This window comes from Embiotoca jacksoni, unplaced genomic scaffold (assembly GCF_022577435.1).
Source record: "Embiotoca jacksoni isolate LCO1_2020_lvr unplaced genomic scaffold, fEmbJac1.0.p SCAF_16, whole genome shotgun sequence".
NCBI classification, from domain to species: Eukaryota; Metazoa; Chordata; class Actinopteri; family Embiotocidae; genus Embiotoca; species Embiotoca jacksoni.
The window spans coordinates 6189794-6331600 of record NW_027185296.1 but is presented as its reverse complement, the minus strand read 5'-3'; the positions used below and the strand labels follow the sequence as shown (position 1 = coordinate 6331600).

Sequence of the window (141807 nt, the reverse complement as noted above, 5' to 3'; positions counted from 1 at the left end):
GATGAATCAGCTCACTGCGACTGATGAAGAAGAATGTGAATGACTTGGTGGAAAAACATTAATTAATTACACTAAGAAGGAACACATGTATGCAAACAGCTGCTCTACTCTTTGACATGTGCATGGAAACCAGATGTTATAAAACCTGTAATATATTTAATGTATCTATATAGCACTAAGTTAATAAAATATGTGCCTTAATATGTCCTTATGCACATGGAAAATGCATAGTGAAAAGCAAGAGACGAGCATTTATCCACCATGTTTCTTTGTACCTTTAATGTCGGTTATAGCCACAGATGTTATTTGTCATCAGGTGGAAGCTTATGTGGAAAATAAACATTTAACTTTAGGTTTGTAGATACATAATGTATATGACACACACCTTTGTGTCAAACTTTAAGTAACACTGATTGTTTTTTGCTGAACTTATTGTTGTTTTTTTCAGGTACCTGAAGGCAACAAATGTTCGACTGTTAAACATAACTACAACTTAATTCAGTTTGTCATTATCGGCTTGGTCAATGAAAACCAAAAGGTGCAGTAGTGACGTTTGGAAGGGCAGAAATGAGCCTAATAATGTGGACCTGGAGGGACACCAGCAGTCAGCAGAAACAACAGGGCCTTAAGTTGTACTGGATTTATAAAACACATCTGGGATCAAACAGCACGTGATGATTTTTGCCTTCCCATGTGGATGTTGCTCGACCGCTGCTGGCACACCAGGGAAACTCCCATTACTGGATGTGGCCGGTCCAACACAGCTCGATCACTGATGGTGAACAAAAGAGTTGGTGAGCATTTGAAGTTAATTTGATTAAAAACACACTATTAGCCGAGGCACGCTGCCAAGCAAACTCATTTGCAAGTGAGAGCATGACTAGACAAGCACCGATGAGCCACTCAGCGAGTGGACATGAATGAAGGCTTCGGCAGGAGGCTGCAGTGGCATGGAAATCACATCTTCTGCAACATTTGACTTTACTGAGATTTGTGCACTATGGCCAACTCGCCATCATTAGGCAAATGTTCAGGCCAAATCGTGACTTTTTTTTTTTCTTCCAAAAGTGACCAGTATCAGTCTAACTACATTTCCAGAGTTCATGGTTTAAAAGTCAAACACTTTAGGGTGTCTTTTTACAGATCTTGACTTACTTGATTTGATTGTTTGAACTAAGGCTGTCACAACATCATCATTACTATAAAACCTGTTGGGAGGAGGTCTATAGCCTATTAGTGGATCCCAGTAGAGGCTTTTATCCCATACTTGGTTCTCAAATTAACTTCTGGAGCATCAAAGCAACCGCACACAGCCTTCATAGCCAAAGACTTCCAAAGGATTAAGCTTCAACACACTCTCGCTTCCACCAAACACTCTAACACACTTGTTAAACAGACCTAAGTTTCTTAATAATACCAGATTAGCAACTCTGGAAAGTTTTGGAGGGTTATACGACCTTAAAAAGTGAATTAAAACCTTTTTGGCATTGAATAAAATCCGCTGCTTATCCTAAAAAGTGGGGCTGAACGATACTGGTATACAATAATTTGCTTTGTTCCTCACATAATGTCATGATGATCACGATGAAGGTTCTGGCAATTCAATTTGTAGCGTTGAAGTAATGTGATGTGACTCTTCCTCGCATGACTGACACTGGAGGTTTTTGAACATTATAAAAAACCCTCACATCACAGACATGCTGTGAACCCTCTTTCATGCTCGACACAAGAGACTCAAGAACACCTCGCACTGAGGATATGGCGCTGAGTAATTGAGCATAATTAACACATCATCTTATTGGCTTGTCACATCAACAGAAATGTTCATAACAGGTCCATGCAGATATTTCATTTTAAAGCCTTTATCAGCCAATACCATTAAAAAACACATTTACACCTGCCTCAGAACAACACAATGGGACATGTGACGCTGTCACCTACTGTATAACACTGACTCTCATCTCGCACCATCTTAATGACAAGTACAAACTGACATAACAGCCTCTACAGCTTGTCCTATTTCATTATTCTCTCCAGTGACGTGAGTTTCGGCTGGCATTAGTTTCATTTCTTTATCTTTGTTAAATGTGGCTGCCCAGTTCTGTTTCCTTCACACACTCTATTATTGCATTGTACACCAGTCTGTGAAGAGTCAATTATCTATGTGGGCTACAGTAAAGTTTAGAAAAGCTAAAGCTACATAATGTATATGTGGAAACACCAATGCAGGACAAGCTAGCAAGGCGGCATCCATCCAACTCCTTTATAACTGGCAAAAATGAAATTTTGCCTGAAGATACTGTTGTTGAAATGTGATGAGGAAATGTTATTTTCCTCCACAGTAATACAGACAACAGCACAGACACACTGGAGCAAACAAGTGACATAGCAAAGCTTGTGATGTGTGATCATATGGTTTATATTTGTGTCTGATGACTTCCATTCTGAAGTGTATATAATTACTGTATTGTCTTTGTACATTTGTTCCTATTCTGCAGGAAGAGCAGGAACGTTGATTGAGTGTTAAGAGTCACTCAAGCTGCTCCCTGTCCAAACTGACATCTACAAGACATATGGCTGTAATTCATAATGCAGTACCCATGCTATTGGCAGGGCAGGGAAAATGAGGACTGATATTGTGTGTGAGTGCCTTTAATAAGCCAATCTACACTTGTGAACAACAGAATTATGAGCACACAGATATGAGGTGACACTGATTGCCTAACAAGGGAACATGTCACGGTCTGTGATCTATTAGAAGACAAGGAGGGACAAACAGTGATGGGGGATGCACTGGGACAAGTTTGATCCTGAGAAGCTCCAAAAACAGGACTTAAAGGATCTGCTGTTATGTCTGAGACCACAGGGCCTCTTCAGAAGTCAGCTCTGTGCTGTTCATTAACAGATATAATACATCTCTAAATAAATGATGCATTATGAAATATATAAAATATAGGAATGAGTTAAAAGTGAATAAACGTAAATAAATGTAACAAAAACCTCTTTATTCTGATCATACTGATTTTTATTGACGGTATCAAACAGATTTTCCATATAGGCCCATCCCTAATGACCACTAAAGCTTACCAGGCCACATGACACTACAGCTAATAACTTCTAGTTGAGTATCAAACAGACCAGAGTCTTCGACGAGTTAGAGGCTCTTAAACTAAAAAAAAAGCCTCATCAATGGTCTAATGGAGCTAAATTATGACTGTATGGCTGAATTAAGGTTAAATTATTGTCTGAAATGTGGATTAGCAGCTGTAATACACCTGTCAGTGAACTAGAGGAAGCTGTATCAGTGTCAGTTGCCTCACCTACGTGTGAAAAGTAAACGCATGTATGATCAGAGTTAAAGAACAATGGTTGGCTGGAACGAACACTGGACTTTCACCCAAGAGATCAGTGTTTAAGTCTGTGAGAAAGCCAAAGTCCATGTTGATTTCTTTGGAGGTAATGTAAGTAAGTTACCTACACAACATAACGTATGTTAAGTAACTTACCTTTCAGTGTGGTCTGAAACAAAATAGCAGGTATGAAAGATCCCTCACACCATGGTCCGAATCAAAGGATCAAAATATGGTCAGTCTGGATCAAACTAAATCATAGTTGTCTTCGTTTGCAGTGTAAAAAGCACTTCTGGTTGGTTCGGACTTTTGGACCAACAAGCCAATCATTGTCAAGTATTGGGACGTAAGCATCATGCAAAGTTCGTAAATGCGCTCACAAAATTGCAACCGGATCAAATGTATTAAATGTAACAAAACTTTGGTTGAACAACCTTGGTTTAGATGTTGGCTCCAGAGTGGGACTACAGACCCGTGATGTCATTCAAACAATGTAATCCTGCAACAATTTGTGCTTTCCTTCACGTTAATATTAATAAATGAATCATCATCGATTTCTTTTCTCTTTAGAGCACCTTGTAAGTAGGTCAGATATTCTGACACTAATGGGTCTAACTTTCGAAGATTCAACTTGACTTGCCTTTCAGCCTCTCAAAGACTAAACAGTATATATGTGATGTATATATGTAACCATAAAGAATTAGAATTTTTAATTTCATGCCTTGGAGGGGACTTTGAAGTAACAAGAGTGTCTCTGACTCATGCACACCTTGGCTAGTCTTCTTGTCTGAATAACTCTTGTAATCGCAGCCAGATGTCAGCGAGATCCAATAAAATGTCCAGCTCTCAACCTCCAGCTTTGCACTAACTAACTATGTGGCTATGAAAACCCAACACCACATGGTGGGTGGGGTCAGACAGAGAAGAAGAAATGGGAGGGCGGGTACAACAGACATTAGGAAAGGTGAGATGAATCTTGCAAAAGGAAGCGGATAAAGAAGACAGCAGACGACTATGTTGACCACATTTAGCACAGGAACTGTCTGAGAGCGAGTCCACGTGAAAGTACCAGTTTCTACCAGAGGGAGAAAGACAGCGAGAGACTGGGACGAAGAAAGTGATCTATCTGCATCCCAAGAATACTCAGCTCTTAAATTTGACCCATAACGGTGAATGAATGAAGCACACAACCATGGCTTAAAAGTGCATGAAGTATGATGTGTGGAGAAGGCTAAATGAACTTTGGTTTCCTCTGACCACTGCATTCTCACACGCTCTTATAAAGTGTCCTTGTTAGAGGAGGGACAGCTGCCAAGCGAGAAGCCCATAGTGGCTGTGTTCCTGCGCAGTGAAAGCCTGTCCGCTGTGTCTATCTGGAGGAAAATAAATGGGACAGAGAGAGTGAAAGAGAGAGAGAGCGAGAGAGCGAGAGAGGAAAATGATTGAGAGGCAGGCCAAGGCAGCTCTGTTGCGGTCAAGGCCTCACGGCACATTCCAGCTGACCAGAAGAGTCGGACTGTCAAACTCACCAAACAGAGCTGATTCATGACCCTGCTTTGTAGCTGGTGCCATGTACAGTTATGTGGCTGCTTCGAGTAGGATTCAACGTAGGACTGAACGACCACTTCCCGTTTTATCCCCGAATGAAATCAATGACCTGCTGCTCTTTTGAGGGGAGTTACAGCAGCTCCTGGCTTACAGTGGATGACAGAGTCGTATAATAAAACAGTTCATGAAATACCAAATATAGAGAATTTCTGAGGAAACCTGAAGGCTACAGGCTCTTCTGTCCACCTGTTGAAGGAGATTAAAAACAGCAATACAACTAATGATTGCTCTCATCAATAATTGATATGCCAATAGGTTTTATTTTTAATCAATCCATGAATCCTTTAGTTCACAAAATGTTAAAGTCACATTTGAAAAGCAAGAAAAAGATAATAATAATAATAATAATAATAATAATAATAATAATAATAATAATAATATGCAACAAAACGATTCAATTAATCTAGTTTCTAATTAATCGTATAATCATTTGGTCTATAAATGATAGAAATGTAGCACTGAAAAGCTACAACTGGGGAATGTCTGGTATTTGTGCTTGAAAGATAATGTTGCCAAGGTATATAGGCACAAGTCATAGTAGCAGGGTAGTCTTTGTATTTGGTCAAGAAGGAATGGTAACGGTGGTCATGCAGCAGGTACGAGCCTGTGGCTTTCAGCAAAGATAACGTTGCCAGACAAAAGTTTGTAGACAAAAGTCCTTGTGGCGTGAGGCAGACAGAGCAGAGGTGGTGGGTGAGTATTGAGGGGAGTAGCCCTGGGACGGTAGTACTGCTGTTGGGCTCTCCTGAGGTGTCGTGGGTCTAACTCGACGAAACACCGGTGAAGGGAGGTGCCCACTTCCCAACTCTAGTGAGATACTGCACACTCTCACCTCGTTGCTAATGCTTTGTAATCGGTACATGGGTGTATGAGCAATGTGGGTAGTCGTATTAAGGTAGGGTTAGCATAGCATCCTGTGAGTGAGTAAGACTGCAAGTAACATGGAGTCAGTCAACCTTTGCGGTATCGTTCGCAATAATATGGCCCTTCAAAAATAATGGTTTCAGTCCTCAGCAGGTACAGTGTATGGAAATCAGCAGGTAAAAAGTGAGCTTCCAAATATGGCAGCAGAGCTGACCAGCTTGATGCCGAGTGCAAAAATAGGCCGGAACAAACCTGCAGGCAGGTGAGTGTACCAGTGCACAACACCAGCATCAGAACAGAAAGCCATCAGACATTCAACTTTTTGTAGCCCCCGAGGTTGGGAACATCGTATTGCTCTGTATTAGGAATTATATAATCAATCACAATATCAGTCAGTGACAAATTCTGATTATTTTGCATCCCGTGAGGGGGAAACCATGGAGCGGACAGCTTAGTGATCCCATAAGTGCATTGTATTTGTGATGTATGACACGTTGAAGCACACGGTGGAGAGAGATCACGTGTCAGGTGATAGTGAAAGATCTTCCATCCACACGCAATGTGATGACAAATTAGAAAGTTGAGTCACGAGAGGGAAGCAGAGGAGAGGAGAGGGGGAAGGCTAGCGATAGCCAGACTTCATAACAAATAACAATCGCTTGCAATCAGTGTCAAAATTACAAGCAAGTTTCACCTGAGTGGGCACTTTTGGCTGAATGGATATCACTTCCCCTTAACCACATGTCCAGTATCAGGTGTCTCTCTGCGGCTCTAATGCACAACAATGAGCAGGAGCTTAGTGGAAAGTGATCTGGGATCTGTGGTTGGGAACCTTGTCAAACCTCAGGCTGGTCTCACATTTAGATCAACAGCAGGGGGATGAGGTGTGTGTGTGTGTGTGTGTGTGTGTGTGTGTGTGTGTGTGTGTGTGTGTGTGTGTGTGTGTGTGTGTGTGTGTGTGTGTGAGTGAGTGAGTGAGTGAGGGGCTATGGGAAGCACTTATGAGCGCAGTTATAAACTGCTGCTGAGGGTTTGACGACTGAGCAGCTAGCATGTTGTTGCTTTCAAACGCATGATGCTGCTGGGTACTAAGTTTAGAAAGCAGAACAGAAGTTGCTGTGTATTTAAGACAGCATATGTCCCTTTACCAACATATGCATGTATTCCAGTGTGTGTCTGTGTCATCAAGTTAATGATTGTCTGCAGCATGCCGAGTCAGTTGTCCGGCTACACTACCCCACTTCTCCAATCCTTCCTTCCTCCCGCTCATCCTTATTTATTTAGTCATTCACTCAGATCACCTCTTCTCTTCTCTTCTCTTCTCTTCCTGAACTATCATCACACGCCTCTTTTTTTCACTAGTTTTTACACAGTCATTCACTCTCTAATCATTAGCTGTTGATGTAGGGAGTGGTCACTTAAAAACTGAACATACACTCCTGTGATTGTCAAAATGCATACAAACACAAGCACGTGCACTTCAAACCTTACACACTCATAAACACAGACACGCACACGTGATTATAAATACAAAGCAACACTTACAGCGCTGCACATGAGCCCGCGTTTAAACCTGCACACTAACATGTTTATGCAGAGTGAAGCTAAAAAAGGAAAAGAGGAAGGAGTAGTGCTACTTTCAGGTTTGTGCAACATTTAGATGGTGCATTTCCCTCCGAAGGGCTTCTTCACTTAAATTCTAAGGACACATTTACTTTTGTTTCACTTTTATAATACCAGCGTCGGTGGTGGCGGTGGATGATGCAGAACACGGTGAGGCACCACAGTATCTTACATAACAGCACAACACAAGTGGCTTATAAACAAGTCGTGTTTAATTTAACCTGAATAGGTGCCCCTGTGACTCGTACAGCCAGGCATCAAACTGAATGTGAAACATGATGAAAAACACTCACTCAACCACACACTGCTGTGCACAAGAGCTGTCTCCCCCACTTCCAATAGCATGCTCAGCGACACGTGAAATGATGATACCATGTGGAACCTGATTTCACCCCTTTTTGGTTAACGTAAATACAGAGAAGCTGGCACATCAGGAACAGTCCAATTCAGGACAAAAGACGGTTCATCCAACCTCCAGGTTTGCAACTTTGACCATAAAAGCAACTGTCTGAATACCTGCTGGCTCAAGTGATTGCAATATAAATCCTCCCAATGCAGAAGATTCAGTGTCTCCTGAACAAAGTCTGACTGCTTCTGACTGTGAATGTGTTCAGCCAGAGTACACAAAGTCTCACACTTGTGGAACAAGGTTTTGGCTGCTTTCGTTGTGTTCCCACTGACCAAAACAAAAAACAGTTGGCAAAAACAACACAGCAGAGAAAAAAAACATCTATTATCACCTGGCCTGCTTTCATAACTGGGATCTGTACTGGAGAAAATAAATAGTAAGTGGAGATTTTAAGTGGGTCAACTTTCATTCCTCAAACATGACAGCGAGTGCTGTAAGTAACAAAACAGGAAACTAATTATTTTTATTCATCAGCCCGTGGCAGAGCAATTCTGGAACTCACCTGCAACTTCTGCAACTACAGCTTGATTTACGACAAGAAACTCAAGCTGAAGATTAGAACTATTTTCTTTACAGAGTATTAATCTGTTTTAAAGAACAAACCAAATGCCATATCATTACAGAATAACACTGCAAGGGTCGACCGACTCAATATTACTACCTGTATTCACCTACTAAATGCCTTGTTAATTCACATTATATAATAACAAAATTATTTTCTTCACTATTAAATAAGTTAAAATACCCATAACAATAACCTAAAGCAGCAGGTGACCTCATTCAATATCAGAAAAAAGGTTTAAATCCCAAAATATCACATTTACTACAAAGTAATAAGTAGCACATACTTAAATTTGAAAAGATTAATTGCAGATTCATTTTCTGTCAGTTGGCTAATCAATAAATTACCTGGTCATTGCAGATTTATATTCCCTTACCAAAAAACACATCGATTTCACATGTGCAAACACTCATGTTATCACATGACACATGTGATTGTGCACATATGAAACATGTATTTTGGGAAAAGTTTTCATGGCATAATGTGTGAAGCTCGTGTAGATTCCTATGTGAAAACTCTTCCCCATATTTTCCCCATGTTATTATATGTTACAACATATAGTAAACATGCGTCATACATCTGATCAAGTGTCCCATGTAGGAAACATGGGAAACTCATGTCTATTTTTCCATCCATGAATCCATGCAGAATGAATAATACAAAAACTAATCAAACAAATTTCATAAAGTTAACAAACAAATGCCTCTCTGTATAACTGACACATGTAATAATGCATGTATGATTTATTCAGCTCACCATTCTTTGAGCTTCACATAGGTCAGTCAACAACGTCCATTCATCACCTCACATCAAATCATAATTCTCTTCATTAAGGTCACAACAGGATTACATATCAAGCGCTCTGTCCACTGACGTCTAATATGTAATGTCTATATGCCATGAACTCTGAATCTAATCAAGTAAGATGATCGTCTGCACTGTAATTTATTGAGCCTATGACAGTTTAGCTACTTTACTCCGAATCACAAACCACAGCGATTTCAACCCCGGCAGAACCACACATTCATTCATTACTGACAAGTCAATAAATGCACTGCGGTTTACTTAACGTCCAACTTTACACGGGAGCAAGCATCCCGTTTTGTTCCGTGTCAGCGGCTTATGCTCTGCTCAAACAAGACCTCAAACAATGTAGTTGTGCTCTCCTGACAGCCCTCCTCAGCTTCTGTGATGTATAACAGCAATACTTGTATTGCATTATCCCCGCACGGATGACCTGACACTGAACCCATCCTCCTCATCCCTAATGTAAGCACTGTAAATGTGCTATTTATCACACATGCACTGAATAACCAAGGGCACACTGAGGAGGTCTTAATTCAATCCACATTCAAAATCTCACCTCATCCTTCACAGCCCTTACAGTCTCCAATCCTCGCACCGGGTCCAACCCTTAATGTTCCATATAGTAGTCAGTGAGTCACACTGACACACATACATAATGTAAAAGGGAGAACAGGCCTCATTCTTTGCATTCTCAGACCTCATCTGGCTTCACACATGAGGCCCTGAGCTACTGCTCCGACACCATCATCTAACCATGTGTGGACACTCCACCCCCACCCCCCGATGATGGCACAATCACGAGCCAGAGGCCACATCCAGGCTATCTGTAGGCAAAGGGCCCCTCCCCAGCAACAGGGTGGAGGGACTTGGATGGGTGAAGGGAATATAGGAGACCTGGGCACAGGGCCAGTCTGTCAGAGCACAGCCTGAGCGGTCTGGCCTCAGAGACACATTGAGGTAAGATGCTGCTTTTAGAGACGCTGCAGTTTTGTAATTTCACATTGTCAGGCATCTTAAAACATAGCATGATTTTTCTACTTTACGACAGCAGCATGCATCTAACGTGGTGCGCAAATCAGTGAGCAAGACGGGCTGATGACAATATTAGATTTTTATATGATTGTTCAATCAATGTGATGAAACACTTGAGATTTCTCAGGTGTCTAATTCACTAGATTGTACAGACATCACCAACTGCTTTTACTATCAAAAGTTTCTCAATTGATTTCCAGAAATGCAAGATTTTATGAATATCGCTGCTGTTAAATTATGAGTTTATACATTAAAATTAAATATACTGGATTTTATTATCACTGCCCACCCCTAATTTATAATCTTTTAAAAGGATTTATTTCAGCAGTGTGTGTGTGTGTGTGTGTGTGTGTGTGTGTGTGTGTGTGTGTGCGCGTGCGTGTGTAAAACCCAAATCTTTCAACTTTGGGATTATACTGACTGTTACAAATGTTTAGACTGGCACTGGCACCACAACAGATGTAATCTGTTACCAGATTACAAATTACAGATGAAGATACTTTACTGATATCAGTCTTGATAGGATTTAACTTGGCTGGGATTATAACAAACAAAATAAAATAAATAAATAAACTTCCTCACAACATAAAGCAACAAAACACCTGCAAAGATGTAAGATTGCAATTCAGTGCCATTTATCAATAAAAATTCTACCAGAATATCCACATGGGAAATGTGAATAGTTTTCAAGAATTTCTTTAGTCATGTGCATTTGTCACACATGCTCAGTTCAAATATTTGCTTGAAGAGTGTAGCAAGCACACATTTCTTCCCTTCATCCTTACGGCCCTCTCTGCACACGCTGTGCTCATGTCTTAAGTATGTCTTTGAACCCCACAGCAGCCACCGCGTGTATCTGACTGGTGGTACATGTGCACACACTTCCTTACATTACTTGAACGTGCCACCATCTTGAATGACTCACAAGAGCCAAAATGATGGGAAGCTGCGTGTGCAGCAGCTGGTGGCCTGTGTTCACATTTTCTGACGGTAAGGGTGAAGGCTCTCTCTCCTCTTAACTGCTTTCTGTAAACTCAAATTCTACAGGATCCCGTTCCCACCTGCGAACAACACCCGACGCCTCCCACTCAGTCTGCTGCATGCATGAGCGCATGTGTCTGCACCTCCACCTCCTGAGAAATGGGAGGCTCAGTGGCCACACTTCAGCACTGCTGGGGTTTCAATTAAAGCGATGGGCTCCTGGGATCATTACTTAACGGTGTAAATAAATGAACGCAGGGGAGCTGGGAGATCAGTCTGTGTAGCGATTGTGTGTCACCCACCTTAAACAGACTTTCTGTCAGTCCTCGCCTGACCTGCGTCCACAAGAAGGCGCAAAAGAAAAACAGGGCGATTTCGGTCCAGGTAATGTACGCGTTATCCAGGAGAGTCCGTTTGGAGAGCTCCAGCCCGCAGCTCCGACAGTCTCTCCATGCGCCAAGCAGGACGGTGGAGGCTCTGGTGATGAGGTCCAAGTATCCCGGCATGGGCTCCACTTCCACCGGCCCGGCGCTCCCGGCATGGCTACCCATTGTGGTGCGACACAGACACAGCCACACACACACAAAAAAAAAAACCCGTGAGAAATTACTCCAGCTGAGGAACAGAGGGAGTCCGGCGAGCAGTACAGTCCAGACCGATCGGTCAACCAGTTTGTTAGCTCAACTAAAACAGCTAGAACAAGCTTATCTAACCAGCTTACTCTCTTCAGTAGCCTAATTCTTTGTTTTCCAAATTAAGACGTGGGCCCATTCTTCGCCTTCAGGACAGTTTTATGAATGATGGCAGGGCCCACCACGTCTGACCAGACAAACCGACAAGAGCTGGATTTGATAATCAAACAAACTAAATAATAAACACGTTTTGCCTATTAATCTGAGCCATTAGCGCCAGTCTGCTGGAGGTTTCTTCTGATCACCATCCCGCTACGCACACGGCTCATCTGCGGCAGCAGCGCGTCCCGGTTAGCCGCCTAGCCGAGTTAAATCAAACGCGCACGATAGTGAATGGACCAGCATGAGCAGCAGCTTCCGAGCCAGCGAGCTACTTGAACGAGTTGGTTTAATCACCGGATCGAGGACACACACATCAGCGAATTGAGATCGAGGTCCGCCGTTTGCGCCGCCTTTCCAGCGCCAAAACCCAACCAGATTATTGTGCCGCTACGCTGTCACACACGCGCTCATCTCCGTCCGTTATTCGCCTTATGTAACGTCTCTGAGCCGCTGCGGGAGCCGGAGCAGCAGATTCACAACAAATCCGCACACGGAGGCGAGTTATTCCAGCGAAAAGGAAAGGATAAATAAAGAAGGGGTATTATCCTGTGAAGGAGGCCGCCGCCGCTGCTGCTGCTTCTCCTCCTCCTCCCGCTGGTCAACGTGTCTGAGGCTGACAAGACGCGCGCTGCTCTCCGCGGGGACCAACTCGTGCGTCGAAACGGGGACAGCTCGTTCGCGTTTTAGCCAAATGAGGAGGAGAAAAAAAAAAAAAAGCAGAGGGGGCGTGACGTAATTAGGACCGCTATCTTCTATTTGAACCCTCTGCTTGAAGCACCGAGGATTACAAAGGATGACTTAAAGAGACAGTAACACACAAAGGCGTCACGTTTACATCTTGCTCAGATGTCAGAGAGCACTTCCTCCTCGTGATTGGATTTCTTTTCTCGAATTCATGCATGTATCCTCCTTCTGCTTGCACACAGATCCACACAGGGGACACGGTACCGGTATTAAACATTTATTATCATTTCAAAGGAATGCTTGCATCACAGATGTCAGGAAAAGAAATGCACATTTCTAAAGAATGGAGGCAGACTGACATGTTTCGTCTGCCCCCCCGCCCCCCAGGGAAATTACGACTTTAGGGTGGTTTAAATAACACAGCCAAGTAAAAGTATCAAAACAAGTGTATTTAAGTGACAGAGAGAGTGTCTGTGTGTTGACTTCGTGGTGTTGAACTAAAGTCCACTGTTAAGGTGCCTCGGTAGAAGCAGATGTTTTATGCCGTCGCGGTGGGAGCGTACTGCATCGATAGTCTGTCAAACTCATTCTCCTGCAGGAAAAACAAAGAGCGGAGGAAACAGTTACACACCGCGGAAATACAAAATATAGGAACAGCTGTGCATGGCATGGGGTTGTTTGTTAACGGTGTAACCCAGTTTTAGCACGTTTATGTACATCTGCGCTCTTGTGTCATAACAACACAACGTGTGACGAAGGCTAAAGATTTGGCGTTTAATGCATCAGCTGGACATCGGCTGCCGAACCATCGTGACATTCAAGCCAGGTAATTAAATGACAACAGAGTACAATCAAGAAGGCGTGCCAACAACGGTCGGTGGGTGTTCTGAGACTAACTAGTCCTGGACATGGGACAGAGGTATCCCTCCAACCACGGGTGAGTTACCTTGGCTAAATAGTCTTTGAGGAATGGGTGGGCTTTGTGTGCATCTTTCAGCTGGGAGAGGTACCGATTAGTGACCTGATGACAGACAGAGACAGATCATGCTGAAGTTAGACAGTGACAACAGTAAGCAACAGCTAACAAGATCCTCCTGGACAAAGTTTAAACACCTGCGAAGAATAGGTTTTCAAAGCAAAGGTTATGAAGGTTTGTCAACAATGGAACATGTTTTTCGGGGTCTGAAATTGTTTGTTTTTCCTTCACGGGAGATTTCTGCACGTGTGCGTGCCTGTCTGAGCTCTTGCAGTCTGAAGTTGCTGACAACCGGGTGGAAGACGACAACTGCTGTGTTCAAAACCGTGTCCTTACGTACGAACAGTGTTTGGAGCGCATAAGTGCGTCAAGTGTGGAAACATGGAGTGCACTATAAGTTCCCTGGATAGTGAACTCAAAACAGTCCACAAACTGAGTTGTTAAAAACACTGGACTCTTTCTACACTCACGGCCGAGGAAGCAGCAGCTGTTGCTGAAAACTGTGCTAAAGTGTTTATTTTTCACCAAGTCCCACCATACTGCTGCTGGACGGGAGCCTTCAGTTTGTTTATTGTGATAAACAGAGGGTAAGAAACACGTTAACTTCTGGGTAAAATAAATGAAGCTGGTCGATATATTGGCAGGTGATGCATTTATTCCAGTTATTTCTGGTGAGTGCAGTACGGTAGTGTGCGATTTGATAGTCAAGTACAACATCGGTAAGTGTACTAACATGTAAGCCTATTATATGCGAGTGCACTAAGGGAAGTACGTCATTTGGAACACAGTCAATGTCAAACACTGTGCGCCAACCAACCCGCTGCCAGCCACTGTCAATCGAATATGATGAAACCACAACTAAGCTGTACACAGTGTCAAATGATGATTTTTATACCCAAAACTTAACTTGTTGCTAAATTAGCCATTAGTCATAAATATTTTATGTCATTGAGTAAAACTACTGCTCGAACTGTGGATTGTAGAGCTTCTAGGAACGAAGGTACTTTCAATATTGCCGTTTGAAAGTCGCCAAACAGCTTTGTTCTTGGGAAACTTTCTGATCTCATTTCAGTCATGATGGAGGAAACGGAAAACAATCATATTTTTGCTGCACAGAAGCAGCGAGTCGAACCGTCTGTCGTCGTCTGGAACAACCAACTGGAAAACTTTGTTTCACTTCAATTTAGGCAAAAAGTACCTTTCAGTCATAAAGTCTCTTCAGTCTCTTCTGTCATACCCACAAATAAGGCATTTTTTAAGCCAGTTTGCAGAGAAATGTCCACATAATTCCAGTTAACCTTGAGTGATGTGTGCTAATCAGCGGTTATCACAGGCAGAGCGTTTTTAATGGTGACTGCGAGTTAATGGTCAGCATCCTATCACATTGCTATCAAGTCCATCAGATGGAAGGAAGATAGTTGAGTCTTTATCTCATGAACTCTGAGTTTCAGGTTGTATAACACACACACACACCTCTCTAAACCAACAGATATACATGAGCAATACTTTCTATTATAAAAGACGTTGCTCGCTGGAATATGTTTTCCTGATTTACACAAAACAAACACATGAAGTAGCGAACATGTGCATCTGAACAACGTTGTTTGAAGTCCTTTTTGACAGAGGACCAGTTTGTCTGAAGGAAACTGCTGAACTGATGGTTGTTAAAAACAGTGCCGTCGTTAACAGTTTAGAGTCCAAAGTCTCACCTCGGGAGCTTTGCCCAGGTGCTGGGTCAGCACTATGAGGTTGATCAGCGTCTCAGGGTGGCTGCTGTCCTGATAGGGGAGAGAGAAAGAGAGAGATACAGAAATTCACAGGCTTATTCTCACAAAGCTAACAGGACGAGTGGAAACTAGACCGTGAAAGATAATCGTACCTTCTGTGTAGCACGTTTTGTGTCTCTTGCTGGGAGCACACACTAAAGGAAAATGATCTGAATTCTCTGTCACAAGTACAGCAGACAACAAGGTGTTGCAAGTAGCTGCAATGGCTATTTTAACATTATAGCAACACTGGATTTATGTATTGGAGATATCCAAAATTCAATTCTCCCGGGTCGGAAAGAACATTTCAGATATCCACACCATAATTCCTTCTATTTAACAAATGACGACTTGTAATTCCGGTTCAACATGGGTACATTTTCCTTTTTTAGATATCCTAAATTTAGTGGGAGTTGTTCGGGGTTTTCTCGGTTTCTGCAGGGCTATTGCTGTGGCTCCAGCGGTGGGTGGACAGCAGTCCGACTAAAAACTATGCATTTTCACGTAAGTTTGGATTATTGTCAAAACAATATTTATCTAAATATGCAATGTCTGAAATGAAAAGAATAATCACCGAACATTGTGAAAACAAAACTTCAAGTGAAGCTTTTAGTGGCTTCAGTGTTGTGAAAAAACACTTGAGTGCTGCACATAATTGTTACGATGGTGGGAAAACCCTGTTTGTATATATCATGAACTGGAATTAGGAATAGTCGTAATTTAATTGTAAATATGCATTATCAAGTTATACATATTTTTAAATACATTTTGAGTTTTGATGGGGTGAAAGGATGTTGCAGAAATCTTTAGTTATATTAAAAATTGTAGTCAGAGGGAGGCGAAAGCAACTTAAGGTAGCTCAGCAACCATTTGGCAAGATCCTGAGACACGTCAGAGAAGCCTGAAGTTTGAGTTTTTGACCGCCGTTAATGCTGCTGCCCGCATACAGCAGAAGCTATTGATTCTGCTAACTGTGGTTCAAATGCTTTGCAGGGCCAATATTTAATAGGAAGCCTCGCACGAGCAACGTCACACTTGACCACAGATAAGTCATAATGACATTTATGATATGTGCAGCTATTTTTTGGAAGTCCAAACTGACTCTACAGATGTCGCTTTAACAAGTCAGAATAATGTCAACGATATCTTGAATAAAGATTCCAACTAGTCACAATGTAATTATGGCCAACTGGATGTTGTTGAACAGTCAAACTTTGCTAATAAATGTTAAAAGAGCTCGCCATGTGCTGCGGTGATCCAGTCTAATGCTGCAGTCTGCCATTTAAAATGGAAGTAGAAGGGAATTATGAGTGTCACTCCAAAACTGTATATTTCTCAGTGTATGTATGCAAAACTATCACTTCTGCTTATTGATTTGATCTATCACAAAAAACCATTTGGCTGCCTTCGGGAGACAGAACGCGAGCACTGATAAGTCACATTACATTCCTGTTGTGTGTTCGTGGAGAGACAACATCAATGGATAACCGCTGTTTTGTAAAAATGTAACCAGTACGACTGTGGGATGATTCCCACACAAGACACCATGAACCTGGGGTCTACGTCATGGTGCTGAATTACTAATTCATCAAAGTCATCTGGCTAATAGACAGGAGGTGTCCAACACATCCATTCACAATGAAGACGATGATCATTTAGAGAGAGATGTAATTTTTTACAACTACAGTCAACAAAAATCCATAATATATAATACAACACTAAACATTTACAGGCCAAGCTGAACTCTGTTAGAAATGAAGCACATTAATGTTGGGCTACATAAAGAGTATGTGCTGCCATCTGCTGTAACAATGAGGCCAGATGATTTTTTTTTTTTTTCTTTCCAACTGCACATTACATTATTAAAGGAAGTCTCAACAGATGGTCACATATCTGATTTGTCACATATTGTTGCTTATGACTTATTGACATTTCCCCATTATTAAGCTAAAAGTGAGTCATTTCCACTAGTATACTCGTGACTTTTCTTTTACTAAAGGGTTTTGGTAAAAATTTGAATTTGGTTGATAAGGTTTAACCCTATATTCACGTTACATAGCACCTCTGCAACAACTCCCCTGTGTTCAGCAAGCATTTAATAAGGATTTACTTATGGATGATGTGGATCGAAAAACATCCTCAAAAAGAAGGCATGAAAGGCTTTATGGGGACTAAAAAGTGAATATACAGTGATTCCACTACAGCAAGCTCAATATGCCAATATATATTTCAGAGAGGAAGATAGAAAACAAGAGTCAAAAACAAAGAACGGACTACAGTCTTCTAACCTTATCCAGTGCCTCCTGAAGCACTCCCTCAGCCTCCTCCCACTTGTTCTGAGCCATGTAGCAGGCCGCCTGCCCGTTGAGAAGCAGCAGCGTGGACGAGTACTTGTCAGACATCTCTTGGAAAATGTAGTAGGCATCCTGCAGCTTCTCTCCACCCTGAAACAACAAGCAGAGCGTCAGTCAGCGATCACTCTGGGGGTTATTGATAAGTGCACCACGTGTTTTTTTTTAAAGTGTTGGGGATACATATATGCAACATGAGCCGTTTTAGTAAAACAGTCGATCCAGCTTGCGCTTCGGTCCATCACAATACAACCTGAGTGTTGATAATGTGATTAAGAGGAATTTAATGTACTTGTACACTCAGACACATTACTCTGATCACTCCACTGTGGGCAGAGGGTTAACAAATTTTTCATGACGGAGCATTTATTCATGTATTGATCCTATATCTTTGTGATGTTACAGAAATGAATGAATGCTTTTCTCCTCACCACTGCAATATTAACCCAGGCTGTGGCTAGCTGGGTTAGAGTAGCATCCTCATCCTGCTCCTGCATCTTTTTCAGCTCTTTCCTGGCGAAGAAATAAATATTTTGTCATTGTGACTTGAGGAAGACAGCCTCAATATAAACAGTGTCTGTTTTTATCTATGCAAACATTTTACTACTTTGTACTACACAACCATTAGCAAAGAACCAGGGATTATGTTAAGTAACCCAACGTTATATTAGTTTGTAATGAACGCACTTAGATTTTTCTATGAGCCTTGAGGTGACAAAACTAAATAATAATTTATTTTTTATGTATTTTGCATGACAACATTAAAAAACACCATACCTTGCCAGGTCCAAACGATCCAGACTCAGCAGCACCTGAATGGTCATGGCCATACTGATGAATGAACAAATGATTAGTGTCAGTCTTGTCAGTTTTATGCCGAGTTCCTCAAAACGCAACCAAACCGAGAGACCAACGGGGAGAAAAATGTGGGCCGGATGTAGTACACATCCAATACCCACTTCAACTCACAAAACAAAATTAATGGACTCGACTCTGTAGGGTCTACATATTCTAATGAACCCTTTACAGTCTGATGTTGATTTTTCATGAATGTTTCTGTCATATTTACCAAAATGCCAGACTAAATAGAGTACCAATGACTTTTGTATACAAATGTCATTGATCTCTTACACACCCACATTACCCTTAAATGCATGTTTGTTTACTTTTGAAGATTTGGCAGCACAGTGAATCAAGAAGCAAATTCTCTAAAAAAAAAAAAAAGATCCATTCCTCTCTCTCTCTCTCTCAATAAACATTCAAATGATCTTTCATACCTTCTGGTAAGTATTTCCATCCGTCAAGTGAAATACGGTAAAATAAGTTTCAAGTGGGCCGTGAACAAAATCTTGCTGACACATGGTAAAAAAAAGTATAATTTTGATCCCCTCTTACCACTCCAGGCTTTCTCCTTGGTGCAGAGTCCTGAGAGCAGCATCAGTGTTCATCTCATGGTAGTAGATGGAGGCGGCCATGAGGAGGAAGGTGGTGTTGGCGGCATCCACACTCTTCGCCATCTTCTTGTCCAAATCAGCAACAATAGCATCCCTGAACAACAACAACAACAACAATATGTATAAATAAACCTACTGGTAAGATCCAATGGGAGTCCTCGGTTCGATTCCCAATCACCCAGACCTTACTCCATTTCATTCCCTGTCTGTCTATCCTGCACTACCTGGATAATGGCAAAAATGCAAAAAATAATGTTGCTTCTTAACTTTGTTCAACTTTTATTGTAGACATGTATATATATATATATATATATATATATATAAGTAAAGTTGATTTGGTGCTTTGTCAAATTTTGATACTGACAGATTCCTTTGCTAAAAATGTGAATAAAAGTACTGACATAGAGTATGTAGACAAACAGCGTAGTGTTGTGTTTTATCCCTCCTGTCCGGTCTCGTGCTCCTTCCCTGATGAACTAAATGTTAAATGTAAACTGGCACCTTTTGCTTTCGCTGGACAAATACTCCGCGAACATCTTCACAGCCTGAAGCTCCGGGGGAGAGCTGTCCTTGATGTCATCCAGGACAACAGCATACTTCCTCTGCAAGAGCACGGGACAGAAGACACCAGGGTTAGATGTGTATATATATATATATATATATATATATATATTATTTTTTGATTGTGTCTGATGACACGTGAATGATGAATCTCACTGGGACACTCGGGCTTACCTGAGCGATGTACGCTCTGTACAAAAACATGTCCCGTTCAACCTCCTTCTCCGGTGATGACGGCTTCAAAGGAAAAACACGAGTTGCAGTTTAATATCAAACTCAGTTCACTCGAGAGAAATATGAAGCTAATACATTTAGCACTGTTGCTGGCAAACGCAGCGTTGGCTGCTTTTTTTTTTAGCCAAAGAGGTGCAACAATGAACAACGTAATACACTTTACGACAGTTAAATGTTTACATGTGATACCTACCTTCACCTTCTGAGCCTCATTAATACACTGTTGATAACTGCCGATGTAATATGCATTTTTCACGTCGAACAGCTCGTCAACATCGCCCTGCTGCGCCGCCATGTTGACTACAGAGTTTCCGGACACGTAGCAAAAATACGTCACCGTTTTATGATTTACCGAGGATTGTGGGAAATGGAGTTTAACAACAAGGTGCAATTGTTGTCAGAGACTGTCAGATCAAATTTACTGTTTAGCCCTAAAAAAATAAAAAAATAAAAAAATAAAAAATAAAAAAAAAGACAATTCTTGGACCCCCTTCAAACACACACACACACACACACACACACACACACACACACACACACACACACACACACCAATAGGACCAGCGTATTGGTGACACAAAACAATCATTTCATTCATACATCTATTATTTTTACATTGTTCTCAAATTTCATAGATTAAACAATATTAATCTATTGAGAGAGTGCACAGATAATGTGCGTATAATGTAATTATTTGTTTCAACTCAAACAAAATGCAACCATCCATTAAAAATGGCCTATTTCAAGCAAAAAAAATGCCATTGTTGAATGACACCAAATCTAAAGACATGGATATATAACAATCTTGTAAAAACAATAATCATGTCATTATTATTTAGGTAGTTAGGTAGTTTATATATATATATATATTTGAAAATGCTGTTGTTTGTTTCGATAATGTTTTTGCACAGTTAAACCTTACCAATGGGATTTTTAGAGCATTTCCCCCACTAACCACTAGAGGACGCTCCAGATCAATTTCACCATTACAAGTGTCTTTTTCTTTTAAGATGCAGATGTGCATCCACAAAAGTTTTACAATAAAATACAAAGAAATGTTGATACAGCTCCATTTGTAAATAAAATGCTATCACTGGACATTGCAAGACATTGCAAGGCTAAAGAAACAAAACTTGTCAAGAATAATACCACAAATAAAAAATTAACACAGTGGTAACATAACAATGCAGGAAGGATATGACCTTGGGAATTCCCCTGTCGTCATTAGACAAATGAAGAAAAACTTCCCCTGTCCCTGAAAACATCCGCCGACAAAGTTTTTCTCTCTCTCCTCTTTTCTCCATCACCATGATGAAGTCTATGTGCATATTCTCATTGGAGATTCTCACATTTTAGGACAAACTTGCAAATGGTGATGTAACTAAAAGTAACTTAACAACTCATGAAGTGTGTATATCATTTTGTACATGATACAAAAAGGTGCTCGCCACAGTTCCTGCTCATTGTTCCTTGAACAGCATTTCCTCTGGGAAACGTCCAGCCTTGGGACCGGGACCTGGACACGCATAATTACTGGAAACCGTAATGGAGGGGGAGGTGGAGGGAGGTGGGAGGAGATGGAGGGAGGTGGGAATGCTGGCCGTAAATGGTCCTTTCTTTCGGCCTGATTAGGCTGGTCTCCTCCCCCTCGTTGCTCCTCCATTGGCTCAAGCCGGCATCAATCTGCTGATTTCCAGATCCCCCTCAAGTTTGAAACTTTTTTTTTTTTTTTTAAAGAGGAGGAGGAATCGAGTTACGGCAAACTCTTGTAACCGATCTGACGGCGGCCGAAAGAAGAAAACACTCCTTCAATAATTGACACATCTGTGTCCTGATACGCGGAACACAAAGAGGCAGCGCGGAGGGGGACGTTTTTACAGAGGACACCCAAAAAGCGAAACAAGTGGACAAACAAACAACATAACATGCTGTGAACCGACTTGCCCCGCGCTGCCAGGATGAAGTCTTGAGAGATTTGGCTCAGATTGACTTGTCACCTCGCTGGCTGAATCAGTCCGTGTCCCGCTGAAGCTCAGAGGAAGGTGAGTTCATGTCGCCGGTGGTCGCGACGGTCGAACCGTTTTTAATGAAACATCTCCTCGACCAACATGTCTGCAATCAGAGGCCTGCGGTCAAATCACTCCAGAGTCACAATATCAGACCGATAATTGTTTATTGAGCAGCTTCTGCATGGATAACGGACAAAGGCGGACTTTCAGATCCTGTTTTGTTTGCTCGGTCACTTATTTATTTGACGGGCTAAAACGGGTTTGATAGGGATCGAGCGGAAGCAGCGGTCAATCAGTGGACGTGATTACAACAGCATTTTGATAAGTCAGCTAAACAGCTGTTTTAATAATGGGATTGATTAGTTATTGGTTTAATATGATATTTAGCAACTCTGGTCTATATAATAATAATAAAAAAATTAAAAAAAAAACTCAGTTCACAAGTTAAAGGTGCAAAAGATTTTTAGTTTAAAACATTCAAAATGTTACTAAAATTATCTAGGGAGTGGCAAGAAATAAATGTCTATGCTTTGTCAAAGGCATCTAAGTACATGTTGGCAGATATCTACTAAAATGTGCACGGTAACCAGCTAGCACGTCCTGTCCCATCTCGTAATACCACTCGTCTCCTCGGGGGGGGGGGCGACAGTGAGTTATTGTGTCCAGTCTGCCCTTAGTCCAGCAAAAGAGAAAGAAGCAGAAACAAACGTGAAAAGTGAGGCCAATGCGTAAGTGCCATAAAGTGCAATATCACTGGCTCAAAAATAAAAACTCTTGTTCCATAGAGTACCATTCAACTTCTCTCATGAAAGACAAAGTCGAGAAATCCTTTCCACAAGCCACTATGGTGTCGTTCACTAAATTTAATCCTTCTGATCATTGTTGTGGTGATGCATCTGAAAATAATTGCACAAATGATAATAATTGCAGAAACTCTCGAGAGCTGGACTGAGGACAGACTGCCTGGATGCTACACTGACTCACTCACCTCCTAATGTACAAAGTGGTATTACAAGGCGAGACTTCAATTTTACATATTGCACCTTTAAACATAGTTTTTGCTTAATCATGGGGATGGCAATGAGGATCACTAATCAAGCTTATTAGTTATTTATGACTAGTGAAAAACTGTGAAACCTTTTGTTGATTCACTGGATAACTTGTCAGAAGGCTGGTCCACTTGCATCAGTGTCGTGCAAATTAAAATTTGTGTTTTTGTTTGGAAGGCTTTGCACCATGTTTGCTGGAGTTCATAAACTTTTAGTAAACATATTTTACCTGCTTTGGCTTGAATACTATTTGCCTCATTATACTGTATAGGTATGTTGTCCATATCTATGGAAATAGGACAAAGATAAAACTATTTAAAATGCAAACTATACAAATAATATGTACGTACCATGACCAATTGAGACAAAATTGTACATGTTTTACATTTATAGCGAGTGTGTAAATCGGCCATGATTTACCGTCTCACGAGAAAATCCTAGAAATGCAAAAGAAAAAAAAAAAGATATTAATCCCTGCTGGTTTAAACACCTAATATAATCCTCCTTGTGCATCATGGGCTAACCCACAGAATATCCATTCCCAACCACTGCTGAAAATGGTGAAGACATATGTTTTGCAAACACTGATGTGTTTTGTAACACATTGCTGTGTTTACATTGTAAAGCGTCTCCCGATGACAAGGCTTGAGTGTGGATGAATAGCTTCACTGTGCTGTCGGGGATCTGGCAGGTAGCGGCACACATTATCAAGCGCAGCTTCAGCAGACACGTCAAATGAATTATGGCCTTGGATTAGGACTTGGAGTTGCCTCTCTCCTTGCATTAGCTGTGTCAGTGGTGAAATGATTTGGCGTTGTTCGACTGACTCCCGTTTAGTTGCCAGGGCTTCCTTTGTCTCTTTGCTGTTGCGAGCAACAGTTGACAGCCAACGAGCTGAGGAAAAATGAATATCACAGACTAACCGCTTTTTTCTGTTTGATTTCCTTCTAAACTGCATTTCTTTGGGTTTTGGGGTGTTGATGCGACGGGGCTGCAAAAATCACTCCTTCTTATTAGATTTCTGGCAGTCCATCTGGAGATAATCCCATAATTTATTAGATATTAGGCCTCAAAAAGCAATATGTTTGGGGGGCGTGTCTGTTTGGTTGACAGGCTTGTGGTGCAGTCAGGTTTCTGCTATAACTGAGCGAGGTGTAGTGTCCTCTGCGGTTGTGTTACAATCACCACTCGCTCCTCCCCACCTGACAACAGCCAAAACACCGAACTTGAGGCTTCAGAAAGGCAGTTCACAAACTAATGTGTGACCTCACTGTTGGTTGCTGTTTGGGTGATATGCAAAACTCCACCTGGTGGTAGACAAGAGCCTTGCTGAAAGATGGAACAATTGCACAATTGCAAGCCAACTGGCCTCAATTATTATAATCTAAATACAGATATGTTGGAAAAATTACTCAGAGGCTTGGTTCAAAATCAAATATATTGGACATTTATGCTTGCAAAAAGGAGCAAATACATGCACCCTCAAAGAGAGGTGTCCAGCAGTGCTCCCAGATCTCCGTAGGACAGCTTTTATACAGTTGACAATCACCCCCATTCCCTTTGTATCTGCTTTCGTATGATAATACTGAGTTGGTTGTAGGTCACAAGATAAGGACACCGGGGAGTCGTCAATTAGATGCGGAAAGTAAAACAAAAAGGAAACACTTGCAAATGAGAGAGAAAACAAAAGAGACTTTCCGGAGCCACAATGCAAACAAAAGGAAGAGACACATCTTTTTTTTCCATCAAGATAACAATTATTAGATACACATCACATTACAGTGATGTGTATTTTATTTAAAAGTTGTTAATTATGTGTTTCATTTTGAAATAGTAGCCTAATGTTGTTGTTGTTGTTGGTTCGGCACACAGTGACACATAGTCTGAAAAGTTTGGGAACCTCTGGTATACAAGGTTAATCAGTTTATCAATATAATAATCAATAATGAAAATTATCATAAATTACTGCCTTAAAATAATCCTATTGGTTCCCATCGCACCAGACAGCAACTGAAACATATAAAAAGTGCAAAACAGTATAATTCAAGTCCATTTATTATAGATTTCATCCAAGACTGGTTTTAATGAGTATTCGCGTTTCCTCATTAATCATAGCTTTGTGCCTCATAACAACTTTATCATTGTTTCAGCATTATGTGATTTTGAAAGACAATAAATAATAAGAAACAATACTTGCCTGGCAGGAATAAGCAGAGGCTGCTGAGCCTCATCTATGTATATTTCAGTGTAACTGTATCTGTGCACACCCCCTCCTCTGAGTGTCTTTGAGAATAGGACAATAGTCACGTTGCTCGGCATTCCCCATGCAGTGATATTAAGGGCAGAGCTCGAAATTGCAGCAGTAATCCTAGAGACACTGTTGTTCCCGCTGAGGAGAATCCATGGTAACTCATTAACAAGACAAGAGAGGTGGTTGACCTTCTTTTAAGAGGCTGCGAAGTTCAACTGAACACACAGGTGGCCTCTAGAAGCCCCAAACACTCGGAGAATATGACCTCGTCTGCAGCATGAAGGGAAATATCATGACATTGTTTGAAATGAAGAGAGCGAGGAATGGAGTCCACCAATAGACTGGTCTCATCTGAGATCCAGCTTGAGTCATATCTGAGTCACAATCTTGTCCTCGCATACTGGTCCTCCACTGTTGTCCCCTGTTTACCATCCTAGCTTCTGTTGCAGCCAGGCACTCTGGTACTTGCCACTCTATTAAATACTGAGTGAACAAATTATGCTCTTTGGGCTCCAGGTGAGGAACATTAGTCATAGTGTGCTCTGCTCTTATGGTGGCCTTAATTAAAATGTCACAAGCTCAGACATCAGTCATAGCTCAAGTACCAGTTAGCTCCTTGATTATTACTTGCATTATGCGCAGTGCTGTTAAGACGCTAATTATATTGTAAATAATATATAATTAAATCTTAGATGTGGCAGTTAAAGGGAGGTCACATGAGAGTGGACTGGTCTTTTGATTCGTCATTATTCTTTCACTTTTCACAGATGTGTTTCTTTCAAATTAGCTCAGTTGTCACCATAAAACTACTATCCACTTATGCATTTTAATGCAAGAACAAATGTTGTCAGTGAGTGCTGTGGGTGCCCCCGGGCAGCGCAGGGTCTTACTGTATTCCCAGCCTTATTACACATGCGTAACACTGACTGATGTTCCTAAATTAATGCCAGCAGCTCACAGCCCCCGTGTCTTACTGAATATGCTGATTGTCCACCCGTAATCCCTGTCCCACATCCCTGCCCAAACTTGTTGCACCACAGCAGACTGCTCTTAGCCCCAAGTCTATTTTAGTCCAAATCAGCAGGCTAAATTATTAATCCCTGATCCATTATATGCCGATGTGTTAATTATTAATTCCTCAGGGGGCTCTGGCAGATCTGAGAAAACTGTTTTAAAAAAAAAAAGGGTAGGATGAGGTATAGTTTCTGAGCGAAAGGCATTGATCACCTCCTTTCTCTGCAGATCGGCGCAAATCTTCACAGATGATGACTATGTGGGAAGATGAGAAAGCGACAGCACATAACCACCACACAAAGACCTACTGCTACCAAAGAATGCTTGTTGTAGGGGCCCGTATGAGTGTTGCATCCGTTCTGCTCACAATTAAGCTCACAATGTCAGAGCCAGATGAGCGTGCTACATACAGTTGTTAAAACACAAAATGTTCCCAAGCTCTGACTCTCCTATTAGCAGTCAGCACCTCCTCTGTTACGCAACATCTCAAGAGAGGAGCGAGACAAACAGTATGAAACTTGATGAAAGATGAAATTGCGGATTTCACTTGTCCTGAAATCCTGCCGTTGATTCCCTACCAGTGGAGTGGCTCCAGCAGTGCAGCTCGTTTGAGTGGTTACTTGTCCTCTCAGAACACAAAGCACGGATGTACCTTATATAACAAGCGGGATTGTCTATTGTATCTCAAAGTGGAGACAGATTATATCACACAGCTGAAGAGTTTTTTTGACTCAAGATTTACAGAGAAGTCGTTCAAATGACATCTGTAATGCTTTTGGTCACAATCAAGAACCCTTTTTTCTCAAACTTCCTCTGAAGTGTCCATTTTTATTTTTCTCGCAGCTGTTCTTAAAATCAGTAAGGGAAAAGGTAGAATAATGGTCCTATGCTTCCTCTTTCACATGTTGAGTTTTTTTTATTTACCTTTTACCTGTGCAAGCTCAGAGTGTGTGTACACAGTCCAGAATCAACCAGGTCAGTTCAACAGCCCTGCAATAGATACTGCCTTTATAACGCTCGTTTATCATGCAAAGTTTTTGTTGGCACCGGGTCAGAGAAGTGTTTATTCAGCTCCGTATGTTACTCTTAGATTGTGCTGTATTGGAAGGTGTTTATATTGGTTTGTGTTCCCACCCACGAGAAACAGAAAAGCATTGTGAAAACTGCAAACAGAAATTTTAATCAGCAGCAAAGAACTGAAAATATTGTCTGCCTTTAATAGTTGCTTGTCATTTTTCAAGCAAAAAGGCATTTGGACTGTTGCCCCGATGAAACTATTGACAAACAACATCATTCCTGGAAATTGTGAGGACCTGTTTATTAGGGGCAATAGTTTTAAGCTTTAAATCTTCTGTTTGTGGTATTTTATATTTATAACAGCAGGAAACAACAGCAGGAGAGGAGGAGGAGGAGGAGGAGTGCAGACATAATGTAAAGGTCACTGGCTGGGCTCGAACCGGTGATGTCTCTGTTACGGTCTATGTGTGTCTGAGTTCTGGGTCACAGAGGTTTATGCTTTTGAAAATGTCAAGGACTGAAACCAGAAAAGAATTTCCTTGCGTTTAATATACCTGGACACAATATGTTGTGTTTGGAGAGAAAAAAAAGGGATTACTGTGAAATATCCGAGGTAATTCTGGAAACACATGACGCTGAGAGCAGATTAAATGGCTGTATTTGCTGCGGGGTGTGTGATTCTGGTCTGATTTATGGCGGTTAGGTAATCGCTTCCATCATAAAGCGGTGACGATTTTCTCTGCTGATGGAGTCGTCTCTTCGAGGGTCACAGTGCCCCAATCCATGTGACTAGTGATCCCCAAAGAGCATGAAAGTCGTGACATTTTCTGCTGCCTTCAACCAATCACTTGTAAAATGAAGTGTCATGGAAAGTTCTGCAGTCTCTGCCAAAGCTTTTTTAGCAACTTGTGGTGGCCAAGCACTGGCGAAACACATCCTTTATTGCTTTTCTGTTTATGCCGGCTGTGATCAGCATCCACCAAGCTGTCTAGATTGGCAGCAGGTATTTGAGTGGTGGTATTTTTGGGTGCTGTGATCTCCTCTTCCTCATGAGGGATGATGGCACAGGCTGGAGTGGGCGCAAGCTTCAGGTGGATCCAATTTACAGCCCTTTCTCACCCGTCAAACCACAGCTTTAGTTTGACTGACAGGTGAGTAGAGTCGATTCAGAAGCTGCATCCTGATGCTGATCAGTTCTCCTGTTTGGAAAAACAATCTCGCATCATGTTGGATTTAACCTGAATATGAGCAGCCAAAAGACAATAACATGTTCATGCCAAGTTGCATGTGAAGAATATATGACAAGACATGTGACAGATACCCCAGTGGGCTCGGATATTACAGAAGTTATCAAATAGTGCTGAAATGATTATTTAAAATCATCAAGAATTTTAATGATCATCAGTTTTGAACTTTGAACCCCAAACAGTTACCGGGCAACATGTTTTACTCACTGTGAGCTTATTGTTCACTGCACCGGCAAGTCCTGCTGGGAAAACAGCACAGTCATGGCTAGAAGTAGGGAGAACTCCAAAATGTCCTTTGTGCAGTATAATTTGGTTATAATATCATAAATCATAAAAGCAAGAGTTACATTTCTTTGATAATTTATTTAGCAAAACCTGGAAAAAAGATGGAATCTATTTGTACAACATTTTTCCAAGTGACCACCAGTGTTACCAAAATTGGGGGGAAAAGATCGGTTCCACATATTATACATGTAGAACTATTTACATTTTTAAAATCTCTACAAACCTCTTTCTGTTCCCTCCTCTCTGCTTCAGCCTGTAGTTCAGTCCAAAATTTGCTGAATTTTTGTGACACGCCGTAGGATAAAGTGATCTGGATTTAATGTCACTATTTTAAACTTAGATTTGGTTATTTTTCCTAAAGGAAGCGTTCAGTGCACATGATTAGTTCAAGGACCACCAGAAACCCGACGATAATTTCCAGATAGTTTCCCTTTTTCACAGCATTAAACAGACACGATAAACACTTTAAAAGAAAACCGTAGCTAGTAGGAGTTGTCGTCCTCCTTATTTCGCTGTCCCCAAATGAATTGGAGAAGCTTTTGCCTGATGTTTCCCCGATGCAGACGTCAGCTCCACCTGTCCTGAAACATAAACGGGAAAATGCAATTCAATGTGGATAATAAAAGGCTTCACGTTAACCAGCTCCAACAATCCTCCACTACAGCGGAGGAAGCAAACATTATTCCTTTGCCATCACAGCCTCTTTTTACCTCCATCCCTCAGCCAGACTGTCACACAGGTTTGACAGAGCTTGTGTACACCTGTGGGAGGGTGAGAGAGTCCCTGGCTTCATTACCCAGGCTCCCGCACTGTCACGAGACATCCATCCAACACTGCGTAGGGTCCAGTTTCATTTCCATGAGTCATCTTTGCTGAGCTTTTGCCTACATGTCTTTGTGAGCGAGTCTACGCCAGCTGGTTGTGAGCGGGTGTTTGAGTTTGTAGCTTGTCTAACTGCTGTAATTATAAGTGCTGAGTTCTTGGCTGCTGCAATCTGTCTTTGTTTTCATTTCATTTTCAGCTGTTCGGCAAGCCAGGCCTATCAGTAATGTATGTGCGCGTGAGCGTGCAGATCTTCGTTTGTGTGATGTCTGGTGCACTGACGACTGTGGCTTGTATATTATGCCACAATACTAAGCAGCATTTGCTGCTGTCGTGTCTTGTTCTGCCTTAAATCCGTTAAATTGTTGCCTCTATAAATACTATGGAGACGCTGTGTCAGGATTGGCCGGGCTGTCCCTGGGCGCCGCACTTCACAGGCCGTTTAGATTTGATGCTGCAAAGAAGGGAAAAAAAACGGTTTGAATCAAAAACCTTTTCATCACTGCGCTTTTCCCACGAGGATATGGTTCACGAAGCCTTTAGTTTTCTCGCCTTGGGGAAATCGAGGGGGGAAACGGAGCTGATGGGAGGATATCCCTTCATCCTTAAGATAACAGTGCCAGGGGTCTGTTATGTCACTGAAATCACAGGCAGACAATCCTGAGTGTCACTGCTTTTAAACTGTTTGTACACATGGGCATGACCAGCAAACACTCTACCCTTTCTCATCCTTTCCCCTCCTCCTCTTCCTCTTTTTCTGCGCCTCATTGGGAGTCTACACAGAGTTGACAGCTATGACGCCTCTGGTCTGCGACAAGAGTGGAATTTAATGAGCACTATGAAATCACCCTCCAATCTGAGAAAGAGGTCTGCCCATTATCCATTCGCACTTTTCTAAACTGTTACACATCCATCAGCAAGGGCGCAGAGAGGAAGAGAGGGAGGTAAATGCAGACTTCTTTTTAAGTGCTTTGCTCTTGAGTCTGACCGATGTGATTAAAGGATGACAGAAGGACAACGTGAGTGTTTTCAGTCGCCGCTCACATCGAAATAAAGATTTCAAGTTCTGTTTTCTTTTTTGTTTTTTCATTGGATCATTAGTGTCTTTCTCCTTGTTATCCGTTTCACACGCGTTGCATCAGAGCAGGATTTTCTGTAACAAGTGCAGCTCGGCAAGTCTAGAGTCACAGCCACGGTGAAACGATCGATGGGGATCTGCCAGTGATCCTTGATCAGCACAGCGAGAGGCCCGATTAAACGTCCAGCACCTGCAACACAAGCAGGTGCAAACTAGATTCAGCATGAGACGGTATATAAATGACCTCTCATTCAACACCTACATTTCCCTCATGTGTCAGGATTGATATATAACACACCTCCACCCCTCTTTTCCTCTACATTTTGCTGCCTGTGTCTTTGCTCACCCACTCCTCATGTGTCTCCTCTCTGGGAAGCAGCCTGCTGACACACTCTCCAAGGAGTCTTATTGATATTCTTAGAGGGGCTTTGCAGAGAGAGAGAGAGAGAGAAAGGATTGAAAGTTACACGGTGTATAGCAGCAGATGCACTGCCTTCTAGTACAAACAACAGTAAAAATCACAAGTCACTCAGCAGGAATATGTCACTGCTCTTTGTGCTGCACTAAATACATCCGCTCCTGCTTTGAACTTTTGTTATACTCCAGTATGTGGATAGGCGAGTCATGCATAGTTTCAGTGCATGAAGACGAAACCACTACCATGATGGGAATGCTTAGATACTTACCTGTTTTCCCCATGGCAGTAAACCTATTAGGCTACATTTAGTTTGTCAGTGACACGTCGGGAGATTTATCAAGGAAACAAGATCTGAGGGTTTGTTTTTTTTCCCCTGAGGTCCAAAAGTGTTTCCTTTATTTGTGTGTGTATTTCGTCACTTCCTCAAAATCCTCCCACTTGGCTTAAGCATTGTTTAATATTTTCTTCACCGGAGCTGATCTCATTTCAATGTTCATACTGATGCCTAAAAGCTATTTTGTTTGATAGCTTGCATAAGCCTTAACTGATCGGTCTATTAACAGAAAATTAACCTGCATCTATTTCATTAATTACCTTATTTCCCTCCAGCTATTCTGGGATTTTAGCTTCTCTGAAGGTGAGAATTAGATGTTTTTTTTATTTACATGATACAAACTGAACATCCTGGTGTTTTGGACTGGTGGTCACACAAAATAAACCTTTGCCTCCGTGAAACTAAAGCAGACATTTTGAAGACCTCATTTAATTGAGAAAATAGTTGGCAAGTTAATGATGGTAATCCTGAGCTGCAAGGCTTTTTTTTTTTCATTTGATGAAAGAAGCCAAACTTCTTACAATTTAACTGTAGCCTTAGAAAAACCTAAAGTACAGACAAAAATTACAAAAGCTATGACTAAAGTAAACAAAAATATTAAGAATCAGAGGTGACATTCAGTACCAGTCCTTAAATCTTTTATGTATGACGGACTTATTTCAGTCGCAAAAAAGTAAAGAGCTTTCAGCACCTGTGCTAGCATGTTGATATTACAACAGGTTTCATTTTCACTTCATTATCTTGGCATGTTAGCCTAATAATTCTTTTTTTTAGAATGAAGCCTGATGTGTGCGTTAGATAAAAGGTCAGGGGTCACCTTACACTTCATCCTCTGGGGACCCTGTATACAAGTACCAAGTTTCACTGCAATCCATCCGATAAGTCTCAAGATACCTTAATCTCACTTAATCAACCTTTTGGTGGCACAAAAAAAAAAAAAAAGGTTCCTCAATGGACCTTGAATATCTGTTGCAAACGTCATAGCAATCCATCACATCGTTTTTGAAATATTTGAGATTGACTGACCAAAACACTGATATTTATCATCCATGGAGCCTAAAAAAGCAAAAATATGACCTGTATCCGGCCTCTCTTATTGCTGCTTTTTCTTTGTTTTAATTGCTAAATTAATGTATTTATATTTTTTACGCTATTTGAAGACGCTAGCATCAGTTTTGACAGCCATTTTTAAAAATCCTTGAAAAAGCCCTTCCTCCTGTTTTTTTTTTCTGAAATGCTGTTGGAGTAAATATCTAAAAATGGTGAGCATCAAAATGAAACTTACAACACAGTTCCCGGCTCCTCTTCACCCTTATTCATTCCCCTGCGCTGCTGCTGGAAGGCACTTGTGGAGAACAAGTTTTTGTTCCTGTTTACACTTGTGTACTCCCAGGCTAACCTTGGGATCTGCAAAGGTTAGAGAGGGAGAGCACAGGAGAATGGACTTGTTTTTAATTCTTTTGAAAACAGAATGTACAAACCTGTAAAAGTGACCCACTGAACGCGTTGAGAAGCAGCTCCTGGAACGATGTGGCGTGCCGTAGGCCTGCCTTATTTGGTGAGTGGGTGGGCGGCTGTGAAAGCCAGGTAACCCCTTTATGAGCCTCTATTATGAGCGCAGCCTTTCACAGAGTCACCCCACTAGGCACACTTCGAAACGGCATCATACGTAAATCAAAGCCATACGCGTGCAGTGAATGAGCTGGCGCTTGTCTGTCTCCTGCTCGCGTTCACACACACACACACACACGTGCGCGCGCCTACCTACCTTATTTTCTGAATGCATTCAGCTGATGAGACGTCCAGATTGCAGCGCCTGCTTTGCGTGGTCGTGCTGGAACTGACTTTCCTCCTACACTCGTAATGACTCATTCTCCTCCGACTACCTCGTAGGCTCCAAGCCAAAGGGTTGCTGGGGCTAATCTGACAGCTGCCACGGCTCATTATCTGATGAAGGGGACAGTTTTTGGCCCTGCAGTTTAAGCGGTATTAAAGTATATGTTATTTGTAATAGCCTCACACATTACAAGCTGTTAGTGTAATATGTTTACCGTTTAACGTTTTGCCGTTCAGATGAAAAAGTCCAAATGGATATATGTAAGGAAAAATTCTTCTGCTTTCATTTGTAATTTGATATCAAATATTTAACACTAGAAAGCAAACGTGTTTTCACGCAATAATTTGAAAGGCCTCTCCTGAAGGAACATATATCAGCTGCTGTTTAACTGAACGCTCTTTGTCTCTGTGTCATCTCGACCCAGGCGTGACCATGGACTCCTTCAGCACCAAGAGCCTGGCCCTGCAGGCGCAGAAGAAGCTGATGAGCAAGATGGCCACCAAGAGCATGGCCAACCTCTTCATCGACGACACCAGCAGCGAAGTGCTGGACGAGCTATACCGCGTCACCAAGGAGTTCACCCGCAACCGCAAAGAGTCCCAGAAGATCATCAAGAACTTAATCAAGATGGTGGTGAAGCTGGGCGTGCTCTACAGAAACAACCAGTTCAGCAACGAGGAGCTGATCCTGGTGGAGAACTTCAGGTGGGCAGGAAGAGTCATTTACGGAAATGATTTAGATGTTGCCTATTTTGTCAGTTCCCATACACGTTGGTAATCTCTTACCAAATCATGTAAATGATGGAAGATTCAAACAGTCCTGATTCCCCTGATATTGCTCACACGCTCTGCTAGTTTACCATTAGCCAGTTAGCCGTCAGCCCACATGGAAAAGTCCTCAACACAGCTGCTAACAAAACTTTCTGTTTTACAGTTACCAACACAAGTTAGATTGTCTCACCCTCCCACAGACAGTTCAGGTGCTGCCAGTCAAACGTCCAGAGTCCCGACCACCTCCTCTGTGTGCATGTGTCCACTTAATGCTCCATTCTCCCGAGGGTTGATTTCAGATGGACTTGTAACACTAAAATGCCCCAAAACTCTGAACTGTGTGGTCATTCACTTCATTCAATTATGCGGCATTCAGGGGACATCAGAAAATATGATTATTATATCTGTTCAAAGACAATGTGTGGGGTGCGTGGGAATCACGCTGCTCGGGCTCTCGGTCATCTGTGATAGATGATGGCATCGTCCATAGGCTCTTCACAAATGCCAGCGCTGTTTGCTGCTGCAGGTGCCCCAACCTCCTCCACATGATGCGGCATTTCTTTCTGTTGATTTAAATAAGATTTCATGTGCGTGTTTGTTACAGGGGATTAGTTCTCCACTCAAATTGTACTGAAAGGTATAAAATTTAACTTTTCTGCACTAAAATGTCGACAGACCACGAGGACTATGTTTTATATTTTGTTGAATTGTGTACTTTGCTCACTCAAAATGTTTTCAACCATTTTCAAGCAGAGAGAATCCATAATTTTGCTCAAGGAACGATCCATGTCATTAGACTGGCTTTCAATGGCGTTATATCCACTCCACCCACTCTACTTGCTATTACTTCCAGGGAAACACTCAGGAGAAATGGATGGACTGGCAGCTGACAAACTACAGTAGCTAACGATTGTGTTTCCATTGTGCATTCTAATTCACCCAACTCATCTCCAAATAAACAACATTTATTACAGGTACCATTATCGCTGAAGGAGGCAGACAGATAGCTGAACATAAGACACACCAAGAGAGAAAAGCCGCCGCCAACTGCTAGGCTAAAGATTGATTTTCATCTGCAGTGGTGATTGATTACTAATGAAAACACCTCCCAATATCCCATGCTACTTCACAAAGTCATCAAACTCCGTTGTTGTTATTGTTTTGAGGGACCCCGAGTGACAGAAATTACATACTGTTTGTTTAAGTGTCTGTATATTGTGTATGAGGAGGATGCTGTTGTGCTTGCGAGCTTCAAGCAGAGAAAACTGCAGCTGAAGTCATTTTTGTGTGCTGATGGAAGCAAATTAAGGGAATTGACTTTAACATCAGTTTATATACTTTCCACTAAAACAGTAAAACTCAGCTCAGAGGCATGCAAAGTGGAAATAAGTGCACAGTATGGAGAATGGGGATTATATTGGCATGGAGATGTGTCACTGTGAAGGACAATACTATAACTAATATATGAGGGGTTTCTGAAGAAAATCATAAGACAGCAGTTTCTATTTTTACTTCCTGCTGCTGCCCCGGTCAGAATTAGACACTGACAGTCTCTCTGTCTCTGTCTCTCTTTCTCTCTCGTCGTCTCACAGGAAGAAAGTCCACACTCTGGCCATGACGGCGGTCAGTTTTCACCAGATCGAGTTCACCTTCGACCGCCGCGTCATGAGTGCCATTTTGAACGACTGCCGCGAGCTGCTGCACCAGGCCATCAAACGCCACTTGACAGCCAAGAGCCACTCGCGAGTCAACCACGTCTTCAATCACTTCGCCGACTGCGACTTCCTGGCGGCTCTGTACGGGCCCTCGGAGGTTTACCGCACTCACCTGCAGAGGATCTGTAACGGGGTCAACAAGATGCTCGACGAGGGGAACCTCTGACCTCCGTGTGCCTCATCATCAGGTTTACCTCCACGTCACCCCTCATGTACCGTCTCGCGGGATTCCTTTTTTTTTTTTTTTAAACTACAATCCTAAACATTTTGACTTTTCATTGGTCGGATTGTGTTTTGTGTGTGTGCCTTTCAGACATTACTGTAACACTGAAATTCTCTTGACTAGTTAGTCCAAAGTTTATTTCCTCTCCGGCTTGACTTTTGTGTTACTTCACAGTTAACAAATCACAGCTGATGGTTTTATTTTTGTTTTTTACTGAATGTAAAACTTTATACTTTTATCAGTATATTCAGGGGTAGGAGCCTCGACAACTGTGCCTTAAAAACGTACTTGTATCCTCATTCCAAAGGCTTTCTTTCTCTCTCAATCATAAAGACATGAAAGGCACAGGCCTTCAGTTGTATCTCTGAGTTGCCTTTAATGGACGAAAAATGGCTTGGGGAGCACTAGGAGGGGAAAGAGAGTGAATTTCCACAGATCTAACGAAGTTCTTTTGGTTTTTTTGGGGTTGTTTTTTTTCTACAAGTAGTATTGCACTCGATCCTGAACAAGCGCTGTACTGTACTTTCCTGCAGTAGTGAAACCATGTGAAGCACAGTTGGCAGTGGAGTAATCCTGCTTAGCCTGCATTTTACAGCTCTCCCCATCATGCACTGAACTCCGCTTTGTAGAGAAGCCTGGCTTTTGTGTCAGGCATCTATAAACCCAGTTTTGCCTCTAATAGTGTGGTTTATAGCCACCACAACAACGACGAAGTATTTGGGTCATACAGGGACCATAAACATGAAGGAATTTAGATTGTGCTGTGCGTTGTGGGTCATGTCCTGTTGGCTGGATGCTTATTTGGTTGGAAAGGTTGCTCTGGCATTTTATCAGAAGGGAATTAAGCAACTACTTGTCATAATAGATGTCAGAGCCCAGGGGAAGCTGTGTTTCAGGTTTACTGGTTGCTCCCTCCCTCAGGTGTGTCCTAAAAGCGCTCAAGCTCTCGTTCAAATTCTGACTGATGTGAACCAAAAAGGCTCCCCCTGAGCAGTCAGATGAAAGGCTGGCCGACTACTGCAGCATATATATGAAGCGGACCAGGCAGGGTGAGGAGATTAGAGCAGAGACAAACACTGTACCTGATTGTACTCTCCTGCTGCAATTATAGCTCCCCGCTCTGGGGTGGTATAATGGCCCTGGAGCTTGCCTTCGTCGAGCAGCCACTCTATTTCACTGCACAGCAGCCTCATGCGAAGTGATGGAGATAACAGTCTGTGTTTGCACCACACACGTTCTTTTAATGGAGTGAAATATGCCAGTGTTTTCTTTCTTATAAAGAAGCATATGAATGCTTACTGTTATCCCACCCACCTCGCATAATAGCTCTCGTTCCTTTTTGTCTGTGCTTTTGTATCACTGAGCCTGTCTGGGAGATTGTTTTGTGCTGCGGCCTCATTTTGGTGTGTGTGTGTGTGTACGTGTATGTACCTGTGTACGTGTGTGTTTGTGTGTGTGTGTACACCTGTGAGAGAATTTGAAATTGAGCCGTGTAATAAGTGCTGTGCTTTCCCAGATAGGATTGCTGAAACTTTAACTTCTTCCACAGCAGCTCTGCCAAAGAAACAAAAAGAAGGAACTGATGTTAGTCAAAATGCAGTCTTTTTTTTTTTTTTCCAGAGGAACACTTCAGAAAACAATATGCACTTGATCATTTTAACCCTGTGATTGGTGATTTGGTCTGTGAAGACAAAGCTGGTGGCTGTTGTGTTTTTTTTTTTTTTTTAATTATTATTCACCTTTTAATTCTTAGATGACATCCTTGAGTGTATTCTCATTTGTTAGCCCCATGTGACTCTGACCGCATCGTTTTGGAAGGTTTTTAATAAATCCTTTTTCCTAAGTCCCCCAAAACAGTTGACTTTAATTGTCTTTCGATGCCTTTCTCTCCAATCCGTCCACATCTCAGGGCTAGTTCAAATCTGCCTCGGTTTAACATCTGTGACGCAACAAAAGCACCACAAACCGCCTGCAGCCGCCTCACTTATGTCACTAAAGCTCTCAAATGAAACCTACTTTTCATTTTTACTATTGTGAATTGTGAAATGTTTTTATTTTCATTCATGTACATATGATTGTTTTTGTGTTTCTGTATTCAACAAATATAATACAAATTACTTTTTTAAAAGAATACATTTATTGTCTCTCTCTTTTTTTTTTTTAATCATGCACCCTGTCCTTTCATCAGTATTTTGGATGCTGGAATTTTCCAGCCAGATCAGGAGGGTAATCTGACTTTGTCTGGCCTGGATTTAGTCGTCCAAATCCCTTCCTCCTCCTGCTCCCAGCATTGTTCGGAAACCATAAAAGCAAACACGAACTCATCTGACTGACAAACAATTCCATGTTTGGGTCACTTTTTTCCACTTCCTGCGAGGCCCACGCCACGGTCAAAGGTAGAACAGGAAATGAGTAAGACGGAAAGACTTCTGTTTTTGGACGTTCAAACATTTAGCTCCGCTGCAGTTTAATTTGGAGTGGAGAGCTCTGCGTGAATTCAGTCGGAGTTTAATCTGTCATTGACTTTGCTGCTTCTCAGATTTAGGAATGATAATTTGGCCTGCAGCACGTCTGCCGATCCGCCCTGCAGCACACTCGAAAAGCTGCTGCAGAACCAAGTGCCCATTTAGCCTCTAATACGGTCATTATCTCAACATGCATCTGTGTGTGTGTGTGTGTGGGGACTCACCCTTGAGTTTATCACAGTGTGAGTAAACTGAGATATAAGGACCGCTCAGCCAAATCTTACTTTCTATTCATGCGCTTCTTCCTTTTACTATGATGTCAAAGTACAGCAAACACTTCAACTCAAATGATTAATTTCTCCTCATCCTCTGTTGCAGTGTAGTTAACTCAGAGGTAAAAGTATTTGAGTGGAAATAAAAGTTGTTGAATTTGCTTATTTTTCCCTCCCAGTGTGTATGTCTCACTCAAACACGTTCTGAAAATTAAAAATTTCCAAATGACAGTCACGACTTGATTATCAGTGGATGTGAATGAGGGCTCCAATACATTTTGGTGAAGCCAGCTTCCACTGGGGCATAATTATCATTTCTACATAATGAAGTGACTGCAAAGGAGCGTGCCTGCATCTTAAGAAGGTAGCTGAAAAAGATGAGGCATGCGGAGGACCCATTACTCTTTCCACTCGTGTTCAAGCACAGATTACTGAGTTATGATTTGTGGAGCAGACTCTAAACCTGAGCTAAACAAAGTTGAGCTGACCTACTGTAGCGTCGCACGTGTCTCCGGGATCAAAAGGGACGACTTCCTCGCTCGGCTGCACACATGCACATCTCTTGCGAGGAAGGACAAAGCGAGCTGGAATGTTTCACGCTCCCATCCCTGCAAGGATACAGGCGGTTGGTTTTGGCATGACACCGTAAAGTATGGCTGCATGTCAATACCGGCACAAACACCCTAATGTTTGAGTTCTGGGTGGCGTAGCAAAAACCAAACAACAGGGCATTGTGTTCAAACAGCAGGCACTGGTCTGCACTCGTACAACAACACCACTCGGCCCTATTTCTAGATTTTCTTTTATCATCGAAGCCAGAAAAAGAAAAGCCTTTTAGGCCTAATGAGTGAGGAAACGGACTGGGACTGCAGTCAAAGGATGGGCGGCACTAAGGAACAGAAATGATTCAACTGCCTATTTCTATGAAGCCAGCTTTATTGTATCTTTCAAAGAAAACCAACAGTGAAATATGTATTTGCTGATTTATACTGCAGCATAAAGCAGAGGCAGGTTTCTATCCTCCAGCAGCAGTGACAGGTGAAATGTTGAGTTAATGTAACTGAGGTTACATACAGTATGTAAAACATTTTGTCACGTTTTGATTTAGCCGCCGCATTGTCTGTTTTTGTTCCTCATTTCTATGGAAATCCACGTGTCAAGATCAACATTACAATCAAGCGGAGACATCCACACTTTCTAAATCTTATTACGCCGTGTGCACATTGGTAAAGGAGAAGCCCCTCTTTACTTGATGCCTTTGCAGACCTTTTAAGCACTTCCAAATCCCCCCCCCCAACACCAATCTCATGTAGGTTAGCTGGCAGAGCAGAGTGAGTGCTGCTTATTATGTATTACTTTGCTTTTGTAGTCCCTCCACATCGTTACTCATCCAGTATGCTTAAAGGTGCTCTCCCCTCTGGCAAGCACAGCTATGACAGTCAGCTTGGAAGTTAGAAGTCTTTCAAAACTCTTTTCCCCCCCTGTCTTCCTCCCCTTTTCTCTGTCTCTCTTTTACTCTTTCTTGGTGTCCCCACGTCTCTCTCTTCTTCTCTCACTCTAGTCCTCAGAGAGCACCTGACTGACGTGTTGTTCAAGGATGAAAAGCACGGCGGAGGGGAATCCAAAAGCAAACAACACAAAAATATACATGAGAGGATGGGAAAGACACTGCTGCACACACACGTACATACACACCCTGCTGAACCCCTCAGGATTATCACCAGCACGATACTGGACACTTCGGGGAAGACAACATCTGCTCACTTCCATATTTAATACCGCAAAAAAGAACATTGTGTTCTCAAAAAACTTCTCATTTTCACTTTGTGTAAATACACAGCCAAAGACAGTCATGTGAGCACACATAATCCTCCTCCAGACTGCACCTTTCTGCCGTCCAGGTGGCTGAAGAAAGTTCCCAAGTGCCCAGAGGCATCTGCACTGTGACTAAAAGCCATTTTGCAGAGGAAATTTTGACAGACATGGAGCCTTTGCCTTTCAAAGCACTGCTTTTACATCTATCTTTTCCACCAAGTTATGTAAGGTTTTCATTGGAGTGCTCTCTCTCTCTGTCTGTGTCAAAGAAATTCAACCAGGAAACTGTATCTGCAGTGGCGGGGAAGTTCAGCAAACACACATGCAAGCAGCTGAAGAGTGCCAGCACACACGCTCTGTTGCCTCTCGATGGGCAGTCGGCCTGTTACAGGACTCAAAACAAGCGAGGGAGCACTACAGGAGGGAGTGGACAAGGTTACAAGGAGGCCATATGCTCTGTCTGTCTTCCCCCTCTGCTATCAGCTGATGTATGATGGTGACAAAAAAGGCCTCCTGTTTGAAAAGTGCAGTTTGGAATAGAAGAGGACATATTACAAACAGTGAAATGTTTCCCTGCATATTCCCCCTCTGTGGTTGCCCTTCAATCACTCACTCACATACATACAGCATGCAGTATATTAATCTAATAGATGGAGTGAAGGCAAACAGTCTCAAGAGGCTGCCCAGCCAGCATTAGATGGACTTCAGCTGTGACAGCCACTTATTTTTTCCACATTGACTTTAAAATGAGCAATGATTGTGTGTTTTGCTGCCATGTTATTTATGGACCTCACAAAGTGGAAGGCTGATTGGAGGATGACTTGAGAGTTTTACAGTACAAGAAGCATGAATTCAAGGTCTTTAACGCACACACACAGGCTTGTTTCACTATCCTTGTGGGGACACTCATTGATATAATACATTCCCCAGGCCCTTACCCTAATCATAACCATAACAGCTATAATGCCTAACCTTAAACCAACTCCAACCATTAAACCTAAAAGTCACAACCCATAAAAAAGTATACTCTCACAGACCTGTGAGGACTTCTAATTTGGTCCCCGCAATGTGCATTCAGGGTAAAGTCCATACTTGGGTATAAAAACAAGAACACGAACACACACACACTGAGGGAGGTTGTGGAAATGAGTAAATCTTAAACTTTTTAACTCCACAACAAACCTGTCATCACTGTCTTATTGTGAAAACTTTTCACGAGATAACCCTGCTTTTTCTTTTGTGACATTGAGCTTTTTACATACATCCAATTATTTTCTTGAACCATAAAGTAACAAATATCTTTCATTTGATATAAAAAGAATACAAAAACATTTGGCGATATTTGCTTTTCGCAGGGCAGCGACCTACATCTTCAAGAATCAGGGGCCCGTTTCATGGAACTTGCATCATGACATCATCTTCTCTCATGTTAATTTTGACACTTTTATCTCATCAAAAGAAATGCCACACTTCTGACCCATGCAAGAGCGTGGAAGAGGACTGTAGCACTTGTAAATTCATCTGCAGTTTGGGAATGACAATCATTTGTAATGACAAGAGGCTGTCACCATTTGCAATCTGTGTGTAAGTGCTGGCAGCAAATCATTTTTGTGAAAAAAAAAAGGCCCAGATTTGCACCAAAAATGAATAAACTCGAGACTGTTTCCTTTTTGGTTTTTTTTATCAAGCCTTTTATGTGTACGGATGCATTTTCTGTCTTTATCTGTGCTTGAGTGATATCTATTTTTGATCATTCTGCACAGTACTTTGAAACATGTGACTGAGCACTTCATCTTGAATGATGAATCATTATGTCAATGAGAAATTCAGTTTAAAATTTAAATTATACATGCATTCACATATGCAATGTACAATATAGACAGACTACTCTTATTTTTAAACAAACACAGCCTCCCACTGTTAAACAGTCGTGGTTGTGTGCAGCAGCATGTCGTGTGGAACAAGAAGCTCCAAAGGATTAATCGTGGCTGCTCTATTACTTCCACTCTATATTGTTTTTGTTTTTTTATCCAGACTAATGGTCATTATAGGCTGACAGCTGTCTGTCGACATGTAGGCAGGAATCTTCTTAGCCTGCAGATTACACCCAGCTTGTGACTGTATTTCCTCTCCCTCCATGTACCTGTGTAGTGGAACACGTCAGTGAATGAAGTCATATTTTAACAGGGCAGTACCACAGGAGTAGATTGCTGTGCTGACTAACAGAATGACAGAGGCTTTGAGTGTCTCAGTGCTGAGTGACAGCAAACTGTCAGGGCTTTTGTGTGGCTCTGCTGCCGTCTTTTCATTTCAGATGCTGCCAGAGAGGGAGGGACCCATCTATTGCAGCCGCAGTTGAGTGAAAAGGCACCTAGGAGGCATCTTTGAGCTTGTCAGACACAAGAAATCTAATCCAGACAGCTAAGAATTGGAATTCAAATGAGAAACCCGAAAATAGCAGCTGTCTCTGCATAATTGGAACAAATAGAAGGTGGATGTGTGGCAGAAAATAAAAACAAGAAAACAACGGGAATGTAACGTGACTCTATTTGCTGACAGTTCCAATAAGCTGGGGAGAGCCGTGCCACAGGCAGGCTGTTGTTTGTAGCTGGGCAGCTTATAGTTTCTGTCAAACTGGTGCTGATTTCTGATCTCGTAGGTCACAATTATGTGCCCCCCTACCATTCCTCCTTCATCCCTTCCTGCTGCCATCCTCCCCTTCTCTTTAACCCCCCTCTGGTGTCCTAAGCAGCATTTAATTGTGGAGGGCTGAGCCGGGGAAGGAGTAATCAGATGAGAACGGAGGCAGGGGGAATCACGTGGATATAGACTCGCTAACGGGGGATTATTAATACTGGCGTCTTGATTGAACTTCAGCTGTTCTCCCTTGCAAATTGGAAGTGGGGTGGGGGCGGATGGAGTAGTGACATAGAGGGGAGGAAGAGAGGAGAGAGTTGCAAAGACCAAGGATGATAAGGGGTTCTCAGAAGAGAGCAGAGAGTAACCGGGAGAGGAGACAGAGATAGAGATGGGGAGAGAAGAGGGAAATAGAGAAAGGGAGTTAGAGCAGTGAGAGGGAGTGGGAGGAAGAAAGAGCGAGGATAGGAGGCAGCGCAGCGCAGTGCGGGGGGGAGAGAGAGAGAGAGAGATGTAGAGACAGGAAGCCTCCACCGCTAGCGAGCCAGTGAGACGCAGGCAGGCGGAAAGAGAAGACGGAGAGAGAGAGAGAGAGAGAGAGAGAGAGAGAGGCCCTCAGCATCTCCAAGGCCGGCCCAATGAGGGGGTGAGGGGCTCAAGAGCACTACAACGGACAGAGTAGTGGGAGGAGAAGCTGAAGGGAAGAGAAGAGGGAGAAAAGGCAGGGCGATAAAATCAGAAGCAGGCTTCAGCAGGAAAAGGGGAGAGGGTGGGTGGGACCTGAGCCGAGAGGGGTAAAAGCAGATAAAAGTTTTGGAGAGTGAGAGGGAAGGGGAAAAGAGCGTAAACATCAGAGTGGATAGAGCATACGTTAATGGCAAAGGTAGGAGGAGATTCATGGAAGAAGAGGAGGAAGCTCTCTGTGTCTCAGGAGTCCTCCTGGTCCTCTCCTGCTTCTTCTTCATTCTGTGAGGCTGCTGGACATCATCCATCACTATGTTCTCCGACAGCGGGGCTCCGGCACCTGGGGAGCAGAAAGCCTTCAAGTCGCATACCGCTCACTTCATCCCGTGGCTGCGCAATACTCTGAAGCCTCACCACAGCAGTGACCTGGGGCTCAACGGACCGTACAAATCCGGCTCAGAGGCCCGCAACAACCTGACCCCACTGGAGCGAGCCAAGGGGATCGGTTTCTTCTCCATCCAGGGGAAGGAGCGGGCAAAAAAGGCTGAAGTTCGGTGTAATGGCGTGGGGATGGCGAGGATGCTGCCAGTGGTGCTGAGGGGGCACCACATCCTGCCAGGGAGTCTGGGGAAGCAGAGGGAGGAGAGTCCTGCCAGGTGGAAACAGACTAAAGAGCTGGATGCAGACCCCAACACACAGATCAGCCCAGGGGACGGTCCGCAGGGTCTGGATGACGGCTCCTCCACCGCTCAGGACAAGCACAACTTTGTTAGGAACCACAGCAGCCACCTGAGCCCACGTCAGCCGCAGAGTGAACAGACTGGCACCTCAGTCAGGAAGTATGGGCCACTAGTGGGACCCCCTCCTGTTCCTGTTCCTGCACTTCTCACCGAGGAGCCAAACTGTAAGGTGCCTGTTGTGATGTGTACGGAGGACAGAAGGGGGAAGGTGTGGGACTACTCCAGCCGTACTACCTACCGCCTGCAGAGAGACCTCCATTCATCCAGCTGGCAGAGCTCAGACACTCAGGGACTAATAGAGAGGCAGCATGGGTTCAGCTCCGGCTTCGGCTACATCAATAAACACAGCAGGAGCTCGCAAAGCCAGAGAGACCTGACGGCGCTGAGGGAGCCACCTGTGGAGGGTTTCTATGGGCCCCTCAATGGAGCCATCTTCTCCACTGAGGTTCCTCACAGAGGCCTGAGCTGCTCCGCAACTCTCCGAGCCCCCAGGAAACCCAGACCGAGCTCAGAGGGGGTCACAGTCCTGGGTCCCAATCAGACGTGGGTCCGGAACAGACCACGCAGTGAAGTGGAGTCACAAAGGAGGGAAGCAGACTGCAGCAGGAAGGTGGTTCGGAACCAAATCAAACGAGTGGTGGACAACCTAGAGCAGGTTCTCAAAGCTCTGAGGGACGTCCACCAGGAAATGAGAGAGGTAACGTGACTGATTATTGTTGATTCTGCAAAGACACAACAAGACAAAAGATATTTAGTGTCTCAAATCATCACATTTCTTTCCAGGACTTTGCTGTATCCTCTTACATTAAATTAGACACTTTCGTCATGCAGGAAATGTTCATGACGTTTATGCTTAAGGGCTTGAGGTCTTGTGCACCTACAGATAACAAGCCAGAGTACAAATGCACGTCCTCAGCAGAATTGAATATGCATTAATAAGTCAGCAGCAGGTTTGCATGAATCCGGCACAATTTGCCAACTGTTTCTCTAACTCCTCTGTCATCTGTCTCCAGACATAAGCGGCACTTGTGCTCTAGTCATGCACACATTTTCATAGAGGTGAATGAGACAATAGCTATGCCCCATTTGCCTGATGCATTCAGAGGTTGTTGAAATGATGTTGTCTGACATCAGGCAAAGCTTTCCTCTCTGCATCTCTCTTTCCTCCTCTCACATCCCCTCTCTCATCTCCTCCTCCACTCTCCCTTCTTATGGACAGATGCTGCTCCGGGCACAGCTGGATAGCGTCTGATGCTTTTTGTAATCCATTTATGTCAGAGTATCTCGGCCTCGTATTCTGACCCATCCAGTAAGAGTCACACGTAAATCTCAGCTCGTGGCATTTTGATCTGCATCTGCAGGGTCACAGCTAACCCTAAAGTAGTAACCTCATCATCCTGGCCGGTGAGGTTTTGTGTGACAGCATTAATGTAACACTGATGACAGAGCACATAGGCTTCACAAACAGATGATGAGGAGGAGGGGCTGCAAGCAGACACTGCAATGGAAAATCTAAAAAATTTCACAACAGAGACGACAGATCAAAGGAAGATAAAGCATCAGAGAAGACTTTGGTCACATATTTATTTCAAAACCCTTTTTAATCATTCTGTTGCATGAGCAGCAAGCAGAGGCATTGATAATTTAATAATCAATCACTGTATAAAAAGGAATTGGAGTGAGCCTTTAAAACATTTTAGACAGAGACTAAACAAATATTACAGCAACACTAAAGACCTCTCTCTCTCATGCAGAGGGAGAAAAAAAAACATCAGAAAAAGCAAACTCAGACATGAATATGATCGTGATCTTCTGCCGAGGCAGTTTGACAGATCAAAAACTGCACTATGACTCAGAACGTCAGGCGAAACAGCAGCAGAGTTAAAGAGTTAAATGAAACTTAAATGACTGAGCTCCACAACAAAGGTCTCTGAGCACTCATCAGCACTGTGAGGATACCTGAGACGTCCAAAAAACATTGTTTTTAACAAACACTCGGGAGCGGCAGATGAAAACCAGGGTCGCCTGCTTTTTTATCTCCTCTGATTCCTGACATTGACAAGCAGCACCTGCCCAGAGTCACTTGATGTGCTCTACTTCAAAGTAATATGAAATGCCCTGCTAAAAAAGCTACAAAAAAAAAAAAAAAGACAAATCAGGTCATCTCTTGACAACAGCAAGGATGTTGTTGAACACAGAGAACACTACAATACTTCATCCAGCATGGGCCCAGGATTCATCTGTGCACACAGAGCAGGTGGTGAGATAGGTCAAACATTTTCCCCAGTGTAATTTTCTCCAATCTCCCCAGCCTCTATCACTGTACACGTGAGTGTGTGTGTGTGTGTGTGTGTGTGTGTGTGTGTGTGTGTGTGTGTGTGTGTGTGTGTGTGTGTGTGTCTTTGTGTTGAGCATTTATGTGTGCTGTGCATCACATGCTCTGCATTCATTTAAATAAATGCATCCACACATGTATGCCTGTGTATGATGTATTGTCCTGTATAATGTGCTTTTTACGATCCAGTAAGAGGTATTAGCTGAGAAGCTCCTTTACATTTTGCTTACATTCACTTTTAGTAATCTTATCCTTTCTTGGCTGATTTCAACATGTTTGCATTATGCGGCATACCTAAAGATTAGAGCTATACATATACAAATACAGACTTAAAAACTATTTATTTTACGATACAGTGCAGAGGCTGCAGTTCTACACTTATCAATCATTTTGTTAGCAATGACTCATATTGAAAGAAGTCTCCCAGATGTCCTTGTGGCTTAGGAGTTCAAGCTGCTGACCAAGTAAACACAATGTCTCCAGTTCAAATTCAGCCGGGGATCTTTGAGTGGATATTGGATCTGTCTTCTGTTTCCCCTCGGTCGCTGTCACTTCTATACTGCTTGCTGTCTGCTGCCCACGCAGGCAAAGGTGGAAACTGTTAATTGTTAATTAACAGATGAGATGATCCAGTAAAGATTAATCAAGATGTTTTCAAATGTGAGTTTTGAAATCGTTAATTAAGAAAATTTAATCCAACATTTTTCACTTGAATGTGTTTTATTGACTACAAGAGTGATGGAAACAGACGATAACCCGCAAACAATTTTAATTCCTTACATTTAAGGGGTACTTATTGTGACACTTTCCTGAAGTCGGGGGCTCAGAAGGGAAAGTTAGAACAAAAAAGGGTCAAAACTGAAGCATCAGAGGTTGTGATGTCACTCTTGGTGTCTTTCATTAAACCCTCTCTGCTTGGTAACTAAAGCTTTCTGTAAAAAAAAAAAACCTCTGAAGTTTCTTAGCTCAGGCTGCAGTAACCGACAACATCACCATGATATCATCTGTTTTTACAGGCTCAGTACTACTCCTTGTTGGAGGTAAACTGATCTCTTCATATAAAAACAGTGGAGCGCCCTGTTTTCAGTCCATTACGTCTCTTTTTTCACCACCATGCTGCCTGAAGGCCCCTAACCTCTAGGGGCCCCAAAAGTTTACTTTACTCTATCTCTGTCTGCAGGATTTGATTAATTTTCTGGCAAGTTGTTCGTCTGAAGAAAAATAACAGCTCCTCCAGGCTCTCTCAAAATCTAGTTTTAAAACATGAAATATTGCAGTTTATACTGAGCTCATTTATTGTAAACGTGAATTTTATCAAATTATTTCAATTTTATTGACCACTGGGTGTCAAGTAATTTATTTAGAGGGAACCTCAGGCAAGGTAGTGAAATATACCCATCAATGTTCTCTGCAGCTCAAGTTATTATTAAATAAGGAAACTAGCAAATATTTACATTTGAGAACCTCTTGTTATGTAAAAATTTTCAAAATTTCCTTGACAAAAATTACTTCAATGATTAGTCACTAAATTGTTGCAATGTCACATCTAAAGTAGCATTTGGTTTCTGGGTGACTGACAGGAAATAAAGAAACTGTCATGTATAGTTGTGGTCAGTAGGGGCACAACAACAATTTGTTTTGGCCTTAGGCCCCTTAGGAAGTAATAATACTGACTGTGTCTATCAATCATTGTGTGTGTTTTCTAGGTGGTGCAACAGATTGACGACCTAACCTCGTCTATCGATCTGAATGAGAAGGAGCAGCAGCAGACTGAAGGAGGCAGCGCCAAGCCTCCCGGCGACAGCACCTACAGTTCAGGTTCCAGCTCCAGCGAGGTGACGGTAGGTAGCGCCCATCAGAGACTGTCAGAGCCTGAAAACCAGCCAAGAACCATGGACTCATCTGGCACCCTCAGGAGGGACCATCGTAGCAGGAGCCAGTCTCCACCAAATGTGCAGCTGGGCCCGGTAACCTCTGGGCTTTTATCAGACCGGAGTCAGACTCTTCGCTTCACCTGTCGTCTGGGTTCTTCTCCCAGACGAGGTGAGCGGCTGCCGTACACCAGTAATCTCCCTTCATCCAGTCCACCTCCACTTCGAAACCTCACCTCCCATGACCACTCTCTCTCTCCCCAAAGAAGCCTCCCTGTTCGGCCTCCCACTCCTGGTCTATCCCCTCTGACAGTAAACCTCCATCACCCCGGCAGCCCTGGTTCTCAGCCTCACTCCCCCAGGGCCTCCTCCTCCTCCATCGGGATCAGCCCCGTCTCCCTTCCTTCCACTCTGTCTCCGAAGCTTTACCCGCCCCCTGCCCTTAGCCCTTCTGTCATCGTAGAGACCAAAGTCTGGTCTTATCAGACCCCACAAAGTGACCTTCCATATGCTGGTTCACTCTCACCTTCATCCACCCAGCCTCCGTCTGCCAGCTGCCCACCCACCAATTCAGAGACTCAAACTGCGTCCATCGCTGACAGAGCGAGGAGAGCATCCGCAGCAGGACCCTCACACGTGGGCACCGCCTCTGCAGCCACGGCAAAACCACCTACAGTACAAGGCCGCAGAGGTCGCAAGCCTCCACCTTATCCTCATCACAGACTTTCCGACCTCACAAAGAAAGGGAGGGAGCCCCGCAAAGCTCCTCCGTACCCCGAGAAAAGAAGGCTGCTCTCGACCACAGTGTGAGACGATGCAGCAAGAGGGGGAGGCTGATCGAACAGAGCCATATTCACAGCACCAGCCACAAGTCTGCAAGAGCGAGGAGTGATTTAAGGCTCGCCAAGTTGAGCTGAGACCAAGTTTCCAAGGTGACAGGGCACAACTTGGGGTGAGTATGTCAGGAGGAACAGCTTGATTCAGCTTACGCCTTTTTCCCTCTCTCCTTCTACACAGATCTCTTGGGTACATACACTGAACATACACAGGGCATCAGAGCATCTGTCTCGGTTCCTGCTCTGGTAACAAGAGCCTCTATACAGATGTTCACTTTACACACCAGCTCTCAGGCAAATTGCACAATTAAAGGGCAAAGGAGAAGTTCTAATTAGATCAAAATGTGAAGGAAATTGTAATTATTGCAAAGATGACAAGACAAAGTAAGAAGTGATTACTTTAGTGCACTTCAGCCCATGCAGCCAGACACATCTCTTCACATGCATCAACATTGTCTGGGGCAGATAATTGCTGTCAGGAGTCGTGATGGTATAACGAGAACTCAGCGCAGCTCTGACTACTTTTGCTCAGCGGTGTGAAAAGCACATGCGGGGGAAGTGAGGTCAGAGATCTGTGATAGATCTGGAGACAAGAAAAGGTCTCATAATATGAGAAACTTAGCGAGGCTAGGTAAGAATTAAACAGGCCGAGTGGCTCTGAACTGACTGGGTCACCAGCACAGCGCCGGGGCCAGCGTCACGGGAGACAGGGGGCAGCTGGCCATTCGTTGTACCCTTCACCGTGCCCCTGTTGTTACAAAAATCCCATCTCCTTTGCTGCCTCTGGCTCGACCGACCCGGCCACGATCTCCATCTGTTCCCCTCCAAATGTCAGGAGATGCAAAGGGAGAAAATAGGGAGAAAATAGGGAGAAAATAGGAGGCAGGTGTGTGAGAGAGGAAAAAGAGAAAAGCAGACACGAGTATGCCAGACGGATTGATTACGTAAATACTGCACAGCAAATCGATGGCTCATTTATCTAGGGCGTATGTTGTCCTCTCTGGAAATTATACCCTATATTTTCTCTTATAAATAAATCCAATGAAAAGACTAAAACCGACACTGTTTTAGTCCAACTCTCAACACTTTGACTTATTAATTACTTTCTGTCTGTAGCACTGAGCACCAAGCAGTGAATCTTAAAAACTGGCTCGCAGATATCTAGTTTCAGTTTTAAAAAAAGACTCACATATTTCCCAGAACAACTGGGCCTTGTAGGTATTAGAAAACGTTACTCAAACAGGAGTGAGTTATGTTTTTGCTGTGGACTATTTTCAGCTGGGGATTAATACATATTTGGTGCTCTGGAGAACATTGCCAGCACCAGGATGGTGTATGTGGGATTGAATAAAATACATCACAGAGCTATTGTTCATGATGAAGAAACATAGTGCAACTTTGTGACTCATATATAGCACTTGATACTTGCTCATGGTGTCAGTTTATTGTTGGTTCTGGACTTTTGATGGGATTTCCTGACAAAAAGAAAAACTATGAATAATACCAGAATTATTGCCTCACTCAAAGGTCCACTCTTCTATGATGTGCAAATATGCAACTGCAACCAGTATCTGGATATATTTCCAAAACTACTACATTGATGTCAAAATACACTTGCGCCTCGCTGAAGTCTCACTTCTCAGCTGTCTTACTGGCTTCTGTTTCCCCCATGAAACCACTGAGTTCTCCACTGCTTGCTCTATTAAGTTTGAACAAGTACGTGTGTATCCCAGAGGATCACTGGTGAATGTTGTAATGTGTAGTGACTCTATTTCTAGAATGGCCTATATTTTGTCTCTATTAAACTTTACTGCCATCTATTGGATTTTAAGATGTGGCATTTAGTCAGCCAAATAGTCTATCTTGCGATGAAAGTGAAAAATAATTTGTGGATCCAACAGCGTGATTTAGAGCCACTCCAAAAGGTTCTCCCTTGTCCCATGTCACACTCGTCCACCAATTTTTCTGTAATACTGCTGTCAAACAGACAAACCACACCAAAAACACAGCCTTCCTGGCGGAGCCAACAAGAGGAGTCTACTGTCATGAGGCTGTACTTAGGCACAACAATACTAAATGCAAACATTATCGTGCTAACATGCGGTGACATTCACCGTCATACTTTAGAGGGCTAAGATGCTAACACTTGCCATTTAACACTAGAACAACAAGAATGCCATTAGTTTTCCAGGGATTGGATAAAAAAAAAAAAAAAAAAAAAAGTAAAGACCTGGACAAAGTGAAATTGTTAAGTTATTACAGTTCGTCTTGAATGTCTGCACCACATGTCACGGCTATCAGCTCAATAGTTAAGAGAGAGAAGAAGGGAAGGATATTTCAGTCTGGACAATGGTGGTTCAACCAGCTGCTAAGAGAGCGGCTAAAAATGTTTCTGATCAAAGCTCTTTAATGCACGCCATCGTAATCTAGGCCAGTTCTTGGCAGGATAGTGCATATATTTTCCTGATGGTTGTACTGTGAGGGGAAAAGTTGAAAGCAAACATCTCTACTGGTGCCAGATGGTAAACAGTAGTGATATGTGTGCAGGGTTTGGATGACAGCATCGAGGCAGCTCGCAGTCCCATAGACCGAGTGAACTGATGGTAAACAAAGAGCTATTGTGCTTCAGAGACGTTTTACTCGATGGAACAACTGACTTGAGAACAAAGTGTCAAAATCTTTTTCCACAAGGCCACAAAACTGGAAATCACAGTTGGAAATAGTCACAGCTTTGCTATAAAATGCTTTAATTACAAGTAGGAGACTCTGTGGGAGTTGCTTTGCACAGCTTGTTGTGATCTTGTTGAAACTCAGCATTGCCAAAGTGCTACTACACAAGAGAGTCTCATAAAAATTCAGATGTTTCATAGCTACATTTTCTTGCACTTTAGACGTGAAGTTCCTGCATCAAACAAACTGATGCCAATTTAAAGACAATCTGCATTACTGATTTTCTCTTGGCTTAAGATGAATAAATCCCCTGCTCACTCTATATCTCTATAAGCCCGCAAAGATCAGCACTCTATACATTCCCATATGTGCCTCTGGATTTAGTAGATCCTCCCTGCAAAGCCGTTCTCCCCCAGAAATTAAGAAACAATGGAAGCTCTTTATCTCATGGAAACATTTATCCGAGGACAATATATGTTAATTGAGTACACGTACAGAATACATTTTGAAGCAAATTTTTCATAATGCTTATTTTAATAGAAAGTTTCACATGAAGTCTCAGTTGTATGCTGAGAAACTGGCTAATTTAAATTAGGAATACATTAGTGCTGGGACTAAAATTACTGTTATTTTGAATAGATATGACGGGGGCATAAAACACGCTCTCCGCTGTGGCCCGGCTCCGACGGTGCTCAGAATATGTTATGCCTCAAAGCTGGCACTCAGATTTCTCCTCTTTTCATGTTTACCCTCTAACAAGGCTGTGGGAGGTTCAATCAGATCCTGATTGACATAACGAGACAAAAACATCGAGTTATCCCGAGAACAGTGAAAACACGTCTTTATTGAAACACCCATCACATTTCATCATGAGTCAGAACAATCAACAAGTAGAAAAAGAAAACATGTGCAAAGATCAGTAACATCATTTCTTTTCTTTTTCTGTCGGGTCAGGATCTGGATGTGATTATTTCCTGTCGGGACCCTGGAGGGAGCCTCGATGGTGACAAAGGGGGACAAAAGGAGGAAACGTTCCTGCAAAGCATTTCCTCAACTCCAGACTGATGAGGGGGACCCAACCCAGACCAAACAAGGTTCAACATTCGCACATAATGTAACAACAGAATCAAATCAGCAAAATCCTCAAATCTGAAATCAATCCTCAGAACTCATCCTCTGGACACTTGTGTGGATCTTAGAGGGCTGGATCAATGTCAGGCAGATAAAGGCAGCCCTTTGCTCTCCTTTCTCTCTTATGTTAGGAGCAGAGAGGAAGGGAGGGGGGGGGGCTGTAATAATGAAGCACCTCTGAAACCTGCACATTATCCTCACTGATCCACACATGTGGCGCTGAAAGATGAAAGCAAAGGGCTCAACCGGGACTCAGGAATATGTGCTGGCTTCCCTTTGCCATATGTATCATCATCCAAATGCCTGGGCGTGCCTTAAATTTCATTATTTTGGGGTTAACAATGGAACTTTGAAGTCATTGAAATAGAGTATAAATATAAAATTGCATGTCAAATATGAGAGCATTAAGAAAGATTTGCATCTTTTGCTGCATCACCTGCTACATGAGTCTAAATACAATCTAGATTAAGGAGATTTACAATGACACTGTATAGGATTTCAAATGCAAAATGAACAAACAAAGAAATCTTCAACGTATCCTGCATATCTTTCGCTTCATATCATGTTAAGAAGCTGCTATCTGATCGATTACAAGTACAGCTTCTGGCCAAAAACAAGCAAAAACAAAACAAAAACTCATCATGAGAGGTACTGATTGGTGATGTGGGGGGGGATCAAATGTGGTGCTAACAGTTATCTGGAGCAGATAAACAGAGATAGAGAGGGGGAGATGCAGACTGAGGCGCTTCTTTCAACGGCAGCTCAGAGCACAAGGCGACTGAGGAAATTGTTCTTGTTTATGTGTGTGCTATGACGATATTGGGGATTATTCACTTTCCTCTCAGGATTACACAAAACGTATAAATCCCTCCCTAGTCTAAATATGTTATCTATACTCGATAAGCCTCCGGACACCAATCCTCCAAATATTCATATACATCCCCAGTGGATTAAGCAGAATTATTCTCTGTAAATTTTATAGCCTCAGAAACTAAGAAAGCACTTTCTCTTAGGGCACAAATTTAACGAGAGCAAAAGTCTCGATACTTAACTGATACCTCACTGATTTATCTTTTGTCCCGAGTAGCATGAATCCACTAAGGTAAGAAAAGACCAGATAATTAATGTACTGACGCGCAAAGTGCTCTCACGGCAATACCAGAACCATCCTACTTCAATTTTTGTTTGTCACTTAGGAAGAAATCCATCCTTCAGTGGCTACTGAGGGAAACACAGACTCAGAGATCATCAAGCTGCTCTGATTGGTCCAACGCCATGTCAGACTTCTGACCAATTATAGCTCGTCGTGTCCTGTCCGTCCAATGGCCGTCAGCTTGGAGAGTTGGGCTCTGAACTTTCCGTCGCTGTGGGTCACTAGAAGTCAGGAGGGAGAGCAAATTACTGTCACCGACAATATAACAACAAAAACAACAAGGACACACAGCGTCAGTTTTGCAAAGCACCTGAAAGCAGCCGGTAACTGCAGAGTCAGCAGTTTCAGACCTGCAGGTCCAGTCCAACCTGCACTGCCTGGTGCCAAGCACAGCCACATCAGCAGATTATACCTGTAGATTGTGATGTGCTCTGTGATCTATGCAGAAGGTGAGGTAGCAATTGTGGCACTTGTGCCACCTGCAGGCAACGAGTTACTACAGCAGCTGCTGTTTGTGTGTTTATGTTTTCCATATTCAGCCTGAAAAATGGAATAGTTTTGTTTACCGGAGCAGATTTTCTGCTGAGTAAGAAAGACCTCAGTGTTCATAGTGTTGCTGCTGCTGTTCTTTAGATTACTTTAGAGAAAAAGGGTGGTGGGTCCTTTTAGCAATGTTCATTTGTCCAAAACAAAAAACAAACAGGGGCAGGATAAGAACTTTAACAATAAAGGCTGACTATGTTGTGCCCAGTGCTAAATATTTGATTATGAACTTGGCTGTTGCTGTATAAATGTATGTGCAGGTTTGTCTGTTGTTTGTTAGTAATGCTAAATCATTCGCTATGGACGGGTAATTATTTATACAGTTCTACAACACTTGTCTGACATTCATGTGTCTGAAAATGTTAAAGGAATTCTTCAGTATTTTGGGAGAAGAACTTATTTGCGCTCTCTCAGAGTGAAAAGAAAAGGTAGATATCACTCTCATGTCTGTGCATTAAGTACAGAGCATAGCTTCGCATAAAAACTAGCAGCAAGGGACAAAAGCTAGCCTTCCCCTTCCAACCACTTCATCTGTAGCATAAGTTGGATGTAATTTTCTGAGGCCAAACGTAAACAGAATTTTAAAACAAAAACAATGTGTTTTTTTTTTACTTGTAATCATTTTTTCTCAAAGGGCAGCTTGCAAAAGAAGGGAGACCAAAAACACACAAAAAATGGGCCAACATCCAATTGTTTTGTGGTTTACATGAATTGTCTCCCTGTATGAATTTGTGGAAAAGTGTTTGCTCTGATTATTTTCCAAAGCACTCACACACATCACACCTGCTGTGAATCTCTTCAGTTGTAATCCTCATTGCCTGACATTGCCAAAACCAACAGCAGCTATTTCTCGTTGCCTGCAGGTGGAGACATTAACGTGTCCTTATCTATAGGTCTTTATCTATAGTTCCTTTCCTTGCCTATAGGCGGTGCAGTTTGATCAGACAGTGACTGAACTGTTCCCCCTTGTGGAGACTCTGCAGCTAAACATGACCACAAAAGTTTGTGCGCGTGTTGCAAGCCTCATAATCGGTGCACTTTTCACCTAAAATGAGTCATTTGCATACTGTACTACTGTTAAGCAGTCTATCCCTAGAAATCATGACTGCAAGTGTTTTCCAGTGATGGGATTAGCCTTAAATCTGTGCTAGTTGTGGGGTTTGTCGTCTGTAAGCCTCTGTACTCGTGTCTAATCTGCTGAAAATGACAGTTACAGTAAATTGCTGGTCGGTGTGGCTTGTCAAATCCTGCTAATCACAGTCTGGAACTGAAGCCGCGGTGGGGATTTGTGCAGGAACTGAATAACAACAAATAATGCTACAGGGACAAATGACAGCCCACTCACATCTGGAGCATATGCTTCAGAGGGAAATCAGCAGGGAACTTGCAATGTGATTGGTGGGGAGGGGGGGGGGGCGGGGCGGCACTGATGTGACAAGCAGAGGGAGTTGATTGACTACTTGAAAATACAATCAATTTCTCACCTGTTGATTCTCCTATGGTAAATTCTTCTGGCTTCAAAGGCAAGTCACTGTGTCCTGCTGCGGCTGTCTGCGCCTGAACACACACAGCAGCCATGATGAAGAGGAGGAGGAGGAAAACGAGGGGAAGAGAGAGAAAGAAACAGTAAAAAAAAAAGAAAAAGAGAAAAATTAAACAGGATGAGAGGCGGCACAATTTCTTTTCGCAACAGACGGGCCGGGAAAGTAAAAGGATGTGACGGCAAGGTCAAGGAGATGCTGCGCGTGGGTGGCAGGTGTGTTTGTGTACGCCGGGTTATTTTTGTCCCATCAGTTAGCGAACTTATTTTCTGTGTGTTTGTCTTTTGCTTTCAGGGCACGGAGCCAGAGCAGGAGGAGGAAACATGTGCTCTCACTAATGACAGTGTCAGGACTGTCCTTGCTGGGGGAAGGAGGCGTGTCAAGGTGTGCTTCACTTCACAGACCACCGCATCAGACACGGCACAACCTCCGCTAAGTGACTGAGCTCAGGCCGAGTCCAGACATTAACCTTCCACGAAACATCATGCGCAAAAGACGCGATTCCGAGTTGGACTTCGAGACCAAATAAAGTTACTCCGACTGTCTCGGCTCGTGTTAGTCGGTGAAAGTCGCTACACCAGCGCCGACGTAGCTCGAGCCATCATGAGAGGACAACGGCTCTAAAAAAGCTCAGGGACATGTGGAGGGCAGGTTGGGTTTCCATGGAGACATAAGTATTAGTGGAGGGATGTGCAGTAAAGAAAGAGTGAGGTCCATACTGCAAGTGGCAGCATGTATTATTCAGTCCGAGCAAGGACTGTGTGGTCAGGTACACCGTGTCTCTCAGGTGACAATGTGAGGTGGCGTTTAATCTCAAGCAGAAAGAACTCGGAATCGTCACGATTACGTTACGAGAAACTTCGCGAGGTGCGAGTTTCATAGCAGCACTTCTAGAGCCGACGTCTGTGGTTGGGTTTTAGTTGGCGAGAAAAGTGACAGAATATCATTATTTATTGATTGATTTCAGAATGACCAACTGTCGCCTCTTCTTTGATATGACAGTTGTGCCGACATTTAGAGCAGAAACAATCAAATAGACGACAGAAAATCAATCTGCTACAATTTTAATAGCTGATTAATCACTGAGGGCATTTATTAAGCAACACTGCAAAACAGCATTTTGGATCGAGCGCCTCAAATCTTTCCTCTTTTTATATGACTGTTAAATTGAATATCTTTGGGATTTAGACTGTCAATCAGACAAAACAAGACATTTTTAAGAAATGTACTTGGGCTTTAGGAAACCAAGTTGGACATTTAATAAACTAAATTAATGATTTAGAATTGAAAAAATAATCAGTAGGTTGATTGAAAACAACAACAAAAAAAAATCTTGTAATCCTAGGTTTGTGCTGTATCGTATCATTCATGTTATTATTGGTATAATTTTACTATTAAAAATTAAAATTTATATCAATTATAATGACAATATTTCTACTTGTTAACATAATGACTTTATATCATTATGCAGTGTAACAGTATGAAGGACACTGCATAACTTAGCACAGCAACAACAAGCATGGGGGAGTTAGTTCCATGAGTGACTTCAGTAGAGTAGAAGAGGTACAACAAACTGCTGTAATCTTAGTTTTTACTGAATATTTGAAAGCAAACTATTATGTTTATGCTGACATATAAAACTATAACACTTATTTTGTTGCAATTGTATGTTATTGAAATTAATAATAAAATATTTTTCAATATTTTGTTGTCAAGAATGTTGTTATTGAGAAATACCCCGAAATATTGTGATATAGTTTAAGAGCCACGTCGTACACTCCCTCACCTCTCAACGAAACAAAAGTCTGAAGACACCTGATCTTTCTCGTGAATCATACAAAAAATGGGACTTGGATGAACACTTGGTCTTACAGAAATGTCACATGCACTTCATACTGTACACATATCCAGGAAAGAGGCTCACAGTGTCATTAACAAGTTGACGGTCCCAGCTGTTTGCATCATAAACCAACATGTGGTCCACAAAAAGTAAAAGAAGCTGCAGGACAGAAAAGTCTGCCTCTCATTTCATCCCCGAGTCTGACACATGCATTGCCGTGTTGCTGATACAGAGGTGGACAGTTTGTTTTTTTACAGGTTCTGCAAAAATGTCCATCATCAGTATTCCGCCTTGATATTTTGACATTAGTGCAGATACCCAGAAATGATTTTTGACACCTGAGTGAGAGGCTTTAATCTCGACACTGACAGTGTGCCTGAGACGGCGAGGAAACCACCAAGAAAAGGTTTTTACAACAGTTGGTCTTTGTCCTGCGAGCATGTTGCTGTCCAACACAGGCAGCATTCAAACTAATCACTCAGCAGGAGAAGAGCTGAGGAGCAAAGCCTCACAGGGTTTGTGTTGTTGCACCAACAGAATTGTAACGGCACTCTCCAGGCTGTGGGGTGATTTTCAACAAAATGTTACTCCGAGGACTCGGGATGTGCTATTTTGTTTTTTTGATGAGCCAACACATTTACTGGGTAACCCGGGTCAGAAAAACCTGCATTGAAATCTGGATTTTAAGTCTGACTCATCATGTCTTTGACTTTCCGCAGTTAAAAGAGAAGCAAATGTAAGACGTCCATTTGAAGCCATGTTGTATTAGATTGCCCGAATTCGTTTATTGGATGTCTGGATGCTACTATTGATTTTATTATGTTAATCTAAGCAGCAAAAAAAAATAATCCATCATTTACCTTGATTTAGTATTCAGCTGAGGAGCAGGATCAGTTGACAACTTCAAAACAAACTCGTGTAAACAGAACAGCTGAAAGCTAAATTAATTGCAGTTCTTCATACTTACATAGGCATTGGCATATTCAATTTTGGTTCCCTTCAGTTCGGCTTTGAACTGAGTGAAAAACAGGTAGGATTTCCCCTGAGGCCTGGCACAAATGAAACAGAAATATTTGTTATCAACATGAAGTCATTTGCATACCTTCACTCGCTTATTAAGTCACTGTCACACATGAGTACATTTAAACCACGATGTTAGATGCTTGTTGTGCTGCTTCTTTTCTTCTTCTTCTACAACTGTCACGATCAGCTCAGATCAATAACGCGACTCGGTGGAAGCACAGACGGGACACGTGTGCAATGATGACACACTTAAAATCGGGGTCACCGAGCTGGAGGAGAGTCCCGCTGCAGTTGCGTGCGTGCGTGCGTGTGTGTGTGTGTGTGTGTGTGTGTGTGTGTGTGTGTGTGTCTCACCTCCACACAGAGCAGGAAAACAGTCTGTCGTCATCACTCAGCCCCACACTCATCAGCCATTGCTGTTTTGCAGAGAAACAAGAAGATTTCAGAATAAAACTTGCTGTAATCAATAATCAATGACATCATGCTGGTGACAGGCAGTGAGAGCAGCAGAGACACTCACCTCATTGGTTCCCCCTTGTGAGGCATACGTGAATGAGCATTCATACTCCCTCTGTGATGAGAGTCACATAGTGATAATTAGTGCATCATTAAAGCAGCATGTTACCTTTATTATTGCTCTGTCAGTTATTTTGACATGATACTAATTAAGAGTTTCAATTACTCTAATTATTTCAGAGATTTCTGACCTGGAGGTAAAATCTCAGCTAACTGCTCGGTGTCAGCAGCTAAAATTACCTTCATCACCGTCATTCATCAAGCAAACATACAAATGTGTTTTACAGCTTCAGAGACAAAGATTCGTTTTCTGCGTTTCATATCTTTAAAAATACAAATATTTGTCCGGGCTGCGGGTTTGATGACAATGTTTTAGTCCTAGAGTAACATACAGGTGTGATTTCTGTCATCATATTTGGCTGGATTTCATTTTAAGTGCAACACTTTCACATCCCTGGTGCTGTGAATGAGGAATCACTAAATTAAGCTGGAGGTGGACAGTGAATCGACATTATTGTTTCTTAAGCATAATCATATGGTGATAAAATCCTCTTATAAGGCTTTATAAAAGTATTGACTTGAGAAACATAATTATGAACTTAAAAATCAGTTAGGGACTTCACATATGGAACTGTTCACGTGATTAAATTATGTGATGTGGGATTTTGCTGACATTTTTGCCAGATTTTTTTCTGCATATCAGAATTGCAGAAAAATATTCTAATTACAGGTCTTGCCATAATGGCTTTTAACCATTGGTGTTATCAGAGGGGGACACCTGTGCATTTCCTGGTATGACAAGTCAAAATCTCCCAAGAATGTCTGCTGTGACTTCCCATGTGCATTTGTTTTGGTTTTGACTCTTCTGTGGACAAATGAACAGTAAATTAATTAAAAAATATATTAGTAATCTAAAATAAACAATAAAACAGGTCGGAGCAGTCTTTAATGTATATAAATCAGTTTAAACTTGTTTTTTTTAAGAACAGTTCACACGAATTCAGTCTCCTCCAATCAATGAAGTCGTTGCGGCGCTTCGGCAGCGACGTGTCAGCGCCTCACAGGCCGTGTCGTCATCAGGCTGCGACGGCAGCTTAGCGGTGAAATGTAGTTTTTACAGTTATGTTGTTTAAAATATATTTTTAAAAATTACACATTTCAAATGAAGGAAACACAAGGTTTATAAAACTGTAGCTGTGTGTCTTGCAAAAAAAAAAAAAAGAGATTAAAAAAAAAATAAAGACAAATAATGAAAGCAGCCACTTACAATCCCCTCCGAGAAAGTGTGCACCACTCCTCCCGGTTTGACGTTGAACTCCACCGTCTTCGCCCCTTCAGGAGAAGCGTGTCCCGGGACGGTGGCTGAAATCAACGCGAAGAAAAGCACAAGCGCCGAATTAACAACGCAGAAGTTATTGCGGTTCGCCATCTCTTCCTCCTCTGATGTGTGTCAGCTGTGAGCGGCAAAGCCTGGCTTTTTCAGGTGTCCCGTCGACTGTGAGTGTCGTCATGAACTGCGTCACAACCAACACACCAACAACAAATTACAACAACATATAAACTATTAAAAAAAAATAAAAAAAAAAAATTTAAATTTAAAAAACACACACGAAAAGTCCCTTTTTTTAAGGAGTCGACTCGTTTAAATATATTGACGTAAACAAATGTAGAGTCGATATTTCACTGTCGGCCTGCCATGTCTGGCCACACGATGTCGCCCTCGTTCACTAAATCTAATACAGTAAGACCTACTTTTATGTTTGATGGACAGGTATTACTATGACCAGCATGTCTAAATGTGGATTTATAGTCTTGTTTTTACAACTCTGAAAACGTAATATAATTAGTCAAAGGCTCAATAAACATTAGTGGCCGCAAAGTAACTAACTGAAGAACAGTTTTGTTGCGTCATTTATAATACTTTCTGCTCCATTGTAGTCTGGGAACAAGTACTTTTTACTCCACAATTTAAACTGACATGTTAATAGATTCATCTCCATCGTAATTGAACAAACTGACCGTGACAGTTAAAAGCCCTCAGCTGTTACTGGTTGCTGAAACTGTAGTTAGAACCATGTAATATAAAATCTGTTTCTAGTATGTCTGAGAAAATCAAAACGGAAAACAAACACTATATGGACATTTTGGAAGAGCCACGCAGTGTCTGTGCATCTAATTCTGTTTGGTTTAATCCGTGTCTCCGTCTTACGGCCTGGCTGTAGCCCGGGATGTTTGACTAAGGCTGTCATACTGAAGGTGTAAATAGGAGAGGGCAGAGTGCACATCACGTCCTGCTAAATTTATGATGTGCATTCACATGTCGCTGACGTCTTATTATAAGATTTCATCTCTGAATTACAGGAGAGAAAAATACATATAGAAAGGAAAGGAACAAATATTTTTCAGTGCCTTTGAATCACTAAAGATTTCTTAAAGCACACTTAACACAAGTTTGCTTTTGTGAAACACAATTAAAATCCCAAGCTCTGATTTATGATGTAACCTTGTGATAAACCTTGACAGGCTCTGGAAGCCTGTGCCTCCGCATGCAGATCTGAGGGACAAACGTGAGTACAAGTGTCATCCTTGCAGACAATCTCTGCAAAAACACACACTGGCCTGCTGAAAAACATGCAATATATTTCAACAATAAATTCTCTCCATGTATATTCTTCTCCATTTCACATTTTGTGTAACAGGAGACACCAGCAGTCTCATGTCTGCTCCTGCAGGTCTGCATTTATGTGTGTTTTTGTCTCAGGCGTGATGGATGAACACATGTTTGGTTGGGAGGAGACACCCCGAACATTGTCTGACGCTCATGTGTAAAATCAGTAAAACAGCACAAGCATTCAGAACAACGTTCACACCAAAAATAACTGGAGGGTTTCAGCTGGATAACCTGTCAGCCCCCTTCGCCCCTCTCTTCACCCTCCTCATCCTCCTCCTCCTCATCCGGGCTAACTCCCCATCCAGTCACACTTCCCAACCCCAAAATAATACAATAACAGGATTAATAAACATCATGCATTCACTCAGACAGCCTGTTGAGTATTTTGATATTTACAGAGCAGCACCAAGAGGAAAAGTACCAGGATCATTTGTTGCATATTCTTCTTTTTCAAACAAGGAGAGCTGTTGAATCTGTAATTATGTGTAAATGGTCAGATTCCCAGAGTCCTCATCCTGCCCAGGTAAACATTGTTTCCTCTTTCAGGACTTCAGACACTCCCAGCAGGAGCAGAAAATATTCAGTCATTTCCCCCTCTGCTCGCACAAATAGCATCAACTCTTTGCTGTGGACAAACAATTCCCTCAAAAGTAAACACAGCCCACAGACAGAGAAACATAACATTAGCATCCAGTTGGCGTCACATCATTTCACTAATGATGCAAGCTCATATTCCAGACTTTACACACACAGTAGGAAGCAGCAAAGATCAACACTTCAATAAGTCAATGGTACATCTACTGTGTATACATCAGACTTAATTTGGCACATTTATTAACTTTGAACAGCTGCTACAGAGCTGAATCAAATCTGTGGATACAAAAGCAACTTTTCAATCTGTTCTCAGCTCAAAATATAAATCAATGCCAGAAAAAAAAAAATCTATCAACCAGTTGAAATAGCAATTTGACATCCCTCGTTGATTAGTCACTGTTGACAAATGACAATCGTTTCATGGCACTTCTGAGTATCATATTCACTGTTGAATTTAATCTGATTGATGTCGATTCATCTGAATATTAATGTAGATTATTACACTGCCATGTTCTGAATTATTATCTTTACCCCTCAGCAGGTTCCTCACTGTGTGCTCATTTTGTGAACAAACATTGTTGAGACAAACATAACTCTGTTTTAAATTACAGTCACACAAAGGAGCCACTTGTGCCGATAGAGACTGTATTTCATTACGGCCACTGGTCTTGGAAAGACCTGCAGGCTACACTCTAATCCATCCTCTCTACTCTCTAACCAGTTTTAAAAGAAAGCTAATTGCAGTATTTACCACAAAATGTTCTTGCTTTAATCTATAATTAATTTGGTCACATTTTGTTCTGTATGGATTCAGCCCCTCTGTGATGCGTAGACATGAGTTATTGCTCTATTCCTTGTGTAATGTATTGTATTGTACTATATTGTAAGTAATCCACCACAGCCGCCCCTTGACTGTATGCTGCTCCAGAAGTTTCATAATTAACCTGAGGTCTGCCTCCATTAGAATGCAATGAGTGGAAACAATTTCCTATGGAGAGGAGACAGACCCATATCGTTATGCAGTAAATTTGTGTCTGTTAAGACCAAGCTTGGTTTTGATGCCTCTCAGTATCAGTTAATGCTTCAGTGAGGTGCTCGAACAAACAACCATAAAATATGGACTTATGTAAAACTGCTGAACACAGAAAACATTTTCAAACATGTTTTAGTGTATATGAAGATACATTTAAGAGGACTATTGGTCTGTATTGACAGTTTTGCAGTTTGTGTCTGTACAAGTAACAAACTGACTCCCATCATGTGTCACTGCAGTCCAGCCTGTTGGCTCTGACCCTTGTTGACTGGGAGTCTCAGACAGTCAGTCCTTTGGGATCAGTCTCGCAGACAGCCGGCCCATGATAAGAATGAGCCGCTGATGTCAGCAGTTTGCAGTCGGGTTTTCCTGGCCGTCAGTGCATCTGTGGAATTTCTCTTCCCCTCGCCATCTTCAGCAGGGGCGACCAGCCACTTGGACCATCCTGCACGCCCTGCAGGCTTAGCAACGTCGGCCTGCCCTGAGCAAACAGCACCTGGGGCGGCTCAGCCTTGACCCTCTGTCACATTCAAGGTTCACATCAGTGGTTCACCTCTGGGGCTCCCTGGCCAAAGATGGTGAGGGCTCAACAGAGAAGCCATGTTTGGATAAGAGGATGATGTGTATTTACAGGATGTGTTGCATGCGGTGAGAGTTTCATCCCATTTCTGATGCATATTTGCATCCATATAATCTCCTCAGTGGATGCAGCAGAATACTTTAAAACATTCCTCTGATTATCTGGGTGCCTTGGAAAGTGTAAAAATAACAAATTGAGATCATCAACACGAACAATTCGTGGTTGAAAATGGACTCTCACCGTGATGTGAGTGAGTGGAGAAGTTGGTGACTGGCTGTGACCTGACGTTGCAATAATACAAATAGTGAGTCAGCCTAACAGCTATGGTACAATAAGAGAATCTGTGAAGCAGCGGAAAAAACACATTCATCTCACAAACATCCTGACACTGCTTCCTTTTTTTTTCATCAGGGCTGTAAGCTGCTGAAATCCTCCACTTAACAAGGACCATAAACTGGTTTCTGTTGAGGTACTAATCAATCCAGAGTGGTCATGTTTAAGTTTGACACAACAGCCCTGGTTTACTTTGCTTAAGAGTTCCTTGGTTGTTCATGGAGAATGAGTTGGAAAGAAATGTGGCAAATTCAGTAAAAACCGTTCAAAGGTTCTGTATTTCTGCTATTTTTAACATTACAAGACTATAAGGCAATGCATTTATTCTGGATGTTGAACAGAACCAATAAAAAGGAGTAAAAAGGGAAGAATTGTTTCTAAAAAAAAATAGTTGTGGTGATTATTTATACATTTCCACGCATCCACTAGACAGTGCCCCCATTTAATCCAATGACACAGTGTGACTAGAGCGAGACATTTCCAGACAGCTGACGGGGAGTTATTGCCAGGTAAATAAATGTTTTCCCAATCAGTCACCTGCTGTAACACAACAAATATGCAACAACAGGCTCATGGTGTGACGCTTTATTTATTTCGCTGCTATTTCTGAGACATAAATGTGTCAAGTGGAATAATTTCAGGTATTTTTATGAGGTGTGTTCTTCCACAAGCATTTAAGAAATGTACCACTCCAGACTCAAATTAACATCAGCTTGTGCTGTCAGTGGGCATTGGCATGATCTCATGTTGTTAAATATTTGTTGAAATTATCCCATCAGATGTGATTAGTTATTATTTGTCATGCCTCCGCATGGTGACAGCTGGGACTGAAGGCATTATGTTTTAGGGTTCTGCATCTGCCTGTCCTCACAAACCTCCACTTGGACTCAAGAATGAACTGATTAAATTGTGGTGATGAAAGGTCAAAGGTCACTGTGAACTCACAAAAGATGTTTGTGGCCATAATTTCAGAATTCATACTCTGATTATAGCAAAAACCAGAAGGGGAGACTGTGACCATATTTTACATTTGGTAAGATAATAAATTGGTGATTATATAGATCTTCTGTGCTGTCAAGTTCAAGATGTGTGCATTGACTTCTGTCATGGCTTCAATATTTTTGATCTATCAGTATCATATTTATTGGCCAAATTCATTCAAAGTCTTCACTACATACTATCTGAATGTGGACAGATGTGGATGTCAACTGCAACCTGACTGGTTGGTGGAAGCATCCAACTGTCAGGAGGTCATTTGTAGTTTGAAGTGAGGCATCAGTTGTCAATGTTACTTTTGTTTTCAAAAATCCAAATTAAATTTATTATAAAAACCAAAATTCAGAACATCTTTCAGACAGTCAAAACTCATTTCAGTAGAATGTAAAAGACAAGAAATCTGTGCTGGTTAATATCCACAGAAATGTACCAAATTGTCCATGTCACTCTGCAAGAAATACGTGGATGAACGTATTGTTTTTTTTTACACTGTAACAGCCTTGTCACATTGTTTACTTCAACACGTATTTGTTCATTATTAAACAGAGGATATCTTCTCCATCATGACAAAATACTAACGAATTTAAGATGAGAAGAGAAAATAATAACTGTTTTCACTAAAAGATGCACCAGTTCAGTCGTACAGAAAGACTGAGGTTATTTAAACACCTTATTTCCTTTACATTTGTGAATACTTTGCTAACATACAGCTAACAGTACAGTATCGTATTGCTTAACAATCCACTGAAAATTAATATTCATATAAATAAGAAATTGGAACATCAAGCCAGCTACAATATATCATATGCCATAAATACAAAGATCAATGTATATATAGCAGCAAACAGTAAAAGAGCTGAACAACAGAGTAGCAGCTGGACATCAAGAGCAACAAGAAGGCACTAAGTTTACATTTCTGTGTTAAAGTTTGTGTCCTCGTTCAGGTCAGCTCCTGTGAAACGAAGAACAAACATCAGGGAGGAGCTTTGATTTTTACTTCTGATATCAGCTGTAGTAAATGAGATGGCTGCATGTCCTGACTTACACAGTGATCCTGCAGTTTCTTGCCTGGACGTAGCTTCCCGTGTACCTGATGTCGCACCTCACCTCGTTGTTGGAGAAGTCAGACTCCTGGACTTGCTGAGAGGGATTCACTGTCACCTGAACAACAGACAAAATAGCCATGAAGTATTTTGTTTGATTGCAGTTAAATATGATGTAAAACAAAACATGCTGCAGTGAATCCTGCTGGAATTCATTATTATAATCTGATTATTATTTATCTTCAAAATTCCATTCTATAATTCCACCTTGAGTATGTAGTTTCCCGGTGGTACATCAGTGATGTCGATCCACTGGCAGTCAATGTTGGCGTGATACGTATCATAGCAACCAGGACCGAGCCCCTAAGCAAAATCAAATGTTATATTATCTATATATTAACTCAAAGAAGAGGTTAATCTATATTTTTATGTGTGAAGAGAACAGTACTGAATCATGGAAGGACACCAAAAAAAGCAACCAAAGGAATATAAATGAAGTGATGAATGAAGAAAACGATGGATGGATGGACACTGACTTGTGTGTGAGCGGTGCAGGCAAAGCGCCGTCGCACTCCCGGGTCACATGACGTGTCCTCCAGACAGAAACTGGCTTTGTGTCCCTCGGCAACCTTCTGTTCAGTGGAGACGTCCAACAGGTCATAGTTACTAAAGGCCTCCATACTGTGGTAATGTCTGGCAAGAGGGAGAGACACAGACCCAACCGAGAGCTTCACTGCAAATGTCTTTTTCAGCTCGGATTCAAGAAAAATTTATTCACATAGCAAGATAATGCATTTCGTGTGTATCACTTTCTGTTCCTAAAAAACGTGTACATCACTTATTTTCTTATATCTATGGAAGTGAGCAAACTGTAACTGGCCCAAAACAGAGCTGCCTGGGCCACTTTGTTTAAAATACAGTATGAGCTGTTCAGAAATGTGCATGAAAATCAGTTATATGTGTTTTTCCCAACAGGTGCTGAGCAATAACCAATTTAGGACAAAAGATTTAAGCTAATTATTGTGTTCAACTGACTTTAGCAGCTGCTGTCTAAAGGCATATTGTTTAATGATTTCAGTGTAACTTCAGTGTAACTTTAATTGTTATATCTTATGTAAATTTAAAATTTTGAACATTTTATATCTCTTTATGATGCCCTAGGGTAGACTTCTACAGTATACTTTATCTCAGTATCCCAATAAAATAATAAAAACTAATACTAAAGGTAATATTGGTAACTCTTTAAAGACTTATTTTCCTATTTGACCAGGTACTAGTGTCTACACATCATGCAGGGACTGGGTTGTGTCTTCGTGTACATATATGGTTACAGTGAACTCACTGGTGACAGCTGTGCCATTCCCACTCATGTCTGGGTTTCACTGGGAGGAAGTCAGCTGTTCCCTGGTTCTTCACCCGCTGTGGAAACCGCAGCAGAACTCTGTAGTCGAGGTCACTCACACTCGGATGATACGCAGACCTGAAGGAAAAGGAAGCAGGAAAGGAATGAGCCAAGACAACCTTTACTATGAGCTGAGATGACAACCTATAACCCCTGGGCGCACAGCTGGGATTGAAGCACCATTTTACCACCTTTTTTGTCCTTCTGTCACACTGTCCTCCACACATACAGACACACTCCCTCTATTGCTCAGTCGATAGAACGGTGATTTACCGCCCAAGTGGTTTCTGGTCTTACCTCAGTAGTTTTTGCGCTCACCTCAAAAATCCTTTGCCTTTCATTTCAGGGTTTATTTTACTTGGCAAAGTGGCCGCTCAGATCAGAGGAGAGAATCTCAGGCAGTTGCCAGGTTTGTGTCCAGACGCTCTGTCACTCAGCTGTAGCGTCCAAATGGGACAATGGCCAACACATATCCTAACGTGGCAGCATCAGAGGATTCCTAATGGTTATTTTTCATTTTCGTTACAATACTTATACAATCTGGTGATTTTTATGCCTGAGGGCCACATTTTTATCACACCTGCATAACAAAATGTCAGTCAATTAAGTTAGACCGACTCTACATCTTACATGCAGTATAATTTCAAATAAAGCAGTGCACCTGGAAAGGCAGTTCTCTTCACCAGCACAGCGGAGTGCATACATCTGCACTCTCTGGATGTAAGAAGCTGCTTGTATGTAGTAAGGGTCAGGAACCAAGTCTGGGAGACCTGTAAAAAAAACAGTCCGATTTGTCAGATTTGAATATACAGGCAAACAATATATCATCATCAACAACGATACAACAAAACCTGTATCCATACAGAAGAGTATTTAATCCAATTATTGTTTATAAACAGAGAATTTATAATAAGACACAATTTTTACTCATAAAATCATTCATTGTTAAACATGTAATTTTAGTTCTGATATCGACATTTGATATTAAACACTTTTTAATCTACCTACTGAAGCAGAATCATGATTAGAGAACTTTGGATACTTATACTGTCATAATTTAAAGAGGTAATTTCTCCCACCCTTCTGGCGAACAACTGATGACTATCTAGAAGTCTATCAATCAACCATTTAATTTGGATTTTGCTCAGAGGCTCTCATACTGCAGACATTAGTTTTGTCATAGGGGGACATTAACGCTGACTCCCATTAAAAGCAGATTAGAAGCAGATTTTGAAAACGAGCATCTCTGCCTCTACAAAACTCCATTAAGTGCTTCAAAAATGAGCTGTGATTGATTTGATCATTCAAATGGTTTTAGGGTGTATTCAGTTAAGAATGTCTTCTTGATTATGTTCAACATGCATGTCTGTTCCTAGGTACTTTTTATACTCTTTATAGTCTGTCTCATTTGCCGTCCTCACCGTTGTGGAAGAACCTGGTGCCATAGCCGGTTCCTGGAGGGCGCACGGTGATCCTATTCCTGCGGTCTGGTGCGTAAACATCATAGAAAACAGAATTCCTATGATGAATACTGTGCGGATCTCTTGGGTCACTCACGTCCGCAGTACTTGTTGTATCCGGTCTTCTCCGAGGAAAGTGTATATCTACAGCGTTACTAGAGAGCGCTGTGGGAGACACATCTAATTCTGGTGTGATTCTGGTCAGTGAGTGCGCTCTGTGCACACTGGGCGCACCACGCGCGTCTTCTAAACTGGTCTGCTGAGGTATACGACGTGTATTCCCACCTTCCTCAGCCATGGTGACCCATGCAGATGTGGCAGGTGACCGAGCAGTTGAATCAGAGCTCTCAGATCTTAGCCTGCCTACTCGGCTATGCGTAAAATTCGGTAATCTCACCGCGGACGGCCCGGCCAGTTGTGCACCAGCGTCATCTCCAAGTGTACTCCGGCCTCCTCGAGGGACTCCGCTGCCGGAGATCTCTTGGATGGAGGTGAAAGCGGCTGCGCTGCCGTTAGACGATGCCTGGAGTGAACGGTATCCAACAGCCTCACCGGTGGTTTGGAGGCGTGAAGGGACATGTGTATGTGTAGCAGGTCGCCCCGAGGCGAGTAAATACTGACCCGCGTCAGAACCAAGAATCGACGTATCCATTTGACTGTGGTCATTTTGTGGAGGTTGACCCCCGTTCGCGTCCCCCACTTCCCCAGATCTGGTTCTGATGGATCTGCCGAGCGCAACAGGAGGGTTAAGTTGGTTTAAACTATTTTTTGTTGTTAATAAAAGTTGGGCACGTCTTCTAGTTTGCGCAGGTAAACGATATTGAGTTCCAGTGCTCAGTAAACTGTACACCTGGCCGTTATTCTCCCACTGAACCCGGTGTCTCCACGGTCCAACACGTGCGCGTAAATGGTGCTGACCGGTACCAAAACACACCAGCGCTTCAAGTAGGCAAATTAACACAAAGACAAACTTCTCCATGGCTCAGTGTGATGGTGTCTCTACCTGAAGAGCTCAAAAACTGAGACATTAACGACAAACATTTGAGTGTGACATGGGTGGTGTTTTGAATACACTCAACTCCGTCACGCAGTTGCGCACAGCATCACAGGCGAGAGGGTTTGGTCTGAGAGGACTTAAGCGTCTGTAATGTGAGTTACAACTTTTTCTACCCATCCAGAGTGAGAAGCTACACTCACTCCAACATGTAGCTTATCAGTTAAAACATGTTAACACCATTAACTCAATGGGCTTCATACGTAGTTCTAGCTACTGTTAACTGACATTATTTATTTAAAAGTGGAAAAGAGTCAAAGTCTCTTTGTTACCATCAAATATTTCTAAACCGCCTGTCTGATTTTTAGCTGAAACTCTGCGCCAGGACGCACACATTTCAGTGTTATTCCAGACGTGCATTATGACACTAGGCTGTATGCAAAGTGCAGTCAATATTTTAGTCTGGATTTATGGTCCATTACAGACAACTTGATGATCGACAAGATCGTGAATGTGAAGGTCAGCATTAGCGTTCAGGATCCCAAAAGTCCACTGAAAATCCCCAAATATGCATTTCTATATTGGAATTTAATTTCCTTGTACTTGTACACATTGTGCATACAGCAGAGAGCAATCAGGGATCGGTAGCATCAGGTCTACAACAGTATGCGGGACCTGATCCATCCCACACTGAGGCCGAGTTGACCTCTTCACCACAAGATGGCAGTGGACCCCTGGAGACAAACTGTTCTCTGTGCGACTGTAAACCACATTCACCAAAGTCTCGTGACTCTGACGTCTTTCAGGACGTCACTCACGACCCGTTTTTACAGCATTGAACATGATTGAAGATAAGACAATGGTGAAGTGACTCTAAAATTCTGCTCGGAAATTTGTGATCAGACTAAACTTGTGGTTATTACACAGTTTTGAAGTCAATTAATGAATTCACATCCTTCAATGTGGTTTAATGGATAATGTAAAAGACATGTAAATAGGGGCTTTATATTTGACATTGTATGTGTTTCACTCTTTACCACTCATTTTATTGCATGATGGACCAGTCTGGTATATTTTAGGAGTATGCACTTGTTAGAAAAATTACTCAGAGGCTTGGTTCAAAATCAAACATATCGGACATTTATTCTTGCAAGAAGGAGCAAATACATGCACCCTCAAAGAGAGGTGTCCAGCAGTGCTCCCAGATCTCCTCCATAGGACAGCTTTTATACAGTGTGACAAACAGTTGACAGTCACCCTCATTCCCTTTGTATCTGCTTTAGTATGATAATACTGAGTTGGTTGTAGGTCACAAGATAAGGACACCGGGGAGTCGTCAATTAGATGCGGAAAGTAGACAAAAGGAAACACTTGCAAATAAGAGAGAAAACAGAAGAGACTTTTCGGAGCCACAATGCAAACAAGAGGAAGAGACAAATCGTTTTTTCCATCAGCACTACATATTATACTTTAGTTGAACTCTATAGGCACCTGTTATACTCTGCTCTGGATTCATTGTTAATGTAACCTATAACGTATAAAGACTGTATGGATAGTCCTGGACTGTTTTCTGGTATTGTTTTATCACAACATCTCACACTTTTAAATGTCATTTAAGGGCTTGGTTGCTAAAATGTTCTCATATTATAACGACATTTTGTGGGGTGACACATCAGTAAAATATCATCCATAGTAGAAGCTTTTATAAATTAGTAAATATTCTTCATCCTTCAAGCACTAATACTTATTTTATTCATCTCAAATCTCAAATATTATCACTGAATAAATCCTGAACAAGCCGTGTGCACTATAAGACAAAGGCACAGAAGATTGCATTCACTGGTGGACAGTCAGGCTTGAGTGATCTGACTGCCTATATGTCCTCATGATGAATAGGCTGTCATTATCGCTCTGAAGTAGGTGAGGTGTTCTCACCTTTGCCTTTGTTTTGTCCCATTCATCCAAGGTCATTCTGGCTGCTTAGACGTGCAGACAGCCAGGTAGCCTGCAGCCCTGAGGGCATTGTGACGAAGAAAATCAGTCCACTGAGGATTAGCAGAGGTCAGAGTGTATGAAACCTCTTGTATCTGCTCTACACAAACATTATGAGAGCCCCCCTCTAAATATACCCACACACCCTGGCAAGCACTCCGTGCCTTTCAGCAATCTGTATGACTATGAATCCATGAGTGAGTGTGAGAAACAGAAGTAGGGGAGAGTGCGTACAAGTTGTGGGCCATAATCACGGGGTAGAGGTCTAGTTGACTCAGGCAGGTTGTAACCGGATTGGAGTAATTTTTTTCAGCATGTCAGACAGTCTGTTGAGCACCTTCCTAAACCACCTCTGTTCGCACACGTGATTTAAACACAAACCTCGCCTGACTTTAATTTCATATTGTATCATACCCACCCTTCCCTTATTTAAAATTTTAAAAATCAAATAGAAAATAAATGTAAAACAAAAAATCAAATGTCTAATTACTCATCTACATGCCTGTACAAACATGATAAAACATAACCGCACCACATTGTGGCTGTTGGTTGTTGTAGAAATATTGGTGGTTATGATTTAAAAAGAAAAGAAGACAAATTTGAATTTATTATAATTTGAACAGGATTTATGCTGTTTTTGTTGTTGCTCCAAATCTTTTAATTGAACTAATGGAATTAACATGTTGATATTTAGCAGGTAGCTATAATGTTTATCATATTTAGCATGTTAGCATGCTAACATCAATCATCATCCACAAGATTCTCACCAGTTTCCCTCCTAGTAACACAAAATTAAAACCTCAATATCCTTTTAAAACCCAATTCACAATTTGAGGCTGAAGATTTTTGCTTGAGCACAAAAACAAAAACAAAGAAACAAAAATTTTGAGAAAAAAAAAATCTCACCTAAAAAAAGACCAAACTTACTTGTTTCCAAAGCTTTCAGTCACATTTTGGGGTCTTTTTCAGCAGAGGAAGTTGTGGTTAAATGCTTCTCCCAATTACAGACTGAACATGCAGTACTGATTTGTGTATATTTACCTCATTGTAACCCAGTGATTGACGCAACTCAGCACAGCTGCCTGTTCATGAAAGACAGTTAACAGATATAAAAACATGAATGGGAGGAATTCACAGCTTTACAGCAATGTTCTGTATGTGAGAAATAATGCAAACACTTTGAGGAGCAGCTGAGTGCTCAGATCATAAAAACAAAAGATAGACAGTGTTACATTCGGAGGCAGAATCATACCTGATATATTACTGACCTCAGAAAGGTCACCGCTGCTGATGGAGGCATTTCAGTCACATGATCCAAACAGAAATGTGGAGGAATGAAGTCAGGAACACTCACAGGAACATGTCGAGACTGGATCTGTTTTCACTGTAAAGCAGCTTAGGATAATGCAGCCACTGTTTCACTCACCTGTTTGTGCATCTGTTGAAGTGTGTATGTATAACCGTGACGCACAAAATGTCTTTTGGAGCATTATCATTCATAGTAGGAGTGCGTACCATTATCAGAATATTTGCAGAAAATTGTCCAAAACACAGAAGCATTCTCTCTTATTATCTGCGAAGAGAAGTTTTTATTTTTTGTCCGCCTTATGTTTGTCCCCGGTCAACAGATTCACCTGCTTTTGCGTGGATTCAGTCATCACACACACTGCTGTCATTTTTAGCACCGGGTGTCCAGTGCAGTCCACGACCACCTGTCAGAGAGTCACAACAATCACCTTATCTCTCCATTTCCACAAGACACGCACATGACAGATTACATGGACCTACAGCTGACATCATCAGGAAATAAAAGAGCGCTTGTTACTGTACTAGTTGTCTGCAGAAGATGTTTTATTATTATATATATTATTATTTTAGTCATTACAGACCTTTTGTTTTTACTGAAATATTAATGAGTGTAAAGCTACATGAAGATTACTGGCGGACATATAGAAAAAGTTTTTAAGTTAATAATAAACTTGTTTATACAGCACTTTTCAAAAACAAAGTTACAAAGTGCTTCACATGCTTTTTCCAGGATTAAAACGTTACAGGGCTGAGGAAAATTGAACCAGGCAGAAATATGACAATGGTAACAACTAACAATAAAATAGGTAAAAGGTGTTAAAGGCAAAAGAGAAAGTATAAAGTGTGCTTGGAATTAACAAAAAAAAAAAAAGAAGCTTTTTTGAAAAGGTAAGTTTGAGAAATGATGTAAAAGCCTTCCTTTCTCAGGCAGGGAGTTGCAGAGCCCTGACAGCAAAAGTTTGGTCCCCTTCAGTCTTGAACCAGGACTTAGGAACTGCTAACAGAGTCTTGCCTGAGGATTTGAGCCTGCTTAATCACAAAATCAAATCATCTACAAATGATACAAGCCCAGCTGCCCAGTCAACTGAGCATTAGTGACAAAGCCCAGAAAGGTTTTGACATCCGAATCCTCTTTTGCTCCTCTGATCAAAGTATCATTGGACTTCCACTTTGGAAATGATGACGCTTAAAATACAGGCCCTTACCTGACCTGTTCTATATTTAGCTGCACTATGGTAAGCTGAAGTTCTCACAAACTACTCTGACAGGATGAGGTATTCCCTGGGGGGAAATGGGAAATTATTCTGGTCTAATAATACATGGAGAGACAGAGGTGATATCAGCATGTGCTTCAGGCCTCAGGTGCCGTAAACCTAGCGCTAATAGCCGAAATCTTGTGGTGAGACTGTGACCTACTCAGGCAGCTACTTGAGGCAAGACAGGGATAGCAATTTTAGAGGTACACACACACACACACACACACACACACACACACACACACACACGAGGACAGAAAGGTGTTTGAAAGAGCATATCCTGTTTCTAAAATAGATGCATTCAAAATTGGCTCAACTTGGAATAGGTTAATATGGATTGTATGTAATTAAGTTATCCTAAAAATAAATTTCCCAGCAGCTACATCATGCTGGAACTGGCACACTTTACAGTCCTCTAAAATATGTGGCACTGGTCATTGTCTTTATTGAAATGTTCCCAACTTTGACCCTTCAATAGGTTATGAGAAATGTCATTAGCAAACCCTTCTTCACAGGTTGTGTAGTAACTTGACTATGACACTCAAAAGCCAGTGAAGGGCTGCTGTAGATGCATGTTTTGACTCAAGGCAACTAATTTCAATGATCAAAGTTTATATTCGTTATGCATGCACAAATATATGCCTCTTCTCCAGTTATAAACACCGGACACTGATCAACTTAAAGTAGCTCTAAAGTAATGGATCTGTGACACAAAACACAGATGGTGGCACACAAAAACTCAACAAAAAAATGTCTCCTACATGCTGCATGTCTGTGCACTGTTGGCAGTTCCCAGATATATTCTCTTCACCTGGCCTTTTTCACAATAGACATTTTGACCTGTCAGAGAAGGTATGTTGTACAGGTGGACTTAATGATGGCTCAGTTCCATTTAGTGTCCCAGTAAGTCATGACAGTGAACCAACAAACACCAAAGCAGGGTCTCCCTAAGGTAATATGAAGCCATACACTTGTTCTTTCCCTACCACAAGGCAAAATGTCCACCATGAAAAAGGTCTATTGAGGTCCCTCATGTATTCTTATTGCTGTTGGTAGATATCAGGAGAAAATAGTTGATTTTTGTTACTTTGTTACCAATTTATTCTTCTTTTTACATTGTTTACATCTGTAGTTTTGAGTAGCTTTTAGTAGATTTATACAAAAAGCACAATCAGAAAACAACTAAGGTGGCACCTAACCTCCACACAAAACCAAAAAAAGAATCCAGGGCAACAAATAAATGCTTATGCATGCTAGGATGTACTTTAACTCCAGCATTAATAGCCACCTGCCAGTCTGTGAATGTCCAAAGAGTGTGATTAAGAAAAGGTAAGCAGCTCAAATACTGTTAATAGAGCTGTGGTCAAAGCAGCACATACATCAGTATACACTACCCATTTGCTTTCTGATATATAGGCAGAAAAGGGTGCTGAAATCCTGTATGCCTCAAATGAGGGGTGCCTAATCTATTCAAAATAAAGACAGTAATCCATGCCATTCAGCCACTAATTTAAACAAGGGGATATTCATTTTAATTCTCTACAAATAATTTTAGATTTAACCGATTCTTGTTGTTCTGGGTTTTGTACCCTCATGGTTGAAATGCACTTATTGTAAGTCGCTTTGGATAAAAGCGTCAGCTAAATGAAATGAAATGTAATGTAACCATACAAAACATTTGGCCTGCTGATTTCATGCAGCAGTATTTCAAAACAATCCATTACACAAAGCACTCAATCATCAATATTATACTACAGGCATACTATCTAAAGAGTATTAAAAGCCCTAGCAGGCTTAAAAAAAAAAAAAAAAAAAAAAGGGTCAGAGCAGTCATGGTTGTCAGTATTAAGGGAACATGGTGTTCAGTGTTTTGGGTAAGATAGAGGTAACTTAGCATAACTGAGAAAATTAAATTCAACATGTGGATCACGGCAGCTGCAGATATATTCTACGCCTTGGTGAAAAAAAAGAAAACAAGTTTAATGTAACTTAACAGCAACTAATGCATTTATTGGCAGGGTAACGAAGTTGGCAGTGAAAATGGTCCAGTAGAGGTCGGTGGTTTAATGTAACAGTAACACAGCAATGATCAGTTCAACAATCTTTTTTTTAAGGATAAACAAAGTATTGATCATCTGAAGATGATACAAAGACAACTGATAATTTAACATTGCTTTACTCCATTTACAAAAAAAATAATAAAATTACAAAAACTTCATAAAAAAAAGAATTCTTGGGACTATTTACAAAATTTGTACAGGCATGAAGAGGAGTCTTCCTGCTGCAAGAAACACAGAAAACATTGTTAGAAAAGTGTATTGACATGTTTAATGCTACACTGTCCCAGTAAATTTTCTTTTCATTGTTTCATGTTTCTTCAAAAGTAAAATATGTCAAGCAGCACAAACAAAACTAAATGCACCATGCCACAATTTAGGCAGGTTTTTAAAAGTAGAAGTGACATTTCTAAACTAGTATAAAAATCCCAGAATGTCATTTCTACAACAAACAGAGGCACGCTCCTTCAGCCTTCTTACCTATAAACGATTGAGCAGGTTGTTCTGTATGTCCTCATACACCTGGTTGTAAATCTTCTCTTTGGATTTCAAACCATCCAGATACTCTGCACCAAACAGAAAAAAAACAACCAATTAATCAAATGTGGTTAAAAAAAAAAATAAATAAAAAAAAAAAAAATAAATTATTATTATTTTTTTTTTTTTAAATCACTACAAATATACCAAAATATTGTTCCTCAATAGGTGGTATATCTCTATGAAAATATGAGCAAATATTGTCATATAAAAGCAGCTGCAACATACCGATATTCAAGCCCCAGTCCTCCATTTCTTTTCTGTGTTTCAGGTACATGGGCCACACATGGCCGTCAAACAGGCCGGGAGGGTCGGGGACCGTGTACTGTCTTGAACTGGAAATGGTAAATATAAAGCTTAAGAACTTACACTGACCATGCCAGGATTACAGGGGGAAAGACTGAAGTCAATGACTATAAAAACATGTGTGAAGACTTGGAATTGTGAAGGTAAACATAAACAATACGAGTGAACACTCACCTTCTCCTCCTCTTGCACTCCACATAGGGAATTGTGATGTAATAGCACTTGTCGAAAACTTCCAACAGGGGCCTAAAGGGGAGATCGATAAAGAGATAAAAGGGGTTTTGAACAGCACATCGTCTGAGTAGAGGAGTATAGTTATGTAACTGTTCTTTGAGACCATTATCTATATCTCTGCAGCGTGCATGTCATTCATCACTAGCACACAGTGTACCAACAACTCGGCAGCCACTTTCTGCTGAAACTCTTATCTTTAGCAGCCCGACCTGCCCAGGGCAGCTCACAGGGGTCTGTGCAAATAAGCTAGTGGTGAGCATGCATACTTATCAAGTCACATGACAGTAACAACCCCACCCATCTAATGCATGTTCCTATGAATTTCTTCAAATTTGCATGAACCGAGATGGTCTGTTTACTTCAACAGAAAATGTATTTCAGAGGAACAGAAACATGACCTTTTACACATTAAACTGTACAAAGCAGACAGCATGCTCACAGAGATAACTATACTTATTGAATTAACAAAAGTATTGATATGTTGGTCAACATTAAGTGAACATACAGGTTAGTTTTCCAGGACAGCGCCTTCACACCAGGTATACGCTTGCTTAACTATTCCCCTTCAGTTCAAAACAAACAAAAAAGCCAGACGTGGGAGAATAAAAATCAACTTACGCGTAGTTGTAGAGCAGAAAGCCCTCCACAATCAGGATGTGGATCTCCTCGTCGGGGTTGGCCACATCAGAGGCAGAGGACAGAGGGACACCGTGGGATCTGGCGAACTTCACAGGGTTCTCGATCCAGCCTTTTACGGTGTTCGTCATGGCCTCCATATCCAGAGCTGTGATCACTGTGGAACAAGATTTTGAGAAAGGAAGACGATGGAAAAAAACAGATAGAAAATTAGAATAGACACAAGCAAAGGATGTAATGTATTGGGTATGTTTGTAAATTACTGTAGGTTATTGAAAACTAATAATGTGGTGCATGTTAAATGGCTTTAGTGTATGCAGTCATGGTGGGTGGGGATGTATTACAATGAATGGGGCTGTTATGTGAATATAAGATAAACAGCGAGTCACTGGCAGTCTTCAGTGAAGTCTTACCATCCCATTGTCTAAAGCCGTCCGCCCCGACTTCTATCTGATCAGGTTTCTGAAATAACAGTCACCAATAAAACATTGCTGCAACCTCACAGCTCTAAACACTTGCAGATCCCACTCACATGCCAGAGAAATAAGGCAAAACAATGGAACACACAGCAAAGGGCATGCACATAATAAAGTTAGCAATGCACAAAAGAATGCAGCTGCAATCAAACTGGAGGAAATAAACACTATACAATATAATGTGATTGTGTTTATGGAGATAAAGGAGAATAGGAAATACATGAAATGAAGAAGAGGAGAAGGATGATGAATGTAAAGTTAGTTGAATTAAAGTCTGTCAGATGGCTACCACAAGAATAAGTGCTTCAGGACTATAAGAAATTTAAATTATATGGGCGAGGGTAAACATGATAGAAACAGGAAGAGGACAATCAACCAGGTTAGAAGTACTCGGCACAGCAATCAAGGAAATTTGCACATGCAGTGTGGAGAACAATGTAGGGCGTAGCTCGTGGGAGCACTTCTGCCTACTTTGCTTACGCTCATGAAGTGTCCATGCAAGGAAAAAGTAGCCAAACAACAACAAACTCATCTACTAGTATCCATTTCCTAAAACTCACCCTGAAAAAGTCATCTTGGTGCACAATACAGCAGTTGGGCAAAGTCTTGATCAGTATATTTGTCAGAGTGGTTTTGCCACCATTAGTGATGCTGTAGGCAAAAAGAAAAAAAAAGTCAGAAAACAACCATGATAAATGCCAGCTACATTAAAGGTACAAATCTGAATTATCTTGATTAGAAGTACTCTTTATGAACTTTGTTAGAGATTAGATATAACAGAAAAGTAACTGCTGTAAACCACACTTTGCTTTAATAACTTTTGAAATTATAAAACAAATTTGAATATTCAGTTGGCTGTGCGAGCTTTCTTTTTTCCAAGACTTGTTTTTAAATTATATGAATCATCATCTGTCAGAATAACAGCAGCTAAATGGTGCTGTTATTAATTGTCCAAAAGTGTAAAGGGTTGTATACTGAGTTTAAAAAAAATTAAAAAATTATAATATATATATTTAGATATTGTTGAAAAAGAAATACAGGTAGTGGTGCCTACTGTTTACATTTATACTTTGGTGTATATATGCAAGTCAAAAACTCAAATTTTCCTAAAAAAAAAAAAAAAAAAAAAAAAAAAAGGCTTGAATATATTACAATATGTATGTGTGTGACTTGAAGTGTTTCAATAAACAAATGGTGCTGAACAAAATACACAATGCTCTGCATTCATGAAATCAGATGAAATTGAATGCACTAAAATATTGCAATTTTCAAACTTTAAGTCTTCTCCATGAATGCTGCTGATAACATTGAATTGCTTTAGTTTTGGGATGGTGCTGGAGTCAAATCTCCCTCCATTTCTGAACGAAGTCTGGCGGTGAAATTTTAAAAAGTCCCGCTCTCGATTTATGACAACAAACAAACCAACCGGGAGACCGGACGTGACTTCAAACTGCTTTGTAGCGGGCAGCTGATAAAACATGCGGCCAAAAGGATAACAACCGTCAACCGGGAGCTAACTTTAATCACCATTACATATAATACAACGTTAAATAAACCACTACTTTGACTCAAGATCCCATTACGAATAATAACTCAAACACTGCAAATGATTATTTCGCCATGTTGCAAAGTATGTAATTCCACGTAACTTTCAGTCAGTTTAATCGTTTTGGTCTTACTGGATCTATCATAAGAATACATGTAATTATACGCGTAAAAAGTAAACAAAGAATTTGCCGTTTGACCAAAAACAAAAAAAAACCTCACCCGCCAATTCCTATAATGTACTTCATCTTTTCGTCTCTTCTCGGCGGTCCTGCTCAACGTCAGCTGAAGAATCAGTCACGAGTCCGTGCTGCCAAAGTAGGCCAAAAAAACAAAAAAAAATCCCACAGATTAAAAGCTTCAAAAACTTTAAATTTGAATTATAGTTTGCTGCCGTTTCTCGCTACTCCTCCATTGAATGCGGGTGGGAGGCGGCACTCAGCGTTATATTGACCTGCGTCATAACGCGTCACGGCATTCTCAGCCATGCTTTTCCGTGGTACCCTAACCTCCTGCAGAGCGCCTGACACCAGCCAACCCCAGCCCGCGAACTTTCACATGTTTACATATTTCCCTGCACCTGGTGGTGTCCATGACAGAGAGGAGCCGATGGAGGTGCAGTTCGTACTCTTCCATAGAGCAGCTACTTAGTTGATCACATGAGCTGATGTACCGTGGAAAACTACCCGTGATGGTCTCTCTTAGATACAACACAAAAACTGTGTCTATTTTATATTGCTGCAGAAAACTGATGAGCTCTAGTGACTGTTAACAGCAGTAAAATAAGTATTTAGGAAAAAGAAAATGTAAAATTACTCTTGTGATAATGTTTAAGACAAGATATGCAGGTGATCGAATCACATAAAAACAAGTAAAAGTGTGCATTATCAATTCAATATTGTATCAATTCAAATATTAGAAAATACTACCGAAATGGGTATAAAAATGCTCAGATTCATGGTAAATGGGTGTAGCCTACTTCTTTTCTCCAACTAAATTATGGGCAGTCATCACATGTGTTATTAGATTTATGAGTAAAAATAGCAATACATTAGACATATTATTGACTATATTGGTTGTTTATTTCATTTTTTTGTGTGTAAGCTACTGGACATGTAAAATTCCCTGTTGGAATGAATATTAGTATCTATCTATCGATCGATCGATCGAACCCACCGACCGACCTACCTACCTACCCTCCTACCTATCTAATAAAGGATGTTACATATATAATAAGTACCTGTATTCAAAAATACACTCCATTAAAATGATAATCAGGTCAGTGCATATTAAGAAAATTATCCCTCCAGTAGCTAAAATAAATCATTTGATAAACACATGACTTTTTAAAATATATTATAGGATACATCAGATCTGTTGAATATACAGTATATTATATATTCAGTGTCAGCAGTATGATTTTTAGAAATTGTTGGGTGTAGAGCTAATTTTGATTAAGTACTTTTCTTTTAACACAATATATCATCCTGGATGAGCTTTTATGTGGAAAGTGTGTCAGGAGTGTGAGCTCCAATGTGGGACAACAAGCAGGAGCCTACAGTACATTTAAAAAAAGAAACTCTGCAACTGGGACAGATGTCATGGGTTCGGACGTGAACCAGAGTAGTATACAGCACTCCTGGTATTTTATTTTCTGACACATGCTGGGGTAGTATCCATGTGTGAGGTTTTCACTTAGATAGTAACTGCCTTGATGTATTACATTACGTTACATTTCATTTAGCTGACGCTTTTATCCAAAGCGACTTACAATAAGTGCATTTACAACCGTGAGGGTACAAAACCCAGAACAACAAGAATCAAGAAAATACAATTTCTTCAAGAAAGCCAAACTACAAAGTGCTATCAGTAAGTGTCATTTTAAATGCTACTAAAGTTCTACTGTTCAAGGTAAAGTCGGAAGAGGTGTGTTTTTAGTTTGCGGCGGAAGATGTACAGTTTCTGCTGTCCTGATGTCATTGGGGAGCTCATTCCACCATTTAGGAGCCAGGACAGCAAACAGTTGTGATTTTGGAGAGTGTTTAGCTCGCAGCGAGGGAGCGACAAGCCGATTGGTAGAAGCAGAGCGGAGAGAACGGACTGGGGTGTAAGGTTGGACCATGTCCTGGATGTACACTGGACCTGATCTGTTCACAGCACGGTACGCAAGTACCAATGTTTTGAAACGGATGCGGGCAGCTACTGATAACCAGTGAAGGGAGCGGAGGAGGAGCGGAGTAGTATGAGTGAATTTAGGAGGTTAAAGACCAGTCGAGCTGCTGCATTTTGGATGAGCTGCAGAGGACGGATGGCACTAACAGGTAGACCTGCCAGGAGGGAGTTACAGTAGTCCAGACGTGAGATGACTAGAACCTGGACCAGAACCTGGACCAGAACCTGCGCCGCCTTCTGAGTGAGAAGAGGACGTATTCTCCTGATGTTGTGCAGCATGTATCTACAGGAACGTGTTGTTGCAGCGATGTTGGCAGTAAGGGAGAGTTGACTGTCGAGTGTCACACCAAGGTTCCTAGCAGTCAGGGTCGGGGATAACACAGAGTTGTCCAAGGTAGTAGTCAGGTCGAGGGTGGGAGAGTCTTTCCCTGGAAGGAAGAGCAGTTCAGTCTTGTCAAGGTTGATTTTCAGGTGGCGTGAGGACATCCACTGACATCCACTTTAGAGTATTTCATACTTTTAGGAGTGAAGAGGTACAAATCAAATCAAACACTTGGGGAGTCCTGACCAGTTTAGAAACTGTAACTGTAGAGGAGTCCCTGATCCCAGGTCTGAGATGAGAATTAAGACCCTTCACATGCGGTTTGGGATTAATGGAGTTATATATATCAGTGTCAGACATGGAAGGAGAAATGGAGTTGATCCCCCCCCCCACTACTACTTGTATTGTCATATTACATCAACAATGAAAATGTATTTTTCTATGATGCTGAAGTCTCATTAACAAGATTTAGCGTTAACCATGCACGTGTCGCCCCTTTTCTACACATTGTTCTGTGAAAAAGCCCTCAACCATCCACTTCCACCTCTCAGACGCATTAGCAGACATCAGTAAACACCCTGCAGAGATAAAGTGTATGTTTCTAATTTATGGTGCTTTACAAAACAGAAAGGCGTTTGTTGGTTCAGTTAAAGAGTAAAAATCATCTCCCCTGTACAAACACAGAAAGAGTGAAAAAAAAGAACCCAAACAGAGTGGATTTGGGGAGGACCAATTTATTCAGTCATATTTACAATGATGGAAACTTCAGGATCATGAATGATAATCCATTTAACCACTTAAATCTGAGCAATAATTTTACAGCAGACAAATGGTAGGCAAATAATCTGTAATAATATAAATGTTGTGCTTTTTTGACAGAATGAACCTTTTGGAAAGGTCATATCAGGCATTTCTTTGCTAATTGGTTGGACCCATAAAGTAATAAGTAAAAATTAAAAAGGCTAGACTTTACATTCCTTTAATTTTTCTGAATTTCTTTTAAACATTTGGTTTAACAATAGGCACTCAGTTCAGCCAACAAACCAGAAACACAATGACAAGCTGCGGTCGCTGTGCTGGGACTGCTCCATCAATATTTGATGTAACTACTCAGGCTTGATTTAACAGTGTAAAAACACCTTTACAAGACAGAGAAAAATAATTATCTGACATTCCTGCTCCAGAAAGGCAACACAACAAGAGAGTAGTAAGAACTGAGATGGCACGTCAGACACTATACCAACAAATGCATGACCCGAGTCATGGTAACAACAACACAAATTACATTTTAGGAGAACACATCACCTCCTAAACACAAACCTATCATATTCTATTCAGAAACTATTCAGAAGTTATGTTAGAACCAAATCCAGTAGTGCAAAACAGTATCAACAGTATACAGGCAACATCATTATATATTTGTTTACAAAAAAAATAAAATCTTACTCTTCTGCCCTCCTGCTACAATAAGTTGAAAAGATGGAAGACATGAGAGAAAATCAATGTAACCCCATTCAAAAAAAAAAAAAAAAAATCCATAATGCATTAGGATGTTTAAACTTCTGGTAAATATGAGAATGTGCTGACGGTGTTGCTACTTCTAACTAAAACCAACCAGATTAAAAAGGCAAGGATGCCACTTTGTTGAAATGAGCAAAATTGCAATCTAAATCTCCAGCAAAGCTACATTAACTGCATTAATCTGAAATCAAACCAAAGTTTCTTAATTCTCATTTGAGATACAGCATCACATTAATCAGTGGTAGGGTGATGTTTTCTCAATTCGAGCTGACAACAAATGTTCCCATATGAAAAAGATCCATAAAAATTACAGAGATGTGCAGTTTATAACATGCAAACAAACATACGATACTTGTGTATTTTGTCTTGAATATGGCCACTTTGAGACAGATTTTATATAGTATTATTGTGGATGCTGTGAATAGGTTGGGTTAGTATTATACTTATCCTATACATGATGTGTACTATGCAGTAGTGTTTAAATGTAAAGCATATTCATTTAAGTTTGTTTATGTGGCCACAAAATAAGGAAGCATTGCTTGAATTCATTTACAAACCTTTAACAACATACTGTATAGGATTCTGATAGATTTTTTCATATGGGCTTTCCCGCTCACAAAATGCAAAAAGCAATCATGTCCCTGCATTTTTTTCCTCTTAAGACGACTGAGGCACATCCTAAGACGAGGTACAGTACAGGTGGAAGGGCACAAAGGAAACTTCACAAAGCAAATGGGACCAGACAGAACAAACGATCCCCATGAGTGAATGTTAGTACATTTTTGGACATTATTTTTAAATGTCTGAACAGCATAATCTTGAAAAGGCCTTATGATACAGCAGTTATGAGGGGGAAAAAAAATAAAGATGAAGGCATATGACGCAGTGTAAAACCCTTGTCATCTATTTCTGACACATTAAAGTAACGCAAACCAGCATGAATATAAATGTGTGTCACCAGTTTGTTGTAGTGGTTTCATCCTGACCAAAGCTCCAGTGATGCTGCATGAATAAATCTTATAAAACCTGAATCGATCTGGTTGTTTCACTATTTCTGAGATGAAATTATGAGCCCACTGTTTCACCCAAATGCTGCCAAAAGCCTCATGATAATCCCACATTTCTATGAGCATCAACATGTCCTACCACACAGCAGGTGAATGAATGAATGAACTCAACAACAGTTTCTTGTAAAAAGAAGAGTTCTTGTAACAGAGCAGTGACTTCTTTTGTACATTTTCAAGTTGGACTATACAGTAAACCCCCCTGTTCAGGTGAGAGAATGAGGGAGATCCCAATAAGTGATATATTACAGGATGGAGCATTCATCATTTTGAAATTGTGAGCTGGATGTTGATTAAAAAAAAGGAAGCATGGGTAGACTTGCTGAACCTCTGCTTCTCACAGGTGTAAGAGGTTTCATGCTCCACACTTCTGTTACATCCTGCAGGAACAGAAATAAAGAATAAGATGATAACAGGATATTAAAAACACTCTGGCAGTATGGGCAACTTTATCCCTGTGTTTTTAAGAGGTGCAGCTAACTGTCATTGGGTATTATCACTGAGTCTGCAGTGTTTTTGGAAAATTATTTTGAGTTGTAAATTGAGTCATGAAGACACTTTGACAACAGGCTTTGTGTTGTCTGGAGATATGGAGGAAATTTGGCTGTCTGTCTCTTTGAAATTAGCTACATTTTGCTTTCAAACTTAACCCAAAGAAATATGTGTTAAAAGTAAATCACCTGAAGCCTAATATAAAAATTATCTAAAGACCTAATGTAATGAGGCAGGGAAAGGCTTCTGAAGGACAGAACGCAACATTTAAACATCTACAAGCACATCCAATGACCGAGCCTCACACACTAAAATGTGTAAAGCAGAAAAACCCTCAAAGCAACCTATTAAAAGTTATTGAAGGTTAAAAAGACAACAGTCACACCTCCTACATGCACCAACTCAAACCACTAAATATTTCCCCCTCACATCCACCCTGTCAGCTCCTTTTCACAACATGACACATCAGTTAAGGAATCAAAACAATATAGTTGCGCTGATATACAAATATGGGGATTCTCTTACCAATCAATTTGTATAGTGTGCAATATATACACATATTTCTCATTATTATGCAATAATTTAAATATTATAATATATGTTTACACATCAACAATTTTCTATCTCTTATATTCATTCAAGCCAAACTTGAACTTATTGTTGTGTAGATTTTCATTGTTATTTATTGTCAAGATGTTTCCCCTTTATGTTTGCCCTGTCTATAAAAAAATCAAATCTGAGGAACATGAGACAGCACATGGCGAAAATATGCAATATGGATCTGAACCTGAATTTTCCAATTAATTATGTAAAAACATAACTCTAGAATGTGTAATCAGTGGTCTGTAGTCTGATGTCTGTTTGGAGGGCTATGTAGTATGTAGTAAATCCACTTTAGAGCACAGAGACATCTTGTGGTTAAAATAGGAAATACATCAGTGGTTTATACATTTTTACCTTCTCTTACCTAGTTCTGTCCATCTCATCGTCCTTGATCTACAATCATTGACTTCGGCCTGGAAACGAGAAAAAAAAAGATGCTCTGAGAACTTTTAAAAAGCTTACAATGCCATAAACCTGCAGAATGTCCGAACAAATTAAATATCCTATGGGAAAATGTGCAACCTGACATAATGCCAAAGTGTGTAATACACCTGCTAATCCACAATGGACAGTATGTCAGTGTCATGGTTTGGCCTTATCTGAGAAACCACCATGTGGTTTGCTTCAGGAAAAAAACCACACATGGTTTTAAAAATGTCTTTAAAGAAATTCACATCACTTGTGTCATATACCGTATATCTACTTTTCACACTGAGATGAGGCCAACCGTCACACTGTTGTGAACTCTAGTGAACTGTGATACTGGGCTGGAACATGATAAAATGCAGTGCAAGGACCAGTACCTCTCAGACTTTTTAATTGGCTCTTGTGGGACCGACTGCTGCTGCTCCTGCTGTCTCTGTTCCTGCTCCATCCTACACACACACACACACACACACACACACACACACACACACACACACACACACACACACACACACACACACGTTAATAGACCATTTTAAAAGGCACTCTTGTGTTACAAAGTAATTTAGGTTAAGTGCTTAAACCACAGGTCATTTTAATTGTAATCCTATGTGAGCAATATGTATGAGGGTTGGTAAGTAATGTTATCAAAATTAAACAAAAACAGTATTTTACCTTTCCCTGCGGGCTTTAATCCTTTCCTCGTCAAATCTGAAAATGAAGAACACGGTTATATCCTCAAACCACACAGTAAATCCTCTCGTTTAAGTCCTTTTTAAAAACTAGAGTAATAATCTTATGTTACATGTACTCAAGTAAGATCACAGTAGACTTGTTCTCAGTTAGGTTTACATGAACAATTGCAGAATTAGTTTCTGCCTGCAGGTAGAGATTCATTCCTGCAGCAGAAGTTCTCCACCTGGTGGTCACAGATACTTACTGCATCACACACTCGGGAACATGGACATGCTCCATGGGGACGATCTCTGACAGCTCATCCAGGCTGTGAACGTATTGGATCTTATTCATGAACTTCACACTGCAGAGGACAAAAGGTTAACAACAAAACAAACACAGTTACAGTGGCTGTATCACTTATTTCTCAGGTAGGCCTAAAAAAAACATCTGCACTCATTTAAAATAATAAACAGTTAAAATAGAAAATAAATATGTAATTGTTGTATCTATTGTGGCACTACTGTTTTATTTTTTTTAGCACAAATATGAAAATGCATTCAACATTCATATGAATATGAAACAACATTCAGACAATAATTCCAACTCTGTGACTCTGTCAGAATTAGGATAAATAAAGAATATTGTCTGCTGGTCGGTTTGTTACCTGATAAAAGGCCTCGATATAGCCAGGACGGTGCGTATGAACCATGTGGGATGAGCGATGACCAGAGACTTCAGGTTCTTCCTCAATCTGACACAAACAAAAAGCCATTCAGTAAACGGTTGCTAAGTCAGGCCACTGTTTTCAAGTTTATAGTGAACATGTTATTGTGTAAAAAGGAACACTGGACATCAAACATCACACACAGGCTCCCATGTCATTCATATTTGTTTGCTGATGGAGAACAGTGCTCCGTAGTTATAAATACAGTAGCTGGTTAAGCCTAATTGGATTTTCATATCTGAAACCTTATTATGTTTTTTTAGTCGTTTCTCTTTTCCGTACCGTCTGTCAATCATTTGGTAGCATTTCTTGAGCCAGCTGATCCCAGGCATCTTATTCCGAGGAGTGGCTCCGTTCATGTAAATGATCAGGTAATCTTCAGCCACGAGCATCTCCAGACTGCTCACCACATACCTGGTGGACAGTATGTGGTATTACTGGCTGACCACAAAACCTCTATACTTAATAATAAAAGGATCAAAGTTTGTACTGAAAAGAATAAAAAGTCATTTCTGAGTGACAGACGCACAGGAAGAGGTTTTCCATGATGTAGTGGTAGTCGGCACAGCTGCTATCAGGCAGGTAACACGCAGAGAACACAATGATGGCATTTAGACCTTCTCCATAATAGCCTGAAGGGAGAGAGTTTCAGTTAATAATGAATGAAGCTTCAGGTGTTTGTAAGAGCAGTTAACACATCTGAGATACACACAGTATTATTGGATACTTCTTCACAAGAATGGTGTTCATACTATGTGGTTTGTCTTTAACTTTGAAAGTATTACAACATTGGTTTTGCATGTTTAACTACAGACTCAGTACATTAAACATTACTGGCAGCCATTACCTGCAGAATTCTTTGAATTACGAGACTGATTTGTTCTCTGACACTGACCTCCGTGTGTGATGACCCGCAGGTAAGGTCTGATGACCTGCATGTCAATACGATGCTCCTGTTCTCCAATGATTACTGTTCTCCAGAGGCGTCCGTTGCTGGCATTGCCATCCTCGCCAACCTCTCCTGAGCCGGCAGCGGGACCTGCTTTGGCCGAGGCCACTGGCGTATCATCTGGACAGGCAGAGTCAGGGTTTTGATTCTCAGCACATGTTTATGTTTATGCTGCACAGTTTTGGTGAAAACTGAATTGTGCAGGCTTCTTTTAAGTGAGGTTATCTTTACCAAGAGGCAGGATGAGCATTTGAGTTATAGGATTAGTTGTAGACGAAGTAAGATTATGTTCATCTCTGCTCGATTGCTATTCTGTCACTGTTGTTAAAGGCTAATGTTAGTTTAGGATTTAGGGCTCAGGCTCGTGAAGAATACATGAATAATAGGTTAAAGACAGTTGTGGCATAATGATTAAAGTTTCAGTTTATAACTTTTAGATTAAAGTTTTTGGCAGCTGAGGATTTACAACACATTAACTATGACCATTTGTGGAGGCGATCTTGTCCACTTACCTTCCCACTCCAGGTCGTTGCCATTATTAATGAACTCCAGAGAGTCTGTCTCATCTGGAGTATCGATGTCATCAACGTTGATGTCCAGGTCATCCGGCGTGTCCAGGAAGTCATCTGACAGCAAAGAACCTTCACTTTGATCCAAGGACAGGTTCATCTCCGGGGCAACCAACGTACGCCGTTTCCGGTGGGATGAGGACACACCGTTGCCTCCAGAGGGGCTCACATTCAGGACGTTAGGAGGAGCTACAGGGAGGCCGGAGGAGGAGAGGGAGGACAGATGAGGGCCTGTGGCTCAGCAGCAGGGTTGACCTTTTCAGTGACCCTCCAGTACTTACAGGTTCTGTCGTCCGTGAGACCGCAGGAGGGATCCATGTCTCCGTACTCTGGTAGTGGCCTAGTGGGAAAAATGCAAAGGTAACTGCTGTGCTCATTAGGACTGAAAGCTGCAGAGCTAAGATTCAGTCAAACATTCATGACTTATTGGTTAGTTGTAAGTTAAACACAACCTTAAAACCATACACTAGTCTGTGGCCTCACAATAAAATGCGCCATTATGATTAGGACGGCGTTCAACGGACCAGTCAAAGCGTGGGTGTTGTCACTGATCTGGCTACGCACTAAAAAGAGGAGCAAGCGGAGGAGGATAGAGCTGGTTATTAACTTCTCTCTGAGGAGAGATGTAGATTATAGGGCTGCGAGGCAGGGTGTGAGTCAGAGCAGAGAGGGAGGGGGGAGGAGGGGATAAAGGAGAAAAGGAGAGGAACTGAAGACAGAAAAAGTGCGTCTCTGCATACAAACAAAGTGGCGCATCTCTGTTTCCATGTAATTTACTGTTGACACCCTGTGCAGAGAGAGGAGCGGACAGGAGGTCTTCTTCCTCTGAATATGTGTGTGTTTGTATTTGTGCTGATTATTATAAGAGTAACCAAACAATGCAAATTATGTTAAATGTGATTACATGTACTTGTGTGATTCCCCATGCAACAATAGGTGCATAGTTGCATGTAACTATAGTTATACTATAGTTTACTAACACGCGTGTTAGAGGTGTGTTGGAGGCGTGTTAGGAACAGGGAAGTCATACAACTAAAAGCAGGAGATGCAGAGAGCTACGGTGCAGTGTTGTTTAGCAGAGAGGCTCTTAGCTGCATTCCCATGAAAGCTGCTTCATCCTCCCATCGGCAGGAGGACACTGTGTGACAGTCTGCTCCTCCTGAGCTATCAGCGCTGGCTTTAACCAAGAGAAACAGGCGTTGATGAACAGTCTGACTCTATTCCCTGAGGACCCCCACAGTGATTACTGGTCCAACGCTTCCTTTGTCAGATATAAATCCCTTTGTATAAACTGACTGAGGGTTAACAAAGGCATCTCTTTTGTTCCTGTTTATAGCTGCATTGTCCTTCATCTGTACACACCAGTATGACGATGAACCAATAATGCTTACCTTTTGGAGGGAGCACGGGGCTGCTTTTGTCAAAGCCGATGCAAATTAGCTTTATAACCTCAAACACCTCTATATTTGACTTGCTTAGTCATTCCCTGTCCTCTCGGCTGATGACAGGCAGACCGGAGCAGAGCATCTCTCAGATCAGGTTGGCTGCTGGCTATTCCTCCGTCTCTATCTGTCTTGAACCAAAACCTGCCACCATTTTCCTGGAGTGGTGTTGTTGATCGGTGACTGCTGTTGCGTCACATGACGTTGCCTGAGACCATATACAGACAGAGCTGCACCTGCTCCCTGGCTTCCTGCCTCCCCCATGAAGGAGGAGGGAGGAGGAGGGAGCCCAGCAGCAGAGGAGTGTCATTCTCTGCTACTTATTTTCTTCTTATGAAGCTCTGCATCTTAACCTTTGTAATCTAAATGCCCGTACTCCCTATTATGCAGTCATCTTTAAGGTGCATTAAATATTGCATCTTGCTTTTTCTGTCTCATCTCTCCATGCTGTGGTGGAAAATCATCGATCAGCTGTCGTATTTCAGAGTATCTCTCTGGGAACATGAAGCTAATGGTCACACTGAGCTCAAATCGTTGTATACAAATAATTTTAGAGCAGAACAGTAATTCATGAAACAACAAAGCTACTTTAAATTCTCCACTAATGCTTAGAAAGCAGAGCAAAAAAGATTAGGCTGTTATAAATATGTCATACTTATAAAAGTAAAAGCATTCAGAGTAAGAGCTGCTGCTCATGAAGCAATCTAGTTTGGAGATTAATCCCTAATTAACTGATTAATAAATCATAAACAATTGAAAAATGCTGCATATTTAATCAACACATACACCAGAATCTGCCATAAAAGTGATCCAACTCTTTGTCTGAAAACTATCAACTTCCAGCATTAACCAGTTGCCTAAATTTAACCTCAATAGGACACTTAAACAGATGATGACACTGATGAAGGAAAAGGTAGAAGGATCTCACCTGGGAAAGTCTTCATCCTGCCACTCGTCTTTCACTTCCATGTTCTCCATTCGTAAAGTTGCCTCTGTTGTGCCCATCCCTCGGAGAGGAGAGCAGGGGCCTGGAGGTTTGAGGAGAAGTTTGTATTAATGAAATCCATTTACAGTCACAGAGGAGATGTGTCACATATTTTTAGTTTACTGACTTGACAATCAGCTGCATGGCTGCACTGCAGGAACATGTGTTTGACTTGAACGACAAAGGGAAAAGTCAGCTGTGTGGCAGGATTTTATCCACATAATTTAGTTTCTTTAATTAACATTTTGGGGCTGAAATCACAGGATGACACGTTGTTTTCATTCTCCTAACCCACAGGAGCACACGTTAGAGACATGTGACAGACAGATCCCACTTTCTGAGCTTAGCGCTCCTCAAAGTCAAATAGTACGTGTAAATTTCCTCCTGCGTGGAATTCAAGAGGCCAATGCGGAGGACGACATTCAGGCCTAATCCTCCCTCGCTGCTGCTTAATCCTACCACACTGCTGCCTTTTGATCTCCATTCACACTACTCAGGCTCTATGTCACCGGCAGCATTCAAAGAAAAACTTCACTTGAGATTACATTCATTCATTTGTGCTCCAGAGGTTGAAGAGAATTAATATACTGCTAAAGACTTCGATCAACAGTGACTACAAACTGATTCCATAATCAGTGGTGACATTGATGGGTACTCCAATCCTCTGCAATAAAAGATTTCTCACGCATGCAATAGTGACACATTAATAACACCAGGTTTGTGTTGGTTGGTGAATTGCATGTTCTCTTTGTAGTTCTCTGGTCATGTATGAAATCCACGATGTCTGTGCAGGTTCTGCTGAGAGAGGGAGGATTCCCAGGTTATACTTAGAAACAGAGATGCTGCAGGAGTGCAGAGGCGCAAAACACAATTGTAATACAAGCAACACAGTATGGTGACGACATCAGTAGTGCATAATAATGCTGACAATGAGACATAATTCAACATGGCTTCCTATAATTACTAGGAGTGGAGTGGTTTTGGTGGTTTTGGCAGCAGCGCTTGTGGCTGAGTATTTACTGGAAGACTGCCAAGTCTCACACACAGGAAATAATTTATTTCCACAGGTCTTATATCACACAAAGCAAAGATAATAGAGTGCACCGTGAAGTTAAATCCAATCAAGTCGGAATGGGTAGAAAGCAAGAAAGAGAATACATTTATAATCACAGGATTATCGAGGTTTTAAAAAATCATGACTGTAATGACAATTTCAGATTCTGAAAAATGCTTTATGGACAAACTGCCCTTTGCCTTAAGACAATGACATGAACAGCATGTAAAATACTGTAAAAAATGTAACTGTGCATACATGCATATAAGAAGTAACCCATTGTATTTGTAATCAATAGACACTGTGCTGGTAATTTGCTCTCCATGTGTTATGCTACTTGATAATATCAGTGCTGCAACAGGAACATTTCTGCAAAATGAACCTCAGCCAAATGTGCAGCACATCACCATCACAGAGTAAAATGGCTCCACAGCCTTTCTAGGTCAACCCCAAATGGAACAAGTAATAGAAAACAATGGATTTCACATGTTAATACACAATCTGCAGGCAGTGCAAGGTGTCTGACCTGTGCATCGGTGGCTGTACTCACATGAGCGGTGCGAGATCCCCTCAGACGCTCTTTCTGCTCAGTGCCTGAGCGCCTTCCTCCTCCTCAGTCACAGATGTAAAGCTTTGAGGGGAGAACGTCCTGATCCTCCACATCAACAGAAAAGCCTGGTCCAGGCTGAAATTCCTCCTCTTTCTCTCTGTCTTTCATTAATTCACATGCACACACACTCATGCACGGACACAGTCATACAGTGTCCTCGATGTCAGCAGCTAGCCAGCAGCAGGTGTCTGAAGACAGGGGCCACCTCTGTTCTGGACCCCCCCTCTCCCCCTCCCCTCTCCTCCGCCTCTGGCCACCTTTGTTGGGGAAAGACTGGCCGTGAAGAGCGAGTCGACAGCCTGCCTCTCAGCTCCTACGTCCACACCACCAAGACACAAAATTCCTTTAATGGGAATGCATCTGCTCTGGCATCATGATCTCTCTCTCTATCTTCCCCTGTTCTCTTCATGTGTATCCAAATACCTTTGGACTATCTTTTTTTCTCACCACAATATCAATTCAAAAGCTTCTTTGAGTTTTCCTCTTGTGTCCAAATCCCTCCATGGAAGCAGCTTATTTATCCGTACAGCAACTTAGGGGGAAAAAATGAGCATTAGTCTCTGTGTCCCTTCACACCATTAGATAATCCTGCTGTTGTTTTCAGTGGTCGTCTATGTGGCTGATGTTCCCTGGCAACAGCATCTCCCTCCATACATAGCCTCTCCCCGCCCTCTCTGTCTCCTTGCCCCAGCCTCTTTCATACCTACTACACCACAACTCTCCACACAAGATTAATTATTCAGTCCTTCACTTCACTTGCACTCACCCAATCATATCACCCCTACAGTTTCCCTGCAAAATATGCTGCAAAGATTTAGATTCACATCCCTATAATAGGCCTTATGCCATAATTTGGTGTATTTTGTTACTCTGGTGAAAGTACTAAGAAGCATCAGCACTAATTACCTGCAGAGTGTCTTTATCTAACCCGTTCAAGTTTTTTTTTTTTGCATCATTTTATCCTGGTGATGCCTTTAAAACCCAAGGTCATTTTTTTTTTTTTTTTGCGGATGTGCATGAATATAATTCCCTGGCGGTTTAATACCGTCCTGACAGAGAAGCCAAATACGATGTCCTGTATTGGCAACTGGTCACTGCCTGGTAATTTGGTTGACATTAGATTGCATCTCGATCATCGGCGTGACTGACACACACGCGACATCCAGCCATTCAGCAGATACCGCAGAAGAATCCGAAACCAAAGCGAGAGGATTCCCTTCGAACTACTTCCTTCTACGCTGGAATCTGTCCGTATTTGTCCGATGAAGTGCAAGAGAAAGGTTTTAGCATCTCTTTAACCCGTTTTTGTTTCTTTTGCCCACAGTCGTTATAACACTCCTAACTTTCTATGTTTCTTGAAATCATATTAAGGCCCCACTTCCAATCACGTGATGATGGAAATCCTTTTTCAAAATTTTTTTTTTTTTATTTCAGAGATATTTTTTTCCAAGTTTTTAATGCGCATGCACAACACCGTTAAGTGAAAAGTCATGAACAAGTTATTAAAATTTACTAATACTACAATAAGTTAACTCAATTTATGCGCCGACACGAAATTTCTCGGTGCATTTTCGTTCAAAGCTCAGAGTCTGAGAGAGAAAGAAGTATATATATATATATTTATATTTTGTCTTACGCAGTTCCGGTGTGGCGGAGACGCGTTTACCATCAGCAGCCGTCGAGGGGCGGAACTATCTTGGCGGTCGGCTTCAGGGCTTCGCTGCCAGGACGGTACTGTACCGGTGATGCCAAGATGGCTGCAAGCAACTATTTCGGCTTCACACATGGTGCCGGTCCGCAATACAGGTAAATTCAGGTGATGTAGGTCGGTGTCAGCGTGTGTGTGGAGTCTCAAGGCATCAGCTGCCGGAGCATATCGGGCGGGGACACGGCGTCTGTCGGGTTTTACGCTGCGTCGCGGTGCAGAGAGCTGCTACTCGGCTGGCCTGACCCGATGGTTCGGGGAGCTAACAGCTAGCCTGGGTTCGTAGGCCGGCGCGTCCCGTCCCGCTGCTTGACATTAGGTGAACCCCCCGGTGCCGTCATGTTAGCTGGGAAAAGCTGCTGTAGGTGGCTCAAGACTTTTGCCAATCGTGATACTCTAACGCCACTGATAAGGTCGGTTACAGCAAGCGTCGGGCGGCTGGTTAACTAAACCGAGCTGGCTGCAGCTGTGACTGCTGAGATTTTTTTTTTTTTTTTTTTTTTTTTTTTTCTGGCGTTTTAGGATTAAGAGGGCTAACCCTGCTCGAGCTTTACTGAAGCTCTTGTGCCTCGAAACAGTGCGTTTTAGGAGTACAATATGTCGTAACGACATGCAGCTCCAAACTGGATGAAGACTTGTGTGTAGCAGAAGATTGGTCACCAGTAAAAACAGCAGCATGGACTGGAGTTTGTCTGAATCATCGATCCTTTACAGACAATCAGTTCATATGCGATGTAATTATCATCCTGCAGGGCAGTGACCTGTGAAGGTCCCCCCCGTGTTATCTGTTGTTCTGGTTGCCACTCCAAGCCGACAAACAGGAGTGGACTACTTTATGTGCACCATCGTATTCCTTTTCATAAATACCTACCTGCACATGTTTCTCTTCAACACTGAGTTTACTCACCAAAGACGTACCCAGATTCATAGATGTCAGTTCTGAAATTGTAATCCTTCTTCTTGATTGGACTGAAACGTCCTCAGCCTCAGACATGTCAATGCGATTGACTTGCAGAAAAGGTCTCTAAGTAATGGGGTCACCAAGGTGTCAGCAGTATGAATTCAATAAGTGTCATCTTTCCAATTAAAGTGCATATTGCAGGATAGTACATTTTTGTAAATATCTGTTGAATAACTGGTTATACTGTATTGGGGCTGCAACTAATAATTATTTTCATTTTCTATTAATCTGTCGGTTGTTTTATGTATTTATTAATTTAATTATTTGGTCTTTACAATCCCTTAAAAGCCCAAGGTGAACCTAAAATGTATTCTGTAGTGGAGGACTAAAGGGACCAGAATGTATTCACATTAATGAAATAGGAGAATGTTTGGCATTTTTTTCATCAAAAAGAGACTCGCAACACACTGGCGTGTATATAAACTTATCAGACTGGAATGGCTAATCCAGTAAATCAGTTTCCTACAAAATCAATGCACTCGATCACTGCAAAGCAAAAGTCCCATAAAGCAGCCTCTCTCTCACACACAAAGAGAAATGAAAGGAATGGCTGCAGTACTTTATAATATGACAAAGGAGTTATTTATATTATCTCAGAGTCACAGTATACAGTATATGATTAAAAAAAAAAAAAAAAAAAAAAAAAAAAAATTGTAGCAGGGATGGGTCAAAGTAGACTTGTAGGCCAGCAGCTGAGTACCACTAAACTTGTTGATTTGTTTTCCTATTTAGCTTTGGTGAAATATTTGGGATGGTGTCAGACCCTAATGCATGACGAGTAGCCGTCGTTAATGGACAATACACAGACTGGTCAACAATGGAGGAGCTTCTCTTTTACGACTCTGACACACATCCCTCTTCACATTTTATTGTGCAGCAGTGGAATCAGTATATTCTTTAGGCTCAAACAGTGTTATGATTAATTACACAGCATATGCACTCTTTTATGTCCTCAAGGCATCGTTTAATTTTAGCTTCTTCATGTCCATCCTGACTTCGAAGGTTTAATAAAGATGTTGATAGCATCAGTTCCTGATGTCGTTGGCAGTAACTGCTGTCTGAATCCCCGACACACTCATCTCGTGGAATTTTAGTTTTGGGTCCATTATAAATTAAAAGTGTTGCATTTAGTGCATATAAATAGTAGTTTTGGAGAAAGTTTTCTGTTGTAGTTTATGTGATTAGTTTGTTGGTGACTCATGAAATATTTGATTGACAGTTATTCACCTACCGTTTGGAGTAATTTTGAATCATTAATATGAAGTATTCCCTGTTTCAATCTGTGAAGATTTGCTTCTTGCCTTCGACTTCTGTGATAATAAATGGAATATATTTGGCCTTTGTACAGTTAATCAGACGAAACAAGACATTTGAAGAGTTTTTGAGCGTCTTGGAAGCCTGAATAGAATTTTTTTTTATTAAGGTCTGATATTTTATAGACAAAAACAATTAATCAAATAATTGCGAGAATAATCTGCAGACTAATCCTTAATGAAAACCATTTTTAGCAGCAGCCTTTTTCTCAATGATTTAAAACTGCTCAAGTGCAGACAAATGACTTTGTCACGAAAGATGGATTAAAAGTCATGAAATCATTATAGTGCCCCTCTCCATGCTTGTTTTTTGTGAGGTAAACTTGCGCTACTTGGCATCTGACCTCACCTCATTTCCCCCTTTTTCCTCTCCCTCAGTACCCAGCCACCTCCGGCCTACTCCCATCCCTCCACAGCCAGTTACAGCGTCCAGCAGGCTCCGGCTGTGGCCCATGCAGTGACTGCGTCCTACGCTCCGGCTCCAGTCCAGGCAGCCCGGCCTGTGGCTTCTGCCCCTTACCCTGCCTATCAGAGCCACCAGGCACCACCAGACTACACCTACAGGCAGCCAGATCCCCCGCAGCCCACCACCACCCCACAGACGTACCAGGTATACTCGGACACGGTCAGTCTCCTTTTGCTTCTCTTATGATTTCTGCTCTTCAGTTCGAGATTGCATGCTGAGTGTTATATAAATGCTGTTGTTTTTGGTGCATTTAGTGTGACTTTTTCTGGTGTTATTTGAGACACCAGGGCAGACAGTATTCATCAGGATTGTCTTGTAGAATTAACACAAAGTGGCTGTAATATGGCGTTATATCTGTGCATGTTGTTAAATTTTGCTGCAGTAATCTACCTTTAATCTACTTGAATTGAATGTCCTCTTTTAAACACCAGCAGGACAACTACAGCTACGGACGCCCTGCTGCTGTGACGGCCTACGACAATAAACAATACTACCAGACGAGTATAGCTTCGGCTCAGAGGACACCCACAGAGAACTACTACCAGACTGGTGAGTCTGTTTATTTTTCAGTGTTACAATCAGTGTTGAATGATAAATCAGAATATTAGTTTTGTCTTGACTTGGGTCTAAACGATGGATCAGCATGGCAAATATAATGGTTTGATTTTAGCTCATCATGAATGATTATGGGATATTTACAAATATATATTGTTTAAATAGTTTGTCCCCAAGAGGGCAGTTTATTTTTCACCTGTTTAACATCCCACTCAGGAAATGGATCTTTGGTCGTGTTTTCACTCATCAGGAGTTTGTTTCCTTCATAGGTGTAAAACACAGTATTGTGTGCTGCCGTGTCTGTTGCAGGACGCCTTGTTCTTCTGTTTCTGAAGACGGTTAACACCGGTTGTATGTTTAGGGTCATAGTCCTGCTGCTGAATGAATTTGGCACCAATCAGAGGCCTCCCTAATGATTCAAAGTTAAACATCTTAAATGTCTAAACATTGGGTAGACTGTATTTGGTGCTCGTTTGTTAGTGAAATTAGGATCCTACCCTGTCTGGGACAGGAAGTCCCAGAGGACGCAGTCTGTGTTTCACAGCATTTTTCCTCTCCTTGCTCTGGTGTCCTGCCTCTACTCCCCTCATCTCCTCCCTTACCCTTTACTACATCAGTAGGCGTGAAGAGCGCTTACAGCCCAGCCCCCTCCACTGTGTACAGCCAGCCTCCTCCTCCCCAGAGGCAAGTGACCGCCCTCAAACCTCTGGCCCCCTCCAGCTCTGTGTCCACCAGTTACAACATCTACCCAGTGTGCACCAGTGTCCAGCAGCCTCCAACACCCATTTCATCCTACACCCTTGGCTCCTCGTTCAGCTCCACCGTTTCAGCCCCCTCCTACTCTGGTGAGATAAAACCACACACAAGACTTAATTATCGCTAAAAAAAAGTTGCTCGATGTACATTGTAAACATAAATATATGCACTAATACAAATGTACTGTATGTGCATGAATAGCATGCTATATAATAATATACGCACGAATATTGAAATACAATAAGCTAAATAAATAAAATAAAGGGAGGTGCGGTAATCATGTTACAAATTAAAGCAATGCAAAAGCTGAAGGTGCATTTATGTAATAATATTAGAGTACTGTTAAATAGTCACAGCGTATGAACAGAAAGATGCATTGCTGTGTTACTGATTTACAAATTTCAAGCACATATGGAGCATGGTAATAGGGAGAATAGGAGGAAAATGCAAGGTTTTTTTTGTTTTTGTTTTTTTTAATGTCTGTTATTCAAAAAAGCTGCAGTGAAAACAGAGACATTTATTATAGTGTATTTACTTGTATCCAGTAGCTCATAACATTTCTTCTTTGTGGTCAGTGTCCTATATGTTCTGGTCAAAAAAATTGCCAATTAAAAAGTGCAGTTGAATTATTATTTTTTTTACTTCATCCTCTGTTAAAGCAGATTGGATGCTGTCCCTGGTGAAATCTGAAGTGCAGCTTATTGCGTGTATGACTGCTGACTGTTCATGTTTGACCCACATCCTGCCTGCGCTCTTTTCTTTTAGTATCTCTGTGTCATCAGTCTCTTCCTGCTTTTTCGCCCTCAGGCATCGGCTACTCTGGCTATGATTCAATCGGCTACACCTCTGCATCCACCCCCTCCTATTACCAGCCGGCCCAGCAGACTCTCACCCAACCCCAGCCTCCACCACAGCAGCCCCAGCAGCCCCAGCAGCCCCAGGCCCCCATCCAGCCACCACCCAAGCAGCTGACGAGCTCGTCCTGGAGCAACTCGGGCAGCAACATGGTGACGGCTCCAGCTGGCAACACCTACAAAAAGCCCACATTTCACCAGAACAAGCTGCAGAAGCCCAAAGGGCCTCCCAAGCAGCCGCAACTTCATTACTGCGACATTTGCAAGATCAGCTGTGCAGGCCCTCAGGTAGGAGCATATAACTGATAACAAGATGAAGCTACAAAATTTGTATTCATGCCTCAAATGGGTTGTGCATCGCAGAGTATGAAAACAAACACAATTTTAACAAACACAGCAGAATAGTAACATTAAATACAAGATCTGTATTATCTAATTGCATAGTTGTTTTGGAAGCGTCCTCTCACTGACTGGTTTGATTTACTGCACTAGACATACCGGGAGCACCTCGAGGGCCAGAAGCATAAGAAAAAGGAAGCAGCCCTTAAGTCTGGGGGGCAGACAGGGACCAGCAATGGGCCCAGAGGGGTCCAGACTCAGTTACGTTGTGAGTTATGTGATGTCTCTTGCACTGGAGTGGATGCCTATGCTGCCCACATCCGTGGAGCCAAACACCAGAAGGTAAGCACAGTTGTGATGCTTTTTTTTTTTTTTTTATTTTTTTTTTTTAATTATCTTCCTCTAGTCTTTGAATATTTATTTCAGAAAATGTGTGCTGCTGACATGTTTTCATTATTGGACCAGACTGTGGTTTACACATGTGATGTTCCATCTGCACTGCCAAGTCTTGGAACCAAACCTCCCAGAGGGATTTGGGATGGGATTAAGTATCAGTATCATTAAATGGTTGTATCTTCCTCTGTTTCTTTTTGTCAACCATTGAAAGGTGGTGAAACTTCACACCAAGCTCGGTAAACCTATACCTTCCACTGAACCCGTGGTGGTGAATTCTACTCTCGTTATCACAACCTCGACAGCTGGGAAACCTCCAGTGTGCTCGTCCACCACCGCCTCTGTCTCAACCACCTCCACTCCTGCTGTGACACCCAAACAGGTGGCTGTAAACACCACGGCTAAAACAACAGCGCCAGTCAAGAAACCAGCTCCTTCCAAAATAGCTGTCATTTGTAAGTTTGTTGATCTTGTTATACAGATAATTAGGGATGTTTTTTCCCCTCATATGACCCAGTTAATATTGAATATTTACTGATGCAGACTACCTCTCTAATGTTTACATCTGCAACACAGTGCGCACGTATCCTACTTTTGTACACCTACATTTATTTAAAGACAAGAGGTCATCATTTTGATAACTTTGTTTCCTGTTCTGTTTTAGATGATATTACCAAAAACGGGTGTTTTAATCTTAAAGAGCAGAGGCATTGAGGTTCAGATAGGGTGAAGTGGTCCCTCTTCATCCTCACTATGAACAAAATAAATTGAAATGCAATTTCAGACAATAACAGCACTTTATAAGCATGGTACACCTGCAGAATATTCTTAAAAGATTAAATGTGTCGTCTTTTTTTTTTTTTTTTCTTCAAACAAACAAGAGCTATAGCATTTACATTCTTTATAACACTGTACTTCTTTGTGTGGCTGCTTTTAATGGATTTACTTCAGCTTCAGCCTTTCACTTTACCAGCAAGTAATGTGTGAACTTAACATCACTGAGGATATATCCTATTACCTAGTTGTGTCAAAGCAAGGAAAAATGTATGTATCAATCTGAACCTTATCAGAAAATAACAACAATTAATTACAATTAATGTGACAAAATCCGTTTAAAGCTGGAATTGTTATTCTGTAATTGTAAGCACTTGCATGGCAAATCTAAAAGGACATTTGTTATCTTCTGAAACGTATTTGTCAGCCTTTGGAATCGAATCAGAGGTAGACTTTAGATTTTGTTTTGCAACAAATCGACAGATAGTGTTCCTAAAATGACCCTATTTAAAACGGTAACATCTGGCCTGCTTCACAGCCAATAAGCCATTCAACGCTCCAGCAGCAGCAGCAGCACCGATGGTGGTGGTGGCAGCCAAGGTGGAGGAGCCTGTGCAGCCGTTAGTCCAGAAGATGGAGCTGCAGAGTGAGGATGAGGACGGTGACAGAGCTGGAGGGCAGGGGGACATCCAGCCAGTGGGACATGATTACGTAGAGGAGGTAGGCTGGAAATACACACTGCATAATCACATCACCAACACTGCAGTGTACTGTTTCTGACTGTTGGTGTATTGTAGATATATCGATATTTATCATTTAGCAGTTTCATTATTATATACTTTGTCCTGCAGTTTCCATTGCTTACATGACTCAGAATACTGTCGCAGAGATGTTAGTGCAGGGTCATAAAATATGACTTTGGTTTTAAAATGTAAAATTACAATTTGTAAAGTACTCTTCTTACAGTACAGATCATAATTGTACTCATTAATATCTATTCCTATCCAAAAATACACTTTTGGTCAGCTTTCAGTTGTAATTATGTTTTCAGGACAACATATTTAAACATTAATGTAATTTTCACATTATAATCTGCATTAATCGAGATTCTTATTTGTGTGTCAGTGTGTGTGTTTACCTGAACTGTCTTTTTCAGGTTCGTAACGATGATGGAAAAGTGATTCGATTCCACTGTAAACTGTGCGAGTGCAGTTTCAACGACCCCAACGCTAAAGACATGCACCTGAAGGGAAGAAGGCACAGGCTGCAGTACAAAGTAAGAAAGTCAGAACATCGTGTGGTAGATTATGCTTAAATTTTGGTAGATTGGTGATTTCCAACAATTGCTAAGCCTGAATTATGTAATAGAGCTACAAGCAGGTACATCCTCAAAAGCTTTCTGGTAGATCTGATTACAGGAACTTTAAATGCACGGTTTCATTCACTGCACTATTTTCAAATAGTTTCTCAAAAGTTCCCCATCCACATTGAAACCCCATAATAATACAAAAACAGCGCAGTCTCCTCTTCTTCCTCCTCCTCTTCTGTTTAGAAAACCACAACATCAATATTTTAAAATCACTATTTTAAAGGATCATTATTAAAGTTTAGCATTTTACGATAATGTAGCACAGCTAACAGTGTTAACAATGTTATTTATATATTCCTCTGTTAGCCTTTGAATTTATACCCTTATCTGATCCCCCAAAATATATATATATATACAGTGGGTACGGAAAGTATTCAGACCCCTTTAAATTTTTCACTCTTTGTTTCATTGCAGCCATTTGCTAAAATCAAAAAAGTTCATTTTATTTCTCATTAATGTACACTCAGCACCCCATCTTGACAGAAAAAAACAGAAATGTAGAAATTTGTGCAAATTTATTAAAAAAGAAAAACTGAAATATCACATGGTCATAAGTATTCAGACCCTTTGCTCAGTATTGAGTAGAAGCACCCTTTTGAGCTAGTACAGCCATGAGTCTTCTTGGGAATGATGCAACAAGCTTTTCACACCTGGATTTGGGGATCCTCTGCCATTCTTCCTTGCAGATCCTCTCCAGTTCCGTCAGGTTGGATGGTGAACGTTGGTGGACAGCCATTTTCAGGTCTCTCCAGAGATGCTCAATTGGGTTTAGGTCATGGCTCTGGCTGGGCCAGTCAAGAATGGTCACAGAGTTGTTCCGAAGCCACTCCTTTGTTATTTTAGCTGTGTGCTTAGGGTCATTGTCTTGTTGGAAAGTGAACCTTCGGCCCAGTCTGAGGTCCAGAGCACTCTGGAAGAGGTTTTCTTCCAGGATATCTCTGTACTTGGCCGCATTCATCTTTCCTTCAGTTGCAACCAGTCGTCCTGTCCCTGCAGCTGAAAAACACCCCCATAGCATGATGCTGCCACCACCATGTTTCACTGTTGGGATTGTATTGGGCAGGTGATGAGCTTTGCCTGGTTTTCTCCACACATACCGCTTAGAATTAACGCCAAAAAGTTCAATCTTGGTCTCATCAGACCAGAGAATCTTATTTCTCATAGTCTGGGAGTCCTTCATGTGTTTTTTTGGCAAACTCTATGCGGGCTTTCATATGTCTTGCACTGAGGAGAGGCTTCCGTCGGGCCACTCTGCCATAGAGCCCCGACTGGTGGAGGGCTGCAGTGATAGTTGACTTTGTGGAACTTTCTCCCATCTCCCTACTGCATCTCTGGAGCTCAGCCACAGTGATCTTTGGGTTCTTCTTTACCTCTCTCACCAAGGCTCTTCTCCCACGATTGCTCAGTTTGGCTGAACGGCCAGGTCTAGGAAGAGTTCTGGTCGTCCCAAACTTCTTCCATTAAAGGATTATGGAGGCCACTGTGCTCTTAGGAACCTTGAGTGCTGCAGAAATTATTTTGTAACCTTGGCCAGATCTGTGCCTTGCCACAATTCTGTCTCTGAGCTCCTTGGACAGTTCCTTCGACCTCATGATTCTCATTTGCTCTGACATGCACTGTGAGCTGTAAGGTCTTATATAGACAGGTGTGTGCCTTTCCTAATCAAGTCCAATCAGTTTAATTAAACACAGCTGGACTCCAATGAAGGAGTAGAACCATCTCAAGGAGGATCAGAAGAAATGGACAGCATGTGAGTTAAATATGAGTGTCACAGCAAAGGCTCTGAATACTTATGACCATGTGATATTTCAGTTTTTCTTTTTTAATAAATTTGCACAAATTTCTACATTTCTGTTTTTTTCTGTCAACATGGGGTGCTGAGTGTACATTAATGAGAAATAAAATGAACTTTTTTGATTTTAGCAAATGGCTGCAATGAAACAAAGAGTGAAAAATTTAAAGGGGTCTGAATACTTTCTGTACCCACTGTGTGTATATATATATATATATATATATATATATATATATATATATATGTATATATATATATATATATATAAAATTCAATTCAAAAACGTGCGACAACCAGTCGACTCTTGGCTTAGTTTTAGTCAACTCTGAGTATCTTTAGTTGGGGGCAGCCTTACTCTTACAGAATCAAACGTGCACCGAGTCTCATTAGATTTGCGTAAGATTCCCCTCACATCCGTCCTGTCCTCTTCTCTCTCTCTGCAGAAGAAAGTGAACCCAGAGCTTCCTGTGGAGATCAAGCCCAGTAACCGGGCCAGGAAGCTGCAGGAGAGCAAGCTGAAGAAGCAGAAGCAGAAGGCGGTGCTGAAGAGACAGAGAGACGACGAACAGCGCTGGCACATGGAGATGAGGTCGGATTCAGCTCTTAGTCACAGACCTAAACTTGTTCCCACTTCGATGTCAAGTTTGCAGGTTTCCTTTGGTGGTAGAGAACAGGCTAAAAATGAAAAGATGAGGACGATGCATTCATACAGATGATATCAGTAAAGCAGAGGTGCTGTCGTTGATCAGCTGACTGACAGACTCACATGTACGCATGGAAAAATTACAACTGGGTGCTTTATTTTTTTAGACTCGTCCCTTTGTCTCGACTCTTTCTGACCCTGTTCACTCATAAGGTCTTTCATGTTTGCACAATAAAATCCTATCAATCCCAACAACCACGGAAAAGTTACAATCACATAAATGTGATAATTTTATCATAACATCTGTACAGCGATATCACTTCAGTAAGTGTCTCATATGCAGATTCCCTTTTAGTAACACAGTGATTTTAACACAGAATGATCAAGATTAGATCAGAATACATGTGGTAAAGTGTTTTTTTTATGGACTATGGTATACTTTTAATGGCAGCAATAACATCCCCCTGTTGGAATAAGTGACTTTTAATGAATTCCATTAAAATCCTCCCCCTCTGCTGCAGGCGATATGAGGAGGACATGTACTGGAGGAGGATGGAGGAGGAGCAGATGTACTGGGGGGAGCAGAGACGCAGGATGGCTCCTCCACCTCTGATGAGCCGCCCTGGTATGCCAGTGCCCCCTCTACTGGTGAGCATCACAAATGCCATTTTTAGTGTTATGTGTACATTACTTAAAAAATGAAAATCTAACTTTCAGTGGCATTTAATTTCAACTGTGATCAACTTATTCCCTTTTCTCTGTTAAGACTTGTGTACGTCGGCCGGACTCGCCTGATGACCGTCACATCATGGCCAAACACTCCACCATTTACCCAGTGGAAGAGGAGCTCCAGGCTGTTCAGAGGATTGTCTCCCACTCTGAGAGAGCCTTAAAACTGGTGTCAGACTCCCTGCTGGAGGAGGAGACACCACCTGCTGCCGCAGCAGCTGCTGCCGCCGCCGCCGCCACTGCTGCTGCTGCTGCCGCCGCCACCGCCGCCGCTGATACTGATACTGCTACTGAAGGAGGAGAGGAAAAAAGGTAAAAAGCGATGTTTGGAAGATAGTTCATATCTTTATCTGTTGGTTAAAAACAAGGATGTCTGTGACTCCTGTGATGTCAGTGTAGGTTTGTGGATGTGGATCTTTTCATATTATTTATATATTATATATTCATAGTATTTGTACAGCTTTACAAGTCCTAAATGTGGAGCTACAGATATGATGGCAGGAAAAAACAGAAGTGATACATTAGTAAAATATGACCGTCTCCATTTAACATCCGAACAAAAGTCCTCAGGGGTTCTGTTTGAAGCTTTCACCTTTAGGCTGCATAAAATGTAAAAATGTCCATAAAAACAGCCTTTGTTAGTCTTTGTCTTAACTTGTTTTAATCCCTGATAGTACTGAGAACTCAGCCCGGCTGCTGAAGGGTGTGATGAGGGTGGGCATCCTGGCTAAAGGCCTGCTGCTTCGTGGGGACAGGAACGTGGAGCTCATCCTGCTGACTGCTAAGAAACCCACCGTCTCGTTACTGAAGAACATCGCCAAGCAGCTGCCGAAAGAGCTGGTGGTAAGCAAACCTCACAAACAAACTGTCAAACTAGGAACGATTTGGACTCTTCATGCTGTGTGTGAAGTTGTGAGGAGGGAGGGACTGTGTTAAACTGGGAATTTACAGCTCTCGCTTTTAAAGCTTTATTTTAGATCTGACTATTTCTTCTTTCACTTTTTCTGTTGAATCAGAAAGAAGAACTGAAATCTAAACTTCTTTCCCCTGGATTTATGTAAATATTATCCTGTCAGGTTCAGTGGATATTTAAAAAGAAGAACACATTTTTTGTCAGTTCCTGCCTTCTGACTTGTGTCATAAGACCTGGATACTGATGGACTGGAAGATTTTACAGTTGTGTAACAGAGTGGGAACCAGAAGTTTTCAGCCTTAATGCTTTTGTTGTAGAAGTTTTTGAAACCACAGTATATAACCAGAAAAATTCCACTGCAGAGATATAAATTTCCTGATTGGGTTTACCTCTATCTATAACTAGAGCAGTTCATTTATCATTCGTGAACATGTACAAATGTCCCCCACATCCAGAAATGAGAGTCCTCGACACTAATAAGTCAAATCATGGGCGTCTTCAATTTTAAAATTTAAAACCTGAGTTTCTCTCTTTACAGTTCAGTTTTCTATGGATATCCAGTTCAATGTTTGCTGATATCAACATCCCTAAGACACAGTAAAGCTACTTTTACCCCCCCCCCCCCCCCCCCCCCCCCCCCCCCCCCCCACTCGGTCTATTTTTCCTTTATTGCTCTTAAAAGACATGGGAGTAACGTCTTGGGAATACTTTCTGTATTCTAGCTGTGGGAGAGACTTTTCCAAGTTCACAAGTGACTAACTGCACCTAGGCTGAAGAGAAAAACCCTCATACATTTTTAAATTGCTTTCAGTGTAAGACCAGAACAAGACCGGGGGTACAAGGTGATGTGATGTGTTGTGATTCCTCACTCTTTTCTCCTTCCTGCTTTAGCCGTCATGAGTGTTTCATTAAAGGTGCTTTTCACTGATCTTTAGATTTACTGCCTGGTTATGACACCTGAATCCTACAGAGTGAGTTGGGTTGTTAACTGCCCCGTTGCTTTTCTAAATATTACTTAAAGACATTATTATTGAGATTTTTTTTTTAATGTCTCTGACCTCATTTACACAAGGGAAATAAATCCCAGTTTACTTAAGGGAAAATACAAAAATCCAAGTTAAGAATTAAACACAAAGCAGTGTTGCCCTGTAACGTTGCCAAACAAGGCCACCCTTTGCCCCTACACCCCTCCTCCTCTGTAGTGAGTAATGCCAAGTGTCCTTTTAACCGGCAGACATTTTCTGAAGATCAGTATGAGGTGCAGGCTCACCCCGAGGAGGCGAACATCGTGATATTTTCAAGCAAGGAACCCAAAATGCAGGTGACCATTTCTCTCACCTCGCCGCTGATGAGGGAGGACCCTGCTGCTGAGAAGGACAAGCAGGCAGGAGGAAAAGCGGCTGAGAAAGGTTAGAGAAGCCAAAGCTTTCAGTACCAGACGACCAAATGTTAGCCATGTGTGTAATACACTTAGATATTTTATATATATATACCCCTTGCTCCACCTTTCCGCCCATTAGCAGCCTAACTTTTAGGCTGAAAAATGACATGAAATCTCAGGTGGGACTTTAAGTAAGCCCACATTCAAGATTTCTTTTCTTTAACCCCTATAATAAGATTTAAATCACATATTCATTTGTCCCACTCTTTTCATTTCCCCATTTTTTGCAGCTACACTAGTCCCCAATTTCTTTATTTCTTTTCCACAACATGGGAATCAAAAGCCGGGCTCTCCGACCTTTCTGTGCCACTAGGGTGTGTGTTTATTTTATGAACACATGCTCAGATCAAACCTTCGGGAATGTCCAGTAATAGATGATCACTGTTCAGATAATGCCCAGGGATGAAAATGCTCCAAATGGTGACACTATTTTAAAAAAAATAAAAAAAATAGTATCCTCATTTAAAGTCACAGGAAAAGTTTTGCTTGTTGCACTTTGGTGACGATGACTTTGAGGGAATTTTGAGGTCCAGCGACTTCCCATTCCCTCGTCTCTCTTCCCTGCGTCATGATGTGGCATTATCAATGATAGGGTGTTGAAGTGTCATTTTATCGCCTCACAATGATCAGTATTTAACTTTATTAAGGTGACATTAGTGACTCTATTGTCATTACTTCCCTGATTCAAAAGTGATGGTAACTTTCCAGGATCAGATCCAGACACTCCTGCGCCTGCTGCGATAATTGTCAGCATTTTAATGTGTTTCTTCCCATTTGGAAAACATGATAGAAATGTTTTCTGTGGCTGTCGTCTTTTTATTTTTTCAAATTTTGTTTGGGTTTGTTGATCAGTGCCCCCGATTCTGTATCAGCAGACCTAGGCAAGTCAGAAGCTCGTGAAGACCACACTGGTACACATACCATGAAGAAGAGAACAATTAAAGTAACGAGTGTGCCCATGTTTATTAAGCCTTTTCAGAGTAGAAATACCCCATCAGAGGGACTGAACTGCTGCTAAATCTAATGCTGCTTTTCCGCCCGGCTCAACTTGACTCGACTACAGTCATGATTTTAGTTTTCCAAGGAGCAAAAGTTGTGGACAGTACCTGGTACTTTTTTCGATATCCCCTCCGTTGAGGTTCTGAGAGAGCTCAGCCGATACTAAAAGGTGATGTGAAAACACTGCGCACCACTGACTGATCAGAGAAAATCACCCTGTCATCATTGTGACATGGGACATCCTGAACAAACTCACCCTTGTGAAATGGCAAAGTTACCATGGCAGCTGTAATTTTTTTTTAATTCATTGGACTGCTCGGTTTAATGGTAACCAGCAAAGTTACAATCAATTAAGACGGAGCCAACGTTTCTCTGTTTGTTTGCTAACGAAAGGATCCAACAAGTGTGTTGTCGTGTTGAAGATTACGTCACGGTAGTTACATGCAGTGTCGCTGTGATGAGCAGCTACGCGGAGGGGCTATTATTTGCAGAAGTAAAAAAAAAAATCGAGAAAAGTACCTGGTACAAAAAGCGATTTGAGCTGAGCTGTACCATTCGATGAAAACGCAGTTAAAACTCCGAGAGGTTTGATAAATATGGGTCTTTGATTCCGAGTGGTATGGTAGTGTAGACTTCAAAAAAGTGGCTTTGTTTTCCTTATGTATTGCCCCTGTAAGAAAGCTAATCTGCTCTGTTGTTGCTACAGTTCTAGTGATTATGGAACTGTGGAAAGCCCCACGACTGAGCTTGTGAAATATTACTTCATCACAGTCATCAGTAACCACATTGAATGTTCTCGAAACCTATCATTTATCATTTTTGTGTGACTGGTCTTAAAAATGTGTCCTCAGACTCTAACCACAAAATGTATTTGACAATTTTATAAACCTCTAAATCCAACACAGACACAAGCATATTTTGTAAAAAACATGTCTTTGTAATCTTCCATTTTAGGACCACTAATTAAGATCTGACTTCACTTTAATTGATGTGCTTGTTGATGTTGATATTCTCCTAAAATACTGAGGCATTAAGGGAAATCAGGATCCTTGCTCTGTCTCCTCTATCTGCTTAAGAAGTTTCCTTTTAGACGTAATTACAGCGGAGTAATTAAAACCATGCAACTCAGAGCCAGTTTAAAGCATTTGGTGGAGAAAGAATCTTCTTAAAACACAAAGTCGATCAGTTGATTCTCCAAAAGGATGAAATCCTTGTTTCAGCTTTTAAATGTTCAAAAGTTATGACTAAATACATTTCTGGTCAGTTTGTGTCCGTCGGCTGCTTGTGCAAAGTCAAATGCAAAAAAAGAGGAAATCCAAAAATGAAGTTTGAGTTGAAAGAAAATTCCAAAGGTTTTGTGGCGAGTTTTAATGTGAATAGCTGAAAATAATTATTAATCGTAATATTATTAATTAAGAATTTAAATCATTACAAATTTACCACATGAAGATCTTGATAGCGTGTTAGCAGTGGTGTGACAACCCACTTATTTATGAAAATAAAATGGTGGAAAATTTTTCACAAATAGGACTCAATGACCAGATCCAGAACTGATCACTACAGTGAGACAGAAATACGCATAATGAGAAGAAAACAGGGCTTCAGTTTATTCATGGCATATAACCAAATCTTTTTTTATGCACCTTTCTAACGGCAGACATTTTGACTGGTCATTGTCGGAAAAACAGAGGTGTAAGTAATGACATTAACTATGTTTAAGACATTTTACGTGTTGAAGTTGTGACAGTGAGGCAGCACGCTCAGCACCTAAATGTAATGTAAACATTATTCATTTTATTAGTTACATCTGTGTTTGACGAGTCAAAATGTCTCATAAAAGAAAGTGGCACTTAGACCATGATGGTAGGAAGTATGGAAGGAAACTGGATTCGTCGTCTTTAAACTAAAAATTAAAACACATCCACTCTTCTCTCTGAATGCCTCAGATTTCTTCTTCTTTTTTTTTTTTTACATGCACCTGTAACCCTCTACCGTAAAGGACACATTGATGCTACTTTCTACTTTTTTATTATTGTTATTTTCTGACTCAGAAAATAGTTGTAAAACAGAAAACCTTATTTGATGCTTGCCTTGTTCTTTCATATCTTTCCCTCATTAATTTTCTCACCGAACGAATTTAAATCGGAGTATCTTAAAAATTGAGGGAAATGTCTTGTCACGAGAGGTACACATGAATTTCCAGTGAATAATCTCATCTCTGATCAGCGACTGAACATCAACAGATAACAACACTAACTACGTATTACAGTCGTCATGTGTTCCAGTAGTTTGAAAAGTCACGAGTCAGTACATTTTATCTCTATCAGATGTGGCTGAGAAAGACCCTCCTGATCTTCTGAATAAGAAGAAATGTCTGGAATACCTGGCTGCTCTCCGACACGCCAAATGGTTTCAGGTAAATGCACCACAGCTAGCCTAAACCTTTCTGGCAAACATGAACTGTGCCACCAGTTACATGAGCGTGACTTTGTGACATCACAAACTAACAGAAGTCCAAATGGCACATTTGCTGAATACAGACTGTATGCACGTCTCCATGGACTCAGGGTTTTGACACGTTCACAGTCTTCGTACAGCAGCTAGACCTAATTTATAATAATAATAAAAAAAAAAATGGGAATCTGATTTTATACAATATGGGACCTTTAATTGCACCTGTGCTTTCCTTTTGAGAAATATTAAAATCTCTGCTGTGAATAAATACATTGGCATTTTGATAAAAATGCTGCTAATTGGATTTTTTATTTGAGCGGTAGTGATTGTTTTTAGGAAGAGCAGGATTTTGCCAGCTCAGTGGCTCCACAGAAGAAAAAACACCTGGTTCACCAGTGTGACGTTCAACATTATTCCTGCTCCCTTATTTCTTATCGAACTTATTGTTGTTCTCATGTTTTTGTTGTTATGCCGAATCATCAGTAATATGTGTGGTCTGCTCATTCAGCATCTCGTTATAAACGGGAATCTTTACCATAATGACAAAATGTATTTTGCTGAAGAAGTCCCCATTAGTATGGCCGCTCTGGCTGTTGAAACAAAATAATACAATAAATATTTTCAGAATTTAAGATCTCTCCACAAAACAGATTTGTAATTCCATGTGGGCTAACATACGATATGTGTGCTTGTCACAGTGATGTTGTCAGAAGTGCAGAATATCAAGAGGAAATTCCCAAGTATTGTTGTATAATGTGGCCTTGTTTTTGTAATTCCTGAAGGCTCGAGCGAACGGGCTGCAGTCCTGTGTGATCATCATTCGGGTGCTGAGAGATTTATGTCAGCGAGTTCCCACCTGGGGGAAGATGCCCTGCTGGGTAAGTGACTGCATATGTCTGGTATGCTTTGACTTATAATATATATTTTGTTTTAATTGCATCATCTTTTTGCCCTGTACGTCTGTCTCTACTTGGACCGTGAGAGGACATTATAAAAAGTGTCTTGGCAAACATTTGTAACTCAGTGCTGCATCAGCATCTTGTGTGGGGTGATAGTTTAAGCACACCAAATGTCCTAAGCAGCTATTTTTATGAAGAGTCAAGTCACAGAGAGGTAGAGGATAAATAAAACTACAGTCTTGGGGGTGTTCTTCCATTTCAATGTGTGTTTCCTTCCGTGCGTCTCTCCCTGCAGGCGATGGAGCTGCTGGTGGAGAAGGTGATCAGCAGTGCCACAGGACCGCTCACCCCAGGGGAGGCCATGCGCAGAGTCCTGGAGTGCATCTCCACCGGCATCCTGCTGCCAGGTCTCACAAACATGTCGATGAAATAAGGAATAAGTAGATTATTTAACAGGAGCAGAAGGTCTTTCGAGTTGATGAATGCCTCATGCACATGGAGAGCTTTTTTTTTTTTTTGCTTTTTTTTTTTGCTTTTTTTTTTTTTTAAAACCTAAAAAGGAAATGTGGTTGTCTCAAGGATATTTTTGAACTACCGTGTCTCCCTTTGGGATTCTTCACTATAACCTTTTGTCCAAGAAGATTTACTATATCCTGCCTCTGATTTCGTTACTTCTTGCATCACCACATTAGTTCTTCTAACCTGTTTCGTCCTCTTTATTCACAGACGGACCAGGTTTGATGGACCCCTGTGAGAAGGAGCCAACAGACGCTTTGGAAAGCATAATGCTTCAAGCTAGAGAGGACATAACTGCTAGCGCTCAGGTACTCGTACACAGCATATATTCTACATCTGAATGTGAGAAACTGTTGCTCATCATTCTTTCAGGCAGCCTGGATTTGGGAAAGCTGCAGTTGGAGAACATCTCTCTTGTTAGTTAAGAGCGTTCATAACCAGGCAACATGGCAGCCTCCTGAAAATCTGCTCTATTTCTGATGTCAGCATACAGAAAAGTCTATGTACAGAAACACAAGGATGAAAAGGAGCTGAAGAGGTCAATATTATTTCTCCACATTTTAATGTGCTGTTGTTTTTAATATTTGACACGGCTAGAAAACGAGCTCGGCCTTTTCAAGTGACGTCAAGCCTACTCTAAGCTCTCAAAAACCTCCCACCCTACTAGAATGATATTCCCACCTCAACATGTGTATTCTCCCAGTCGGAAGTCAGAACCTTCCCTTTTCCCAGTTCAATAACACTTTGTTACGCTTCTACAAACTCTTGAATCTCTTGTGTTTCTTCTCTGCGTGCAGCATGCGCTGCGGCTGCTCGCTTTCCGTCAGATCCACAAGGTGCTAGGCATGGAGTCCCTGCCGGCGTCCAAGGCTAGTGCTCGCAACCGCAAACGCAGACGGGACGTCAGCGACACGGCTGAAGACGAGGGGGAAGGCAAAAAGGACAAGAAGGAAGAAGCGGCGAGCGCTTGACCTCTGCCCCCGGAGTGGAGGCGTTTGCTAGTTTAGAGACTGGTAGAATGTCACAACTTTAAACTTTTCTTATCTTGGAAACAATCTTAACACGCAGCTATACACATGAATATAACTTTGACTCTACATGTTACATGTCTACCCTTGAATTGTGAGGAATAACGCGTCAGAGGAGGTTAGGGACTGAAGTTTCAGGATCTGTACTGCGATTCCTTCTCCTGTATAGTGATCTCATGCAGACATAGTGTATTTTAAAGTGTGCAGAGTAAATCAGCTCAGTGAAGTATTGATTCCATCATTCCATTTCAGTCTAACAGCACACTAACTACTGACCATGCCTCCCTTGAGTATTCTCAAGAACTGAACTACCACTTCCATCTGCAGTTGTGAAGTTTTCGGAGCTGTTAAAGCCTCCGGTAAAGTTTAAACATCAGCACCTTAAGCTTTATTTTCATCTTTGCTCTTTGAAGAAAAGGCTGACCTGTGCTGCTCTCCAGGCCGGTTCAGTTTAAACATCCGGCTCTTGAGGCAGGACTCGCTGAACTGACGTCGGTGCATGACGTGTGCTGCTGAAATGTTTGAAAAAAAAAACCAAGATAGGAGCCTTGAAACTGGGCGAGATAAGAGAAGACTGACTGTTTAGGAGCCACATACATACACTACTGTGACGTTTATTGTGCCTATTGACACATTAGAAATACTAAGATAGTGTGATGCTGTTGAGCAAACCATGGTGAACTTTTCATGCTGATTTTTCTCCCTCTAAAAGCTGTTTGTTTGATAAATTTCAAAAGCTGGAGGGAGAGTAAACTAACGAATTTTGAATTCCAACCAAAGGCCCTTCATCACATCTTCAAAACTAAAATAACATCAATGTTCTGAAACCTACAGAAACTCTGGTTTGTGCAACATCATCCCCACCAGCTTTTCTGTGGAAGTCACACTGGAGAGTGAATCGTGTTTCTGAAGAGACTTATATTGCACAGTAGCATGTTGAGGGAATGAAGCACTTAAGAAATGACAATGTATGCAGCCATAACTTTATCATTTAAAAAGAATATGCCTAGTAATCTTTTTTCTTCCAGAGTATGGTTAGCAGAAGAGAGAAGCTTTAGTGAGAAAAATGAGATTGAATATCTACTGTAATGATCAAATGGTTCTAGTCTGACTTTCCTCCATGTGCCTGCATCATGTTGTGTTACAGAAAACTGAGGAAAAGGGGTACATGTGAGTTGTTTTTGTCTGATAAGTATTGTAATGATCTGATTTGACAGCAGTGGAGGACAGGGAAGGAACAGCTGCACAACTCTGGCTTATAAACGGACGAGAATTATTGTGCATTTTTTTAGTTTGATATTAATTTACCAAGAGCATCATATATTGCTTGTTTTTATTTCTGAAGGATGTTGCAGTCTTTTTTGTGTTGTTTAAACGGGAAGTGTGAACGTTGCTGTCCTATTATTTGAATGTCTTTGTAGTGTTGCCTAAAATTAAAGGGGGAGATATTAAAACACTTTTAAGCCACTTTTGCCTCCAGGATTTGTTCTGTCGCAACAACGTGTGACACTGCGTTGGGAGGGAAATGAGCAATGAATAAATGCCAGGAGAGGTGCCAGTCACCGCAGCGTCACTTCTCGCGTCGCCTCATTCATTCTAAAGAACACTTTGAAGAATAATTTTGAGGAAGTGGGTTGAGAGGCAGAGATCGCGAGCTCACGCCACAGTGCCTGTCCTGAACTGAAACGCGCGCGGAAGGTGGGTGTCAGCAATGGAGAGATTTTTGACAGAAAAATGTGACCGCTGAATGACACCAGGAGGCTGCAGCAGCTGTTGAGGATTTTGAAGTCGTCCGTCGTGTGTGGTTGCGTGTTTCTCCAGCTGTCCTGTACAAGGAGGAGGAGGAGGAGGGAGGCTTTCCGCATCTCTCCACAGAGCCGCAGGTACTGAAACATTCATGTCGACCAGAGAGCAGACAAAGCTATCAGGGCAGCTATCCTCTGGCTTCTACTTTTAATTTGTGCGACAGGAGCAGCCAGACAGAAAGCTGCTCTGCACAATAACATCCTCTCTGGTCTAAACTGTATTTACAGCCCCGTTGTTGAGAGCTCAAGGTTCGTGTTTATACATGTAGACTACACAGTAAAGCTATGTTTTGTACACACTGTATAAAACGTAGCTTTACTGTGTAGTCTACAATATATATATATATTTTTTTTGTATCTGGTTGTTCTTTTCTGTCTTAACAGGTGTTCAACACAGAAATATTCTCACATCCAACCCTGCTGATGGCAAAGGTAGGCACTGTAGACGTGCAGCTGTGTACAGGTGGAGTTTACCTTTCATTGGAATTCATTTAAGTGGCAATTAACTGCCCTTAAATCTCATTGTTGAAAAATCCTGTTTATGTCAAAGACTGTACTTTTCTTACTTAATCTTAGTGCCGCTCTTAACACCATTGATTACAACATTTCAGTACAGTGTAGTGACTGTAGCATATCACTGTAATATCCCAGCTCACTTTGGGCGAAGGCAGGGTACGCCCTGAACAGATCACCAGTCATCACAGGGCCAAAGCAGAAAGACGGACAGAAACAAAGACCATTCACGCTCTCATTCACACCTAAGGGCAATTTTTTCCATCACCAATTCACCTGACTGTGTCTTTTGGATGGTGGGAGGGAGGCTCCACTGTGCTGTCATTAGGATTAAAGTAACTGCAGTAAAGGCAGGTTCATCAGACAGATTTTTATTGCGTTTATGTCAACAATAACTCTTCAGCGCACAAAAGTTAATCCTGATGTTCCACAGGGTTCTGTATTAGGTCCACCACAAGGTTTCTTTTCAAGTCATAAATTTCCAATGCAGCTGTATTGAAACAAATCATTTAATCAAACCATAAGCATGTCTTAAAGACATCAGGGCCTGGATCACCTGTAATTTCATCCTTCTAAACCTGAAGTTATGTTTTTTGTCCCCAAACACCTCAGTAACTGAATATCTAACCATGAGTTACTCTGAATGACATTGCCTTGGCCCCCAGTGCTTCTCTGGGGAATCTCAGAGTTATTTGTGACCAGCATATGTCATTCAATTGACACATAAAGTAAGTCTCTCGGACTGCTGTCTTTCATCCGTGCAATATGTTTAAAACCAGGAACATCCTGTCTCAGCTGAAAAAGTAATCCATGCATTTGTTACTTCCAGATATTGTAAATCCTTATTATCAGGATGTCCCAATAACTCTTGGAAAAGCCCCCAGTTGATCCAAAATGCTGCAAAAAGAGTACCGACAGGATTTAGAAAGGGAGATCATTACTCTCCCATATTAGCTTTCTTTTATTGGAGTGAAATGAAGAATAGAGTTTAAAATCCTTCTGCTGAAATCCCTCAATGACAAAGCTCCATCATATCCTACAGACCTCATAGGACCATATTACCCGACAGAGCGCTTTGCTGGCTTAGTTGTGATTCCAGGAATTTCCAAAAGTAGAATGGGAGGAAGAGCTTTATGCTTTCAGGCCTCAGGTTCCTCTTCTGTCGAACCAGCTCCCAGTTTGGGTTCGAGAGGCAGACACCCTTTCTGATTTTAAGATTAGGCCTAAAACTCTCCTTTTTGATAAAGGTTATAGTTGGGATAGGGTTGCTACTTTTTAACATGAATGTTTTAATGTGTTTTTTGTTATTTGTTTCGTTGTTATTTTCTGATTATCAAGGGTTAAGGACAATGCTGCTGGTTGATTTTACACTTTTACACCTCTCCTGCTGTTTTTCCTCGTCAGATGAGTTGGGCTGCTGGGACACAGTGTGTAGCAAAGGGGCACCACAGGAAAGCCAAACCTGAAGAACTGGTGTACCACAAAGGGGACATCTTCACTATTGTTGACACGAGCACGGTATCGTCACTCATTATTTTCACAGAGGCTGTATAGGAGTTCGTTTGTAAGTGAGAATAATTTCATACAATCAGACTCCGCTCTTTTGTAGAAGAAGGGATACTACATGGCCAGACACAACACCACCGGAGAGGAGGGACTCATTAACTCCAACAACGTGCGTGAAAGAGAGGCTCTGCGAGTCGACCCCAGCCTCAGTCTCATGCCGTAAGTCTCCTCTGAACCTCCCAAGTAAACGTTATGGGCTCGTATATCTTTGGGATGCCCCTATGTTGTCACGTAGATCACATGCACTGTGACTTTGACATGGAAGCAGTCTTGTGTCTAAGTTTAGCTACTGCGGTCAACCTTTAAAACATATCTTGTGACTACACAGTGTGGGCCGATGCTGGAAGTGCAAACGAACATTAATCACTCCAACTTCCTTTTTTTGAGATGTTAACAGCCGAATGTTGGATAGCTCTGTTCTTTCACCTCCTGCCTGTTGAACAGGTTAAATATGTGAGATATTTAGGGCTTATCTGTGACCCCATATGAATACTGTGTCAGTGTGATTTGCTGACAACTTGTGCACGAAGCACAGGATTAATTTTAGGCAAATGTTTATGGTACCAAACCTTTGTTTTCTTTCACCAGCTGGTTTCATGGGAAGATCTCTGGTCCAGAGGCGGTGTGTAAGCTCCAGCCGGCCGAAGACGGCCTGTTCCTGGTGCGAGAGAGTATCCGTCATCCTGGCGACTACGTCTTGTGTGTCAGTGTGTCTGGAGAGGTCATCCACTACCGGGTGATTTATCAGGACAACAAACTGACCATCGACAAAACACAGTTTTTCTACAACCTTATTGACATGATAGAGGTAGGAAAAGGGCTCACTCAAGCACTACTTTCAGATAGTCAAACAAAGTTGTATGCACTTTCTTCACTCTGAATGTAGAACAGGGATTTCAGACAGTCACCAATCTGAGAAGGAACAAGAGTCTACAGCCATTGCGGCTATGTGAGATTTCACTAAAGCACCGCAGTGCTTTGAGCACAATAATAATGTTAACATGGAGTTTCACAGGTTCAATGCTTTCTATTTTTGCATTCCTATTTCAGCATGTCAGCGCAGTAATATTTTGTAATGAGTATGAAACACAAGCTGATGCTCTTGAGGAAGACATCAGTAGTTTTCCAGTTATTTGATCATCTGACAAGGTGACCTAAAGTGTGTGAAGAATGTGTGTACCAATTTTTTTATATTTAATAATTTTTTCTGAAAATCAGAAATGTCAACCTCACAGTGACGAAGACTAGTAATAGTAAATGGTATTAATAAATCCCTGTCATGTCATTATTTGGCTATAACCTGTGACAAAGGGGTGTGTGTGTGTGGATAGTGCCCCATTTTAAGGCTTCACAGGGCCACAGTCCCAGGCACTCTGATGCCTGCTGTATTTATGGCCAGTGTTTGGAAGCCATCAGTAAAACTGACAGCAGAGTAAAAATATATATACTTCATGAGTCGAAATGGAGTAGTGATAGTGATATTTACAAAGTGCAGCCCTTTTACGGTTTATCTGTATTTGTCCTGTGTTTGTGTGAGGGTGCATTGAAAGCTTTGCTCTGGAGAGATGGCAGCTCTTGCTCAGCTGCGTCTTATCAGTGAGCTACAGATGGCTTCAGGCCTGAGTCAGACCGGCTGACTTACTGCTGCAAGCAAACGGCGGGAGGACAGCTGAATAGTTGAGATGAGTCATGTCATACCTGCTTTGTCCCAGAGCCTACAGACCATTAAAGCAGGCTGGCCAAATGTGTCATGATAAATTAAAACTCATCATTTAGTGGTGCAGCAGTACTCTGTTACAGCTGTTAGAAAACAGAGACATTACACTGCCATGTGGTGTTTCTCACATCATGAATGGAATGTTCTCACTGTTAAAACCTGCTGTCCTTAAATAGATTTACCGGATGCAGTCATTGTTTTTTTTGTCACACCAGAGTATGTGTTCAAACACCTTCTTGAATGCAGAGGGGCCCTTGTCAGAGTTTTAGTGAGTCCATTAAACTGTCTAGAGATTGAGAAAACAATATACACCTGTATATCCATAAACCTTATGTTTGTGGCAGCCTCTACTCTTAATGGTTTAAGAATTCAGAGAGAAACCAAGCGTAACCAGATGACAGAAAAACATCTACTATAAATAACTGAATGTGTTCAGTGTCGTGTGTTTTCATCTTTGCAGTTCTACTCAAAGAACAAGGGCTCTATTGCTACAACTCTTCTGAAGCCCAAACAGAAACAAGGAACCAAGTCAGCTGAGCTGGAGCTGTCTAAAAGTAAGCCTCATGTGCAGGAGTACCTCTATAGATAACTGTGGTAGGAGTGTAAAAATATGATCACAAGATGAGGGCTTCTTTGGAAAGATGTGGTTATTTTTTGCATGTCAAATAGTTGTGTGGGAGGTTGAGTTGCTCATGTATCTGTCCTCTGCAGCTGGATGGCTGCTGGACATCACAAAGCTCAAACTGGGAGAGAATATTGGAGAGGGGGAGTTTGGGGGTAAGCTGTCTTTTTTTTTTCTTTCTTTCTTTTTTTTTTTTTTTTATCAAACTATATTTGTAACCTCACAACCCTTTCAGCAAAGAAGTGTCAGCAACAAGTGTCAGTTATTCAGATGTATTCTGATGGGTAAACATTGTGTGACTCTCAACCCCTAGCTGTTTATGAAGGAGAGTATATGGGCCAGAGGGTGGCAGTGAAGACCATTAAATGTGATGTCACAGCTCAGGCGTTCCTGCAGGAGACCACAGTTATGACGTGAGTCACACATTTTCTCAGTTTGAAATGTTTTTCCATTTTGCCACTTCTGTCAAAATACAGAAAGGCTTGTATTAACTGCAAATAGCCCACGTCCATGTCGTCTGCTCATTGAAAAATACTGTGATTATATCAGTTTAAATGTGGAGCGTTAGGGTTGGTTTTTCTGCTATCAGTCCTGATTTACTTTCATGTGGATTCACTTCATATAGGAAGCTGCAGCATAAAAACTTGGTGCGCTTGTTGGGGGTCATCCTTGACAAAGGACTTCACATAGTCACAGAGCTCATGACGAAGGTACAGTTAACCAGGGCTGGATGGGGAGAAAAAAATTGGCTCTGGCATTTTGATCCAGATTGGTCACACACACCACTCATCTATGTCCTCTCTTGGATGTGTATAAACCAACTGTGGCACTTATTTAAAACACTGAAGCTATTATGAGTAAAAGGGAATCAAAGAAGATTAAGAGAGAGGAAACATGATAAGTACCTTCAAAAATTGTACAGTCCACTACGATGAATCCTAAAACAAGTGATACATCCTGTGTATTTTACGTTCTCATTGTGCTCCCCCGCCCCCCCAGAAAATAAGTGGCTAGGCTGCGAACAGAGAATTATTTTACCACTACTCACTTAAAGCTGAATAGGACTGTATAAAAAATATGCTATTGTTATAACAGGGTGAAGCCGAAAATAAAACTACATTCAGGAAATAAAAGCCACACTCTAGTCACCCTATCAAAATTCTTTTAGGTATCAAAATTTGTGACTGGTGGATAATGTAGTTAATGTGCTTTCTCCCGAACAGCATCAGTGAAGACTTCCTATTTGGCGTTTCATTTGGATGGAAAGTTGGTCTCAACAGAAAAGTGGACTGAGCAGCTACAAAAAAAGCTTTCTGCCACTTCACCACCAGCAGCGTTTTAATAAAATATTTTTTATCAGGATATTAACCTATTAGTTTGCGAGAGTAGCTTTATTTGTATTATGGGTAAATACATTGAAAAAAAAAAATCATACAATTATATGTCTTGCTGTCAGTTTGAATTGCCAAAATGCACCTGCAGATTTGACCTTTCTCACCTTTGAAATTGTGTTGGTTGCTGGGCCTCAGTATGGTTTGTATTAAGTGCTTTGGTGAGATTTGAAAAATCATTTAAAGCATCACTTTGTTTAGCATTTTGTATTTTATCACTTGTTTGTGTGTTGCAGGGAAACCTTGTTAACTTTCTCAGGTCGAGGGGACGTTCAGTTGTAAGCTCAGTCCAGCTGCTCCGCTTCACTCTGTGAGTTTGAACATTCAAATTAAGCTTCAATTATTTTTATGTTGCGTACAGAAAAATCTATAGCGTGTGCAGATTTGTGCAGGGAGTTTGGGGAAGCAAGGATTCTTAACTGCATTACACTGTGTGTGTCTTTAACAATGTATTCTGTGTGTGTTTTTGTGTGTGCATGTTTGTGGTCAGCGATGTGTGTGAAGGGATGGAGTATCTCGAGTCAAAGAAGCTGGTTCACCGAGATCTGGCAGCTCGCAATGTCCTGGTCTCTGATGACAGCGTGGCCAAGGTCAGCGACTTCGGTCTGACCAAAGGGGACTCCAAGGTGTCCGATAAAGCCAAACTGCCGATCAAATGGACCGCACCGGAAGCTCTGAAGAAAGAGGTCAGTTTAAGAAGGTGCTACGCTGCTTTTATTTCAACTTGCTTTTAGGTATCTGTATGAGTATCTATATTTTTACATTGTGCTTATATTCCTGATTAAATACAATTATTAGTACTCCATGGTCATTCCAGCTAAATGCTCCTACAGCTAATTTTAACAGTTGGTGTGCTAACATTTAGTGATCACTGAATCCCTGCAATCCAATTAATGTGTATGTATGTACATAAAATAGCTAAACACAGTTTTACTTGATTCAAAATTCAAAAATTTAACAATGAAAAAATGATTGTTCTTTTGGGTACTTAAAATAAGGCCTTTTTTTAATCATCTTTTTTTTTTATTCGTTTTAAGCATAGCTATTATTAGTTACCTAGAAAACAATTGATGGAAGGACCAGATGTTTATGTTTCTCTGTCATAAATTGCCTTTTCTTTTCCTTTAATTCCTCTTTTAATCAGTATGCAAGAGTTGGATGATTTACTGGATTTGTAACAAGCTATAAAACCTTTTACAAAGTGTGTCCTCTTAGAAAGAGGTACTACATTTTACATACATATGTGTTCCCATCACGCAGAAATTCTCCACAAAGTCAGATGTTTGGAGCTACGGTGTTCTTCTTTGGGAGGTTTTCTCGTTTGGTCGTCAGCCTTACCCTAAGATGGTATGTAGCACCAGTACGTGTCACTGTCGGTGTTTTTTGTGTGTCAGTTACAACATCCTCATAGAACATCATTACCTTTCTTGCAAAGGGTTAGGATTGAAGATTGCTACCATTGTCATATCTTTACAATAAATATGGAGCCAGCAGCAGCTGCTTAGCTTAGCATAAAGAGTGGAAACATAAGGAAACAGGGGAAACAGCCTAGCTCTCTCCTAAAAAACTCTCCAGCCAGATCACAAGTTTACCTAACAAGCCAAATTGTAAAAATGACAAGATGTGGCTTTATGATGGGTCACTACTGTCAATCAATCAGCAGTCAGCATCTTCTTCTCAGCAAATGTGATGCTTCGAGAGGTCACGCCACAAAGAGTCTGACACAAAGAGAAGTTCTGAATCAAAATAGGTCACTTTCCTGACTTTCTCCTCCAGCATAAGGACTCAGGAAATAGTATCATGTTTGCATATCATGTCAGGATGCACCTCTTTCACATAGTAGGTTTGTCAGTGGAAAAGTTGCCAGGCCTAGTGGTCAGATTCGTCACCAGGTCGTCATCACTGGATCGACTTACAGCAGCTGAGCAGGAAGTCCCTTCAGGTCACTCGGATCATAATAGTGCGTCAGTGAGGATAGAGGTTTAACAGTGAACACGAGCTGTGCTGTGCATTGTGATTGGACAACATGTAGAAATAATCTCATTATTCTCAGGTAGTGACTTAATTTACTTAATGGACTTTTGTTGTAGCAAGAGGAAGTCTCTCTGTCTGTGACGTCAGTGTATGTAATGTATGTAAGTGCTGACAGGGAGCAGAGGTTAATGTCAGAGGATGTCTTGGACAAGTCGACTGCGACAGAGAGACTCTGAGAGGGAGGAACCTGTGTTACTGAAACACAGCTCTGTTTGTCACACTAGTCTCTCTCGGGTAATCTGTGCTTCCCTGACCACTGTGGTAATTCGATCGAGGTTCAGTGAGGACATCAGGATCAGCAGGATCAGGTGGCATTAAATGAAGGGGTAGTTAGTACCACATGACTTCGGTGAATCTTTTGCACCTTACTTCAGGTGGTGCCCTTTTAAATTCAAGATGATTACCTGCTAATTACAGCCTGTTTAACATATACGCAGGTTGATTTATTTGGGTCAAGTTTAATTTCCCTCAATTAAACTTTGCACCTATTAATTTGTTATCTGTTGGCAGAGAGACCAAGCTGACACTGAGAAAAAAAAAGGTACCAAGAAGGAGTGTAAGTGTTTGTCTGTGTGTGTGTACTACTGTAGGGACATAAGTTGGTTTACGCTGTCACATTGTGGGGACCTGCCTCCCTCGTGAAGACTAAGAGTAAGGGCCCTATTTTTTGTCCCAGGACAACACAAACGCAACACAAATCCAGGTTCATTGGTATTTTGGTGAAGTCACCGGGCTTTGCGGCGCTTTGAAATTTTCGTAGACCAAGGTGAACCTGGCTGCACTAAGATGAGCGGAACTGCGCAACAGGGGGTGTATGGTTGAAGAAGCGCTGGTGCAGTGCTATTTTGGTGTCAGCGCTGAGGTGAACTCGCTGCTCTGGAGGCCTATTTCTGTGGCTTCAGAGCCCCAGAGTGCACATGAACAGACCTATCTAAAATTACAGACAGGTTTGGTGCATGTCCTGCGTATTTAAAACCATTGACATAAATAATTAAAGATTTTTTTTTTTTTTTTTATAAGACATTTTGACTTTGATGTGAAACAGGCAGTTTCCGTGCGTCATGACGCAGTAGTCAGACTCACCCATGAAGAGGTAACAATTCAAAAACCTTCCTATTTACTCATCTGCTTTAGTAGTCTCGCCAGCCGTGCAAGATGCAAGACCACAGAGTGTGACAATGCATCATTTATGCACATAAAGTTAAAGCAGTTTACATACAGCATCTTAGGTCATTTAATTAATGATCGCAAATTAAATTAGGCACACTCTAAACATCAATGCAGTTTATTTATTAACACCAGAACATCAGTAACGTTTGGAGCACATTGCTCTTCATCAGTGTTGTTGATACATTAATTGTGTAGGGAGCTTTAAGTGTGCGTAATTTACCTTTGCTCACTCCTCAACATCGTTTCAACGACTGATTTCACTGTATTAGATGAGTGTTCTTTGTTCACACGTCTATAAGATGCAGGTTTTGTGGCGGCAGTTCTCATAATAGTTGTAGTAAGAGCTACCTCAAGGCAAATATGTTTCTTCCAGTGTAAAGTTTGGATGGTGGTGTCGGTCTGCTCTTTCTTCATTCATAAGAAACTGACAGTCTGCTGCATCGCAACGGTCTTAAAAGGAGTGAGAGGAGCTGATTTGATTGGCCATGATTAACCTCGGCTGTGGTACACCTTCCAATTATCTATTCCTCTTACTTTCCCACTGTGCTGCAATGCGCCTGCGTTTGTTTCTACCAAAATACCAAACAAGTTAGCCACACCTACCTGCACCTTAGATGCACTGTGCTGCACTCAGGTGGACAAAAATACAATCCTTAAGTCATTAAATTTTAGAGTGAAGACTTGGACTGCGTTCCAAATAAATCCGTCTGCCGGCTTTGATTATTTTACCCAGAAATGCCTCTGTTTAACACACACAATAAACATACTCATGGAATCTGTCCAACAGCATAGTGGTACTTTTGTGTGGTGTTTCACTACGGCTGCTGCTTTCTCGGCCGCAACAGTTTGAAAATACTGCAGGTCGGTAATTCCCTCCCTTTCAGCTACATAGCCATAATGGCGAGCGTTGAGGGTGAAAAGTGTCTTATCGTTTCATACGCAATTTATGGAGCCGTATGGGTACATCAATTAGATACTGTTAGTGCACTGGAAACACTCAAAATAGCAGGTGTAATTACGTCGCCTAAGTACGTGATTTAGAACACAGCATCAGTTTACAGTGGGAGTGAGATTAGGTGGCGTTTAAGGTCAGAGTAAGAGTTAAGATCAGGTAAGTATCACAGTGGTTATGGCTATGGTTTGAGGCTGTCAGTGTAAGGTCCCCTAAAGTCATGGAAACTCAATATTGTGTGTGTGTGTGTGTGTGTGCGTGCGTGCGTGCGTAAAAATCCTCATCAAGTTAAAACAGACAGAGAAAATGACTTGTAACGGATGTATATATATTGAGTTTCCCCATTGTGGGATTAATAAAGTCAATCTTATCTTATATATTGCTTTATTAGAGTTGTAGTTTAAAATTGTAGCATGTTTTTCTACTTTATGTATGGTGAGGTTGTTCAGTCAGTGGTTCCAAGAAGAAGGGTCTTAAGATAAATCTGAGGGGTGTGCATGATTTATGTCGTAAAGTTGTTTTAATTTCCCCTACTATCTGACATTTTGAGGTGCTTATTGTGTTAATGAGTACTGAACTTTGCCAAAGCAGTCATAACGCTTTCCTGTCACTGCCTCTAGTGATTGTTTTTTTTTTACTCCAGCTAAACCGTTTTGTTGGAATTGCTTTTAATTCAGATAAAAACCTGTTTAACAATTATCAGTTTGCAAAAAATCAATCCTGCCTCTGTCTCCCTTGTTGCTCCTTTGCTGTAGTCTCTAAAGGATGTGAAGGAGCGAGTGGAGGGAGGTTATCGCATGGAGGCTCCAGACGACTGTCCCCCCAGTGTTTATGACCTGATGAGGCTTTGCTGGGATCAGGAGCCTCGCAGAAGACCTGGCTTTTCCAAGCTGAGGGAGAAACTTGAACGGGAGATGGGTAAACTCACCTTGGGCCCCGTGTCGGAGTGTTCGTAAGGGATCAGGTCTGGATCTGGATATGGATTTTGTTCTTGAGTTGTTTACAATGTTGGAAACGGAGTACCAGCTCTGGGTCAGGTAAAACACATGATGCTACCCCTCCTTGTTTAATCTAGTGGAGGGTAAAGTTGTGATTTATAAAACTCTGGAGCTATGAACTTATTAAGCTTTGCCTTTTGGGTCTGAGCAGAACAAAACTGTGTAAATCCGAACAAGGCAGGTTCACCATCAGATTTTTGTGCCACACTAGCAGCATGTCAATATGGATGATAACGTCTGTCTGTGAACCGGTTCATCACTTTGGTTTAAACTGGAAAACCCACAGGATTTTCCATTAAGCATTGTACAGACAATTCACCTCAAAGACTTAAGTGATGTCTTCACTTCTCTTTGAGCGCCACCACCAGGAGGTTCCCTTATTTTTATTTTTATTTTTATTTATTTATTTTTTTTTACAGAAATGTGTCAACAACTATTTGATGGATGAATTTTCATTACTTTGGTCGACCTTTAATTTTTTCCTCTATGGTTAAAATTTCAATGTACATATCCATAATGCAAAACCAATTACAATGTTATGCTAATTAGAAAATGCTAGCGTGCCAACAACATAAACTAGGGACCTTAATTTGCGTGTTTCCGTCTGTACACTTCCACGTTAGTACATTTACTGGAGCTGCGCATGAATTTTGACAGTTTCGGGTTTTCTCAAATCGACACAGACGTTTTGCACAAACCAGAAATGATGACTGTAACATTTGAATGCATCCCACTGCCAAAATATCTGCCATCTTTGTTTGGTCATTTTATTTGCTGCCAATTTCAGCAGGTTGAAAGTAGGTCGGTGGTCCCTCCACTTCTGCTACGTAGCCCTGATGATAACTGTCGAGGGTGAAAAGCGCTCGATATTTCATAGTTAAAAGTATGCATAGTCCACTGCATGTTGCCATACTTGTCATACTTGTGCACTCCAAATAACATCTGCAAGTATGTATGCAAAATGAGACACGGCCTAAGATGTTAAACATGATAAAGATCATATGGCTGGCATCAACATGTTACTCCCGTCACTGTGCACGTTAGCATGTTGACATCAGCATTTAGTTAAATTACATGACTCTTGATCTTGTTTTCTTCTTTGTGTGAGTTGCATCTACGGCGGAGCTTCAATCTGGACATTAAGAACTAAAAGGGAATGCAATTCACAGGACAATGCTCTGCCACTCGGTCAGGTGACGCTATGCTTGTAGCACTGAGCCGGTGACCAAAACATGTTCACGGTTAGCTTGAATGATAAGTCTGGTGATATCTTGTATTTTTCTTTAAGTCAACAAATACAATGACAAGACAAAAATCAGCAAAGAATTAATTGAAGTATTAACCAGTGTTGAGTGTTTAGCTATATCCTGATATAACTTATTCCTCTCTACTATGCTCGTGTTCTTTAGAAACACAGCAATAAGCCACAATTTGAATGGGTAGACTTAGAAAGAACAGTTCATTTTGAGTCTCACACACACCAACTGGCTGCTGAACGCTCGCCAAATCTGCAGCTGAAAACTCTCCAACAAATGCGCTGTTTCATGATTTTTTTTTTTTGAATAGTTAAAATCTCCTGTGCCTCTCTGTTTTGTAAAGGAAACTAAACGTTACCTTTGTCGCGCTCCTTTTAAGATTTACATTGATCGGAACAAATGAGCCACAGACAGAAGAAGGGATATCCCAAAGTATTGAGAAATGGACTGCCACATTGTTTTTGTTTTTTTTATGGGATTTGTTGACAGCTGACAAAAATATAAGAGTATCACCATAAAGTAGTATTTCATAGAATGGATATGAGTGGCAGTGCCATAGTGTTGTAGAAATACTGCACACGGAGTCTGAATCTTCTGAATGACATGTTAAATGTTTGAAAGTGAATTTAGTTAGTGTCTGTTATTGATGTCTGAATATGATATTATTTAAAAAAGAATTGTTTTACATGTAAAGTCGGCAGGTGTAGTTTGTATTTATGTCAGAGAGAGATGCCAGAAAAATAAGAAACATACCACTCGGAAAGAGAAAGGGAGGATAGAAATGGACAAGTTCAAACATTAGGAGGGTTTCGCAGGACTTCTTTCTGACTTTTATGAATGTCGTGGTCGAAGATGATCTTGGGGGTTCCTTTATAATGTTTTGTTTTGTTTTTGTTTTTTTAGAAACCAAGCCTAATGTTGTTTTTTGTCCCTTTGTCCATCTCACTCCACTGGTCAGAGTACTTGGTGTAGACTTTGATTCAATTCATTCAAATTTAATTTCTTTCACAGGACTAAATCTATAGGAAATACTGCATTTATTATTACTTTCTCTTCCATCCTTATTTGGATTTTGGGATTATAGGAGTGACTTTGTGTTATCCACTGTCCTCCTGGGATCTCGTGGGCTTTTTGCAGGTATATTTTGTGCTTTCCCTAATCTATTGGACTTCAGATGTTTATTTCACACACTCTATTTATCACAGGACACATATTGCTCATTTCAAAGTATGTGATTGTCAGCTGCTTCTAAAAAAAAATGCAGTAAAATTTTCATTTTCCTGATAATACTAAAACATTTTCACCGCAAATCTCATCACAAAATGAAGCCTCTTTTTTGTCACAAGACAGAATTAAAGATGTCATTTGATTTAAGTCTACGTAAGCCTGGTATTTGTCAGTGTCTCAAGAGACGGAGCACAAATTGAGGCTTGATCCTCTGCCTCTCGTTATCACACAGCGAGAGCGCGGGTCCTCCACGATTTGTCCAATCTGCTCGGTGTTTTTCTGAAGCTCTCTAATGGGATGAGCGGCAATTCTCTGCGCAAGGATTTATAAAGGAACCAAATGTAAAATAAATAAACGAAGATAATAATAATGTGCTTCCTTTGCTAAGGATGAGCTCTACGAATATCGGCAGATATTTCCCTGCTGTTGTGTATGTGTGTGTGTGTGTGTGTGTGTGTGTGTGTGTGTGTGTGTGTGTGTGTGTGTGTGTGTGTGTGTGTGGAGATATCGGGCCAAAGCTTTCCTGGTAACCATATGTCAGTGGGTGAGATGTTTTTCTCAGATGGTCTAATGCCTTCTAAAGTGCGCTTTCTACTAATACTTAGCACTGAGCTAATGCTGCCGTAGCGGCATGCATTGACAGACGATGAGCTGTCAGCAGTTGTTTTCAGTGGTTACAGAGGATAGACAAGGGCAGACATGCAGTGCAGCCCACAAGTAGGATGCCATTAACACAATCTTATTGTGTCCTTGCACATCACTATGAGCCTGAAATGTTGACTTTGAGCTTCAGATTTCAGGATGCATTAATCAATTGTAACATTTACGGGACATTATAATGGGACCAGCTGCAGTTGGACAAACTGAGATCACCTTGTAGTCCTAATGTGTTATTTTTGTTTGTAAACCCTTTGTAGAGGATGACCGGCTGGAGTGTTTTACCTGTAGACGTCAGTAGACACTCGTCCCTGGTGATGCTCCAGCAGGCCTGTACTGCAGCAACTCCCATTTTTTCATAGTTTTTTCATTGACGGGGATGATTTACTGCAACAATCCTGCAGTCACACCTAGTAGTTTAAATGTGGATGTAAACAAATTAAAGCTGAGAGTCTGGACTTCGTCACTATTTACCTTTTAAAATCCAGTTTGCTGGTGTCCCTGTGCCTCGACTTACAGGCTGCGCAATATAAGCCTTATTTTTGGCCTTTCAAAAGTTGCGTCTCCACGACGTTCCATGTCCAACAACAACTGTGTCATGTAAAATGAATGGATGTCAGCCGTGGCACCGTACCTCACAGTTTTGTTTACCATAGATACGCTAAGAAGCTCATGCCGGTCTGAGGTCACTACCAAAGCAGCAGCCCAGCTGTCTGAGCCAATATAGGTATTGGATTAAAGATGCTCTTCCTAGAAAATTGTATCATGGCAGGAGCTGCTCATCCCTGGAGAGCAATCTTCCTCTGCTAAAGAAATCAACTGCAACCCTTCTTTAGTGTGGTAAGCCAGACTGATTGGCTTTAAAAGGCAACTTCTCAGGTGTGATATTTGCATATGTTTTTATCCATTACGATTATTGGTTTACTTGCCATCTCTGCACAGTTTTGGGACCTGGGAACTCTGGGAAAATGTTTTAATTGGGGCCAAGATTTGAAAGGGACACTTCTGAGTACATTATTTTGAGCATTCTATAATTACGGTGTTATGATTTACTTAATTCTTAGGAAACAATTTAAATACAGCCTTTTACTTATCATAATGATTATAACCTAATACATTTCATACAAGAAATGCAGCTTAAAGTGCTTTACAGCAAGAAAAGTACATGCAGTGTTTCACATAAAACAATTATTCGAAGGAAGATAAAAACATGTTCAAATGTAATTTGAAAATATGTTATATATTAAAAATATTACAGAGTATTTCTATAAAGTGGTGTTGCTACTTTTACTTAAGAGAAGGATATGAGAACTTCTTCACTGTCACATTAGTTGGTCAGCGAATCCATCTATTATTGAGTCGATCCACCACATTGGTTGGCAGAAGTTTTATCTGTGCCAAAACTAGTCATTTTGAGTTTTATGTCTCACTCCTTTTAATAATTCCTGCCACAGAACTTTCCTCTTGATCAATGCATACCACCTTTATACAAGTGATGCACCTTCTGCTCTGAGGCTGATCACTCACACACACACTTTTTAAAGAAAAGCTCTTTTACCCAATTACTTACACTGGGATCAGTCATCGAGTGACGTGAATACGGGGTCAATAGTGCAGCCCGGATTCACCTTTTCTGCCAACTATAAATTAGGCCAGAACACAAAGTACTATATGTAAGTAGGTCAAGCTTAGCAGAGTCGGTATGAATCGCGGACCTGGCTGAACTCTGAACTCTTCTAACAGGCAAAGGATCTTCCCACCTTATCATCTCTGTAACCTTCTGCATCACATTGTTGTCCTGAAGGACATTTGTCTTTCTCATGGTCCCAGTTATCCTATAGTTGTCTCTGTGAACACAACTCCAAAGCTGAATATTCCCACCCCCACGCTTCACAGATGGCAGCACGTTCTTCTCATCAAACACTTTTCCAATTTCCCAGTCCGCAGCACTTGTTTTAAAAATGACTCTTTGCTTTGCATCGTTTAAACGTTGGCTTCTGTGATGAGGTTGCAGGAGAAATTTTCCTCTGGTGCCTCTTCGATGAAGACCCTGTAACGTTGCACCACATCCTGTGACAGCATCCTGCAGCTTCTTAGCAGTCACACTTGAGGTTATCGTTTCCTGTCTGCCCATCAGAGGTGACGTTTTATCAAAAAGTTTTCTTGAGCTTCCGGATCTATTCGCAGACTGGAAACCCTTTGACATCTTCTTTTAGTCCTGCTTCCTCGGCTTTGTCAGCTTCCTTCATTTTCATTTCCTCAGTCGCATTGAGGATCCTTGTTGTTGAATTCTACCACAAGACTTTAAGAAAGCTTACCAGCGCTGAAATTTCATTAGCTGACGATCTCTAATGACAACCGATGGCCTGCCGTACAAGTCCTAATAAGTCAATTAACAAATTAATGAAGTTCTGACACTTAAGAAGAAGGAAGGTCCCCAAACTTGTGTACATGCCACTATTTAGTTTAGTTTCAAATTTGACAAATAACAAGTAAGAGTGCAGTCTCAAAGTCAGAGAGAAAACTAATTTTTCAGCTGAAATTCATCTTGTTGCTGCTGACAGTCATATTAGTGAACCAATCAGGATGAGCCGAAACATGCTGCCACGATTAACCTGCTGGGGGGAAGGATGGGGGGCACCTCTAATTCAATTACATATAAAAATAAGGTCAAGAGCAGCTGTCTGTTTGTTTGTGGATGGATAATGTGCACTGATTCAATGATACTTTCATTTCCACATATTTTTACTTTTTACTCTGAAAATACTGGAATAGTGGTTTCTGATTTTAATAATACAGGAAAAGTTTTCATTTCATAAACATTTTATAGATCTACTTTCTCCTGGGTGTCCACTCCCCATGCTCATCTGGCTAGATACAGATATAACTACACACTGCACAACATTAAGGCAATAATAGTTTTTGCTCAATCAGTTCCTTTTGCAGATTTCCACAACACTGAAAAGGTTGGCAGTTTATCTGTTGCAAATAACTGAATTCAGAAACAAAGTCACTATCAGATTAAATCCAACTTTAAGCTAAATATGGCTCCGATGCATAAGTTATAATGTGTCACAATCTGCGTATCTACTGTTTTGCATTCAGTAAAGGGTCTTGACACCAACCCTACAATGACGCGATCAGACGTGTAAGAAAGTTTTGGCTCCGATCTCGAGAGCTTGTTAGATGTAAGGAGCTAAGTAATATCAGAGCATCACTTTAAGCAAGAGGTGTAAGCCATGATAATAGATCTAATTATCCACAACGAGTGGATCAAAATCCTGAAACATTTGCCAATTTAGCTAAAGCTCAAATGTTATTATTCGGTGACTGAAACTTTACAAACATTGACTCGGGGGTTAAAAAAAGACGAGTGTTTACCAGCTAAGACGGTGAGGTTCAAACAACAGACGCTGTCGAGGTGCATTGTGGGAAGTGTAAGCTCCAGTGTTTTGGAACAAATAAAAGCCACGGCTTGGCCACATTGATCTGTATGCCTGTTTGTCCAAAGTGTAAACAGTGGCTTAAACAGTCTGTTTAGAGCTACAGTTGTTAGCACCTTCACCTAACTACCTGCAATAGCATTACTGCCAAAGCAAATTAGCATTTCATCAACTGATTACTGTGGTTGCAGCAGGGCCATAATTAAATATCACAGTATTCAAATACACTGTTTCCAAAAAAGTTGGGACACTGTTTTATATGTAAATAAAAACAATGCAATGATTTGCAAATCATGAAAACCCATATTAATTAGAAAAAAGACCAAGACACCATTAATGCTAAATGATATACACAAGTTTTGGAGCAACATATGTTGCCACCCAGTCAACGTCTTTTTCAGGGAAGACCTCGCTTGTATCAGCAAAACAATGCCAAACCACAGATTTCAACATCATGGTTCTCTAGTAGAAGAGTCCGGGTGCTGAACTGGCCTGCCTGCAGTCCAGACCTGTCACCCGTTTAAAATATTTTAAAAGAAAAAATACTAAAAAGAAGACCACGAACTGTTGCGCAGCTGAATATCAGGCAATAATAAGACAACATTTCACTTTCAAAACTCCAGAAACTGGTTTCGTCAGTTCCCAAACATTTACAGAGTGTTGTTAAAAGAAGTGGTGATGCAACACAGTGGTAAACATGCCGCTGCCTGTTTTGGGATGTGTTGCTGGCATCAAATTCAAAATGAGCAAATATTTTTCATAAAACAATAAGATTTCTTAGTTTCCACAATTGATATGTTGTCTCTGGTCTATTTTCAATTAAATATGGGTTTATATGATTAGCAAATCATTGCATTCTGTATTTTTTTGTTTTTACATTTTACAACTTTTTTGGAAACACGGTTGTGCTGATAATTCTCCACTACCCCCACCCCACCCAATATATTGCTGTAAAAATATGAAACAGGTCGGGGATGGTCAGGGGTGCGTGCGAGGTGCGAGCGAGCGTGCGTGCGTGCGTGCGTGCGAGAATAACAGACATCTCGACAGTCACATGAATTCCTCCTTGCCACACCACCTCCTCAGCCTTCCCTCCGCCTCACCCTCTCTCTCATCCTTCCCTTCCCTCCTTCTCCGTCCCGTCCTCCTCCTCTTTCTCTCTCCACCTCCCTCACTAAGCTGACACTGCGCATTTACACGTTAGCTGCTTTTACCTCTAATAGGATCAGGGGGACTTACAATGTCATCTGATAAAACTAAGCAGCTTGATAACTACACTGCTCCTTCTTAACCAATTTGTGCTCATTTGGGATAACGGAGAATCTGCGTAAGGACAAAAATGTATAAACAAAATCATGAGGGTAAAATGAGCACCTTAGACTATCATTGCACCATAAGCTTGTAGGCAATGAGAGTCCCTCTGCCAACACACTGCTGGCTCTAATGGGGATGGACGGTTGTTCAGGGAATATAAATATTCTTATTGTGTGACAGTAATTTCTGCTCTGAAATTTACATGATTATTCATGATGTTAATACTTCAGTTTAAAGAGATGTATATTATAATGTAATTATATTGTCCTATACTTTCATTGAAATTGTTGAATCCAGAGCTATACTGACCTTTCACTCATTTGCCTTCTTTAAATTACACCAATAAGTTATCTACAGTGTGGGGAAGGGTCCTTTAAAATGCAAAAGGTTAAAGATTACACTGTAGAAAATGTAATAATGTAACCGTTTTAATTGCTTCGTCAAAGTAATGTAGCTTATTAAAATGTGTTACTTTTTGACTACTTTTCTAATGATGTGTTAAAAGGATGTTAGATATTTGGAAAACTATCAATTCTAATACTATTGATCTGGTCCCTGGAGACATTCCTGCGTGGCGAAAAGATACAAAGCAGCAGAATATTATATTACACATATTAGCTTTTTATATTCTGATGTGACCCCTTTGTAATCACCAACATTTTGAATAGTAACCGTAATACATATTATTTTCTGAGTTACTGTAACGTTCAAAATACATGTAATTTAATCATATCTTTGATGTAACGAGTTCCTCCCCACACTTGTTGTCAATTTAATTAAAACAACTTTTAGTTTTTGCATTCAGCTATAACAGCAGTACCTCAGTGACAGTATATATACCAGTCTGACAGTCAGTCATTTAGCATTTAGCATTGCATCCCCACAATTGGACGCTTTTTTTAAAAAAAAACATTTTTTTGGGCTACATTACCCACAATGCAACTCCAGCACTGTGACTGTTCAATCGTGGATTCAGGTGTGTTATGCACACCATTTTTAATTTAGACCCAGCCCTACTCTTCCGTTTGATTAGCACGGATCTTGATAGTCTTACCCAAACCACCTCACTCCTCATGCGTTTGGCCTGAACCTAACCAACGTAACTAATAAAGATAACAAGTACTAGCCAATCACATGGTGAGTAGGACAGGTTTTAAAGAAATACAGGCGAGGAGAAAAGTAACGCATGTTATCCTAGTCATGGCAAATGTAGCCTTGAGCTGCTAGCCTCGAGACTGATAAACTCACTTCTTTCTATCTCAACATATTTTTTTATTTACTTATTTTATTGAGCCCCAGCTGACATTACTTCAAATGACATTACATGAGGCAGTTTATCACCATGTTATAACTTCAACTTATTAGTTCACCGGATAATCAGACTGAACTGCGATTTTGTTTCAACATTTAATTTTTGAAGAATAAGAATGTTTTTGCCTGGGTGTTGCAGACATGTTTATAGTAATACACAGAAAGTTCACTTCTGCATTTAACCCAGCCATGATCAGTGAACACGCACACACCTGGCGCAGTTGGGGTTGATGTACTTTGCTCAGGTGCACTTCAGCTATGGATGTTTTTCTTGCTGCTCCATCAAACCGGAGACCTTTTGGTCCCAAGCCCTGCTAATTTTTGTTCCAGATGCCTGATAAATACTCCCAATTGCCTGAAAAACTCAGAAAGGCACTCTCTCTTACCATAGTCACAATAATAACATCCATCATCAAATACTTGGAAAATTATGGTACAGCAGTGTGGATATCTGTGAGGTTGCTGAGTGTAAATTTTAAGTCCATAAGGTCCAGATGTAGTTGGCGTCTGTAATGTAATGTTAATGACTATTTTATTATCATAAACCGTGCAGCCATGCTGAAGTTTGCTTGGTTGAATTAGTCCAACATGGAGGTGACATTTCTGTGGTTCAGAATCTAATATTGGAAATGTTTTTTAAAGATATTTGAGCTCACAAGAAATCTCTGCACTGTGTTAAGAATTCTACTTGCTTTTCGTGCTCCTAGACACAAGGAAACCAGATTCAAGTATTCGATGAAACAAACTAACCCTTTTGACTTTGTTTTAGCCGGCATCAAGTATCACAACCTTAAGGAGTTTACTGTCATCATACCAGACTGTTTGGAGGTGATCCAATAGCCAAGTGGTTAGGCTCATGCTCTGTGGATTAGTGTGTTAGCTCTCTGGGACGGCCAGAAAGTTAAAAGACAGAGGGGCTGATGGTTTGATTCCATACATCGCTAAGGAAAAATGTCCATGACTAGTGCCCTTAAGCAAGTCAACTAACACGCAACAGGTCCCTAGATGCTGCAGCTGCTCTGGATGGGTTGAATGCAGAACTGAAGTTCCTGTGTGCAAAAACATGTATTTAACATACTGGCAGATAAGATGATTCTTCTTCTTCCTGTCAAAACAGAAACGGTTTTAAATCCAAAGTGTTACAAGATCTCCAGTCAAAGAGCTTAAAGAAATGCTGTACCACTTCAATGGTGATTTATTTTGGTGTAAATTTCTTATGAAGGATGCATTAAGAACTTTCTTCCACCTACTTCAGTGTTCGTGGAAACATGTTTCATGTCTTTGGGCATGCCCATTAACTGGCCTTTCATTAAAGAGTTAGTATTGTCCAAAAAGTGCCATCTGCCCCAGAGCCATAAAAAAAAAAAATCCTCCCAAAGCAAATAAACCTTAAAAATCTGGTATTCATGAAGTTGCTTTTTAACATGCAAGTGAAATAAGAAGGGAAATAATAGTGGAAGTAAAAGGGTAATACGCAAAAGGATTAAAATACTTTCCAGTTCCTTCTCACAAATGACAAGCTGGCAATAGCTACTGCAAATAATTTTCATATCTAAGAAAACACAATAATAACTATATATTAACTTCACAATGAACTATATAATTACATTTATGATGGCAGATCTGTTTTATATTGTATATTTGTACTTTCCTCTTGTAAATATATCAATAATTGAGTTGTTGTATATCGTGACTATTTTTTCATTTGACTTACCTTGTAAATCTAAAAATGTTTGTCAGATCAGATGAAGAAAAACAAATCACTCACAAGTGTAACCCAAAATAAAACATAATTTAAGACCAAGATCTGACTTCCTTTTTATCATTTTAGAGCTTGAAATAAATGTAAAAATAAATTGTTATTTAAATCCCCATATAGATTTCTGTGATTTGTTTTTTGTACAACGTACATCATGTTGCAGTTTTAAAGTTTCTTCTCTTCATGTAGTTCCACATAATGGGGGCTGGGTGTGCTCGGTGAAAACTTTCAGTGATTCTTTTGTCTTTTAAACAATAAATTAATGAAAGAAAGTCTCGTCTGGGCTTCACTCGCCCGGCCTTCTCCTGCGGGAGTGAATGGAGGAGACATTTAAAACAGTTACTTGAGCAAAAAACCTCTGTCAATCACTCTTAAAGGGGAAGGATTGCAATTAACAATCCTGTCCTATAATCCCCTCGTTTCACCTCCTACGCCGCCTCAGCTTTGTCCACCTCTCCCTCGCCGTCTCCCTCCTCTCCCACTCTCCTCTCTGAGCCGGAGTGGATGGCGTCTGAACTCAGTTGCTGAATGCTCTTTGCACCGGGTGGCTTTTCTCAGTTGTACTCTCTTGGAGTGTTTCTGTCAGGACTGTTTGTCTCACACAGGGAAACTACTTAGAGAGATGCGAGGTAAGCAGAGCTGAGAGACTGCAGGCGGTGCACATAGTGGATCTGGCAAGAGAGAAGTTGGAGGGTGAGCTGCTGAGAGGAACAGGTGGAGCACTGGCATCAGTAACTTCAACAGTTCAACACATTTACTTCTAAGAGGTAGGCACTGCCACTGGCTCATTTTATAGGGTCTGTTTTCTTGTCAGGTAACAAGTCCCTGAAATTGTTGTTGCATTATAGAAAATGAACTACAGTATAAATAGAAGGAAACAAAATCTGGTTTTCTTTCAGCTTTCAATCCTCTGAATTGACTTTACTGTTCAGCTTCCGTATTTATTCATCAGACAGTTCACATTGAAGTGACAGATTTTGCCAGAAGGCTCATTTTCATGTGCAGTTCCTTTCCCCTCAACTTATTTCTGCAGATATGTTTTTTCCAACACGTCCACCGTAATTATTTGTTTTATCTAAAGATTTTATGGTCTGTGTGTGAACTGTGCATAAAAATAATCTATAACAGCAGACTTTATACATTTAGTTTATCAGGTATGACAACAACAAGAACAATTTTGTCAGAGGTTTTTGGTATGGTAGGTAATATTTTCAGTTGGATGACCAATTTTTTTTTTAATAATATGTCTAATATCATCTTTCTACTTCAACAGAGAGCCTTTGTATGAAATCGTTTTGGTTTTTATGATAATTATTTATTTGATTTAGAATGAGTGGAAATTAAGTGTTAATGTTTAATCATGGAGTTGATTTATCGTCATAATCAACACTGCATGGCTGTAAGTGCTGACCATTTAGAGAGGGGTAACCTCTCACCCCTTTGATCTCTGAAGGGGATAATCAGGTTTAGATGGATGGAGGTTTGAGAGGTGAGATGTCAAAGATAACTAGGGGATTGCTGACGACCTATACCTAGTCCTTCACCTAAACCTCTTTCTTCTGATTACAGGCCCAGGTGATTGTCCAGACGCTCGAATGCATTTATCACTGGATACCATGAGCATGGTGGACGACAGCTGCCTCTCACCCAGCAACTTCCACGAAATGGGGAAAGGTGGGGGCGTCGCAGCAGGGGGCCGCGTCCACAGCATTGATGTCATCCTGGGTTTCAGTAAAGACCAGGACCCCTTGCTAAGTCCCGCCGGGGCGCCGGGACCCCACAAACTGAACATCGATGGCCTGGCAGAACCTGAGAAGCAGCAGGAGCCCTCGTCGCACCCGTCCTACAGCGGGCACCTTTCCTCTCTGAGGGGCAGCAGCACAGAGCAGCAGTACCACGGTGAGTTGAGCTG

The 141807-nt window shown here is 41.3% G+C and overlaps 11 protein-coding genes across 23 annotated transcripts in view; 5 read left to right on the top strand and 6 right to left on the bottom strand.

The window, feature by feature from the left end:
• cers1 (ceramide synthase 1) overlaps positions 1-12731 on the bottom strand; it is a 30887-nt gene extending 18156 nt beyond the window's left edge. Inside the window, exons 1-2 of one of the 2 annotated variants that reach the window (XM_069150519.1) lie at positions 12325-12731; positions 11539-11779 (exon numbers count right to left, since the gene is read on the bottom strand). In XM_069150519.1, the coding sequence (XP_069006620.1) occupies positions 11539-11779; positions 12325-12344 (261 nt within the window). In that variant the 5' untranslated portion in view covers positions 12345-12731. Of the gene's footprint in view, positions 1-11538 lie in introns of both variants that reach the window. The other variant, XM_069150520.1, reaches the window with a different exon arrangement.
• Positions 12732-12979: 248 nt separating this feature from the next.
• On the bottom strand, positions 12980-20377 carry cope (COPI coat complex subunit epsilon). Its single transcript, XM_069150511.1, has 10 exons — positions 20250-20377; positions 19997-20059; positions 19763-19863; positions 19203-19355; positions 18585-18638; positions 18239-18320; positions 17745-17900; positions 15400-15468; positions 13661-13735; positions 12980-13306 (listed from the first exon to the last, which is right to left on the bottom strand). Exons 1-10 carry the CDS (start codon positions 20349-20351, stop codon positions 13253-13255), a joined length of 909 nt encoding a protein of 302 aa, XP_069006612.1. The 5' UTR covers positions 20352-20377; the 3' UTR covers positions 12980-13252.
• Positions 20378-21770: 1393 nt separating this feature from the next.
• tnfaip8l1 (tumor necrosis factor, alpha-induced protein 8-like 1) lies at positions 21771-38250 on the top strand. 3 transcript variants are annotated; one of them, XM_069150509.1, is made up of 3 exons: positions 21771-22098; positions 33842-34121; positions 35780-38250. In XM_069150509.1, the coding sequence occupies exons 2-3, from the start codon at positions 33850-33852 to the stop codon at positions 36066-36068; spliced, it is 561 nt and encodes a 186-aa protein (XP_069006610.1). In that variant the 5' UTR covers positions 21771-22098; positions 33842-33849; the 3' UTR covers positions 36069-38250. The 3 variants fall into 3 exon arrangements, with proteins under 3 accessions (XP_069006610.1, XP_069006611.1, XP_069006609.1); XM_069150510.1 differs by lacking the exon at positions 21771-22098 and adding an exon at positions 30567-30694; XM_069150508.1 differs by lacking the exon at positions 21771-22098 and adding an exon at positions 30694-30769.
• Positions 38251-44085: 5835 nt separating this feature from the next.
• LOC138198827 (uncharacterized) lies at positions 44086-53490 on the top strand. Its single transcript, XM_069150505.1, has 3 exons — positions 44086-45435; positions 48780-49896; positions 53405-53490. The coding sequence occupies exons 1-2, from the start codon at positions 44311-44313 to the stop codon at positions 49752-49754; spliced, it is 2100 nt and encodes a 699-aa protein (XP_069006606.1). The 5' UTR covers positions 44086-44310; the 3' UTR covers positions 49755-49896; positions 53405-53490.
• Positions 53275-61681, bottom strand: mydgf (myeloid-derived growth factor). Its single transcript, XM_069150507.1, has 6 exons — positions 61465-61681; positions 60202-60252; positions 60036-60097; positions 59626-59707; positions 56762-56834; positions 53275-54955 (listed from the first exon to the last, which is right to left on the bottom strand). The coding sequence occupies exons 1-6, from the start codon at positions 61624-61626 to the stop codon at positions 54876-54878; spliced, it is 510 nt and encodes a 169-aa protein (XP_069006608.1). The 5' UTR covers positions 61627-61681; the 3' UTR covers positions 53275-54875.
• Positions 61682-67186: 5505 nt separating this feature from the next.
• Positions 67187-71288, bottom strand: loxl5a (lysyl oxidase-like 5a). The gene is made up of 7 exons (XM_069150506.1): positions 70271-71288; positions 69511-69619; positions 68790-68927; positions 67984-68140; positions 67715-67810; positions 67450-67565; positions 67187-67356 (listed from the first exon to the last, which is right to left on the bottom strand). Exons 1-7 carry the CDS (start codon positions 71286-71288, stop codon positions 67350-67352), a joined length of 1641 nt encoding a protein of 546 aa, XP_069006607.1. The 3' UTR covers positions 67187-67349.
• A 6080-nt stretch (positions 71289-77368) lies between these two features.
• Positions 77369-82110, bottom strand: mibp (muscle-specific beta 1 integrin binding protein). Of its 3 annotated transcripts, none has more exons than XM_069150503.1 (8): positions 81873-82110; positions 80666-80756; positions 80043-80091; positions 79612-79786; positions 78934-79005; positions 78682-78788; positions 78397-78482; positions 77369-78137 (listed from the first exon to the last, which is right to left on the bottom strand). In XM_069150503.1, the coding sequence occupies exons 1-7, from the start codon at positions 81896-81898 to the stop codon at positions 78397-78399; spliced, it is 606 nt and encodes a 201-aa protein (XP_069006604.1). In that variant the 5' UTR covers positions 81899-82110; the 3' UTR covers positions 77369-78137. The 3 variants fall into 3 exon arrangements, with proteins under 3 accessions (XP_069006604.1, XP_069006602.1, XP_069006605.1); XM_069150501.1 differs by having other exon boundaries at positions 77369-78140; positions 81873-82107; XM_069150504.1 differs by lacking the exons at positions 80043-80091; positions 81873-82110 and having other exon boundaries at positions 77369-78140; positions 80666-80754.
• Positions 82111-84862: 2752 nt separating this feature from the next.
• atcaya (ATCAY kinesin light chain interacting caytaxin a) lies at positions 84863-95479 on the bottom strand. Of its 3 annotated transcripts, none has more exons than XM_069150499.1 (13): positions 95202-95479; positions 93541-93640; positions 91452-91510; positions 91114-91359; positions 90548-90721; positions 90182-90284; positions 89935-90066; positions 89593-89679; positions 89191-89289; positions 88926-88961; positions 88628-88699; positions 88179-88237; positions 84863-87109 (listed from the first exon to the last, which is right to left on the bottom strand). In XM_069150499.1, the coding sequence occupies exons 2-12, from the start codon at positions 93615-93617 to the stop codon at positions 88204-88206; spliced, it is 1119 nt and encodes a 372-aa protein (XP_069006600.1). In that variant the 5' UTR covers positions 93618-93640; positions 95202-95479; the 3' UTR covers positions 84863-87109; positions 88179-88203. The 3 variants fall into 3 exon arrangements, with proteins under 3 accessions (XP_069006600.1, XP_069006599.1, XP_069006601.1); XM_069150498.1 differs by having other exon boundaries at positions 88189-88237; positions 95202-95478; XM_069150500.1 differs by lacking the exons at positions 93541-93640; positions 95202-95479 and adding an exon at positions 92562-92847 and having other exon boundaries at positions 88189-88237.
• Positions 95480-96931: 1452 nt separating this feature from the next.
• Positions 96932-117627, top strand: zfr2 (zinc finger RNA binding protein 2). 6 transcript variants are annotated; one of them, XM_069150497.1, is made up of 19 exons: positions 96932-97067; positions 99619-99850; positions 100141-100255; positions 100879-101106; positions 101825-102159; positions 102364-102552; positions 102818-103058; positions 103916-104097; positions 104534-104653; positions 106982-107127; positions 107703-107829; positions 107948-108222; positions 108585-108753; positions 110058-110232; positions 113591-113679; positions 114500-114595; positions 114912-115023; positions 115343-115440; positions 115930-117627. In XM_069150497.1, exons 1-19 carry the CDS (start codon positions 97015-97017, stop codon positions 116101-116103), a joined length of 3156 nt encoding a protein of 1051 aa, XP_069006598.1. In that variant the 5' UTR covers positions 96932-97014; the 3' UTR covers positions 116104-117627. The 6 variants fall into 6 exon arrangements, with proteins under 6 accessions (XP_069006598.1, XP_069006597.1, XP_069006596.1 ...); XM_069150496.1 differs by having other exon boundaries at positions 100138-100255; XM_069150495.1 differs by having other exon boundaries at positions 99619-99865; positions 100882-101106.
• Positions 117628-117821: 194 nt separating this feature from the next.
• On the top strand, positions 117822-133271 carry matk (megakaryocyte-associated tyrosine kinase). The gene is made up of 13 exons (XM_069150490.1): positions 117822-118043; positions 118350-118397; positions 119883-119996; positions 120088-120203; positions 120633-120852; positions 122222-122315; positions 122473-122538; positions 122697-122796; positions 123009-123093; positions 124011-124084; positions 124265-124460; positions 125035-125121; positions 128686-133271. Exons 2-13 carry the CDS (start codon positions 118389-118391, stop codon positions 128884-128886), a joined length of 1362 nt encoding a protein of 453 aa, XP_069006591.1. The 5' UTR covers positions 117822-118043; positions 118350-118388; the 3' UTR covers positions 128887-133271.
• A 7336-nt stretch (positions 133272-140607) lies between these two features.
• The window catches only part of rx1 (retinal homeobox gene 1), a 6441-nt gene continuing 5241 nt past the window's right edge, over positions 140608-141807 (top strand). The window contains exons 1-2 of the mRNA XM_069149941.1: positions 140608-140662; positions 141465-141794. Of these exons, the coding sequence (XP_069006042.1) occupies positions 141491-141794 (304 nt within the window). The 5' untranslated portion in view covers positions 140608-140662; positions 141465-141490. The remainder of the gene's footprint in view (positions 140663-141464; positions 141795-141807) is intronic.

Coding starts and splice junctions, on each gene's coding strand:
- cope (XM_069150511.1), bottom strand. CDS start 20,351: ATGGCGGCGCAGCAGGGCGATGTTGACGAGCTGTTCGACGTGAAAAAT. Junction 20,060..20,249: donor ATGAGGCTCAGAAGGTGAAG/GTAGGTATCACA, acceptor TTTCCTTTGAAG/CCGTCATCACCGGAGAAGGA. Junction 19,356..19,762: donor TTGTCCAGCGAAAGCAAAAG/GTGCCAGTTTAC, acceptor GTTGTTGTTCAG/GGATGCTATTGTTGCTGATT.
- tnfaip8l1 (XM_069150508.1), top strand. Junction 34,122..35,779: donor ATCCTGGTGGAGAACTTCAG/GTGGGCAGGAAG, acceptor GTCGTCTCACAG/GAAGAAAGTCCACACTCTGG.
- LOC138198827 (XM_069150505.1), top strand. CDS start 44,311: ATGTTCTCCGACAGCGGGGCTCCGGCACCTGGGGAGCAGAAAGCCTTC. Junction 45,436..48,779: donor TCCACCAGGAAATGAGAGAG/GTAACGTGACTG, acceptor TGTGTTTTCTAG/GTGGTGCAACAGATTGACGA.
- mydgf (XM_069150507.1), bottom strand. CDS start 61,626: ATGGCGAACCGCAATAACTTCTGCGTTGTTAATTCGGCGCTTGTGCTT. Junction 60,253..61,464: donor ACACTTTCTCGGAGGGGATT/GTAAGTGGCTGC, acceptor CTCTCATCACAG/AGGGAGTATGAATGCTCATT. Junction 54,956..56,761: donor TACCATAGGAGAATCAACAG/GTGAGAAATTGA, acceptor CCTGACTTCTAG/TGACCCACAGCGACGGAAAG.
- loxl5a (XM_069150506.1), bottom strand. CDS start 71,288: ATGGAGAAGTTTGTCTTTGTGTTAATTTGCCTACTTGAAGCGCTGGTG. Junction 69,620..70,270: donor CACCAGGTTCTTCCACAACG/GTGAGGACGGCA, acceptor TTTTTTTTACAG/GTCTCCCAGACTTGGTTCCT. Junction 67,811..67,983: donor CCTGCACCGCTCACACACAA/GTCAGTGTCCAT, acceptor GATTTTGCTTAG/GGGCTCGGTCCTGGTTGCTA.
- mibp (XM_069150503.1), bottom strand. CDS start 81,898: ATGAAGTACATTATAGGAATTGGCGG. Junction 80,092..80,665: donor ACCAAGATGACTTTTTCAGG/GTGAGTTTTAGG, acceptor CTGTTATTTCAG/AAACCTGATCAGATAGAAGT. Junction 79,787..80,042: donor CGGCTTTAGACAATGGGATG/GTAAGACTTCAC, acceptor CTTGTTCCACAG/TGATCACAGCTCTGGATATG.
- atcaya (XM_069150499.1), bottom strand. CDS start 93,617: ATGGGCACAACAGAGGCAACTTTACGAATGGAGAACATGGAAGTGAAA. Junction 88,962..89,190: donor GTTCCCGAGTGTGTGATGCA/GTAAGTATCTGT, acceptor CTTCATTTTCAG/ATTTGACGAGGAAAGGATTA. Junction 88,238..88,627: donor CCAATTAAAAAGTCTGAGAG/GTACTGGTCCTT, acceptor TCTCGTTTCCAG/GCCGAAGTCAATGATTGTAG.
- zfr2 (XM_069150491.1), top strand. CDS start 97,015: ATGGCTGCAAGCAACTATTTCGGCTTCACACATGGTGCCGGTCCGCAA. Junction 107,128..107,702: donor CGCTGGCACATGGAGATGAG/GTCGGATTCAGC, acceptor CCTCTGCTGCAG/GCGATATGAGGAGGACATGT. Junction 115,024..115,342: donor CACCGGCATCCTGCTGCCAG/GTCTCACAAACA, acceptor CTTTATTCACAG/ACGGACCAGGTTTGATGGAC.
- matk (XM_069150490.1), top strand. Junction 122,539..122,696: donor TGGAGAGGGGGAGTTTGGGG/GTAAGCTGTCTT, acceptor CTCAACCCCTAG/CTGTTTATGAAGGAGAGTAT. Junction 123,094..124,010: donor TCACAGAGCTCATGACGAAG/GTACAGTTAACC, acceptor TGTGTGTTGCAG/GGAAACCTTGTTAACTTTCT.